Source organism: Drosophila virilis, unplaced genomic scaffold, assembly GCF_030788295.1.
Source record: "Drosophila virilis strain 15010-1051.87 unplaced genomic scaffold, Dvir_AGI_RSII-ME tig00001822, whole genome shotgun sequence".
NCBI classification, from domain to species: Eukaryota; Metazoa; Arthropoda; class Insecta; order Diptera; family Drosophilidae; genus Drosophila; species Drosophila virilis.
The window spans coordinates 388,071-532,249 of record NW_027212860.1 but is presented as its reverse complement, the minus strand read 5'-3'; the positions used below and the strand labels follow the sequence as shown (position 1 = coordinate 532,249).

General features: G+C 37.7%; 1 protein-coding gene, 3 long non-coding RNA genes and 1 pseudogene across 10 annotated transcripts; 4 read left to right on the top strand and 1 right to left on the bottom strand.

Annotated features, from left to right (window-relative positions):
- Positions 1–5,581: 5,581 nt before the first annotated feature.
- LOC138911643 (uncharacterized) lies at positions 5,582–6,524 on the top strand. 3 transcript variants are annotated; one of them, XR_011417330.1, is made up of 3 exons: positions 5,582–5,827; positions 6,023–6,087; positions 6,176–6,524. It is a non-coding gene; the product is annotated as an uncharacterized lncRNA (long non-coding RNA). The 3 variants fall into 3 exon arrangements; XR_011417329.1 differs by having other exon boundaries at positions 5,591–5,864; XR_011417328.1 differs by having other exon boundaries at positions 5,646–5,824.
- Positions 6,525–13,142: 6,618 nt separating this feature from the next.
- On the top strand, positions 13,143–14,064 carry LOC138911644 (uncharacterized). 3 transcript variants are annotated; one of them, XR_011417333.1, is made up of 3 exons: positions 13,143–13,387; positions 13,583–13,647; positions 13,736–14,064. It is a non-coding gene; the product is annotated as an uncharacterized lncRNA (long non-coding RNA). The 3 variants fall into 3 exon arrangements; XR_011417332.1 differs by having other exon boundaries at positions 13,151–13,424; XR_011417331.1 differs by having other exon boundaries at positions 13,210–13,384.
- Positions 14,065–33,594: 19,530 nt separating this feature from the next.
- LOC26531204 (probable elongation factor 1-beta) lies at positions 33,595–34,346 on the top strand (annotated as a pseudogene).
- A 13,450-nt stretch (positions 34,347–47,796) lies between these two features.
- Kap3 (kinesin associated protein 3) lies at positions 47,797–120,385 on the top strand. 3 transcript variants are annotated; one of them, XM_032433426.2, is made up of 9 exons: positions 47,797–48,126; positions 60,201–60,318; positions 60,687–60,843; positions 60,910–61,203; positions 61,723–61,859; positions 61,915–62,100; positions 102,102–103,577; positions 119,342–119,553; positions 119,626–120,385. In XM_032433426.2, the coding sequence occupies exons 1-9, from the start codon at positions 48,092–48,094 to the stop codon at positions 119,774–119,776; spliced, it is 2,766 nt and encodes a 921-aa protein (XP_032289317.1). In that variant the 5' UTR covers positions 47,797–48,091; the 3' UTR covers positions 119,777–120,385. The 3 variants fall into 3 exon arrangements, with proteins under 3 accessions (XP_032289317.1, XP_015023749.1, XP_015023748.1); XM_015168263.3 differs by having other exon boundaries at positions 119,342–119,565; XM_015168262.3 differs by having other exon boundaries at positions 119,342–119,569; positions 119,626–119,766.
- LOC138911646 (uncharacterized) lies at positions 62,422–95,601 on the bottom strand. Its single transcript, XR_011417336.1, has 3 exons — positions 95,334–95,601; positions 64,408–64,667; positions 62,422–64,333 (listed from the first exon to the last, which is right to left on the bottom strand). It is a non-coding gene; the product is annotated as an uncharacterized lncRNA (long non-coding RNA).
- Positions 120,386–144,179: the final 23,794 nt, after the last annotated feature.

Below are 144,179 nucleotides of genomic sequence, written 5' to 3'. Positions count from 1 at the left end.
ATTAATTAGAGTTTAATATAAATGAAAATCAGGATTAATCAATTACTGCATTTCGTCGCCGCCTGCGCGTGGCCTACACTTATAAATAATAGCGTTTTCTTAATAATAAATAATATATAATATGTATAATTAGAATAATAATAATTAAATTAATATAGAAATATGTCTATTTTATAATAATTATTCGACCGCTTTTTTTCTTTTAATTTTTTATTTTTTGTATCAATTTTGATTACTTAATTTATGTACAACGAGTAAGAGGTTCTAGTCGGGAGCTCCCGACTAGGGAATACCCTGAACCCTCTTATTCCAACACCAAATAAATTTAAAAAAAAGTTCCCTTGGTAGGGTTCGAACTCGCAAATGACCGCATTACTTGCTGTTGACTCTACTCAACAGCCGCAAAAGCAAAAAACAAAAATAAAAAAAAATTCCCCGTTAGGGCTCGAAGGCGCGACATGAATGTGTGTGTGTGGATGTATACAGAAATTCTTAAAAATGCTGATCTATTCAATTGCGCAGATGCATATACCTTTGGTTTTTTCTTAACCGATCTTTATGAAATTTTCTACAGTATATCTCATTGTATCATAGAATATTTGTGTATACTGAAAAAGTCAATTGCATTTAAATTGTGGCTTAAATTGGTTGGCAATAAGAGTTGGGTTATTAACTTGATTTATAGCTCTGGGTGGTAGCGGGGAGGTGGCGATAGGTATAAAATAAAAGATACTTGACATATATATAATATTCTATGATCAACCTATCATGTTTGGTGACTCTAGCTCTTATTATTTACCAAAATTGCTCAAAAACCAGGATGTCGATTTCGATTTTTATCGATTGCTTGGAAACGGAGTAAGTTATCGATTGTCGGAAACAAACTCGATCTACGCAGGCACTAGGAGGACCTAAAATTTCAAGTCTCTAATTCTTATAGGTTTTGAGATCCGTGCGTTCGTACATACGGACAGACGGACGGACGGACAGACAGACAGACAGACGGACATGGCTAGATCGACTCGGCTTTTGATGTGGTCAAGAATATATATACTTAATGGGGTCGGGAATGCTTCTTTCTGCCTGTTACATACATTTGTGTGTTGCACAAGAACAATATACCCTTTTTACCAATTTTCAATGGGTTCCGGGTATAAAAACCTGGGGCCACCCAGATGTGGTGGCCAATCCGCTCCTCTGGTGACCTGATCCTCGCCGATGGCACCTCCCGTATTGCGGTACTTCAGTTTTGGCGACACCAATAAATTTAATATATATATATATATATATATATATATATATATATATATTGTTTTGCATTTTTTTTGTTCACTTTAATTCAATTTATTCACCGTTTGCCTTCAGCTTAAAAATAATGTATCATGTCTTAAACAGATTGGTCGTCGAAGTTGTCATTTTGATAACCTTCGACGGTGTTTGCCAGTTTTGGCGTGGCAGTGTTGGGCATTGCTACCTTATTTGTAATAATTTAAATGTAATTTTTAAAGTTGCAAGCCATCGGCTTAAATTATACAATCAGCAAATCGACGTATTTGCTCGTTTAGAAACAGCTCTTACAGCCATTTTCGTCAGACGCTGAACTGCAACTCTCTTTGTAGTTTTCAGCACGCTGTTTTTCTTTGCATCGTTCACTTCTCATCTTCTGCTTTAGAATACCTGCCGACTTACGCAGCCTTATTGATATGTTATGCGTTCCTGTTTCTCTTAACGGTTATTGTTTAGAAATCTCGTTGTTGGATGGGATTATTAGGGAAATAGATTAATGGCATATCTCGAGAAATTCTTACTCACATTTAGCCATCCTACCTGTGTATTCGCCTCGAATACATTGTCGTCATCATCATCATCTCTTTCAGGGGTCCACTATGGAATTAGATGCTCTGCATGATTCGAAGAGTTCTTTGGTCCACATGCTAAGGAATTTTTAGTTTGTCTTTTTGGACATAAAAGTATAATGAATGCAGTTGACAGTCGTCGGGGCTCTTCTGCAATAAGACTACTTCAAAGAACTCAATCGAGGCATCTGTATGTACCTATGTGTTATATGCTTCAGTATAAATATAAACCAAATTCCTTATTCTCTTAATTTTCGACCGATCGTTCCTATGGCAGCTATATAATATAGTAGTGGTCCGATCTTAATAGAATGTTGCATATATATGAGGAGCATAGTAAAACTTGATAAGCAAAAATTTTTTCCATACAACTTAATTTTCGGCTGATCATTCCTATGGTAGCTATATGATATAGTGGTCCGATCCAGCTGGTTTTGACATATGTGCTGCGTGCAACAGTAAGAGGGACTTCTGCAAAGTTTCATAAATATAGCCTTAAAGCTGAGAGACTAGTTATATCGACTCGGCTGTTGATACTGATCAAGAATGTCTCCTTCTATGCGTTACACATTTCACGGGAAAATTGGAATACCCTCCGCAATGGTATTAAAATAATTCCGATTTTTTTTGGCTTGCCAATTTCACGACAGAAATTTTCACGGATGATATTGATTTGACTGCCTGTATCAAACATCGCCAATCAGTTTTTATTTGATAAATAAAATCGGGGTTGTTTTACATAATGCGTGTATTTGACATATTTAGTCGATCTAGCCATGCCCATCTGTCTGTCTGTCCGTATGTATGAACGCAAGGATCTCAAAACTTATAAGAGCTAAAGACCTGAAGTTTTAGATGTAGGTCCTCCTAGTGCCTGCGCAAATCGATAATCCGATAGTCGATAACTTACTCCGTTTCCAAGCATCCTGTTTTTTTAGCAAATTGGCTTGCCAATTTCACGACAGAAATTTTCACGGATGATATTGATTTGACTGCCTGTATCAAACATCGCCAATCAGTTTTTATTTGATAAATAAAATCGGGGTTGTTTTACAAAATGCGTGTATTTGACATATTTAGTCGATCTAGCCATGCCCGTCTGTCTGTCTGTCCGTATGTATGAACGCAAGGATCTCAAAACTTATAAGAGCTAGAGACCTGAAGTTTTAGATATAGGTCCTCCTAGTGCCTGCGCAGATCGATAATCCGATAGTCGATAACTTACTCCGTTTCCAAGCATCCTGTTTTTTTAGCAAATTGGGTAAATAATAAGAGCTAGAGTCACCAAACATGATATGTTGTTTCTAGAATATTATATATATGTCAAGTATTTTTCATTGTGTACCTATCGCCACCTCCCTGATACCCAACTTTTATTGCCAACCAATTTAAGCCACAATTTAAATGCACTTGCATTGCAATACACATATACACAAATATTCTATGATACAATAAGACATACTGTAGGAAATTTCATAAGGATCGGTTAGGAAAAAACCAAAGTTATATGCGCAATTGGATGCAGCAGCAGCTTTAAGAATTTCTGTATACATGTACACACACACATTCGTGCGCGTCTGCTTCGCATTCTATCAGCATGGTCGTTGCGACTTTTTTCTGCAATGCTATTTTAGTTCATTTTCTAATCATAAGTACTTAATTATTGGTGTGGCTGCTGGGTAGAGGCATAGCAAGCGGTGCGGTCTGTCGCGAGTTCCAGCCCTGCCGGGGAAAGTATTTTTTATACCCCGAACCCATTTAAAATGGGTATAAGGGTATATTGTATCTGTGCAAAATCCAAATGTATGTAACAGGCAGAAGGAAGCATCTCCGACCCCATAAAGTATATATATTCTTGATCAGCACCAATAGCCGAGTCGATCTAGCCATGTCCGTCTGTCTGTCCGTCCGTCCATCCGTCCGTCCGTCCGTCCGTCCGTTCGTCCGTCCGTCCATCCGTCCGTCCGTCCGTATGTATGAACGCAAGGATCTCAAAACTTATAAGAGCTAAAGACCTGAAGTTTTAGATGTAGGTCCTCCTAGTGCCTGCGCAAATCGATAATCCGATAGTCGATAACTTACTCCGTTTCCAAGCATCCTGTTTTTTTAGCAAATTGGCTTGCCAATTTCACGACAGAAATTTTCACGGATGATATTGATTTGACTGCCTGTATCAAACATCGCCAATCAGTTTTTATTTGATAAATAAAATCGGGGTTGTTTTACAAAATGCGTGTATTTGACATATTTAGTCGATCTAGCCATGCCCGTCTGTCTGTCTGTCCGTATGTATGAACGCAAGGATCTCAAAACTTATAAGAGCTAGAGACCTGAAGTTTTAGATATAGGTCCTCCTAGTGCCTGCGCAGATCGATAATCCGATAGTCGATAACTTACTCCGTTTCCAAGCATCCTGTTTTTTTAGCAAATTGGGTAAATAATAAGAGCTAGAGTCACCAAACATGATATGTTGTTTCTAGAATATTATATATATGTCAAGTATTTTTCATTGTGTACCTATCGCCACCTCCCTGATACCCAACTTTTATTGCCAACCAATTTAAGCCACAATTTAAATGCACTTGCATTGCAATACACATATACACAAATATTCTATGATACAATAAGACATACTGTAGGAAATTTCATAAGGATCGGTTAGGAAAAAACCAAAGTTATATGCGCAATTGGATGCAGCAGCAGCTTTAAGAATTTCTGTATACATGTACACACACACATTCGTGCGCGTCTGCTTCGCATTCTATCAGCATGGTCGTTGCGACTTTTTTCTGCAATGCTATTTTAGTTCATTTTCTAATCATAAGTACTTAATTATTGGTGTGGCTGCTGGGTAGAGGCATAGCAAGCGGTGCGGTCTGTCGCGAGTTCCAGCCCTGCCGGGGAAAGTATTTTTTATACCCCGAACCCATTTAAAATGGGTATAAGGGTATATTGTATCTGTGCAAAATCCAAATGTATGTAACAGGCAGAAGGAAGCATCTCCGACCCCATAAAGTATATATATTCTTGATCAGCACCAATAGCCGAGTCGATCTAGCCATGTCCGTCTGTCTGTCCGTCCGTCCATCCGTCCGTCCGTCCGTCCGTCCGTTCGTCCGTCCGTCCATCCGTCCGTCCGTCCGTATGTATGAACGCAAGGATCTCAGAACCTTTAAGAGCTAGAGACTTGAAATTTTAGATGAAGATGCTCCTAGTTCCCGCAGATCGATTTTGTCTCCGATAATCGATAATTGCCTCTGTTTCCAAGCAATCGATAAAAATCGATATCGATGTCCTGTTTTTTGGACAATTTTGGTAAATAATATGAGCTAGAGTCACCAAACTTGTCATATAGCTTTTAAAATAGAATATATTTATTTATTTTATGTTGGAAGAAGAGTGTTCAGGGTATCCCCTAGTCGGGAGCTCCCGACTGGAACCTCTTACTTGTTTTTAAATTATTTGGTGTTGGAATAAGAGGGTTCAGGGTATTCCCTAATCGGGAGCTCCCGACTAGAACCTCTTACTAGTTCACAAAATGGTATGTTGGAAAGTTGCGTATATATATATATATATATATATATATATATATATGTCGTGGCGCTTCATTTTAAGTATTACGAATGAAAATGAATAAAAGCATGAATAAATCGATTGTTGTTAAATTTCACAAGAATACGTTGCTTGTCTAATTTAAATTTCTTCCATTCTATACTGATTCTTTCTGCATCGCTTTGTGCTTTCCATTATTGCGAGCCTGGCAGAGTTCTCTGTGCAGCGCAGCCTAGGCGTAACAATGAGCTAAAGAGAGAGGAAAATAGTGCTATCGCCTGGAAGGCGAGTGTCAGTGGTGGTAAACACACGTGGTGGTGTACACACGTGGAATGTTGGCATTGTGAAATTAGTCTAGAAACAAATCTCATTGATGCAACACGATGTCACGCCCAAAGAAACGCTTGGTAGACAAGGTAGTCGCAGATGCTCCCGAAAATGAAGACATATATATAAGTAAATAAGTGGGAAAAAAATCGCTTAAATGACGCTTAGCCTACCTAAAGAGCTCTCTGGGGTGCTAAGGGCGTTTGAAATAATTATAAAGTTTATTATTATTATTTCTCTATTTATAAATATATATATTATATATATACATGTATCCCTATTCGCAGCTGACAGATGCTATAACTTTTGGGGGGCCTTTCCCTCACTGTCCATCTCTTAGGTGGAACTTGGCGTAAGTATGTTCAATATTAACAATTAATATATTATCAAACAAAAAAACTAAACTCAACAATTGCTAAAGAAAATATATTGTTTTATAGGAGTCTATATCTGACTCGGCCATTTACTCGGGTGAAGGAAGGGCGATGTGGCAATCCGTGCCAAACCTCTCAGTGATTAGGTGGGCGTGGTCTCACATATGGCCTCCTCTTCGCAGTTGGAGCCCGGTTTTGGTGGCTCTTCTTGCCGGTGGTCGCTTCGTCGTTGTGGGAGCCTAGTCTGTGGAGGCTCGTCTCGCCGTCGTGATGGTGGCGCCGCTGACATTTATTAATTATTTATTTTTTTATTTATTAGTGGTCGACAAAACGAGTGTCTTCCTTATTATTTAAAAGATTGTACAATAGAATTATATGCTAAAAGCCTAGTTAAAGGATACAATTTTCTAAATAGCATCACCGACCGATGGAGGTGTTTTATTTGCTAGTCCGGCCAGCTGTGCCCCTTTTCACAGCTAATTTTGTCAGTGAGGCTATTGGAGCCTACATCTAAGCAGAAGGTTGCAAGTAGGAAAACAGTGATCTCAAGTGAAATTAAAAATAATCTTAATTTGCTATATTAATAAAGAAAATACAATTAATAGGAAAAAAGATAGTAAGAAAATTGTTAATAAAGTAAAGCAATGTAAGTTAGACAAAGAATGTTAAGTGGATAGGACAAAGAGAAAAGTAATGGGAAAGCATCGACACGGTGGGGGAAAATTTTTCAGCCTGTCCGGCTAGCTATGCCCCTGCTCATAGCTGGGAATGGTCAGCGACTTCCCGAAGGTATCCTGAAAGCAACGATTTTATTAGGGGTAGAGACAGTTCGGTAGAGAAAACGTGATGCAAACTTTTATAATTTTTACATAGCGCGCGAAAAGAATTGTGCATAGCGTTATCTGTTGTGCACGTAGATAGTAATAAGGGGCGATAATTTCTGGTTGGTCTAGCCGGAACAGAGAATTGAAGACGCCCTAGCAGAAAAGGAGAATCTATGTCGCCAATAATCAACTTATGTAGAAGGACAACACCGAGAATTGTCCTACGGTTGATTAACGACGGAAGGTTGAGAAGAACCAGTCTGCTGGAGTAGGACGGCAACCGAAGATTAGGGTCCCAATTTAAACCTCGTAAGGCAAAAAGCAGAAATTGCTTCTGAACAGATTCAATACGATCCTGGCTGTTGATATACTGTGGAGACCAGATGCAAGAGCAGTATTCAAGGATAGGGCGAACAAGAGAGATGTACAGAAGTTTTGGTATAAAAGGATCGTTAAACTCTTTAGACCATCGTTTAATGAATCCAAGTACACCTTTTGCCTCATTAACAATGGTATCTATATGAAGATTGAAACAGAGTTTAGAATCAAAAATAACGCCTAGATCCTTAACTGTTAGTATACGTTGCAAAGGGATATTGTCGATTGTATAACTGACAAGATAAGGTGTAGTACGATTAAATGTCATAAACATACACTTTGAACAATTTAGATGCAATTGATTGGCCGAACACCAAGGTTGCATAGCGTTCAAATCGTCTTGTAGACGAGAATGATGTAGAGGGTTAGTGTATGATAGAAAAAGTTTAACATCGTCCGCATACATGAGTACACGGGCATGTGATATAACAGAGGGAAGATAATTATAAAAAGAGTAAAGAGTAAAGGTCCAAGATGACTTCCTTGAGGAACACCAGAAGTAACGTGAACCCTTTTAGAGGTAGTCAACCTCAGTATTACTCTTTGGGTCCTACCTTTTAAATAAGAATTAATCCAAAGTAAAAGGGACAGAGGGAAACCTATTCGGTCAAGTTTAGAAAGTAAAATGTCATGGTGCACAGAGTCAAACGCCTTACTGAAGTCAGTGTAAATGACATCAGTTTGCATTTTCGAAAGGAAAGCATCATTTACCAAGGAAGTAAACTCAAGCAGATTGGTCGTAGTTGACCGATTCTTTACGAATCCATGTTGAACAGGGGAAACAACTGATTTGCAGAAGTGCTGCAAATTCGAAGTGATTATTTTTTCAAATAATTTGGGAATAGGAGACAGTTTTCCAATGCCCCTGTAATTTTGTATATCAGACTTCCTACCTTTCTTGTGAAGAGGAATGATATAAGATTCTTTCCAAAGAGATGGAAAGACAGAAGTTTCAAGGGATAGATTAAAAAGATTTAGCAATGGATAAAAAAGGGAAGAACTACACTCCTTGAGTAGACAACTAGGAATATTGTCCGGCCCAGGAGAGTAAGAAGATCTTAAAGAGTTTATAGCTAATAGGAGAGAGGAGTGTGAAATAATGGGGGGAGGTATAGAACTAGGGGAAGAAATAGTATAAGGGTAAGAATTAGTATTAGGACAGACTGAAGAGTAAGTTGATTGGAAAAAATTAGCAAAGAGGTTAGCAGAATCAGTGTCATTGCTAGCTTTATTCATCCCAAGAAAAAAAGAAGATTGAAGATTTGCGCTTCAAGTTTACAAAATTATAAGACTGTCTCGGATTTCGGGCGAATTGCCTTTTACAACGAATTAGATAATTCTCATAGCATTGAGAATTAAGAAGAAAGAAGTTCGACTTGGCTATGGAATATTTAGCCAAGTCTGTACACGAACCAGACTTTTTAAACTTTTTAAAATATTTGGATTTTACATTTTTTAGATGTGATAATCTGGGAGTAAACCAGGGTGGTTTTGAAAAAGTAGTCGATGGAATTGACTTAGGAATACACACATCTAAGAGGGAGCTTAGGGTGATATAAAAAAAATTAATGGCTGTATTCATATCAACTGAGTCATATAAAAAAGACCAATCAGTTGAATAAATAAGCTGATTCAGCAAAGAATAATTTCCTTTGCGAAAGCAATAGCGGGGCTTATTGGCTGATGAGCACGAAATGAAAGGATTACAATTTAGCATTGTAATCTCTAAAGTTGGATGATAGACATCCTCAGGAAGAGATAAAGGAGGGGACCTAGACACATTAGAAATAAGGTAGTCGTTAACAAATACAAGGTCAAGTGTTCTATTCATATGATTAGAAATTGAATTGATTTGAAGCAACGAAAGATTAAGCATGCAGTCTATAAAATCGTGCTGTGCTGAGGGCACTAGATAGTTTTCAGCAGTGAATAATGACCAAGAGATGTTCGGCAAATTAAAATCACCCAACATAATTAATAGGTCATTATCCCGCACGTGTGAAGAAACTTCTTTAATACAAGTAATATGATTCATATAAACTTGAATATCAGAAAAAGGTGGGACATAAGAGCATGTTACATAGATATTCCGTGTAGGAAAATACACCTTAACTGAGACAATCTCAGCATCAGTAGGCGTACTAAAACAGAATAGTTCAGACTGGAGAGTGGCTTTAACGGCAATTAACACCCCACCACCTCGAGTCGGCCAATCATTTCTAAACAAAATAAAGTTATTCGGTAAAATCGCAAAATCAGATATGGTTGAGTTTAGCCATGTTTCTGAAAATGCTATTATATCCGAATCGAAGGAAGTGCTGGCCATGAAAAGATTTTTAAGCTTTGAAATGAGACCTCTGACATTCTGATAATGAATAAAGATTTGGTCAGAAGATGAAGCTAGTTTTTTGGGGCAGAAATGGTACCCTGTATTGAAGGGACTGGAAGGGCTGGTTACGCTTTTTAGGCTTGAACTCATGAACAATCATGTGTGGTGGCCAAAATTTGGGATCACAAATGATTGGGAACATATCATGTGAAACATTTATTTTGAATGGTTATATTTCACGAGGGGTGGAGAAATTAAATTTAGTTATTGACACGCTAGCAGAAGATTTTCTAGCAATATAGGCTGCCAATGACTCAGAAGTGGTGTCCGACGAAAGTCGAGACACAAAAACTTGCCTACGAGGGGCAACTACCGTTAAAGTAGGCGCTGATGGGGCTGTAGGTAATACAGGAGTTGGAGGAGCTAACGAGGCACAATGATTGTTTTTAACAATCTGGGCAAGATTGCGCGCAGGTCTACCTTTGCGGCCAGGAGCTGACGGGGCTGAGGCAGTTTGATTAATTGGGACGGAATCAGGTACGGGCTCTACTGGGTCTAGTACAGGGCTTGAAACCGGGGTAATTGGACAGTCGCTTGGAGAAGGCAATAAAGACAACATTGGAGATACCTCCAAGTTGCTAGGAAGATACAAGAAAGTCGTAGGTGTCTGAACAGACGTAAAGGGGAAATTGCAAACGTTAAGCTCAAACCGGCGATTGGTTGGGGACTCAAATTTATATTTGCCAAGCAACTCGAAACTCGAGTCAAAATTACTCGAGAGCTGCTTAGCCACATTATTTAATTTTAAGAATTGACTTCTCACAGAATTATACATTCTGGAGAAATCAATTTGCTTGTCGATGCATTCTGGGCACGACCAACGCAAGCCACCGCAGCCCTTCTTGGCAATAGCAGCGATCTTGTCGCAATCACGCCCAGTGAGACCTGCACATTTAGCATGCATCATATTCTCACACAGCCAGCAATTAACAAATTGCGGCAGTGCAGAATCGTCAGCCTGCTTGAACGTGCACGGTTTCTTACAGCACGACATAATTATTAAATGCGCAAGCAACTTGCGAGAGCGCAGAGCAAAACGAAACGAAAACGGTGCACAAGATAGAGCAAGTAAACACTCAAAAAACAATTATTCGTACACAAACAAATTGTTTGGTGCGAAAAGCAATAGAAAGAAATTTGCGAGAGCGCGATGCACAAGCAGAAAGTATGCAGCGAACACACGCACAAACAAGTGTATGCACAGGGGAGCACCAAGGCAAAAGACTCAAAACAGCCAATAACAACAAACACGGAACTGACGCCGCATTTTATAAAATGCAATAATTAACAGACACGCTGCACAACAGATAACACTTTGCACAGTTTATAAAAGCTTTTTAAATAAAGCACCGAAAAATGCAACATTTGGAAATAAAACGCAGGATAAAAGCGCAAAAATATATAAAAATCTTGGAGCACAAGTAAAACACGTCAATCACTCTCAACTGAAAACTCTCTCACATGTGCGCATTGAAAACACTTCAACTCGCTTTAAAGCACGGCACACCCGCCGCTGACCGCTGAAGTCGAACTCCTCTGTATACATTTGGGCAGCCATCGTAGGCGCCGAATTTTGGCGTGTGTATGTATGCAAGTCATCAAGTCTGACGTGAAAAGGCACAAGATATTTGAACAGGGCAAAAACTTATCATAGAAATATATTATATACCATTCCGATCGCTTTCGATCACCAAACTTTAGTTCTAAATTACATTGCAGAAGGGAAGGAGTTCTCATCTCAAACTTTAATAGAAAAGAAAAGTTTAAGCCTCAAAGAAGTTTAACAGTATATTTATTATTGCATCGATGAGAACGTTAAACTAAGATACTTCTATATACTAGACCGTTCCCTGCAACATCATTATGATAGTTGCAGTGCTTCTGGATATAGATGTTATACGGACGAATCGCTACAATACAATACGAAACTAGGGACAGGGACAGGGTCAATTGTTAGACTGCATCGAAACAAACAGACGTGTTTTTGTTGTGCTCTCCGTTTAGTTTTGATTTCAATAAAACACCGGCGTTTAATACTTATATTTAAAATATTTCCATTATTCTTTTTGCCTACCCGGTTTATTTTTTTATTCTATCGCGCGTGCATGAGCTGAAGCAGAAAGTTGCCGATTTAAAAATCAGTGAGTGTAAACTTCGTAAGAACACGGTAAGGCAACAATAGCTGAGTCGATCTAGCCATGTCCTTCTGTCTGTCTGTCAGTCTGTCAGTATTAACGCAACTGAGAACATATAAAAGCTATGAACTGACATTTTAGATCTAGGTCCTCCCAGTGCCTGTGGAGATCGAGTGTGTTTCCGATTATCGATAACTTATTCCGTTTCCAAGTTTCATGTTAATAACCCAACTTTTATTACCAACCAATTTAAGCCACAATTTAAATGCAATAGACTTTTTGAGAATACACAAGTATTCTATGGTACAATAAGATATACTGTAGAACATTTCCTAAAGATCGGTTAAGAAAAAATCAAAGTTATATGTATCTGCTCAATTGGATGGGGCAGCTAGCGAACTTTTAAGAATTTCTGTACACATGTACACACACACATTCATACGCGTCTGCTTCGCATTCTAACAGCATGGTAATTGCGACTTTATTCTGTAATGCTATTTTAGTTTCCCTTTTTATCAAAAGTACTTAACTACTGGTGTGGTAGCTGCTGAGTAGAGGCATAGCAAGTGGTACGGTCTGTCGCGAGTTCGAGCCCTACCGGGAAAAGTATTTTTTTTGCTGCTGTGGCTGTTGAGTAGAGTCGACAGCAAGTAATGCTGTCAGTTGCGAGTTCTAACCCAAAGGAAAAAAAGCGGTCGAATAATTAATATAAAATATACATATTTCTATATTAATTTAATTATCTCAGAACCTTTAAGAGCTAGAGACTTGAAATTTTAGATGAAGATGCTCCTAGTTCCCGCAGATCGAGTTTGTCTCCGATAATCGATAATTGCCTCTGTTTCCAAGCAATCGATAAAAATCGATATCGATGTCCTGTTTTTTGGACAATTTTGGTAAATAATATGAGCTAGAGTCACCAAACTTGTCATATAGCTTTTAAAATAGAATATATATATTTATTTTATGTTGGAAGAAGAGTGTTCAGGGTATCCCCTAGTCGGGAGCTCCCGACTGGAACCTCTTACTTGTTTTTAAATTATTTGGTGTTGGAATAAGAGGGTTCAGGGTATTCCCTAATCGGGAGCTCCCGACTAGAACCTCTTACTAGTTCACAAAATGGTATGTTGGAAAGTTGCGTATATATATATATATATATATATATATATATATATGTCGTGGCGCTTCATTTTAAGTATTACGAATGAAAATGAATAAAAGCATGAATAAATCGATTGTTGTTAAATTTCACAAGAATACGTTGCTTGTCTAATTTAAATTTCTTCCATTCTATACTGATTCTTTCTGCATCGCTTTGTGCTTTCCATTATTGCGAGCCTGGCAGAGTTCTCTGTGCAGCGCAGCCTAGGCGTAACAATGAGCTAAAGAGAGAGGAAAATAGTGCTATCGCCTGGAAGGCGAGTGTCAGTGGTGGTAAACACACGTGGTGGTGTACACACGTGGAATGTTGGCATTGTGAAATTAGTCTAGAAACAAATCTCATTGATGCAACACGATGTCACGCCCAAAGAAACGCTTGGTAGACAAGGTAGTCGCAGATGCTCCCGAAAATGAAGACATATATATAAGTAAATAAGTGGGAAAAAAATCGCTTAAATGACGCTTAGCCTACCTAAAGAGCTCTCTGGAGTGCTAAGGGCGTTTGAAATAATTATAAAGTTTATTATTATTATTTCTCTATTTATAAATATATATATTATATATATACATGTATCCCTATTCGCAGCTGACAGATGCTATAACTTTTGGGGGGCCTTTCCCTCACTGTCCATCTCTTAGGTGGAACTTGGCGTAAGTATGTTCAATATTAACAATTAATATATTATCAAACAAAAAAACTAAACTCAACAATTGCTAAAGAAAATATATTGTTTTATAGGAGTCTATATCTGACTCGGCCATTTACTCGGGTGAAGGAAGGGCGATGTGGCAATCCGTGCCAAACCTCTCAGTGATTAGGTGGGCGTGGTCTCACATATGGCCTCCTCTTCGCAGTTGGAGCCCGGTTTTGGTGGCTCTTCTTGCCGGTGGTCGCTTCGTCGTTGTGGGAGCCTAGTCTGTGGAGGCTCGTCTCGCCGTCGTGATGGTGGCGCCGCTGACATTTATTAATTATTTATTTTTTTATTTATTAGTGGTCGACAAAACGAGTGTCTTCCTTATTATTTAAAAGATTGTACAACAGAATTATATGCTAAAAGCCTAGTTAAAGGATACAATTTTCTAAATAGCATCACCGACCGATGGAGGTGTTTTATTTGCTAGTCCGGCCAGCTGTGCCCCTTTTCACAGCTAATTTTGTCAGTGACGCTATTAGAGCCTACATCTAAGCAGAAGGTTGTAAGTAGGAAAACAGTGATCTCAAGTGAAATTAAAAATAATCTTAATTTGCTATATTAATAAAGAAAATACAATTAATAGGAAAAAAGAAAGTAAGAAAATTGTTAATAAAGTAAAGCAATGTAAGTTAGACAAAGAATGTTAAGTGGATAGGACAAAGAGAAAAGTAATGGGAAAGCATCGACACGGTGGGGGAAAATTTTTCAGCCTGTCCGGCTAGCTATGCCCCTGCTCATAGCTGGGAATGGTCAGCGACTTCCCGAAGGTATCCTGAAAGCAACGATTTTATTAGGGGTAGAGACAGTTCGGTAGAGAAAACGTGATGCAAACTTTTATAATTTTTACATAGCGCGCGAAAAGAATTGTGCATAGCGTTATCTGTTGTGCACGTAGATAGTAATAAGGGGCGATAATTTCTGGTTGGTCTAGCCGGAACAGAGAATTGAAGATGCCCTAGCAGAAAAGGAGAATCTATGTCGCCAATAATCAACTTATGTAGAAGGACAACACCGAGAATTGACCTACGGTTGATTAACGACGGAAGGTTAAGAAAAACCAGTCCGCTGGAGTAGGACGGCAACCGAAGATTAGGGTCCCAATTTAAACCTCGTAAGGCAAAAAGCAGAAATTGCTTCTGAACAGATTCAATACGATCCTGGCTGTTGATATACTGTGGAGACCAGATGCAAGAGCAGTATTCAAGGATAGGGCGAACAAGAGAGATGTACAGAAGTTTTGTTATAAAAGGATCGTTAAACTCTTTAGACCATCGTTTAATGAATCCAAGTACACCTTTTGCCTCATTAACAATGGTATCTATATGAAGATTGAAACAGAGTTTAGAATCAAAAATAACGCCTAGATCCTTAACTGTTAGTATACGTTGCAAAGGGATATTGTCGATTGTATAACTGACAAGATAAGGTGTAGAACGATTAAATGTCATAAACATACACTTTGAACAATTTAGATGCAATTGATTGGCCGAACACCAAAGTTGCATAGCGTTCAAATCGTCTTGTAGACGAGAATGATGTAGAGGGTTAGTGTATGATAGAAAAAGTTTAACATCGTCCGCATACATGAGTACACGGGCATGTGATATAACAGAGGGAAGAACATTTATAAAAAGAGTAAAGAGTAAAGGTCCAAGATGACTTCCTTGAGGAACACCAGAAGTAACGTGAACCCTTTTAGAGGTAGTCAACCTCAGTATTACTCTTTGGGTCCTACCTTTTAAATAAGAATTTATCCAAAGTAAAAGGGACAGAGGGAAACCTATTCGGTCAAGTTTAAAAAGTAAAATGTCATGGTGCACAGAGTCAAACGCCTTACTGAAGTCAGTGTAAATGACATCAGTTTGCATTTTCGAAAGGAAAGCATCATTTACCAAGGAAGTAAACTCAAGCAGATTGGTCGTAGTTGACCGATTCTTTACGAATCCATGTTGAACAGGGGAAACAACTGATTTGCAGAAATGCTGCAAATTCGAAGTGATTATTTTTTCAAATAATTTGGGAATAGCAGACAGTTTTCCAATGCCCCTGTAATTTTGTATATCAGACTTCCCACCTTTCTTGTGAAGAGGAATGATATAAGATTCTTTCCAAAGAGATGGAAAGACAGAAGTTTCAAGGGATAGATTAAAAAGCTTTAGCAATGGATAAAAAAGGGAAGAACTACACTCCTTGAGTAGACAACTAGGAATATTGTCCGGCCCAGAAGAGTAAGAAGATTTTAAAGAGTTTATAGCTAATAGGAGAGAGGAGTGTGAAATAATGGGGGGAGGTATAGAACTAGGGGAAGAAATAGTATAAGGGTAAGAATTAGTATTAGGACAGACTGAAGAGTAAGTTGATTGGAAAAAATTAGCAAAGAGGTTAGCAGAATCAGTGTCATTGCTAGCTTTATTCATCCCAAGAAAAAAAGAAGATTGAAGATTTGCGCTTCAAGTTTACAAAATTATAAGACTGTCTCGGATTTCGGGCGAATTGCCTTTTACAACGAATTAGATAATTCTCATAGCATTGAGAATTAAGAAGAAAGAAGTTCGACTTGGCTATGGAATATTTAGCCAAGTCTGTACACGAACCAGACTTTTTAAACTTTTTAAAATATTTGGATTTTACATTTTTTAGATGTGATAATCTGGGAGTAAACCAGGGTGGTTTTGAAAAAGTAGTCGATGGAATTGACTTAGGAATACACACATCTAAGAGGGAGCTTAGGGTGATATAAAAAAAATTAATGGCTGTATTCATATCAACTGAGTCATATAAAAAAGACCAATCAGTTGAATAAATAAGCTGATTCAGCAAAGAATAATTTCCTTTGCGAAAGCAATAGCGGGGCTTATTGGCTGATGAGCACGAAATGAAAGGATTACAATTTAGCATTTAGCTCTAAAGTTGGATGATAGACATCCTCAGGAAGAGATAAAGGAGGGGACCTAGACACATTAGAAATAAGGTAGTCGTTAACAAATACAAGGTCAAGTGTTCTATTCATATGATTAGAAATTGAATTGATTTGAAGCAACGAAAGATTAAGCATGCAGTCTATAAAATCGTGCTGTGCTGAGGGCACTAGATAATTTTCAGCAGTGAATAATGACCAAGAGATGTTCGGCCAATTTAAATCACCCAACACCATTAATAGGTCATTATCCCGCACGTGTGAAGAAACTTCTTTAATACAAGTAATATGATTCATATAAACTTGAATATCAGAAAAAGGTGGGACATAAGAGCATGTTACATAGATATTCCGTGTAGGAAAATACACCTTAACTGAGACAATCTCAGCATCAGTAGGCGTACTAAAACAGAATAGTTCAGACTGGAGAGTGGCTTTAACGGCAATTAACACCCCACCACCTCGAGTCGGCCAATCATTTCTAAACAAAATAAAGTTATTCGGTAAAATCGCAAAATCAGATATGGTTGAGTTTAGCCATGTTTCTGAAAATGCTATTATATCCGAATCGAAGGAAGTGCTGGCCATGAAAAGATTTTTAAGCTTTGAAATGAGACCTCTGACATTCTGATAATGAATAAAGATTTGGTCAGAAGATGAAGCTAGTTTTTTGGGGCAGAAATGGTACCTTGTATTGAAGGGACTGGAAGGGCTGGTTACGCTTTTTAGCCTTGAACTCATGAACAATCATGTGTGGTGGCCAAAATTTGGGATCACAAATGATTGGGAACATATCATGTGAAACATTTATTTTGAATGGTTATATTTCACGAGGGGTGGAGAAATTAAATTTAGTTATTGACACGCTAGCAGAAGATTTTCTAGCAATATAGGCTGCCAATGACTCAGAAGTGGTGTCCGACGAAAGTCGAGACACAAAAACTTGCCTACGAGGGGCAACTACCGTTAAAGTAGGCGCTGATGGGGCTGTAGGTAATACAGGAGTTGGAGGAGCTAACGAGGCACAATGATTGTTTTTAACAATCTGGGCAAGATTGCGCGCAGGTCTACCTTTGCGGCCAGGAGCTGACGGGGCTGAGGCAGTTTGATTAACTGGGACGGAATCAGGTACGGGCTCTACTGGGTCTAGTACAGGGCTTGAAACCGGGGTAATTGGACAGTCGCTTGGAGAAGGCAATAAAGACAACATTGGAGATACCTCCAAGTTGCTAGGAAGATACAAGAAAGTCGTAGGTGTCTGAACAGACGTAAAGGGGAAATTGCAAACGTTAAGCTCAAACCGGCGATTGGTTGGGGACTCAAATTTATATTTGCCAAGCAACTCGAAACTCGAGTCAAAATTACTCGAGAGCTGCTTAGCCACATTATTTAATTTTAAGAATTGACTTCTCACAGAATTATACATTCTGGAGAAATCAATTTGCTTGTCGATGCATTCTGGGCACGACCAACGCAAGCCACCGCAGCCCTTCTTGGCAATAGCAGCGATCTTGTCGCAATCACGCCCAGTGAGACCTGCACATTTAGCATGCATCATATTCTCACACAGCCAGCAATTAACAAATTGCGGCAGTGCAGAATCGTCAGCCTGCTTGAACGTGCACGGTTTCTTACAGCACGACATAATTATTAAATGCGCAAGCAACTTGCGAGAGCGCAGAGCAAAACGAAACGAAAACGGTGCACAAGATAGAGCAAGTAAACACTCAAAAAACAATTATTCGTACACAAACAAATTGTTTGGTGCGAAAAGCAATAGAAAGAAATTTGCGAGAGCGCGATGCACAAGCAGAAAGTATGCAGCGAACACACGCACAAACAAGTGTATGCACAGGGGAGCACCAAGGCAAAAGACTCAAAACAGCCAATAACAACAAACACGGAACTGACGCCGCATTTTATAAAATGCAATAATTAACAGACACGCTGCACAACAGATAACACTTTGCACAGTTTATAAAAGCTTTTTAAATAAAGCACCGAAAAATGCAACATTTGGAAATAAAACGCAGGATAAAAGCGCAAAAATATATAAAAATCTTGGAGCACAAGTAAAACACGTCAATCACTCTCAACTGAAAACTCTCTCACATGTGCGCATTGAAAACACTTCAACTCGCTTTAAAGCACGGCACACCCGCCGCTGACCGCTGAAGTCGAACTCCTCTGTATACATTTGGGCAGCCATCGTAGGCGCCGAATTTTGGCGTGTGTATGTATGCAAGTCATCAAGTCTGACGTGAAAAGGCACAAGATATTTGAACAGGGCAAAAACTTATCATAGAAATATATTATATACCATTCCGATCGCTTTCGATCACCAAACTTTAGTTCTAAATTACATTGCAGAAGGGAAGGAGTTCTCATCTCAAACTTTAATAGAAAAGAAAAGTTTAAGCCTCAAAGAAGTTTAACAGTATATTTATTATTGCATCGATGAGAACGTTAAACTAAGATACTTCTATATACTAGACCGTTCCCTGCAACATCATTATGATAGTTGCAGTGCTTCTGGATATAGATGTTATACGGACGAATCGCTACAATACAATACGAAACTAGGGACAGGGACAGGGTCAATTGTTAGACTGCATCGAAACAAACAGACGTGTTTTTGTTGTGCTCTCCGTTTAGTTTTGATTTCAATAAAACACCGGCGTTTAATACTTATATTTAAAATATTTCCATTATTCTTTTTGCCTACCCGGTTTATTTTTTTATTCTATCGTGCGTGCATGAGCTGAAGCAGAAAGTTGCCGATTTAAAAATCAGTGAGTGTAAACTTCGTAAGAACACGGTAAGGCAACAATAGCTGAGTCGATCTAGCCATGTCCTTCTGTCTGTCTGTCAGTCTGTCAGTATTAACGCAACTGAGAACATATAAAAGCTATGAACTGACATTTTAGATCTAGGTCCTCCCAGTGCCTGTGGAGATCGAGTGTGTTTCCGATTATCGATAACTTATTCCGTTTCCAAGTTTCATGTTAATAACCCAACTTTTATTACCAACCAATTTAAGCCACAATTTAAATGCAATAGACTTTTTGAGAATACACAAGTATTCTATGGTACAATAAGATATACTGTAGAACATTTCCTAAAGATCGGTTAAGAAAAAATCAAAGTTATATGTATCTGCTCAATTGGATGGGGCAGCTAGCGAACTTTTAAGAATTTCTGTACACATGTACACACACACATTCATACGCGTCTGCTTCGCATTCTAACAGCATGGTAATTGCGACTTTATTCTGTAATGCTATTTTAGTTTCCTTTTTTATCAAAAGTACTTAACTACTGGTGTGGTAGCTGCTGAGTAGAGGCATAGCAAGTGGTACGGTCTGTCGCGAGTTCGAGCCCTACCGGGAAAAGTATTTTTTTTGCTGCTGTGGCTGTTGAGTAGAGTCGACAGCAAGTAATGCTGTCAGTTGCGAGTTCTAACCCAAAGGAAAAAAAGCGGTCGAATAATTAATATAAAATATACATATTTCTATATTAATTTAATTATTATTATTTTAATTATATATATTATTTATTATTAAGAAAACGCTATTATTTATAATAGTCGCCGCAGACGGCGACGAAATGTAGTAATTGATTAATCCTGATTTTCATTTATAGTAAACTCTAATTAATTTATTCTTTATTTATTTATTATTTATTTATTTATTTATTATTGAAACAGTAGCCGCAACACCTCAGTACTCATTACGAACCAAGGTAGCCAGTTTGAATCCAGATATTTAATCGACATTGGCCTGTGACCATATATGCAAATGGAATCATCGCACGCTCAAGTCAGCCATAAGGTGTCAAACCCGGATCGGTTGGCCATCAATAGCAATTTGCAAATGACTCTCCTCGGCTTCCACTCCGCATATTAGAAACAGCTACTCAGCTTCCTTACTGCATAATTTTCCGTATTCCTGACGAGTTTTCTAAAAACTCCAACCAATTTCAACCACAAACTCATTTCGCCAAGGATTATGCGTGAAATCCGACCGATTCAAACCGTCGTTTACGACACATTAAGGAAGAAGGTAACTAAAACAAATGTTGCAATATATTTATCAATGGTTACGCTACTGATTTCGTCTTGCTTTTTGAAATCCAACAATTCGTCCGTAAGTAAGAAAGCGTCGACTCAGAACGTATATAAGCAAGATAATCGAAATCTTAATCGCAGGTTCGAACGTTTGAAGTAATAAAGATAAATTTAAAAAAAAAAAACAAGTAAGAGGTTCTAGTCGCGAGCTCCCGACTAGGGGATACCCTGAACCCTCTTCTTCCAACATCAAATGCATATATATATTCCATTTTAGAAGCTATATGTCAAGCTCGGTGACTCTGACTCTTATTATTTACCAAAATTGCCAAAAAAAAATAACAGGATATTGATTTATATCGATTGCTTGGAAATGGAGTAAGTTATCAATTATTGGAGACAAACAATCTGCGCAAGCACTAGGAGCACCTATATCTAAAATTTCAACTCCCTAGCTCTTATAGGTTCTGAGCTTCTAGCGTTCATACATACGGACGGAACGGACAGACAGACGGACATGGCTAGATCGACTCGGCTATTGATGCTGATCAAGAATGTATATACTTTATGGGGTCGGAGATGCTTCCTTCTGCCTGTTACATACATTTGGATTTTGCACAGATACAATATACCCTTATACCCATTTTTAATGGGTTCAGGGCATAATTATGATATATAGTATTTAGTAACGATGTCAGCACCATTTGGTATTTTTGTTTAGATTCTTTTAAATGTTATTTGAATTAAATGACTATCGATATTGGAGATCGATGGTTTTAACATTACACTGTTATCAGTTTTCTGTCGAGTAAAAGAGTTAAAGCGGAGCTGTTGTGCATTTTTTTTGGGTAGTTCGATTACCCGAATACTTAATATTTTTAACTCTCGTGGAGGATTTTAGACTGTGAGTCTGAATTTTATATTTTTTGCAGGCATGTTTATTTCAATTCGATTCGTGCCAATATAAATTATATTGTTAAAAGAAGTACCAAGATATTCTCAATAGATTGGTAGATCAGCCTTGAAAGGTGTGTGCAAATGCATGTAGTATTAGCAATAAAGTACAGCAAGTATTCATACAAATGTACATACATGCCCACATTATAGGAGCGCTATTTTGAGTGTTCACAACATACATACATCGCGACATATCAGCATCATGAATAAGGTTGACTTCACATTGGGTTTGAATCCTTCTGCGTGCACTTTCGCTTTAACTGCAGCCAAAAAAAAACTGCGCTAAAAGTATATATACACGCTGAGCATTGTTTGACTCTCTTAAGGAAGTGCGCTTTGCCTAGTATGTTTTAGTAAGCGGCATGTAACGGGGAGTTGCGATTGCCAGCGCTGTGCCATATACAATAAACTTAGTCATGAATTGCTTCATCGTTATGTCTCGGATATCGTAGGTGACGATGTGCATAATTGCCAATCACCACAAAGGAACTGACGGGGCTGAGGCGGTTTGGCTAACTGGGACATTGGGGATAAACCCAAGTTGCAACGCAGGGACAAAAGAATCGAAATAGTCTAAACAACAAGCCCAACAAGCATAGTATCCTTCAGTGAGTCGATGTAACTAGACTTGCAAGAAGTGTCAAATTTAGTACGCAATTTGGACATCAAACTTTCCGGGCTGGGACCAGGATGATTTTTATTCTATATTGATTTGACCTGAAATTCCCAATAGCATATAAAATCTTTGAGAAGAGCCTAATGGGTCCACAAGTGTTACTCCCTTGGGTAGTTGGTACACTATATGGAAACTTGTCGGATTACATTGCGTAATTTCTGTTGACACACAAAAATTGTCCGCAAACCTTGTCACTCATATCTCTTGGTCATTTTTATATGCCGAAAATTATCTATCCTTCTTTAAAATCAATTCAATTTCTAATCTTATTTCTAATGTGTCTAGGTCCCCTCCCTTATCTCTTCCTGAAGATTTATATCATCCTACTGTAGTGGTTGTCATGTTCAATTGTAACCCTCTCATTTCGTGCTCATCTTTTTGCTTATTTATTTATGCAACCAATTGGTCTTTCTTATATGACTTGGTTGAAATGAATACTGCTATTACATTCTTCGACTACATCTTCAAAAAATTTTAAATCTAAATATTTTAAATCTACCAAATCGACCTTCTTTCTTCTGAATTTTTAATGATATTAGAATTATCTAACTCGTTATAAAAGGCAATTTGCCCAAAATCCGAGACACTTTTACAATTTCTTCTTTTTCTTTCGGAATGGATAAAGCTAGCAATGACTCTGATTCTGCTAAGCTCTTTGCTAATTTTTTCCAATCAACTTACTTATCATTCTGTCCTAATAATAATTCGAACGGTTTTTCTATTTCTTCCTCCAGTTCTATACCTCCTCCTATTATTTCATACTCCTCTCTCATTTTAGCTATTAATTCTTTAGAATCTTCTTAGTCTCCAGGGGCTGACAATATTCCTAATTGTCGGAGTTGTCGAAGGACCTGACCTTCTTCATCTATTGCTATTTTTCCATCTCTTTGGACACAGTCCTATATCATACCTCTCCACAAGATAGGTGGAAAGTCTGATATACAAAATTACAGGAGCATTGCAAAACTGCCCGCTATTACTAAGTTATTTGAAAAAATAATCACTTCGAACTTGCAGCATTTCTGCAAATCAGTTGTTTCCCCTGTTAAAAATGGATTCGTTAAGAATCGGTCAACTACGTCCAATCTGCTTGAGTTTACTTCCTTGGTAAATGATGTTTTCTTTTTGAAAATGCAAACTGATATCATTTACACTGACTTCAGTAAGGCGTTTGACTCTGTGCACCTTGGCATTTTCTTTTAAATCTTGATCGAATAGGTTTCCCTCCGTCTCTTATGGTTTTGATTAGTTCTTATTTAAAAGGTAGGACCCAAAGAGGAATGATCTAAACAGATTCACGTTACTTCTGGTGTTCTTCAAGGCCATCTTGGTCCTTTACTCTTTTTATTAATTATCTCCCCTCGATTATATCACATGCTCGGTTACTTATGTATGCGGATGATGTGAAACTTATTCTATCATACACTAATCCCTTACATCATTGTTGTCTACAAGATGATTTGAACGCTATGCAACTTTGGTGTTCGGGCGATCAATTGCATCAAAATTGTTTAAAGTGTATCTTTATGACCTTCAATCGCACTACACCTTATCTTGTCAGTTAAACAATCAACAATACCTCTTTGTAACGTATACCAACAGTTAAGCATCTATGCGTTCTTTTTGATTCTAAGCTCTGTCTTAATCTTCACATAGATACCATCGTTAATAAGGCAAAAGGTGTACTTGGATTCATTAAACGATGGTCTAACGAGTTTAACGATCCTTGTATAACGAAACTTCTGTACATCTCTCTTTTCGCCCTATCCTTGAATTCTGGTCTTGCGTTTGGTCTCCGCAGTATAACAATAGCCATCGTATAACAATAGCAATCGTATTGAATCTGTTCTGAAGCAATTTCTGCTTTTTGCCTTACGAGGTTTAAATTGGGACCCTAATCTTCGGTTGCCACCCTGCTCCAGCAGGCTTCTTCTTGTAAGTCTTCCGTCGTTAACTAACCGTAGGACATTTCTCGGTGTTTTCTTTCTACATTAGTTGATTATTGACGATATAAGTAGATATTCCTTTTCTGCTAGGGCGTCTTCAATTCTCTGTTTCGACTAAACCAACCAGAAATTATCGCTCCTTATTCCTATCTACGTGCACAACAGACGATGCGATGCAAAATCCCTTTCGCGTGCCATGTAAAAATTATTATAGCTTGCATCATGTTTTCTCTACCGATCTTTCTCTATCCCTAATAAAATCCTTGTTTTCAGGATACCTTCGGGAAGTCACTTACCATCCTCAGCTATGAGCTGGGGCATAACTTGCCGGACAGGCTGTACATTTTTCCACACCGGGTCGGTGACCTATCCACTTAATATTCTATATATATAGCATAGATTTCCTTAATTTATTAACAATCTTCTTACCTTATTTTTTCCTATTTATTGTATTTTTTTTTATTAATAAAGAAAATCAAGATTATTTTTAATTTTACTTAAGAACACCTTTTTCCCACTTACACCCTTCTTCTAAGATGTAGGCTTTAGTAGCGTCACTGACAAAATTTGCTGTGAAAAGGGGAACAGCTGGCCGGACTGGCAAATAAAACACCTTCATCGGTCGGTGATGCTATTTAGAAAATTGTGTTCTCTAACTAGGCTTTTAGCATTTGATTTCCATTATGTATGTATTATCTATTGAATAATAAGGACGACACTCGTTTTGTCGACCATTAACAAATAAATAAATAAAATTAACCTTGCAGCCCGATTTTGCTTTTATAGGTTCTCTCTTACAGTAAATATAGCCAATATGTATAGGCAAGTTTTATTAACTGATTCTCATCGCATTTGTAGAGTTATGGGAAAGCTGTGTCACTTAACATCAGACCCGAATGACTTAGAAGCGTTAACGCATGTCCATTTTTTTATTTTAAAATTAAATTAATTAAGGCATATAGGTATAACAAATTAATTACATAGTTAGATTTTCATCGTTATCTACTTAGGACTCGCTAATGCCGACTAATTGCAAATAATTTCTGTCTATAGTTTCATCCAACAGCAAACCAAGTTTGGCATCACCCATATTTTTTTGTAGATCCTCATAGAAATGATAAGCCAAAGCATTTTTTGAAATATTTGTGCATTTGGTTCAATGCATTTTTATATTATCGCACTACATAGCATACAAACTGCTCATGAGATCCACTGGAGCCACTACAGTGTTTTGGGCTACAACTAAGCAAAGCGCGACGTTTTTTTCTTTTTGTTTGTTTTTTTTTTTGCGTATGTTAACCAACCCTACATAAATGTTTTTTTGTGGCTGCATATGCTTCTAATACGGATAACTTGGCCGTTATATTGCGTTTGCTATAGCAGCAATAAGTCCATATATCGTCAGTATCATCATAACCGAGCCAGCTTTTAAGCTCGGTACTTCACGCCCTTTTTGCCTACAAGTAGTTTTCCACATTTTACAAGTCAAAAGTTTATAAAGTTGTGAAATTCATTGCCTTAGCGGTGTGAGCCGCCCCTAAAGCGCACTAAGCAATTTAAAACTAATGAAGATAGTTATATCAACATGCCAACTTCCCGAGTTCCTTTCAATAATGATATCAACTTCGCTAACTTGAAGTTTAGGCAAATTTTTGTAAATGTTAAAAAACTTTATAAAAAACACTTAAAAGAAATTGCAGGAAAAGTCACTACCAGATATTAAAGTAGACAAAAATCCTGCACAAGAGATAAATAAATAGAATAGAATTGCCTAGGCAATCTATAGAAAAAGCTTCGAAGCCCAACGTATATGAAATCATAAAAAATGACGATTTACGTAAAGAAGTGACCTTGCAAGTAAGAAATGAAACATGTTTCTTTAAACATAGAAAGAAAATTACCGTAAGATATGATGTAAGCGATTTGTATATTAATGGAATTCTTGACTTACGTCAGTTCTTCCAAAGGGTTGAAGTGCAAGCCGATATGCATAAAATCAGCCAACTCAAAGTGGCACCGTAGGAAAATATCTTTAAACAAGTTTCAATTGATTCAAATTAAAATAACTAGCCAGTAAAATATTGAAAACATTAAGAGTAGCGCTACTCAACCTGGTGACCCTAATAGCTATATTGTCTACATTCGATGATCCAATACAAGGAGGTCACACAGGCATTACAAAAATCCTGGCCAAGGTCAAAAGATATTATTTTTGGAAGGCTATGACTCGTTATATTACTGAGTATATACAAAAATGCCAAAAACCAAAAGTGACAACACACACCAAAACTTCTTTAACAATTACGGAAACCCGTAAAGCTTTCGATAGAGTAATACTTATTAGACACGATCGGCCCACTACCAAAATCAGAGCAAGCCAATAAATATGCAGTTACACTGATATGTGACTTAACAAAATATCTTGTTGCCATACCTATTTCAAACAAAAGTGCAAGAGTCGTGGCTAAAGCTATATTCGAAGATTTGATTCTGAAATACGGTCCACCCAGCGGACCAACACGGGAACCTTTAGCGAGAGTCTCTCAAAATGCTCACAAATGAGCTCGCATGTGAGCAGAAACCGAGTGGGATATATTTTTATCACAAAAAACTCGCACACGAGTATTGCAGTGAGATACGTACGATAAAATTGCGTGCACAGGAGAGAGAATGGCGTGTTGTTTTTGTTTCAAATGTTAATCGTGCTCAGAGAATGCAACATTGTCATGAGAGCGAGGGAGTAAAAACGACGTGGTATTCGGATGCTGTGTTGTTGTTTTTTCCTACTCAGACCGGTTGTTGGTGGTTGAAAAGTTCCTTTTTTTTCTATTGTCCGCCGAAGCGAGCAAACACGTGGTAAAAATGATAAGTGATTTCTTAAAATTTGGATTTCTATAGAGAGGTAAGTTATTAACAAGTATAAATTAATAACTAATCTATTTTCTTTCAGAATGTAATTAAATATTTTTGCGATTGAATATTTTTGGCGCGCTTGGGAAAGGCTGATGCCAAAAAAATTAAAATACATCAAGTTTTGTTTTAAATAGTTGTAAATAAAATTATTTTATATTATGTATTCACAATTTTTATAATTATAAGATTGCTTTAAAAATTCCCTTTAATTTTAAGTGAAATTAAATTTTATTTACTTTTAAAATACAATTTGAATTAAAATGATTATTAAACAAGTAAGAGGTTCTAGTCGGAAGCTCCCGACTAGGGGATACCCTGAACCCTCCTCTTCCAACATCAAATGCAAATATATATTCTATTTTAGAAGCTACATGTCAAGTTTGGTGACTGACTCTTATTACTTACCAAAATTGCCAAAAAAAAAAAAACAGGATATCGATATCGATTTTAAACGATTGCTTGGAAACGGAGTAAGTTATCAATTATTGGAAACAAACAATCTGCGCAAGCACTAGGAGCACCTATATCTAAAATTTCAACTCCCTAGCTCTTATAGGTTCTGAGCTTCTAGCGTTCATACATACGGACGGGACGGACAGACAGACGGACATGGCTAGATCGACTCGGCTATTGATGCTGATCAAGAATGTATATACTTTATGGGGTCGGAGATGCTTCCTTCTGCCTGTTACATACATTTGGATTTTGCACAAATACAATATACTTACCCTTATACCCATTTTTAATGGGTTAAAAAAAATATTTATTTTAAAGAAATTCTGAATCAAAACGTATAATAGAATATGTTTTATAAGACTCGTTAGAAATATCAGAAAAGGCTCGCAAAAAATATCACAAAACGCTCGCAAGTCGTATTTCTTGCGATAGTCCTAAATAAAATTTTGACTGCCACAAGCTGAACGACATTTGATTTAAATTGCTATCGATTCCAGATGCGGTTGCGAGAGTTTTGTCGGGTAAAGTCTCGCATTTGACCATTTTGCGATATCAATGAAGACGTTCATTACGGACACGCGTACAGAATATAAAAATTTAGTTATAGAAGTTTATGTAAGTACCTTGGTTTTAAAATTATAACTTCTAATGCGCACCACCACCAGACATTAAGATCAGTGCAACGAAGTCATAGAACGAATTCATTCGATCTTATATATAAGTTAATAAAACTGACTGGGATAATACTTTGTATATTTTTTTAAACCAACACCATACCCAACAAATGTCGCTTTGAATCAATATTTTTTAAGAAAGCTTATATTAACAAGGTATTTAATAGTGTTAATAAGCACATTGAGCCTCTATATAATATAGATGATTACGAATCAAAATATTAGGAATCAAAATATAGGTGAGAGTTAGCATATACAAGAGCTAGAATAGTACTTGAACAGAACAAGCAGAAAAATAAACTTATATATGATAAGAAAGTAAACGACATAATATTAAAAAAAGTAAGAGGTTCTAGTCGGGAACCTCCCGACTAGGGAATACCCTGAACCGTCCTATTGCAATACCAAACTAATTAAAAAAAAAAAGGACCCTTGACAGGGTTCGAGCTCGCAACTGACCGTATTAATTGCTGTCGACTCTACTCGCGGCAGAACGCACCCCATGCTGTGCCTCTACTCAGCAGCCACATCAATAATTAAGCACTTATGATAAAAAAGCAACTAGAATGGCATTACAGAAAAAAATCGCAATTACCATGCTGCTAGAATGCGATAGAATGCGCAGCAGACATGCACGTCTGTGTGTGTGTGTACATGTATACAGAAATTCTTAAAGCTGCTGTTCCATCCAATTGCGCAGTTACATATAACTTTGGTTTTTTCTTAACCGATCTTTATAAAATATTCCACAATATATCTTATTGTAACATACAATATTTGTGTATACTGGGGCTTAAATTGGTTGGCAATAAAAGTTGGGTTATTTACTTGATTTATAGCTAAGCGGTGGTTGCGGGGAGGTGGCGATAAGTATAAAATGCAAGGCACTTGGCATATACACAACATTCTAGAAGAAACATATCATGTTTGGTGACTCCAGCTCTTATTATATACCCAATTTGCTAAAAAAAATAGGATGTCGATATCGATTTTTATCGATTGCCTGGAAACGGAGTAAGTTATCGATTATCGGAAAACTCGATCTTCGCAAGCACTAGGAGGACCCACATCTAAAATTTCAAGTCTCTAGCTCATATAGTCTCTGAAATCCTTGCGTTCATACATAGGGACAGACGGACGGACAGACAAGCAGGCGAACATGGCTAGGCTATTGATGCTGATCAAGAATATATAAATTAGTGCATTTATAAATGCAGTTTTTTCTGTTTTGGTTACAAATGCAGTTAAGTTAACTAAGAGCAGTGGTTTATGGAAAGGAGCGGTACGCTTCGCTTTATTCGTATCCAAACTTAGACTAATGAAATACAATTTTGGTTATAATAAGAAAGCTAGCCTACGTAACGGAGATGCCGTCGCTGCCCACAGAAGTGCAGCGCTGGCGCCTCTTGTATGGTGTCGGATGACCATCGCGGCCGGCAACATAGTTGCGACATATCCGCCACGATCAGAACGCTGGGTCAACAAATACCAATAGTCAGTGGTTAACTGCTGCTGCTGCTCTCGGACCGATTGCAAAATGTGGCAGTTGCTGTTTGTGAACAATTTGCTACAGCTAAAATCTGATCATCGCAGTCAGCCACCAAATTGTCGTGAAGTTGAAGTACGGAACCATTGTGGGCGGTTGAAAACATGGTTATCTTCCTGCATTGCTTTTTAGGGAACTCAATTATGAAAGTTATTACATCATTACTATCATTACTACATATTACTATCAAAATGTCTGTTATGGGGTTCCCTGTGACTTGGTCAGTGAGAATATTCAGTAAATCCGAGTGATCAATTATTGTTGGATTTATTACATTTATTATTTCTATGGTTTAAGTAAGCATAAGGTTCCCTATTTCTATTATAATCATTTTGTTGAGTGTGCGTAGGGTTTCAAAAAGGTGACCTGTGTCGTGACCTGCTTATCTTTTGAGATATTTAGAATTTTGTTTACAGTGTCGGTCAGTTGGTTTATCTTTTCTTGTACTTTGGAATTTATTGAATTCTGCCTATTGCTTACAGTGACCAGCTGCGTTTGCGTTAGTTCTACTTTCTTAAAGTCGTTTTCGTCCGGAGTGCCCGCTACAACTATAAGGGCTGTTCCCAAGAAGTCGAGGCTTCTCTCCTTGCGATGGTGCACATCGAGGGCGGACAACATGTCCAGTGACAACTTCCAGCAATTTCCTCATATGGGAATGCGGTAACAGTGCCGATAGTTTCATAGTTTCTTCAGTCATTTTCTTATAGTCCGTGAGGCTGGTATTGTACCTGACATGCTCTGACTCGTTTTCAGAAAACACGATGAAGTCGTCTACATAAACGTAGCATGATTTTCCAATTTGCTCCTGCGGAACGTCATCTATGGTCCTCTGAAAAACGCTTGCTGCTTCAAACCAAAGGGAAGTCGACAAAACCTGTACTTTCCTTCATTGATCGAAAAGGACGTCTTCTCACGGTCTTGCTCTGCCAGAGTAATCTGGTGATAACCTGGTTTCAGGTCGAGCGTCGTGAAGAATTGGGCTTTACCCAGATTAGCCAGTATCATTGCGGTACTTGGCATTGGGTATTTATCGGCAATAGTCCTGAGGTTAAGTTTTGTAAAGTCTATCACCAGACGTTTATTTTTATTACCTAACTCATCTGTACCTTTCTTATCGACTACCCACAACGGACTGTTGTATGGCGATTCCGACTTCCTGAATTATGGCATTTTTAAGAAGTCCGTTGACTTCCGAAATGACAAAATCCTCTAGACCCTTAGGGTAAGGGTATAGTCTTGAGTAGAAAACACTTTCGTCGGTCGTACGGATTGAGGCCACAACAGCCGTGTTCCAAGGCACCTCCTCGTTAGAGTTCGCGAAAGCCTTGCTGCTTCGGTAAAGTACTCGCAGGAAATCTGCCTTCGCCGCAGATGGTGCCTCGCCCTCTTTGTTCTTTGTGCGGTTTACGTTCGCACATTTATGGTACTGCAACGCTTCCGAAGTCGCACAAAATTTTAGCATACCTTTTTGTGAGCATAAAACCCACATGCTTTAACAGGTCGAGCCCTATAATTCCATCAAAAGTGGATCAAGAGTCTAGTAAAAAATAAAAATAAAAATAAGTGTCTCACTCAAGCATGGACAACATGCATTTTTCAGCGATGTTGTTGGACCCGTGGATAGAATGAACAACGAAAGGGGACTCGACAGGGATGACGTCTTTAAGGCGTTTGTGCGGCCTGATGTAGTTTTTTGTCGCACCCGTGTCAATTAAAAATTTCATATCTATCCCCGCTATTCTCCGTCTCTCCTCGCTATTCTTTGACGACTGAACGGTAGCAGGGACCTTCCCCTAAAAAAAGGACGCTGTCGCTATCATAATGTGGGCTATGTTCATCTTGTTGTTAGTCTGATGCCTCTTGCGCCGCGTCGGCATACCCTGCACTCTCAGCGTGACTTGCTTGTGGACTTGGATGTGGATGTGGGAATTCGAAAAGTTTGTGGGCTGTCTAAACCTGGAAGAAGAAGAGTCGAATTCCATGGGAACTAGGGCATTATCGGCCCCAGTTCTATTCTGGCATCCATCTGTGGATTGGCTGTTATGCTTCTTGAATTGAGGATTCTAGTCCTGACTACCCTGAGAGAATTGCTTTTTCTTTTGTTGCTGTTGTTGCTGGACGAACTCGCTCTTCTTGTCCCCTAGCAAAGCGTGTCGTGAAGGGATATCTCTCGTGCTTAGCCTCAGCCTGCTAAGTTAACGCTAGTGCCGTCGGCAGCTCCAAAGGGTGAGCCGAAAACAACACATCGGTTAGACTGCGTTTTAGTCCAGACATGAATACGCGGAGTGCGTCACCCCTGAATTTTTCACACATGCCCGCCGCCAAATTGCTGTCATACGTCATATGGGCTTTGTTCGTAAGTAACGTGAGTTTTTTCTAAGCCCCTTCGAAGTACTGTAGAATGGACGTGCCGCCCTGCCTGAGCGTACCCATTTCCCTTTTAACCACATGGATAGGCTGCTTGTCACTATAAGTAAAGTCCATCTCGTTATGATAGCCTCAAAATTTAACGGCGTGTTAAAAGAGGCGAGAACCGCGTCTGCCGAGCCTCTTACTTTACTCCGAGTGATTACGGTGGCTTGGTAGTGACGTGAACTTCCGTTATATTTTTTGAAAGTTTTATAGGTGGCATCCGCGGCCTGCCTCCAGGACACGTAAATGTCTTGAGTCCCATGGCAATCATTAGGACGTTTTACCACGTCGAGCGGCTCGTTACATTCCACCCCGACAATGATTCCAACTTCCTTATAAACACTCACTTCTGGCACTGAAAATTGTGTGTTTCTTAACTTGTTTGACACCTGCCCAATCTGTTGTTGAAGCTTCTGCCTTACCGCCGTTTCCCTATTAACAAATTCTTGCGCTTGTGCTAGAGCGCAATCTGCACTGCGGCATCACCCAACTGCTCAGGATCCATGGCTAAATCTGTGTTTGTGCTGGAACAGCACACCTTGATATCTGTAATGTATCAAATCCTCCTATTAAACGAGTAAAAACACTATCGTCGCTGTCGTAGTGTCCCTGATCGTGTGCGTCGGAGTCAGTCACTCATTCGCACCTAAGCAAAATTCCAAGCAAAACCACAGAATAATATAATTTTTTCGAAATGACGTATAAACAATTCCCAAAATAGGTTTCCTTTTGCTTACTTTTGTGGCAAATTAGGTTAAACGAAACTTTTGTTGTTTATCAAAACGTTATTTATTATATATTTCTTTATATTTTTTTCAAAAAACTCTGTCATATGATATGTTTCATGCAGCGAACTAGCGCATCGGCTATAAATATCCCTTATGTTTATTCTTAATTCACAAGTCACTTACATGATTCTGTTGGAGAATCTAGTAACGATAAACTCCCTCGCTGCAGTCACAAAAGGTATTCTTCATGGAGCGTCGTATTGTTTCTAGAGTTCTTCGCGAATTTTTGACTTTCGCGAATTTGTTTTTCGTTGCCGCGAATTTTTTACTTTCACGTTTTTTTAATTATTAAAAAATTATCCCACTCGCGGGTTTGTACGCTGGGCGCCAATTAGTGCATCTATTAATGCAGTTTTATATGTTTTGGTTATTTGCATTCACACATGCAGATGAGTTAACTAAGAGTAGTGATTTATGGAAAGGAGCGGTATGCTTCGCTTAATTCGTATCCAAACTTAGACTAATGAAATACAATTTTGGTTATAGCAAGCAAAGCTAGCCTACGTCGCCGTCGCTGCCACATAGACACCGTCGCTGTCGCAAAATCGCAGTCGCTGCCCACAGACTATTCCAGCGTAGACGCAGCTCAGCGCACGGTACAAATTATTTTAAACGCGAATTTATTATAAACCAAACGCATTTAAAATGGCATTTGGTGATGTTAAGACCCCACAAGGCCTCAAGGAGTTGAACAACTTCCTGGCCGACAACAGCTACATCAGCGGTTACACCCCCTCGAAGGCCGATTTGTCCGTGTTTGATGCCCTGGGCAAGGCACCAGCTGGCGACGACGCACATGTTGCTCGCTGGTACCGTCACATTGCCTCCTTCGAGGCAGGTGAGCGTTCCGCTTGGACCGGTGCTCCGCTACCACAATTGGCCGGCGCCAAGCCCACAGTGGCTGCTGCTGATGATGACGATGACGTGGATCTATTCGGCACCGATGAGGAGGATGATGCTGAGGCTGAGCGTATCAAGGCAGAACGCGTTGCCGCCTATGCTGCGAACAAATCAAAGCAACCCGCGCTGATTGCCGAATCATCTGTGCTGCTCGACGTGAAGCCATGGGATGATGAGACCGACATGAAGCAGATGGAGCGCTTTGTGGGCCCGTGGGCTATGGCATCAATAAACTGCAGAATATGTGCGTCATTGAAGACGAGAAGGTCTCTATTGATCTGTTGCAGGAGAAGATTGAGGAGTTCGAGGACTTCCTGCAGTCCGTCGATATTGCTGCTAGGCGTTATGTTCGATTACTGTTAAATACAGCATTCAAAATAAAACACTAAGCAAAGCAATATGAAGCAAAAAAAAAAAAAAAAAATACGCTGCACATAGCGCCTCGTGTATGGTGTCGGATGACCGTCGCGGCCGGCAACATAGTTGCGACATATCTGCCGCGATAATAACTCTGATCATTGGCTTCCCCAGAACGCTGGGTCATTAAATTTTAAATACCAATAGTCAGTGGCTAACTTATACTTTATGGGGTTGTAGATGCTCCTTGTGCATTTGCATTTTGCACAAATACAATATACCCTAATACCCATTTTTAAATGGGTTCAGGGTATAAATAGGAGGAACAGGTCATAAGCAAGATATTATATACATAGCATATTAAATAGAAAAAATAGAAGACAACGATAAAATCATAATATCAGACTTAAACAAAAGACAAAATATATATAAGGATAGATTTAAAACTTTTATTTCATAACGATGTAGTGTTGCCATGCATACATCAGTAGCAATTAGCATTGGTATATTCGTATGTATGTACGTAAAGCTACAACACAATGCAAAAATAAAAATTGAAATATATATACAGAAAATAACAAAAAATATATATATCATTACATAAGTTATTAGTTTATCAATTATTTCATATAAAAAGGAAGGAAATTTAATTTTACATTTCAGTACATTAAAAAATATGACTAATATATATAAATATAAATAAATATAAATATATAAATATAAAAATTCCCAATGATTAATTTTTAAATTTCTCTCTCTTTTTAAATTTTATATTTTGATATTTCCATATTTTTAAATATTAATATTTTACACTTTTTCGAAAATTACAATCAATTAAAAATATCTACATTATTCCTCTAAAAGAACACCCGGTATATAAATATAAAGTATGCGACACTTTGTTGCATACAATAACAATTATACATCAAACTTTGTGTATTGGCTCCAGCTCGTATTATACACACTCTCTGTCTTTGTAGCTGTTTTTGCGGCCACTGAGCAAGATGCGTAAGATATGTTCGACTGAACATTTGCTTTTCGGCTGCTCGCAATTTCACAATATGTCTGCTGACCAACGACGTGCTTTCGTTAAAGGCTAATTACATCGGTAAGATCTGAAGCCACACGGGGCTTAATAAGCTTAATAAGCATCACTCTTATGCACGGACTATGTGTGGACTGTAATTACTGGCGAGAATAAGCTAGACAGCAATGGCAAAGTAACTGCAATCTCGACGGTATTTTGATGGGTGTTCACGTCCATTATCATCTCGAGGTTAGCTGCTTCTACCACTATTCTTACTACTGTTGACATCAACCCCTCACTCCTAAGATTCTGGGAGTTGGAGGACACCAACGCTGGCCTGATCCCGACAATTTGAAGATGTAGGAGGACACTCGAGAGATTTAAAGGGGAGGTATATCATCAAGCTATCTTTTCAAAATGGCGGATACTACCTTTGCAAACATCCTACAAGGAGCAACAGAACGGCTTTAAGCTGTAAAACGTCGACTACTTAAGGATACAAACCTGCACTAGCGTCTTGTAAAATTCATGCAAGACTCTGGGAGCCTAGGCCATGCGAGAACTCAAACCAAACGAGATACATACACAACAGTTCAAGCATTCACATGCCACATCCCCCAGTTTTGGGGCGCAGGCTAAGAGTAGTGTAATGAGCAGAAATATCCACACGCAGCAAGGATCCTGATAGGAGACTTTTACGTCAATGATGTCTTGCCAGGACCATAAACTGAAGATGAGAAAAAGGGATTGAAAATGAGAAAGTGGGATTGACACTATGGATGCAACTCCATCTGCAAATGCTCTCGACATAACACAAGATTGTATATGACGAGTTGCACCACTCAAGTAGTAATCTCTTCCGCCCTTGAAACTCTTTGGAGCTCAGCTACTGAGTCGACTGGTTGCCTTAATTAAAACTTCGCTGCTAGACATCAATATCAATGTACATGGTTGAAATCATAGGCAGTATACCACGACATGCTTGGCATCACAGAAAAATCCAGCAAATTGCACATCCGGAGGCATGCTAGCCACAGACCTGCTCAAATCCGATCTCTGGTGGAGAGGGCCACAATGGCTTAACGATGAAAACTTCAACATGGAAACCATACACTCTGCACAAGAATCTCCTTTCATTTCTGATGACCATATCTTTGGTGAACGGACGTGATCGCAGAAGAAAATTAAAAATCAAAATTCGAGTGCGCGACCAAAAAGCCAAACGCGGCACCAAGTATTTGGATCAAATTATGAACAGAAAAGAAAAAAAAAACGAAAATGACAAAAGCAAAACAAAACTGCTCACAAAGCAATTTGTCTTAACTGAATCGAAATAAAATCAAACTGAAAAAAAGGTGATCACAAAACTGAGCAAGTCGTCTGCGTTGCCGTGCTGACATGCACCCAACCAGCGGCAATAGAACCACCATGCTCGTGACAACAGAATCGCAATGAGTAACAAAGGACAGTCTTGAACTAATGAGGTAGGCCAACCAATGGCCCCAATGGCCATCCGCCTAACAGCAGCTGCCAATAAATACTCCGCGTCTGTAATAGGTACTTCAGTTTCACCTTCTTACCCTTTAATGGATGCCCAAGATACAGTTACTGCAAGAGCAAAAAATGGGGTTCTACTCATACCAGTTGGAGAAGCCCTAGCACAGAGTATTCAGAGGCTCCCCACTCCACACTCAACCGATAGCTCATCGATGACCTGCGGAGCCAGAGTCATACCGTTTTCCATGTACATAATCCGAGCAGCAAAGTCACCAAGAAGCCCATTAATATTCAATTCATTAACTTACAGCCGGTGGCCAACAATAGAGAGGCGCTTACGAAGAAGATGTGCAAGCAGGTGGTCAAGGTGGTGCTCAAAAAAGCCAGGATGTAGTGCAATGACTTAGGTGTCAATGAGTGTTGCATTTTTTTTGACAACTTAAGTATATTTCTATTGCCTGTGTTTTAAAAAATTAAAGTAACGGACGATGTTAACGACTTAGTGCCTAATTCCACTGTCAAAATTTCTAACATTTTTTGTGAATATTCTATTTTTTTTTAATGTGTAATATTACGTTTTCCCACAAGAAAACATTGTAACATATGCACAATATGGACAAAATGTGTTTATTCGCTCCAATTCCCGCTTTTTGCGATGATTTAAAGAATTAAATTAAAAATATGAAATAATAAAATAAAAATATGAAATATTCATTACCATAAAAAGCTGATATAGCAACGAATGAAAGCGGTAACTTTAAACTATAATTTTTGATTTTACTTATGCCTCAGTTTTTAATATTTAAAGATGGCCAAATCCCGCAAAGACACCATTAAATGGAGCCCCTACTTTGACGTCGTATTATTTGACTTTTGGAAGCGTCGCTTAGGTTATTCTTATCAAACCGATCAGCTGATTTTTTAAATAGGCGGTACTTTTGCCACTAACATTTTACAGACAACGGACATCTGCAAATGGAACGGCAATGTGAGGTTTATAAATGTAACATATTTTGATCATAGTGGAAATTAGGCTATTACTTTACAGCCTACAGAAGTAAGAGGTGGAAGAAAGTTCCCAGCCTAGAAATTCCAACACACAAACTATGGATGCCGCACAGTTACACGCTCGTATATGGGCACTGCGTTGAAAGTCCAAAGGGAACAATTATAAAAGGAAAATATAGAAGCTCACAAGCCGAGTACAAAAGGAGTGTATATGATGTAGAAGGTGTTTGAAGATGAGGAACTGGAAGCGACTATATTTTGTGAAGAAACTATCGCCGTCGAAAGGTCTCACCCAGAAATTAATAGGGCATGAGAATATGAGTCTTGGCGGCAAATGGATTTAGACTTTATAGCAATTGTAAATGGTGCACACGCCATTATCAGACGGTGGTAATTATGAGAAATAAAAAAAGTGGCACAGCTGAAAACATATTGCCATCTTTCGGCACGACATTTAATTGTGATGCCATTATAGCTAGATTGGACTAAGCGCTTGCCAACAAGGGATTGAGCAGGAACTTTGCAGACTCAGGCAGAGTAATATGAGCCTCTTGTAGTTCTATGACGAGGTTGAGAAAAGCTCACCTGCTTAACAAATTAAACTGTCATGTAGAATGATCTCTCTCTGGCACAGCACATGAATAATAAGCAGGCGTAGGTAAGAAGCACCTGATCTTAGATTTCCGGAATCTCAATTCAAAAACCATAGCAGATAAGTAACAGATGATTAGCAAATTGTTGGCAATAGTATAGACCCTGAATATCTTTATGGAGTGACAACCTAAATATTAATGCGATCCATCAGTCACTGATATTCCAAAAAGTCGAAAAAGCTTTGGAAAGCGTTCATCGACGAACATGATGCAAACATTTTTTACAAGCCAGGGAAAGAAAACCATGTAAAGACGCACCACGGTCCAACGCGGATACGAATCACAGTAATTTTTTTTCGAGTTACACGCGGAGGCTACTGAGCAACCATTAAACTGATTCAGACGCCGGATAGTACTGGAAGAGGCACACTTTAAAGAGAAAACCCATCATCATATATATTTAAAAAAATGGGATTCCATCATTACCGTTTTAGTGACGCAGTAATTACCGTATATTGGGAGCTGCAGTTATTGGATAATCCAGTATGTTCTTGAAGAGATGTTTTCCTCTACAAAATTTGGCACCGATGTTTTTAACAAGGCTCAGCAAAGAAATAATGTAACATTAAAAAACAATCGCGATTCCAGGCAGCGCATGAAGCAAATACTCCATGACTACTACTATCCGAAAAATGAAAATAGTTGGCCTGATTACTTAAAACAAACTGCAAAATTTGTACAAAGGCCAAAGGACATCCCAAAAGAAAAGAGCTCAGCGCTATCACAGTCATACCAAAGACAATATAAACACTAAGATGAGTAACGCCCATACATTTGAATGCGTCGCAAAATTTCTAACCTGGCCATTCATCTGGCCTTTGAGGCTTCGTACGGCATGCCTGCCGACTGGTTGTTCGTTCTCCAAAGACCAGACGAACGAATGCCGAAGTCGCGGCTTGCTGATGCTGACACGAGCTACGAAGTTAGTCGCCAGCCTGCCTTCAGCAAAGCTGGTCGATGCTGCTTTACGTCGCTTCGTTTTCGAAGTACATTGAGCGAGTATGTTTAGATCTTACGATCGACGCAAAGTGATTGTGGTTTATCCATGAAATGCATGCTTTATTTAAACGATATATTAACCTAGATATTAACGATTAATTTTACAGTTAAATGAAATTTTTAATTTAATTTTTACACAAGGTGCATCTCGTGCAATAACTACGATAAGAAAATAGCACACATAGATTGATTTCACTTTTGCTTTTGAACAGTGTATGCTCGAGAAAAGTTTTCGTCTCAGCCAATGGCGTGCAAGCACCTTTGGTTGTATGCGTGAATTATACATGCATAAGAACTTTAAAGTATGTATGTATGTGTTGTTATTCACTGCTTTGGCTTTAGCTGGCAAGAAATTAATTTTGTTAGTTTTCTAGCGCAGCTCATGACCTATCCCAAATTTGTGTTGACTTAAAAATACATATTTTGTACGGAGCCAACCTCAGTACACAAAATGCATTCATATATCAACAGAAATTTTAGGTAGGTCGTGATCTGCGCTAAAAAACTAAGAAAATTGTTTCTTTGCCAGTGGATAACTACACATTCAAATATGCTGTTATGTATGTATATTCACACGCATGCAAACATAATTGCTTGCACGGCCCTCATAGAGTCGAAGCTGAGAGCAAATTCTATTTTTAGCTTTTTCGTTCTCTCGGCTGTGAGAGCGCAATGCTACAGATTTCGTTTTCGTTCTCAATTTTCAAAAAATCATGCTGCATAGTAGCATTTTGTTGTATGGCGTTACTCATCTTAGTGTTTATATTGTCTTTGGTCATACCATATGCTGGGCTGCTCACAGCATCATCAACTCAACTGACGGGAAATACCTCCACATTGCCCTTGATAAGTTTTCAGAACTCGCAATGATACAACCCATAGCATCAAGTACCATCTCAGATATAGAAGGACACTTTTATAATTAATCAACGCCTTTCCTAGGACCAAAACAATTTACTGTCACAATAAAGGTATATGTTAAAAACTCGGTATCGAAATAATTAACGATCCACTTCTATATAGCACGTTAGATGCACAACACTTTGGGGGAAATCGAAAATGGGAAAAGGTGCTTGTCAATACAAAGAGGGATCAAAGCCACCGTCTTAACACTCGAACATTATGCAAAATGCCAATTGAAGAACTACACATAGCTCCAGGCCAAATGGTGGTTAAAAATGGAATCCATACATTGCAACATTTGCAGTTGGATAATAATAACCCGTCTAGATAGAATACGATATTTGAGGTATTTGAGGAAAAGTCCAACAAAAGGGTTGCAAATTAACTTACCCCCTTCTGTAAAAAAACAATGTGTTGAGTTATATATTTTACCCTATAACACGTAGTCGATGGTCCGGGGCAGCGACATCGACAGGATGCTGACTTAGCGCCTCGTGACTGTTCTTAGCTTGGGAACTTGGAGCGCGCATGCGTGGACACTGCTGGTGTTAGATTTCGTCGATCGTTATGTTGCATCGTTAGCTACTTTTTTAGCAAACATATCCGCTCTTGCGACTCTTTGAGAATCATTTGTGTTAACTCCTTTCTTGGTTAAATGAAACCCGTCCTCGGATTTCTGTAATGAAAAGTCAATGCCTCTGATTTTAAGACGTCGGGGATGATGTAAAGCAAGAAAACTACGGCCAGGATAGCGCAGCTCTGAATATTGGCCTGGCTAGCAATCAGGTCTGTAGGTCATCTATGTGCTGGAGGTTTTTCACGCGTAGTTAATGATTGGAAGCTAAACAGAGCCGTTTTAGATGCCTAGTAACGTTGGCTTGGGCCACGGTGGATACCGCGAGTTTTTTATTAAATGCCCCTTAGTTGTTGGCATACAACGTATTGTTCAAGTAGACCTTCTTAAAAGTTAGCAAGTAGAGATTTGTTGGCCTATCCCGTTATCTACGACGTTCATGGTTGCGTCAGTGATAGTAATTATCTCTTCGTCGACCACAGTGACCGAGTCCAAATGGCCCGGTTGAGTGCTGCATTGCGCGACAGTTCCCGATACAAGCTGTTGAGCACAGGTTGACATCAGGGTCCTTTTGCAGATAGCATTGCCCACTTTTGGATCACACTTGCTGGCAGCGAAGGTCTTCTTACCACACTCAGCGACCGTATTGCCTTCCTCGAAATTTTAAATTGGGCTAAACTTTAATTTTTTGCAAACAAATTTTGTTTTTGGGAACTTAATAAGAAAATAGAATTAATTCTCATTCTGGAAAATTTTGATGTTAGCGTTTCCTAAAATATCTGCTACACTGACATTCGTTAGGTGTTCATTCGTTATAGCATTAATATCGATACCATCCAAAATTGTAGGGCTGAAGTTTACTTTTGACAAGCTTATTGCGACAATTAAATTTTTAAATCTGTTATTATTATTGTATTTTTTGCCAGAATACTTTCGTACACATGTTCCGTGACCAGACCGTCTGTTTTCTGAATGGCATTTAAGGAGTTTGTAATTTCGATAAGCCTTCTTTGGATTTTGGAGTTTATTTTTATCTGGTAATTTACTGAATTGACTAGTTAATTAATTTGTTCCCAATCGTTAAAATCATGATTTCCTGCTATTACTTTTGGTGCGGTGCCCTGTATATTTCGACTACGAGCATGACGATGGTGAACATGATTTGTTGCCAGTAATGTCTCTATGTGTCTGAGGTCCGTGGCGATAATCTGTCTCATGTGTTCTATATTAAAGAAGACTATGGTATTTCTGGACTCGTCGGCGAAGATTTCGTATGATATCACGTTAGATGTATGTCCTAAGCAAGCGTATTCGTCCCAGATTGTCACGTCACCATATATTATGGGTATGTTAAGTTTAAAGGTGTCAATAAGAAAGATAAAGGTTGTAAGTGCCGTGGGTAATAACTGCCTTAGCCTAAAATATAAAATAATACTTTTTTGAAATTAGTACGGAAAATATTTGAAAAGTGGTGTTGCTTACTTTATTCTGTCCTTATGGACCACCCTCCCCCTAATAAGAACTGTCGTGCCCAGATCAGCCCTTATAACCTCTTCTGAGCATATCGGTGTCTATTTATTTCCAAGACGTTACTGAGATTGTTTATGACCGAATATATTGTTCTTTTGTATTCTATAGTTGATAGTAGAATAAGGTCTATGGTTTCGTGTATCTTCCTATCGATTTCATACACCGTGCGCTTTCTGCGAGAGTGGAGCAAGTTTTGTAATTCGCAGCTATTTCTGATGCTAAATGTCTAATTTTGGGGAAAAAATTATCGCAAATTACTTGATTCATATTTTCTTGTGCGGCTCGGTAGGCTCTAGGCTCCCTGTTTCAACCCCTGTACTAGTCCCAGTAGAGCCCGTACCTGATTCCGTCCCAATTAATCACACTGCCTCAGCCGCGTCAGCTCCTGGCCGCAAAGGTAGACCTGCGCGCAATCTTGCCCAGATTGTTAAAAACAATCATTGTGCCTCGATAGCTCCTCCAACTCCTGTATTACCTACAGCCCCATCAGCGCCTACTTTAACGGTAGTTGCCCCTCGTAGCCAAGTTTTTGTGTCTCGACTTTCGTCGGACACCACTTCTGAGTCATTGGCAGCCTATATTGCTAACAAATCTTCTGCTAACGTGTCAATAACTAAATTTAATTTCTCCACCCCTCGTGAAATATCATCATTCAAAATAAATGTTTCACATGATATGTTCCCAATCATTTGTGATCCCAAATTTTGGCCACCACACATGATTGTTCAAGAGTTCAAGCCTAGAAAGCGTAACCAGCCTGTCACCCTTCCACTCCCTTCAATACAGGGTAACATTTCTGCCCCAAAAAACTAGCTTCATCTTCTGACCAAATCTTTATTCATTATCAGAAAGTCAGAGGTCTCATTTCAAAGCTTAAAAATCTTTTCATGGCCAGCACTTCCTTCGATTCGGATATAATAGCATTTTCAGAAATATGGTTAAACTCAACCATATCTGATTTTGCGATTTTACCGAATAACTTTATTTTGTTTAGAAATGATTGGCCGACTCGAGGTGGTGGGGTGTTAATTGCCGTTAAAGCCACTCTCCAGTCTGAACTATTCTGTTTTAGTACGCCTACTGATGCTGAGATTGTCTCAGTTAAGGTGTATTTTCCTACACGGAATATCTATGTAACATGCTCTTATGTCCCACCTTTTTCTGATATTCAAGTTTATATGAATCATATTACTTGTATTAAAGAAGTTTCTTCACACGTGCGGGATAATGACCTATTAATGGTGTTGGGTGATTTTAATTTGCCGAACATCTCTTGGTCATTATTCACTGCTGAAAATTATCTAGTGCCCTCAGCACAGCACGATTTTATAGACTGCATGCTTAATCTTTCGTTGCTTCAAATCAATTCAATTTCTAATCATATGAATAGAACACTTGACCTTGTATTTGTTAACGACTACCTTATTTCTAATGTGTCTAGGTCCCCTCCTTTATCTCTTCCTGAGGATGTCTATCATCCAACTTTAGAGATTACAATGCTAAATTGTAATCCTTTCATTTCGTGCTCATCAGCCAATAAGCCCCGCTATTGCTTTCGCAAAGGAAATTATTCTTTGCTGAATCAGCTTATTTATTCAACCGATTGGTCTTTCTTATATGACTTAGTTGATATGAATACAGCCATTAATTTTTTTTATATCACCCTAAGCTCCCTCTTAGATGTGTGTATTCCTAAGTCAATTCCTTCGACTACTTTTTCAAAACCACCCTGGTTTACTCCCAGATTATCACATCTAAAAAATGTAAAATCCAAATATTTTAAAAAGTTTAAAAAGTCTGGTTCGTGTACATACTTGGCTAAATATTCCATAGCCAAGTCGAACTTCTTTCTTCTTAATTCTCAATGCTATGAGAATTATCTAATTCGTTGTAAAAGGCAATTCGCCCGAAATCCGAGACAGTTTTATAATTTTGTAAACTTGAAGCGCAAATCTTCAAGATTGCCATCTTCTTTTTTTCTTGGGATGGATAAAGCTAGCAATGACACTGATTCTGCTAACCTCTTTGCTAATTTTTTCCAATCAACTTACTCTTCAGTCTGTCCTAATACTAATTCTTACCCTTATACTATTTCTTCCCCTAGTTCTATACCTCCCCCCATTATTTCACACTCCTCTCTCCTATTAGCTATAAACTCTTTAAAATCTTCTTACTCTCCTGGGCCGGACAATATTCCTAGTTGTCTACTCAAGGAGTGTAGTTCTTCCCTTTTTTATCCATTGCTAAAGCTTTTTAATCTATCCCTTGAAACTTCTGTCTTTCCATCTCTTTAGAAAGAATCTTATATCATTCCTCTTCACAAGAAAGGTGGGAAGTCTGATATACAAAATTACAGGGGCATTGCAAAACTGTCTGCTATTCCTAATTTATTTGAAAAAATAATCACTTCGAATTTGCAGCATTTTTGCAAATCAGTTGTTTCCCCTGTTCAACATGGATTCGTAAAGAATCGGTCAACTACGACCAATCTGCTTGAGTTTACTTCCTTGGTAAATTATGCTTTCCTTTCGAAAATGCAAACTGATGTCATTTACACTGACTTCAGTAAGGCGTTTGACTCTGTGCACCATGACATTTTACTTTTTAAACTTGACCGAATAGGTTTCCCTCTGTCCCTTTTACTTTGGATTAATTCTTATTTAAAAGGTAGGACCCAAAGAGTAATACTGAGGTTGAAAACCTCTAAAAGGGTTCACGTTACTTCTGGTGTTCCTCAAGGTAGTCATCTTGGACCTTTACTCTTTACTCTTTTTATAAATGATCTTCCCTCTGTTATATCACATGCCCGTGTACTCATGTATGCGGACGATGTCAAACTTTTTCTATCATACACTAACTCCCTACATCATTCATGTCTACAAGACGATTTGAACGCTATGCTACTTTGGTGTTCGGCCAATCAATTGCATCTAAATTGTTCAAAGTGTATGTTTATGACATTTAATCGTACTACACTTTATCTTGTCAGTTATACAATCGACAATATGCACAATTCTTTTCGCGCGCTATGTAAAAATTATAATAGTTTGCATCACGTTTTCTCTACCGAACTGTATCTACCCCTAATAAAATCGTTGCTTTAAGGATACCTTCGGGAAGTCGCTGACCACTCCCAGCTATGAGCAGGGGCATAGCTTGCCGGACAGGCTGAAAAATTTTCCCCCACCGGCTCGGCGATTTCCCATTACTTTTCTCTTTGTCCTATCTACTTAACACTCTGTATCTAACTTACACTGCTTTACTTTATTAACAATCTTCTTACATTATTTTTTCCTATTTATTGTATTTTCTTTATTAATATAGCAAATTAAGATTATTTTTAATTTCACTTGAGATCACTTTTTTCCTACTTACAACCTTCTGCTTAGATGTAGGCTCTAATAGCGTCACTGACAAAATTAGCTGTGAAAAGGGGCACAGCTGGCCGGACTGGCAAATAAAACACCTCCATCGGTCGGTGATGCTATTTAGAAAATTGTATCCTTTATCTAGGCTTTTAGCATATAATTCTATTGTACAATCTTTTGAATAATGAGGAAGACACTCGTTTTGTCGACCATTAATAAATAAATAAAATAAAATAAATAAATGTTCCATTGTCATGATCTCTCTCTGCTCGGTTTTATTGGTAAAATCCACTACAAGATATTTGGTGTGCCGAAATGTGGTTGATGGAAAAGATTCAACTAAGATGTGTGGAATGGAAGCTAATACGACATCTGTTTTTACTATATCTTGTAATATTTGTAAAAGGGACTCCTGGTCTGAAAATCGGTCAATGTGTCGTATTTCATTTTTAAAGAGTATGAGTATGAGTATGGTATTTGTTGTATCTATCGTATAAGTGAGGGATTCTTCACTATGAATATTTGCCACAAATGAATCTAGCAAATCTACTAACGCGTTATTATTTTCCTTTCCTGACTTATAAAAAACATGTGCGTTCTGTTCATCCACAAACGTATTCGATCTTTTTAGCCTAGAATTAGGGTTTTTCTCTGACATACTACTTGTTTACGGTTAGTGGTCAGTAAAATTGCATAAATATTTTGGGATCTACTTGGAAAATGATTGCTGGGATATCTGATTATGACAACCTTTAGGAAACTCAGCTGACAGAAGCTGAACTAATTGGGGAAAACAATATAGAAATATTTATAATTACAATACGAGATAAACGATCTGACCAACACTGTAAACAAAATATTAAGTTAAGAGAAAAAGGGTAATCAATACTTCCTAGAAATAGAATACTGAAACAGGCACTAGAGAATCTATTTGAAATATGGCAATCAAAAGATTGGCGTATTGCAAGGTGCAAGGCTCAGTCGGAGACGGACTGACATCAGATGCAAATAGAATAACCTCACCCGAAAATATAATTATTTAAGGGTTTTCTTTGGAGTGGGAAATAAATTAAGTTTATATTGGAGGGACTCCATTTCCAAGGAAAAATACCAATAAATACAACATATACATAACTAATAATGCATACATACAATAAGAAATATTATATTATAGCCGTAAATCTGGCTCATTGCCGCTAATGGCTGTGGAGAAGCCGCCTCCCATATATTAATACCTTACCGTAAATGCACTAGAGCAAATAATACCAAAGAAAAGCAGCCTTTGTAATTACAAGGTCAGTTGCTTTATCTCAATGCGGCGTCTTAATAAAAAAATATATATTGTGCAATGTCTACTTAACAATGGAATCTTGATGGATATGGAAATCAACCTACCTTTTAAAACTCATGCAGACTATGGCAGACACTATTGGGCGTTATTTCTATTTTTCCTTTCATGAACATGAAGCACTCATTAAAAATGAAGACTTCTTTCTCTACACAAAAGCTTGTTAAATTTTAATCATTTTCGGGCACTCCTTTATCCAAATTACTACAAACCACTTCCATAATTAATGGAACCATGACTTGTGTTATTAATTTTCTGGCTTGTAACATTTAATTATTAGCACTTACAAGCATCCAAACACTTCTTGGCATGTCAAAATTGAGACTTGAAGTAAACAATTCAACATTCACCAGTTTTTCCAATAAACATTGGTGCTCATTACCAATATCTGCACCGTCAACACAGTTTTCACAACTTTTTGAATGTCTGCCATTTGTAACGATGTTGGATGTTCAATGTGGCCAATGGGAACAGCAATTTCACATCTACCATAAATTTCATTCGTTCCCCGTAAATGTACTCAGTGAAAAATGACTTTGTTATTGCCAAAAACAGTAACTAGTTACTTTTGAATATTCAGTAAATATCGTTCATCACTAACATCTTTGTCGATGTTCGTATTGACAGGATACGTGGAATTTAATTTTCGACTAGTTTCCCGAATAACTTGGACTTGTACTGCTTCTATATGTTATTCATTATCGTTATTATTAAATAACGATTACCAGTGGTTTTCAAAAGGAAACAGTCTCCGGAGTAAGCCGTCTAACCACATTATTCAAAACAGACATAAAGTACCACGAACCAGCAAGGGCGCCGTAGAAGTTGCAACAAATAAACAATTTTAGATTTCTTCAATAAATATTTCAAAGTTTCTTGAAAGCGATGCAAACAAGCGATGATGCAAAGTTTATTAAAAAGTAAGTGTGACGTTCCAGCATACGATGCAGAACACTGTGATTATATTTATTTTCAAATATGTATGTGTCAATTTAAAACTAATTATACCCTGAACCTATTAAAAATGGGTATGTATTTGTGCAAAATCCAAATGTACAGTATGTCAATAAAGTGTTTTTACTAACAAAAAAAAACTAATTTTTTGGGTTTAGTTGAAAATAAATGTACCTAAAAGTGAGAATTTTTTTTCAATTATAATTTATTTCGATTCTATATTTCTCCTAGAACTTAATGGCAAAAAGAATTGTTAAATAACATTACCCAAACATTTTATAAAATTAAAAAACTAAAAACATTCACATTTTATGCTGTCAATAAAGTGTTTTTACAGCTACGGTAAATTGTTTTGCCGTTCTCTTTTGGGTGATCCCGTTAGATTTGGGCCCATGCGTTTTGGCTTCTCTTGTGTCTTCGACTTTTCTTGTCATTTTCTATTGCAATTTATAACGTTTTGCTTTAATTTTATGAAAAATAAAATGCCAGGAAAAAGAACAACTTTTGAAGTCGCTCAGCTGGTGTATTATAACCATCAGATGGGACGTCAAGTCTCGGAACTGGCTGATATGTTTAATTTATCAAAAGCAACGATATACAACATATTAAACAGAGCCAATAAGGAAGATAGGCTAGAGGCAAAGCCAGTATGTGGTCGACCCTGCAAAATTTCTGACAGAGATAAGCGAAAAATTCTGAGAAAAATTGAGAAAAATCCACAAATTTCGCTTAGGGATATTGCTCAGGAGTTCAAGGAAGAAAGTGGTGTTGATGTGTTACATGAAACTGTCCGAAAATTACTGAATTCCAATGACTACACATCACGAGTTGCCAGGAAAAAACCTCTACTATCGGCGGCGAATATTTTGAAGCGGCTATCGTTCGCTCAAGTCCATGTAAATAGTTCGAACGATTTTTGGAGTAACGTCATATTCTGTGACGAAAGCAAGATGATGCTATTCTACAACGATGGGCCATCCAGAGTCTGGAGAAAGCCACTAACAGCGTTGGAAAACCGCAATATTATTCCAACCGTTAAATTCGGAAAACTATCAGTGATGGTGTGGGGGTGTATTTCGAGCAAGGGTGTAGGAGATTTGACCTTCATTGAGAATACCATGGATGCTAGACAATATCTGAGCATTTTACAGACACATCTCGTCAGTAGTGCACAGAAATTTGGATTCTATGAGGACAATAAGCCAATTTTTAAATTTTACCAGGACAATGACCCGAAGCATAAAGCTCATATGGTAAGAGTTTGGCTGTTGTACAACTGTGGAAAGGTGTTAGACACTCCACCACAAAGTCCAGATATGAATCCAATAGAAAATGTGTGGTCATATTTGAAAAAAAAAGTCGCAAAGCGGAGTCCAAAATCAAAAACTGATTTAAAAGCTGCTGTACTGGAAGAATGGCAGAAGATTCCAGAAACATACATACAAAACCTTATTGTTTCAATGAAACGGCGATTGCAGGCTGTATGTGACGCTAATGGCAGCCACACAAAGTATTAAAAAAAAATATTCCTGTTTTTTTAACATTGTTATTTAGTAATAAAGTTTCGTGTAAAAACACTTTATTGACAGCATAAAATTTGAATGTTTTTAGTTTTTTAATTTTATAAAATGTTTGGGTAATGTTATTTAACAATTCTTTTTGCCATTAAGTTCTAGGAGAAATATAGAATCGAAATAAATTATAATTGAAAAAAAATTCTCACTTTTAGGTACATTTATTTTCAACTAAACCCAAAAAATTAGTTTTTTTTTGTTAGTAAAAACACTTTATTGACATACTGTATGTAACAGGCAGAAGGAAGCATCTCCGACCCCATAAAGTATATAGATTCTTGATCAGCACCAATAGCCGAGTCGATCTAGCCATGTATGTCTGTCCGTCCGTCTGTCCGTATGTATGAACGCAAGGATCTCAGAACCTATGAGCTAGAGACTTGGAATTTTAAATGTAGGTGCTCCTAGTGCCTGCGCAGATCGAGCTTGTTTCCGAAAATCGATAATTTACTCCGTTTCCAAGCAATCGATAAAAATCGATATCCTGTTTTTTGGGGCAATTTTGGTAAATAATAAGAGCTAGAGTCACCAAACTTCTAAAATAGAATATATATATGCATTTGATGTTAGGAGAAGAGGGTTCAGGGTATCCCCTAGTCGGAAGCTCTCGACTAGAATCGCTTACTTGTTTTTTAGTTTAATTCTTCTAAATTATACGATAAAAATGAAATATATTGAACTCGCTTTGTTAATTGCGCACTGACAGCTGTCATCGATTTTTTCACTAGTTCTTTCATATGATATTGCCATACAAAACACAAAACAAATAAGTTAATAATGTGGATTCCGGATGGTTGAGGTGATACGAGGTTGAAGGAAATACAGTTTGTTAACAAAGCGTTTTTAATCGAACTAAATAACCTTATTCTTTCTGTTTATTTAAAAATAAATATACTTAAAAGGGAGTATTTTCTTTTATTCCTAATTTATTTTGATTCTTTCTTTTTTCTTTGAACTTAACGGCATAAAAATAAAATAAAATAAAAAGCAACTAAACATTTTATAGATGTAAAAAAACTAAAAACATTAAAATTTTATGCAGTCAAGTGTTTTTACTCGAAGCTGTAATACGAAGTAAAATATAAAAAAGTAAAGTATTTAATTGAATATTTTGTGCGGCTGCCATTAGCGTCACATACAGCCTGTGTTCGCAGTTTCATTGATTCAACTAGTTTTTGTATGAATGTTTCTGGGTTCATATCAGGACTTTGCGGTGGAGTGTCCAATACATTTCCACAGTTGTACAGCAGACACACACCCTCGCCATTGTCACTCTGATAAAAGTTGCTAGAGTAACAGGATACCAGATTTTGAAATAAACGAAATACATTTTTTAAAAAAATTAAAAAAAAAAACACCCTCGTCGTATCAGCTTTTTACTTTGAGTCATGCTGCTGATAAAGTTCAAAAATTAGCTTATTGCCCTCATAAAATCTAAACTTCCGCGTGCTGCTGACGAGATGTGACTGTAAAATGTATGTCCATCCTTAGTGTCAATGTAGGTCAAATCTCCCTTGCTCGAAATAGACACCATCACTGACAGTTTTCTGAACTTAACTGCTGTTTTCGCAATACGTTACGCTATTAGCGGCTTTCTCAATTTTTCTAAAAATATTCCGCTTATCTCTAAATCGTTGGTTTTGATATTTAAAAATTATTAGCAAAAATACTCACTTTAAAGTGCATTTATTTAAAAAAAAAAAAAAAAAAATCAAACATGGTTAGTAAAAACACGGTAGACACGTTACTGCATGCTGCAACTTGAAATAATTTCGAATGCTAAAACAGTATTCGATTGCTTATATCAAATACAAAATAAATAATAAAACAAGTAAGAGGTTCTAGTCGGGAGCTTCCGGCTAGGGGATACCCTGAACCCTCTTCTTCCAACATCAAATGCATATATATATTCTATTTTAGAAGCCATATGTCAAGTTTGGTGACTCTCTCTTATTATTTACCAAAATTCCCAAAAAAAAACAGGATATTGATATCGATTTTAATCGATTGCTTTAAAACGGAGAAAGTTATCGATTATCGGAAACAAACCCGATCTGCGCAGGGACTAGGAGCACCTTGGCTGTTAAGTAGAGGCATAGCAAATGGTGCGGTTTGTCGCGAGTTCGAGTCCTACCGGGGAAAGTACTTCTTTTTTACATGTGTGGCTGTTGAGTAGAGTCGAAGCAAGTAATACGGTTAGTTGAAAGCTCGAACCCTGCCGGGGAAACTTTTTTTTTTTAATTTATCATTATTACTTCAAACGAGCGCGTTGCGCGAACTGCATTTTGGCGTTGGAATAGGAGGGTTCATAGTATTCTCTAGTCGGCAGCTCCCGACTAGAACCTCTTACTTGTTTATGCATATATTCATGTGCGTCCAGTGCTCCACTCATGGTTAAAGATATTATAACATATTGTTATTTCATTTTCAGCGGTAATAAGCAATGGATTTTGGTGATATACTTATATTTTTTCTTTGTAATTATTGAAGCATTTAAGCATGTTAAAGAAAAGGGAAGAAACAATATTTATAGTTATATTTATACGAAATACATGATAATACTCACGTTAAAAGGGGGTATCACTGGCTAATCGTTTATTTAAAGGGGGAAAGAACATAACACTTAAGAGATCGGCCCGCTAATTTGGCAAAAGCCCGAGAAATGAGGTGAAGGTGCTTTACTCGGGAAGAATGCCTAACCCTATCCCGCAATCGGGATCATATTTGAACGAAAGTAAGTGAATCAGTGTTGTTTTTATACCCTGAACCCATTAAAAATGGGTATAAAAGTATATTGTATTTGTGCAAAGCCCAAATGTATGGAACAGACAGAAGGACGCATCTCCGACCCCATAAAGTATATATATTCTTGATCAGTATCAATAGCTAAGTCGATCTAGCCATGTCCGTCTGTCTGTCGGACCGTTTGTCCGTATGTATGAACGCAAGGATCTCAGAACCTATACGAGCTAGAGACTTGAAATTTCAAATGTAGGTGCTCCTAGATCGAGTTTGTTTCCGAAAATCGATAATTTACTCCGTTTCCAGGCAATCGATAAAAATAGATATCGATATCGTGTTCTTTGGGCAATTTTGTAAATAATAAGAGCTAGAGTCACCAAACTTGTCATATAGCTTTTAATATAGCTCCCCTAGTCGGGAGCTCCCGACTAGAACCTCTTGTTACCCATTTTTAATGGGTTCAGGGTATAAATGATTGTAGTTGATGGTGAGGTCAGCCAGTTGTCCAGTTTTCGGATATTCTGTTCTTTCGGTAAAATTAGATATAACAAGTCAGGGGTTATAGTCGGGAGCTCCCGACTATTGAATACCCCCTGAACCCTCTTATTCCAACACCAAAACAATAAAATGAAAAGTTCCCTTGGCAGGGGTCGAACTTGCAACTGACAGCAGTACTTGCTGTGTCGACTCTACTCAACAGCCACATAAGGAAACAAATTTTTTCTCCGGTAGTGCTCAAACTTGCGACAGATTGCACAACTTGCTATGCCGCTACTAAGATTTCATGATAAAAAAAGGAACTAAAATAGCATTACAGGAAAAAGTCGCAATTACCATACTGTAAGAATGCGTAGCAGATGCGCATGAATGTGTGTGTGCACATGTATACAAAAATTCTTAAAGCTGCTGCCCCATTCAATTGCGCAGTTGCATTTAACTTTGGTTTTTTCTTAACCGATATTTATTAAATTTTCTACAGTATATCTTATTGTACCAAAGAATATTTGTGTATTCTGAAAAAGTCAATTGATATAAATTGTGGCTTAAATTGGTTGGCAATAAAAGTTGGGTTATTAACTTGATTTATAGCTCAGGGCTGGTAGCGGGTAGGTGGCGATATGTTTAAAATGAAAAACATATGTGTCGATATCGATTTTTATCGATTGCTTGAAAACGGAGTAAGTTATCAATTATCGAAAACAAACTCGATTTGCGCAGGCACTAGGAGCACCTACATCATTAAGTCTCTAGCTCTTATAGATTCTGAGATCCTTGCGTTCATACATACGGACAGACGGACGGACGGACAGAGGCTGTTGATGCTGATCAAGAATATATATACTTAATGGGGTCGGAGATGTTTCCTTCTGCCTGTTATAAACATTTGAATTTTGCACAAATATAATATACCCTTATACCCATTTTTAATTGGTTTAGGGTATAAAAATAAAGAGCTCGTTTTCAACTAAAGTCCAAAACTATTGACCTGACGGGCTTGGTTCTACAAGTGAGGTCGAGGTTCGAAGACATTTTAGAAAGCGATGTCAAACTTAAAAGTAATCTTTTACCTAGATGGTAATGACGTTATGACTGATCCGGAAATATGGCTCCTGTGAGAAGAGTATGTTGAAGGACCTAAAGTGCGAATTTCAGTTCGGGAAGGATGGCCTAGGGAACACTCATCTGTTGCAGCATCAAATCCTGCTGATCGAGGGGATCGAAAGCAAAGCAGGAGTTCTGTCGGCCGAATTAGAAAAAATATATATACTACCGAAAGTTAAATAGTGTGGCCGTACCCGCATACACAGCGTTCATGGTACCGGGAAGTACACTGAATAAGTTTTGTCACAGGTCATTCGGCTCTGTAACGCTGTTCAGCAACTATGCAGACTTTTGACATCCAAAGCCTTCGTGTACTTTGATGACTATATGCTTAAAGGACCCAAATCTTACCAAATACACTTTTTGTTTCTTTTTGTTATGTCTCAAAAATCTAAGCGGAAGACTGGCTAGTTGGCTCTGGCTCTGGGTTTGGTTAATGTATAATTGTTTTTGTTTGCGACAATGTGCCGCATACTTTATGTTTGTATGTAGGGTGTTCCTTTAAGGCATATACAAACTACACATTCCTCATCTCTATGCGTTACAGAAAGGACATTGTGCCTGGCCTTTTATAAGAAGCGTGAAAGAGGTAAAGGCTCATGCAGGATTTACTGGTATTCTCGACTCTACATTTCAGGCTGCTCATTACGAGCTGGAAATTGAGATGAGTCAATAACTTATGTTGCCAGATTCTTAAGGCGCGACTATTGCTTAAAATACAGCGAACGAAGCTTTGGAGGCCGAAGGCAAAAGTTGGAAACTTTTCGGCGAAATTTATATCGCAGGGCTCATTTAGAAAAAAACTTGCTTGCGCTGCGCAGCGAATATTTTTTTAAGAGTGTCACCTCAAAGACGAAAAGACAAAATTACAGGGTGGAGATGGAGATTAGCTAGGATCGTCCCTTACTGAAAATATATATCTGTTTTCTAAGGAATTATTGAAAAGCAAAGCGGGGGTATGATTAATATATATGATATGTATGATTATTAATATGTATGATTATATATATATATATATATATATATATATACATATATATATATATATATATATATATATATATATATATATATATATATATATATATATATATACATATATATATATATATATATATATATATATATATATGCTCATATATATAGAGGTACTAAGTGCATTGGTAAACCAAAAAGCAGTGGGGTGGCAACGCCAAAATGCGGTCCACTGCGCTCTCCTAGTAGAGGTAGAATGGGAGACGGCTGGGCAGTAACGGGGATAAAGTTAAATGTGAGCGTGTGTGGATTTCGGCTTATCATGTAAACAGATTATTAAGTCAATTGGATTCTTTGTGAATATACAAATATTCTAAAACCCAATAAAATCTACTGCATAAAATATCATAAAGATCGATAAATAAACACCAAAGTCATTAAAGAAAACATATGATTATTTTAAAGCCATTCGATATCTAGTGAACAGCGAAAGAATTTCTATTTACATGTACATACACACAAATAGAATCACAATTTTAGAGATATATAATTATTACCCTGCACCCATCTAAAATGGTTAAAAAGGGTATACTGTATTTCTGCAAAATGGAAATGTATGTAACATGCAGAAGGGAGCATCTCCGACCCCATAAAGTATATATATTCTTAATCATAGCCGAGTCGATCTAGCCATGTCCGTCTGTCTGTCCGTCGGTATGAACGCAACGATCTCAGAACGTATATGAGCTAGGAATTTAAAATTTTGGATGTAGGTGCTCCTAGTGTCTGCGCAGATCGAGTTTGTTTGCGATAACCAATAACTTACTCCGTTTTCAAGCAATCGATAAAAATCGATATCGAAATCCTGTTTGAGCAATTTTGATAAGTATTAAGAGATTAAGATCACCAAACTTAATATGTTGCTTCTAGAATATCTCAACATATAAAGCTGTTTGTCCTGATTGACTGACTGAATGACTGATCAACGCACAGCCCAAACCGTAACAGCTAGGAAGCTTAAATTTTCCCTTTAGCTATCCTATGTGATGACGGTGCGCGTTAAGACGGGGTTTCGGGAAATTCCACCCGCAAGTTTGGAAAAATCGCGAAAACCGTTTGTATTAAACTTTTTTTGCTTACCATCCGATTGGCCTCAAACTCAATTTCAAGGTTCTTTGTTTAAATTCATTTTCCAAAATTGTATTCCTCATTGGTGGAAATGAGAGTCAACGATTTGGTGGGTGACGTTTCGCGCTCAAATTCGTTTGCATGGATCTACATAAAAAATCATTTGAGACGTGTTTCACATTTTTTTTGCAAAAACTAAGATCCTTCGGTGGAAAGTGCATTTTAAAGTAATATATTGAGAATTTTAAGCTGTTTCCGATTTGCATCAAACTTATATTCAAAGCTCTATATAAGAATATAAGGAATACGTGTTTTAGCGGGAAATTCCACTCGAAACAGTGGTAAAATGACAGAAAACGTTTGTATAAGTAGTTTGTTTATTGTCCGCTCAGTTTCAAAATCATTTTTAAAGCTATTCGAGAACATAGATTTTATAACATAAGTGCCCCGGGCATGGCCGGGCTATACCCGCTAGTTATATTTATATCAAGTATCTTTCATTTTATACTTATCGCCACCTACCCGCTAACACCGCAGAGCTATAAATCAAGTTAATAATCCAACTTATATTGCCAACCAATGTAAGCCACAATTAAAATGCAATTGACTTTTTGAAAATACACAAATATTATTTGGTACAATTACATATACTATAGAAAATTTCATGAAGATCGGTTAAGAAAAAACCAAAGTTATATGTTACTGCTGAATTGGATGGGAGAGCTAGCGAATACTTCAAGAAATTCTGTACACATGTACACACCCACATTCATGCGCGTCTGCTTCGCATTCTATCGTTCCAACAGCATGCTATTTTAGTTCATTCTATTCTCAAAAGTACTTAGTTATTGGTGTGGCTGCTGAGTTGAGTCATAGCAAGTGGTGCGGTCTGTGTGGCGAGTTCGAGCCCTACCGGGTAAAGTAGTTTATATTTATTTTTTCCTGGTGTGGCTGTTGAGTCAGTCGACAGCCAGTAATGCGGTCAGTTGCGATTTGGAACCCTGCCAAGGGAACTTTTTTTTTTATAATTTATTTGGTGTTGGAATTAGAGGGCTAAGGGTATTCCCTAGCCGGAGCCACCCGACTTGGACCTCTTAATGGTTTAAATATGCAGTTCTTTGTATGGCTTTGAGGTATAATGCATCTGGAAGTAATTCGGTCACTAAATGGTAGTAACGAGCTCCACATCGGCGTAACAAGTTGGAGACTTCCCAATATAGTATATATATTCCTTATCAGTATTAAGAGCCTATTCGATATAACCATGTCGGTCTGTTTGTTTCTAAATAAAATACTGTTTATCCTGATTGACTGACTGGTGAGTAACACGTAGGAGCTAGAAAGCTGGAAAGCTTTTGGGAAATTTCACCCGCACGTGTGCAGGAATCGCGAAAAAAGAAAGGCTTAAAAATGTTCAAATTGATTTGACGGGTCTTTTACACTCTTTGAAAAAATGCATTCCTCCTTGATGGAAATTGGACAAGGATTTGATGGCTGATATTTCGCGGTCAAATTCATATCCATGGATCTATATGAAAAATCATTGGGACGTGTTTCACATTTTTCCCAAAATCAAAGCATCTTTATTGGAAAGTGCAATTCAACGATTTTTTGTTTTAAGTTTTTTCCGAATTTCTTCAAATTTATTTTCGGAACTTAAAAGGAATACTTTACTTTAAGGAAATTCTACATGCAACAGTGGTAAATTGGCGGAAAACGCTTGTGTACAAGTTGTTAGTTTAACGTCAGATCAGTGTCAAAATAATTTTCAAAGCTTCTTAAGGAAATTTATTTTATTCGTGTAACGGGCAGAACGAGTTATACCCGCTACTACATATATATGTTTCATAATGTTAAAAGTAGATTCTTTTACGAAATGCTTATATTTCAACAATATCTTGAATTTTGACTTTTTTTAGTTTCACCATGCTCCTTACACTTGTTAAAGGTTTGATTAATATCTTATCACGATGTCATCATATAGCTGCCATAAAAACGATCGACCATAAATTAAGTTGCAATGGTTAATCTATAGATTTTAGGCAGCAATAGCCTATCCGAAGCGAACCAAATGTAATCTATGCATTTGATGTTATTGGTTTAGCGGAATTTCCTTTTGACTTTTCCTGGCTCAAAATGTTGTGAAAGATATTCCAGTTTTTTGAATAACATATTGAATATTTAATAAACAATTGTTATACTCTTATAGAGGCTCTTATTATTTTGTCATGCAATTTGTTACGAATAGAAGTCATCTCCGACCTCTTAAAGTGTAAATATTTTTTATCATTATCAAAAATCTAGTCGATGTAGTCCTCTCCTTCTTTCTGTTGCTATTCGGCATAACCGCTCAGTGTTAAAGCTAGCGTTTTGAAACATAGCAGGTAGCACGTATGTCGGAACCGACCGAATATATTACATAGCTGGCACAGGAACGATCGGTTGAAAATTAAGTTCTAGCGACAAAAATAGCTTGTTTTCCAAGATATCTGTATCAAGCTTTGCATTATTAGACCCACTATGTTCTTATTTCTTACCTAACAGTAAACCAAGTGTATGAGATCCTTGACTTGTCGAAGCTATTCTAAGTTTGTTGATATCTGTGTTAAGGATCCAATTATTAGTGTATCTATTGATTCTGCATTGGTGAAAAAGTTTTATGAAAATTATGGCAAGGGCACACATTTTTTGAAGGTTTCGAATTATTTATCAAATAAGTGGATCTAGTTGGGAGTTTCCGGTTAGGGGATACCCTGAACTCTCTTCTATCAATAAATAATGCAGCTCGCAAAAATAAATTAACCACCTTCTCTACTCAACAGCCACAGTGTCAATTGTATCACAGAAAACAATACAATCGCAATTGCAAGACTGCCCAAACCACGTTAGCAGATAACACATTTTCTTTATAATAACTTCTGGGTTTCTCAACCGATCTTAATGTCTTGATTGAGATTTTCTAAGGTTGATTTTATTGTGGTATAGTATGTTTCTATATTCTCAAAAAGTCAATCGCATTTAAATTATGGCTTAAATCGGTGGGGAATACAAATTGATTTATTTACTTGATTTATAACTATGTGGTGTTAGCGGCGATGGATACTAGATGTATATACACTTTTATTATATATATTTTATTCTAGAAGCTAAGTACATTTAAATAAACCATTTTGTATTGCCCACCAATTTAAGCCACAATTCTAATACAATTGACTTTTTGAGAATATGCGAATATTCTGCAGTACAATTATAATAGCTGTTGAAAATGTTATATATACATCAATTGAGAAACACAGAAGTTTTAAATAGAAAACGTGTGGCTATATATAGTAAGCAAGTAGCTAGCGCGAAACGCAAGAATTTCTATATAGATGTACACACACACTCGCGCGCGTCTTAATTGAATTCTTTCAACATTGTATTGTATTGCATTGGTTTCTGCTACTTTAATTGGTTATCTTTTCATAGGGAATAAATTGGTGGTGAAGTTATTGAGCGATCTGCATTTGGTGTTGTTAGAAGAGGGTTCAGTGTATCCCCAAGTTGAGAACTTCCGACTTGCAGGGTATCCTTAAGTCGGGAACTCCCGACAAGAGCCTCTTTCGTGTTTGGTGTTAAATTCTTACCATTTGGTGCGATTTATTTTAGGTTTAATCTGTGATTTTAATTTGTAGATTGGTAATTACTTATTTAAATACAAAATAGTTTTTCAGCTGGTCATTATTACGGTAGCTATATTACATAGTGGTCCGATCTGGCCGACCACATTATATGTACTGTCTGAAACGCAAAAGCTAATTTCATTATCTTCCGAGACAATGAAGCTATCCATCTAACTACTGGGTACCATCACAAATTATCGCGATCTATGTACATATATACACTTTCACTTAGTTTTTATGAAAAACTTTACCGATTCAAACTATTCATTTATTTTCTGATGCTAACACTTTAATAAAGATTTGAAGATGAATGGAAATGTATTCCTGTCAATTTATACTATCATTTTATTGTTACAGACGCTGGAAAGGCGGCTGTATAGAACCGCACCCCACGGACATGGCACTAATAGTCAACTATCAACTGGAGGCCACCGTTTTTGGAAAACCCAACAACCCCATGATTGAGGAGAAAAAGGTTTGAAATACAAGACCGAGTTTCTATTATTCTATTACTTTACTTTTATTAGTGTTTCCTAGATTGTTCGTTATCAGTTCTTTACAGAATTAAATAAAAACCAAAATTCATTTTTAAAGTTGACCATGATTTATGTATATTTTTGTTTATATAACTGCTTACGTCCGGAGAATACATTATGTTATTTCCCAATAAGGGGCAGATTTTAAATAAATAAATAAATAAATAATTATGTTACAAAAAAAAATTTTTAATAAAAACAATAATTTTAACTAAAGCAGGTGACGATGTTAATGCAAAATATATAGCTATATTTATTATTAATTGTTACTTATCTCATATATTTTGTGCATGATTACACATTGAAGAATTGTCAGAAAACAATACGCCTGCGTTCGCTTAATAGCAAAACAGATCCCGCTGCTCTTGCTCGCGAAGTGGTGGAAAAATGTGAGCTTATACACAAGTCGCAGCTAAACGAAGTGGAACAAATCATATTCTACCTTAAGAACCGTAAATACAATGGTGAGGACCAGCTTTGCCAATAACTTTATAGCGGATATAACCTATTTATTATTTATCAAAACACAGATATTGCTGAAAATCCACAAGCAAACAATCGTAAATCGGCGGCATTGCACACATCTTATACTCGCTCTTCGGCGCGCTCTTATAACAGTGTAGGGGCCATATCTGGTATAACTATGGGATCGGCGTCTAATGGGGCCACAACGTCAGCTATATCAACGGCGAATGTGACCATTACCAACATCGAGGAGTACGTCGATCTACTATACGAAGAGTTGAGTGAGCGAGTACGCGGATCTGCCATGATACTTCAGATGGCTCGGAATCCCGATAATCTTGAAGAGTTAGAAAAAAGTGGTAACTTGTTAAATTCTATTTATAATCTGAACCCATTAAAAATGGGTAAGAGTATATTGTATTTGTGCAAAATTCAAATGTATGTAACAGGCAAAAGGAAGCATCTCCGACCCCATAAAGCATGTATATTCTTGATCATTATCAATAGTCGAGTCGATCTAGCCATGTCCGTCCGCCTGTCCGTCCGTTTTTCCATCTGTCCGTCTGACCGTATGTATGAACGTAAGGATCTCAGAACCTATAAGAGCTAGAGACCTAAATTTTCGATGTAGGTCCTCCTAGTTCCTGCGCAGATCGACTTTGTTTCCGAAAATCGAACTTTCTCGGTTTCCAAGCAATCGATAAAAAATTTATATGTAACTGCGCAATTGGATGGGCAGCTAGCGAAAACATCAATGCAACAACTGCATATGGTGTTGAAATAAGAGGGTTTAGGGTATTCCCTAGTTGGGAGCTCCCGACTAAAACTTCTTACTTGATTTTTTTTGTACGCATGTTGACTTACCTCTGTTTTTGTAGAGGCCTGCCTCAGTGCGTTATCCCGAGTGCTGCGCGAAGATTGGCGGAAAAGCTTGGACTTATCCACAAACATTATTTATATATTCTTTTGTTTTTCTACCTACACCAAGTTTCATCCACTAATTGTACAGTACAAGGTAAGTTACAACAAGTAAAATTTTTATTATAATCTTTAAGCTCATTACGCAACAGATAGGGTCACTGTGCATGGATATCATCGACTTCGAATTGCGTCGCTACGAAACTATGCGTAACGAACTGGATGTCCGCAAGCACCCTAACGGATCGACCCCGCAGTCGGCCAAGACCGGCCAGGATAGCCATAATCGTGGTACCGAGAACTCCCTGGACATTATGAAGGAAGAGAGACCAAAAGAGGTGAATAAGATCATTACACTTACTGAAGGTCGATAGTTACTCATTTAAATACCATGCTTCGTTTCTTAACAACACATACCTTTTTTAACAAATCACAATTAATCTTTAATTAAACACACAACAAATTTAATAATCAATTGATTAAAATTTTATAATAAGGAAACTATAAACATTTTTTGTTTAATACCAACTATGGATTTCGTTACATGGTCATTTATTATTATTAAATTGAACTTCTACCAATAATATATTATTTTATTATTTATTTTTATTTCAAGTATAAATAAACATTTAACCAAATTTTTATTTAGTATGCAAATAAACATATTTATATTATCCTTCAATAGCCAATATTATCCATAAACAAAAATAGACAGTACTTAAATATAATAAACGAATCAGATTTTATCGTGACAATAAGAACATGCACACAAATAAGGACAAGAAGCACATAAAATTCATAATTTTTAATGTGTAAACAGCACCGCCGATTAAAAAAATTTACTTTTATCCGAAATACAGCAAACCCTACATACTTATAATTATACAAAATTCTTCTATTGCTATGCTTTACCTGAATTTCATTTTCGTGAAGCAGCTTGAACAGCACTCTCATCTTGCAACAGGCTCTGAAGATTTTTACGAATTTTCTTTTTTTGGACTAGCAACCCAATGCAACCCAATGTAAATCTAAAAATATTTTTTCTGTGTAAAATTCATAAAGAGAAGGGCCTACTCTAGACATTCTACTAACACCAAATGCCTTAGCTTAGCAAAAAATGCAATCTAATTTTTATTGCCTTTGCCGGACTCGAACTCGCAACTACCAAAAAAAAACTAAAGTAAAATAGTAGCTTTTTTTTTAAAAAGCCCTTTGTGTTTCTGAACCTCCGTTGCAACCATATTAATTTTTCATTTAATATAGTTATATACAACAACAAAATTTCAGTGTATTATATCTAATATAAAGAAAGAAATTACCATTCATTGCCTGCCTGGGTCAAATTTATAATATACAAATATTTGCGCCAATTTAAAAAATGTGTAATCACCACCATATGTCTGTTCATGGTATTCTATTCATCAGCTTTCCCACGCTATCTATTACCAATATATTACAAACGAAATTGTTTTTTCACATCGAGTGGTCTTCAGTCATTCAACAGCCAAATTGTCCCTTTTGCTCTACAATAAACCAGCCAGTTAAGGGCTAGCTAAGAAACTAAATAATATTTATAAACAATGGCATCTCCTCAATCATACAGGAAAAACAAATTTCGGAGTGAACTATACAATATAAAATTTTAATTAAAAACCAACAGTATTCTGCTTTTCGTCTTTTGGTGGTCAATTTGGCGACGGTTAGTCGAATTAGCCCCTACCAAAAAACGCGTATGACATTGTAAGTTGACAAAATAATCAACACAAAACATATTTATTATTCTTATACCCCCATTAATATGGATTTTCCGTGAGAAATTGGTAAAAAGGGTTATTTGGTCATATATCACATTTGTACATTATTTTAAGTTTAAATGGATTGTTTAATTCAATCGGTTTTTCATTCGTGAGTGTGTGAGACTTGAGGGGTGAAGTTTTAAGAGAACGTTTTGTGCTACTGTCCTATATAGTTTGTATTGCGGGATTTGAGCCTATCTTTACAGAACATAATTTCGTTGCGGACAAGTAACGAATGTTTCGTCTAACTCTTCGCAAAATACAGCATCGACAGCAATATTTGGCCACCTGGTACTCTTGTGGTACTCTGGACCCGTTATAATTTGCATTCCGTTATTTTCGCTGCACTTGCTTCATTGTCGTTAATTCGCTTCCTCTGCTCACTGTGAATTTCCATTCCGTTGGTAGAAAAACTCACATCTGTGAGACAAGAAAGTGACAAGTCAAGGTCGTACTGTTAACATTAGAGCATTAGAACTGTCCCTCACCCCTTCAGTGAGCGTGACATTGTAAACTCAAAGTTGGTCTTATAACGGTCGGGAGCATTAGATTTAGGGGACAATGGACCTGTAGAGATGTCTTTCACCTTACCCTTGTGAGTATAAAATTATTCATTCAATCTCAAATGTATGATGGACTGTATAGCACCTGATTCGCCAAATCTCCTCCAATTCGCTCTTCGCCGCCATCGATTATCTTCACCAGATACGCAGTCTTGAGTACTCTCTTTCAAACATTAAAAGGTTTAACCATCTATGGAATTGTTGGAAGGGCTCTGCGTAAGAGGCGGTATAGGCATTCCAAATGAATCAAGACTTACTTGTTTAAGAACGTTATGAAAATACTTACACTTTTAGCTACAATGAAATCGTTTTCAATATACAGCCAGTAGAAAAACCGGACGAAAATCAGCTGCGTTGTCTGCGTCAACTTTGTACTCATATCTTTCTTCGTTGTGTACAGGATCAGGTTTAGGTCAAGTCATGCTGATATACATTATTATCGTATAATGTGACCAGGAAGCGTACATTGCCAAACGGGGCTCAAAGCACAACCATTTTGGAACGTCAATGTTATAGTTGCAATCAGCTTCCTATCGTATCAAATGGCTGGTTCGGAAAAAAGACAAAAAGTTGATATAGGTTGGTATTAATTATCCAACAAGCAATGTAACTTCCAGCTCCAATCACAAAATTGTATAATGTTCGCAGTTTCGAGACATGAGCCCAAACTAAAGTGCGGAATCTGGACTGTGCAGTAATTGCCTATAATCAGGACACTGAACACTGGTTCAGTGTCCCTCTAAAAATCGTTGTTATTGCAAACATCACCATCACACGCTGCTGCACGTTAGCCAAACGTCTCAAACGACTGCATCACCATCGTCTACATAGCCATTATCCATAACAACGCAATCGCATGAGTAAATTGTCCGGTGGACTTCTGCGAGAAAGAGCACTGCTTGACTCTTATTCCCAAAGCAATATCACAAGCATCAGTTCGAAACTGGTGGCATTGGGTATAAAACGAATAAAATCAACAGCTGTACATCTACCGAAAATAAATCTCCTTTTTCACCGTTAAAAGTAACTCAAAATCGGCACGTCGGATTGAAGGTTGCTCGCGAATGCGGCACTTGCGGAAGAAAATTTTTACCAGTCTGGAAGGATTGACATTCTCCTCGGTACAGAGGTATTTTTTTTTAATGCCTGGCTGTTGGACACATTAAGCATGAAGACAATTTAATTTGAGAGTCCTTGTCTTCGAAGATTTGTGTTTGGCAAATATCACCATCAAACGTTTAACCAATCATCAACTACCGTTGAAGAAAAAACACATGTGGCCATGGATTTTTTTATTTCTGGTTCAAAGTCGCCTTTTATTTTTTCGTGTGTGGGACTCGCTCACTTGCTCAGGAGAAAGAGAGTAAGAAATACATATGATTTATGTAATAGAGCGGCATCAGTTTTTTTATTTCGCTCCCATTACAGGAAACTGTTTTAGCTTACTCTCAGTTCTCTCAAAGCTCTGTTATTATGCCAGGATCGTTGAAATCTTGTGTGTCCGCACAATTAACAATGCACACAAATTAAATTTTTCTCAAATTTCGGATTCATTTCTGCCCTTTTGAAGGGATGATTAGTATGAAATAATGAAAGGGGTGTTTGCCTGCCTGTCCGATACAAATCTTGACCAGTTTGAAAGTTTCTGAAAAATTCGACCTCCACACATACACACAAATGTGTATGAATGAGAAGATTATTTAATGATTTCGAGTTAGGATTGGAATGCATTTTGACCCCTTATTATCTGCAGCGGCCCGTTGGGGCGAAAGGGTAAACATAAATATGTAGGTCAAGTGACTGATCATTTAAATGATTTTGTGATGGCTGCATTTTGTGCAAAAATTAATATCATTAAAATATTCGAATATGCCAAACACAAAAAAGGATCGATTTAATATTTATAATTTTAATAGTTTTATTGACTTGTCGGAGAATTAAAGTCATCTCCTTGCAGGTCATCATTATTCGACGCTTGGTCGTTCGGATTCTGGTGTTCCGTACTCAGTCTTGGCGGATGCAGCGAGTCTTCGTTGCTTTGTTGCTCATTATTGTCTCTTGAATACACACAAGTGACCACCTCATGCCACGCCGGAAACACAGGACAGCCACAAGAGAAAGACCAGATCTAGAAACGCCTACGAATCCACACACAGCCTCAGTTCGCAAACTGAGTCCCCATTCTACCGGAACTAGTATCTACCAGCACAACCTATGGTCACACCTTACAGTCTCATGCCTATCGAGATGCTACAGTACCTCCTCCTGATCCTGATATATACACGTCCTCGTGTCTACCATTAACAACTCAGTTTGATTCCATCTTAATAATTTCATTGAATACTTCAGAAAAACTTAACCAAATAATCTGAAACTCATATAATATTCCGTAACATAACTTAACTTCTATTTTTAACATGTTGAGGGTTATTTTAACATATCTTAGGTTATATTCTCTTATAAACCATTTCTTTCATTTACATTTCCAAGCAAGAGATCATTTAAACATTTTCAAATTATACATTAATCAGTTCAAATCATCAATTCGTAATCCAAAATACATAACTAAGCTTTTATTGGCCAACTTTTAAATCCATCGCCAAACACATTAACTTCACGAATTCATCAACCACATTACTCGTCCATCGCCCAACACTTGGCTTCACGAATTCATCAACCACATTGTTCGTCCATCGCCCAACACTTGGCCTCACGAATTCATCAAACACATTTTTAAAGCAACCCTCGCCCATCATCAATCACATGACTTCACGAATACTCTTCTGTATCAACAGACTTTTCCAACAGACTTTGTTCTTTATAATTAACATCAAAAGCTCTTCTGGAATTTGATCATCTGGTAACTTCCGAAAACTTTCCTGTGGATAATTGTTACGTCTATTGTTCTGTGTAGACTTTAAAACGTATCGGGCTCCGTCCATTACCTCGCCTCTGAACTTTGCATCTAATTTCGTTTGTTGGCTCTCACTGTTTTTAAGTAACATAAAGTCACCCACACCGAACCTAATTACCTTAGCCATATTTTTGTCAAATTTTGTCTTCACATATGTAGCGACCTCTTCCATGTTCTTAGCGGCCAACTCCCTTAATTTAATCTTGTCAATTTCAGTTTCGATATCACTAATAGGAATCGTCCCCAGTGGACGCACAACTTTACCAATCAAAAGTTCTAGAGGACTACACTTAGTGCTACGATTAACTGTACAGTTAAGGGCTAACTGTACATCCCTCAGTGCATCTTGCCGCGATCTAGCACTTTTCTCAACAGCCGTCAACAAATTCTTTAGTGTACTCATAACCTTTTCAACTTAACCGTTGGCTTGACTTGCACCTGTTCCAATTAGATGTAATTGCATCTTTTGGTTAAAACAAAATTGCATAAACTTTGCGGCCGTGAAGCTGCGCCCCTGATCAGCAATTAAACGTGTTCGCACGCCAAAAATGGCAACCGAAGATTTCATTGCGTTTATACAAGTATTGGCACCCAAAAAAAAGTTGTGAAACAGGTAAACGTATTTAGTAAAAGCGTTGATTTGTACAATGATGTATTCTTTACGATCAGTTTTTCCGCTAAGTTTTCCCGATATATCTATGTGAACGGTATGCCAAGGAATGCTATTTTTTGGAATTAGGTGTAATTCAATTTGAGGTTTTCCTGACGTACCCTTAGAAACTCTGCATGTAATGCAGTTCTCCAAAAATCTCAAACATATTTTGTCATACCAGAAAACCTGTAATGATCGTACACCTTGTCTAGCGTTTTCTCCCAACGTAGATGCATGATAGACTCATGTACCTGATCTATAACTGACCAGCGGAATGCACGAGGAACTACCGGTAAACAACTAGTTCTTGAGTTCCTCTGAATCTTTTTATACAAATCATTTGATCTAATTTCCTAAGTGGCAATTAATGCCAATGGTAAATCGTCATTATTCAACTTAGTTAAGATTTCTGGTACTTCTGGATCCTTTTGTTGTTCCACCAGTATCCAGTTTTCCGATATTTCTGTTAGATCAATTCGCTTCTCTTCTGTTTTATTCTTTTGACACACCGGATTCCTAGATAAAAAGTCCACGTGTGCTATGCGTTTACCTTCTCTGTATTCAATTTCGAATTCAAATGTTTGTAAAAACTCCCACCAACGATAAAGCTTAGGTGCCATTTGACTTTATTTCGAGAAGACTTGATTGAATTAAAGTCAGTAAAAATCACAAATTTTCTCCCATGCAGATACGACAGCCAGCGTTTCCAATTCATAGGATGTGTACCTGGACTCACAGGAGCTAGTTGCTCTACTATAGTAAAGTAAAGGATAGCAATGGTGCTATCGGGTATGGACCCGATAGAGCTGGCGTCGGTATGCAGTTCTATCGGAAACTGGGGTTCAAAAATTATTAAAACGGGCTTGTTTGTTAATACACTGCTGATTTTACTGCGAATTTCTTCATGCTGTGGCTGCCAATAAAAACTATTCTTTTCAGATGTGAGAAAATGAATGAATTGACGAAAATATGACACTAACGCAATGAACTGTCTTAGAGTAGCAACTGACTTCGGTGGAGGCAACGCCACTAGCGATTTTATTTTGCTTAAATTTGGACGTATCTCCTCTCCCCCGCTTTTATCTCATAGCCACGGTAGCGAAATGTAGATCTCAAGAAAAAGCACTTCGAAATTTTAAATGAGAAACCTTCACTAGAACGTCTCATACGAGTTGCAACCGCTTATACGCTTCTTCCTTCGTTTCTGAAACAATTAATATATCGTCCATATAAACGATTACAAACAAATGAGCAAGACTGTCAAGTACTTTCAATACAGCTCTTTGAAACACGGAGGGTGCGTTCTTTAATCCAAAGGGCGTCAAAAGAAATTCGTACTAACCATCAGGAGTAACAAATGCAGTATATTGCATAGTGGTAATACCCGCTAGCCATGTCCAGAGAAGTGAAATATTTAGCTCCCCTGAGTCTAACTATTTGATCTGATATCAACGGTAATGGATACTTATCAGCTACTGTATTTTTATTAAACTCTATAATCAACACAGTCTTGCTGAACCGTTTTTATACCCTGAACACATTAAAAAGTGGTATACGGGTATATTGTATTTGTGCAAAATCCAAATGTATGTAACAGGCAAAAGGAAGCATCTCCGACCCCATAAAGTATATATATTCTTGATCAGCACCAATAGCCGAGTCGATCTAGCCATGTCCGTCTGTCCGTATGTATGAACGCACGGATCTCAGAACCTATAAGAGCTAGAGACTTGAAATTTTAGATGTAGGTGCTCCTAGTGCCTGCGCAGATCGAGTTTGTTTCCCATAATCGATAACTTACTCCGTTTCTTAGCAATCGACGATTATCGATATCGATATCCTGTTATTTGGACAATTTTGGTAAATAATAAGAGGTAGAATCACCAAACTTGACATATAGCTTCTAAAATAGAATATATATATGCATTTGATGTTGGAAGAAGACGGTTCAGTGCAAAGACAATATAAACACTAAGATGAGTAACGCCATACAACAAAATGCTACTATGCAGCTTGATTTTTTGAAAATTGAGAACGAAAACGAAATCAATAGCATTGCGCTCTCACAGCCGAGAGAACGAAAAAGCTAAAAATAGAATTTGCTCTCAGCTTCGGCTCTATGAGGGCCGTGCAAGCAATTATGTTTGTATGCGTGTGAATATACATACATAACAGCATATTTGAATGTGTAGTTATCCACTGCTCTGGCAAAGTCTCTGGCTGGCAAAGAAATAATTTTCTTAGTTTTTTAGCGCAGATCACGACCTACCCAAAATTTCTGTTGATATATGAATGCATTTTGTGTACTGAGGTTGGCTCCGTACAAAAAAATTTGTATTTTTAAGTCGATGCAAAAATGTATGTAATTTATTATATTTGAAATTATTAATTAAATTATTGTTTTTTCAAAGTTACATTTAATTAATTTTTTTTTTATTTTATTAATTTTGTTGTTCGAATTATAAAGAACAAAGTACGCAGGGAACACCGCGAGGAGAACATTATAATTATAATGGGGTCATAACTAAATATGACCTTCGGGTATTTTCTGCGGAGCCAATCTCAGTACACAAAATGCAGATTTCATTACGTTTATACAAGTATTGGCACCCAAAAAAAAGTTGTGAAACAGGTAAACGTATTTAGTAAAAGCGTTGATTTGTACAATGATGTATTCTTTACGATCACTTTTTCCGCTAAGTTTTTCCCGATATATCTATGTGAACGGTATGCCAAGGAATGCTATTTTTTGGAATTGGATGTAATTCAATTTGAGGTTTTCCTGACGTACCCTTAGAAACTCTGCATGTAATGCAGTTCTCCAAAAATCTCGAACATATTTTGTCATACCAGAAAACCTGTAATGATCGTACACCTCGTCTAGCGTTTTCTTCCAACGTAGATGCAGTATAGACTCATGTACCTGATCTATAACTGACCAGCGGAATGCACGAGGAACTACCGGTAAACAACGAGTTCTTGAGTTCCTCTGAATCTTTTTATACAAAACATTTGATCTAATTTCCTAAGTGGCAATTAATGCCAATGGTAAATCGTCATTATTCAACTTAGTTAAGACTTCTGGTACTTCTGGATCCTTTTGTTGTTCCACCAGTATCCAGTTTTCCGATATTTCTGTTAGATCAATTCGCTTCTCTTCTGTTTTATTCTTTTGACACACCGGATTCCTAGATAAAAAGTCCACGTGTGCTATGCGTTTACCTTCTCTGTATTCAATTTCGAATTCAAATGTTTGTAAAAACTCCCACCAACGATAAACCTTAGGTGCCATTTGACTTTATTTCGAGAAGACTTGATTGAATTACAGTCAGTAAAAATCACAAATTTTCTCCCATGCAGATACGACAGCCAGCGTTTCCAATTCATAGGATGTGTACCTGGACTCACAGGAGCTAGTTGCTCTACTATAGTATTTAACCACATGAGGCTTAGTGTTTATGCGGTGCAAAAGGATAGCACCATACCCGATAGAGCTGGCGTCGGTATGCAGTTCTATCGGAAACTGGGGTTCAAAAATTATTAAAACGGGCTTGTTTGTTAATACACTGCTGATTTTACTGCGAATTTCTTCATGCTGTGGCTGCCAATCAAAACTATTCTTTTCAGATGTGAGAAAATGAATGAATTGACGAAAATATGACACTAACCCAATGAACTGTCTTAGAGTAGCAACTGACTTCGGTGGAGGCAACGCCACTAGCGATTTTATTTTGCTTAAATTTGGACGTATCTCCTCTCCCCCGCTTTTATCTCATAGCCAAGGTAGATCTCAAGAAAAAGCACTTCGAAGTTTTAAATGAGAAACCTTCACTAGAACGTCTCATACAAGTTGCAACCGCTTATACGCTTCTTCCTTCGTTTCTGAAACAATTAATATATCGTCCATATAAACGATTACAAACGAATGAGCAAGACTGTCAAGTACTTTCAATACAGCTCTTTGAAACACGGAGGGTGCGTTCTTTAATCCAAAGGGCATCAAAAGAAATTCGTACTAACCATCAGGAGTAACAAATGCAGTATATTGAATTGATTCAGGGTGCATAGTGGTAATACCCGCTAGCCATGTCCAGAGAAGTGAAATATTTAGCTCCCCTGAGTCTAACTATTTGATCTGATATCAACGGTAATGGATACTTATCAGCTACTGTATTTTTATTAAACTCTATAATCAACACAGTCTTGCTGAACCGTTTTTATACCCTGAACACATTAAAAAGTGGTATACGGGTATATTGTATTTGTGCAAAATCCAAATGTATGTAACAGGCAAAAGGAAGCATCTCCGACCCCATAAAGTATATATATTCTTGATCAGCACCAATAGCCGAGTCGATCTAGCCATGTCCGTCTGTCCGTATGTATGAACGCACGGATCTCAGAACCTATAAGAGCTAGAGACTTGAAATTTTAGATGTAGGTGCTCCTAGTGCCTGCGCAGATCGAGTTTGTTTCCCATAATCGATAACTTACTCCGTTTCTTAGCAATCGACGATTATCGATATCGATATCCTGTTATTTGGACAATTTTGGTAAATAATAAGAGGTAGAATCACCAAACTTGACATATAGCTTCTAAAATAGAATATATATATGCATTTGATGTTGGAAGAAGAGGGCTCAGTGCAAAGACAATATAAACACTAAGATGAGTAACGCCATACAACAAAATGCTACTATGCAGCTTGATTTTTTGAAAATTGAGAACGAAAACGAAATCAATAGCATTGCGCTCTCACAGCCGAGAGAACGAAAAAGCTAAAAATAGAATTTGCTCTCAGCTTCGGCTCTATGAGGGCCGTGCAAGCAATTATGTTTGTATGCGTGTGAATATACATACATAACAGCATATTTGAATGTGTAGTTATCCACTGCTCTGGCAAAGTCTCTGGCTGGCAAAGAAATAATTTTCTTAGTTTTTTAGCGCAGATCACGACCTACCCAAAATTTCTGTTGATATATGAATGCATTTTGTGTACTGAGGTTGGCTCCGTGCAAAAAAATTTGTATTTTTAAGTCGATACAAAAATTTATGTAATTTATTATATTTGAAATTATTAATTAAATTATTGTTTTTTCAAAGATACATTTAATTAATTTTTTTTTTATTTTACTAATTTTGTTGTTCGAATTATAAAAAAAAAAGTACGCAGGGAACACCGCGAGGAGAACATTATGATTATAATGGGGTCATAACTAAATATGACCTTCGGGTATTTTCTGCGGAGCCAATCTCAGTACACAAAATGCAGATTTCATTACGTTTATACAAGTATTGGCACCCAAAAAAAAGTTGTGAAACAGGTAAACGTATTTAGTAAAAGCGTTGATTTGTACAATGATGTATTCTTTACGATCAGTTTTTCCGCTAAGTTTTCCCGATATATCTATGTGAACGGTATGCCAAGGAATGCTATTTTTTGGAATTGGATGTAATTCAATTTAAGGTTTTCCTGACGTACCCTTAGAAACTCTGCATGTAATGCAGTTCTCCAAAAATCTCGAACATATTTTGTCATACCAGAAAACCTGTAATGATCGTACACCTTGTCTAGCGTTTTCTCTCAACGTAGATGCATGATAGACTCATGTACCTGATCTATAACTGACCAGCGGAATGCACGAGGAACTACCGGTAAACAACGAGTTGTTGAGTTCCTCTGAATCTTTTTATACAAAACATTTGATCTAATTTCCTAAGTGGCAATTAATGCCAATGGCAAATCGTCATTATTCACCTTAGTTAAGATTTCTGGTACTTCTGGATCCTTTTGTTGTTCCACCAGTATCCAGTTTTCCGATATTTCTGTTAGATCAATTCGCTTCTCTTCTGTTTTATTCTTTTGACACACCGGATTCCTAGATAAAAAGTCCACGTGTGCTATGCGTTTACCTTCTCTGTATTCAATTTCGAATTCAAATGTTTGTAAAAACTCCCACCAACGATAAACCTTAGGTGCCATTTGACTTTATTTCGAGAAGACTTGATTGAATTACAGTCAGTAAAAATCACAAATTTTCTCCCATGCAGATACGACAGCCAGCGTTTCCAATTCATAGGATGTGTACCTGGACTCACAGGAGCTAGTTGCTCTACTATAGTATTTAACCACATGAGGCTTAGTGCTTATGCGGTGCAAAAGGATAGCACCATACCCGATAGAGCTGGCGTCGGTATGCAGTTCTATCGGAAACTGGGGTTCAAAAATTATTAAAACGGGCTTGTTTGTTAATACACTGCTGATTTTACTGCGAATTTCTTCATGCTGTGGCTGCCAATCAAAACTATTCTTTTCAGATGTGAGAAAATGAATGAATTGACGAAAATATGACACTAACCCAATGAACTGTCTTAGAGTAGCAACTGACTTCGGTGGAGGCAACGCCACTAGCGATTTTATTTTGCTTAAATTTGGACGTATCTCCTCTCCCCCGCTTTTATCTCATAGCCACGGTAGCGAAATGTAGATCTCAAGAAAAAGCACTTCGAAATTTTAAATGAGAAACCTTCACTAGAACGTCTCATACAAGTTGCAACCGCTTATACGCTTCTTCCATCGTTTCTGAAACAATTAATATATCGTCCATATAAACGATTACAAACGAATGAGCAAGACTGTCAAGTGCTTTCAATACAGCTCTTTGAAACACGGAGGGTGCGTTCTTTAATCCAAAGGTCATCAAAAGAAATTCGTACTAACCATCAGGAGTAACAAATGCAGTATATTGAATTGATTCAGGGTGCATAGTGGTAATACCCGTTAGCCATGTCCAGAGAAGTGAAATATTTAGCTCCCCTGAGTCTAACTATTTGATCTGATATCAACGGTAATGGATACTTATCAGCTACTGTATTTTTATTAAACTCTATAATCAACACAGTCTGGCTGAACCGTTTTTATACCCTGAACACATTAAAAAGTGGTATACGGGTATATTGTATTTGTGCAAAATCCAAATGTATGTAACAGGCAAAAGGAAGCATCTCCGACCCCATAAAGTATATATATTCTTGATCAGCACCAATAGCCGAGTCGATCTAGCCATGTCCGTCTGTCCGTATGTATGAACGCACGGATCTCAGAACCTATAAGAGCTAGAGACTTGAAATTTTAGATGTAGGTGCTCCTAGTGCCTGCGCAGATCGAGTTTGCTTCCCATAATCGATAACTTACTCCGTTTCTTAGCAATCGACGATTATCGATATCGATATCCTGTTATTTGGACAATTTTGGTAAATAATAAGAGGTAGAATCACCAAACTTGACATATAGCTTCTAAAATAGAATATATATATGCATTTGATGTTGGAAGAAGAGGGTTCAGTGCAAAGACAATATAAACACTAAGATGAGTAACGCCATACAACAAAATGCTACTATGCAGCTTGATTTTTTGAAAAATGAGAACGAAAACGAAATCAATAGCATTGCGCTCTCACAGCCGAGAGAACGAAAAAGCTAAAAATAGAATGTGCTCTCAGCTTCGGCTCTATGAGGGCCGTGCAAGCAATTATGTTTGTATGCGTGTGAATATACATACATAACAGCATATTTGAATGTGTAGTTATCCACTGCTCTGGCAAAGTCTCTGGCTGGCAAAGAAATAATTTTCTTAGTTTTTTAGCGCAGATCACGACCTACCCAAAATTTCTGTTGATATATGAATGCATTTTGTGTACTGAGGTTGGCTCCGTACAAAAAAATTTGTATTTTTAAGTCGATGCAAAAATGTATGTAATTTATTATATTTGAAATTATTAATTTAATTATTATTTTTTCAAAGATACATTTAATTAATTTTTTTTTTATTTTATTAATTTTGTTGTTCGAATTATAAAGAACAAAGTACGCAGGGAACACCGCGAGGAGAACTTTATAATGATAATGGGGTCATAACTAAATATGACCTTCGGGTATTTTCTGCGGAGCCAACCTCAGTACACAAAATACAGATTTCATTGCGTTTATACAAGTATTGGCACCCAAAAAAATGTTGTGAAACAGGTAAACCTATTTAGTAAAAGCGTTGATTTGTACAATGATGTATTCTTTACGATCAGTTTTTCCGCTAAGTTTTCCCGATATATCTATGTGAACGGTATGCCAAGGAATGCTATTTTTTGGAATTAGGTGTAATTCAATTTGAGGTTTTCCTGACGTACCCTTAGAAACTCTGCATGTAATGCAGTTCTCCAAAAATCTCGAACATATTTTGTCATACCAGAAAACCTGTAATGATCGTACACCTTGTCTAGCGTTTTCTCCCAACGTAGATGCATGATAGACTCATGTACCTGATCTATAACTGACCAGCGGAATGCACGAGGAACTACCGGTAAACAACGAGTTCTTGAGTTCCTCTGAATCTTTTTATACAAAACATTTGATCTAATTTCCTAAGTGGCAATTAATGCCAATGGTAAATCGTCATTATTCAACTTAGTTAAGATTTCTGGTACTTCTGGATCCTTTTGTTGTTCCACCAGTATCCAGTTTTCCGATATTTCTGTTAGATCAATTCGCTTCTCTTCTGTTTTATTCTTTTGACACACCGGATTCCTAGATAAAAAGTCCACGTGTGCTATGCGTTTACCTTCTCTGTATTCAATTTCGAATTCAAATGTTTGTAAAAACTCCCACCAACGATAAACCTTAGGTGCCATTTGACTTTATTTCGAGAAGACTTGATTGAATTAAAGTCAGTAAAAATCACAAATTTTCTCCCATGCAGATACGACAGCCAGCGTTTCCAATTCATAGGATGTGTACCTGGACTCACAGGAGCTAGTTGCTCTACTATAGTACTTAACCACATGAGGCTTAGTGTTTATGCGGTGCAAAAGGATAGCACCATACCCGATAGAGCTGGCGTCGGTATGCAGTTCTATCGGAAACTGGGGTTCAAAAATTATTAAAACGGGCTTGTTTGTTAATACACTGCTGATTTTACTGCGAATTTCTTCATGCTGTGGCTGCCAATAAAAACTATTCTTTTCAGATGTGAGAAAATGAATGAATTGACGAAAATATGACACTAACCCAATTAACTGTCTTAGAGTAGCAACTGACTTCGGTGGAGGCAACGCCACTAGCGATTTTATTTTGCTTAAATTTGGACGTATCTCCTCTCCCCCGCTTTTATCTCATAGCCAAGGTAGATCTCAAGAAAAAGCACTTCGAAGTTTTAAATGAGAAACCTTCACTAGAACGTCTCATACAAGTTGCAAGCGCTTATACGCTTCTTCCTTCGTTTCTGAAACAATTAATATATCGTCCATATAAACGATTACAAACGAATGAGCAAGACTGTCAAGTACTTTCAATACAGCTCTTTGAAACACGGAGGGTGCGTTCTTTAATCCAAAGGGCATCAAAAGAAATTCGTACTAACCATCAGGAGTAACAAATGCAGTATATTGAATTGATTCAGGGTGCATAGTGGTAATACCCGCTAGCCATGTCCAGAGAAGTGAAATATTTAGCTCCCCTGAGTCTAACTATTTGATCTGATATCAACGGTAATGGATACTTATCAGCTACTGTATTTTTATTAAACTCTATAATCAACACAGTCTTGCTGAACCGTTTTTATACCCTGAACTCATTAAAAAGTGGTATACGGGTATATTGTATTTGTGCAAAATCCAAATGTATGTAACAGGCAAAAGGAAGCATCTCCGACCCCATAAAGTATATATATTCTTAATCAGTACCAATAGCCGAGTCGATCTAGCCATGTCCGTCTGTCCGTATGTATGAACGCACGGATCTCAGAACCTATAAGAGCTAGAGACTTGAAATTTTAGATGTAGGTGCTCCTAGTGCCTGCGCAGATCGAGTTTGTTTCCCATAATCGATAACTTACTCCGTTTCTTAGCAATCGACCATTATCGATATCGATATCCTGTTATTTGGACAATTTTGGTAAATAATAAGAGGTAGAATCACCAAACTTGACATATAGCTTCTAAAATAGAATATATATATGCATTTGATGTTGGAAGAAGAGGGCTCAGTGCAAAGACAATATAAACACTAAGATGAGTAACGCCATACAACAAAATGCTACTATGCAGCTTGATTTTTTGAAAAATGAGAACGATAACGAAATCAATAGCATTGCACTCTCACAGCCGAGAGAACGAAAAAGCTAAAAATAGAATTTGCTCTCAGCTTCGGCTCTATGAGGGCCGTGCAAGCAATTATGTTTGTATGCGTGTGAATATACATACATAACAGCATATTTGAATGTGTAGTTATCCACTGCTCTGGCATAGTCTCTGGCTGGCAAAGAAATAATTTTCTTAGTTTTTTAGCGCAGATCACGACCTACCCAAAATTTCTGTTGATATATGAATGCATTTTGTGTACTGAGGTTGGCTCCGTACAAAAAAAATTTGTATTTTTAAGTCGATGCAAAAATTTATGTAATTTATTATATTTGAAATTATTAATAAAATTATTGTTTTTTCAAAGATACATTTAATTAATTTTTTTTTTATTTTATTAATTTTGTTGTTCGAATTATAAAGAACAAAGTACGCAGGGAACACCGCGAGGAGAACATTATAATTATAATGGGGTCATAACTAAATATGACCTTCGGGTATATTCTGCGGAGCCAATCTCAGTACACAAAATGCAGATTTCATTGCGTTTATACAAGTATTGGTACCCAAAAAAAAGTTGTGAAACAGGTAAACGTATTTAGTAAAAGCGTTGATTTGTACAATGATGTATTCTTTACGATCAGTTTTTCCGCTAAGTTTTCCCGATATATCTATGTGAACGGTATGCCAAGGAATGCTATTTTTTGGAATTGGATGTAATTCAATTTGAGGTTTTCCTGACGTACCCTTAGAAACTCTGCATGTAATGCAGTTCTCCAAAAATCTCGAACATATTTTGTCATACCAGAAAACCTGTAATGATCGTACACCTTGTCTAGCGTTTTCTCCCAACGTAGATGCATGATAGACTCATGTACCTGATCTATAACTGACCAGCGGAATGCACGAGGAACTACCGGTAAACAACGAGTTCTTGAGTTCCTCTGAATCTTTTTATACAAAACATTTGATCTAATTTCCTAAGTGGCAATTAATGCCAATGGTAAATCGTCATTATTCAACTTAGTTAAGAATTCTGGTACTTCTGGATCCTTTTGTTGTTCCACCAGTATCCAGTTTTCCGATATTTCTGTTAGATCAATTCGCTTCTCTTCTGTTTTATTCTTTTGACACACCGGATTCCTAGATAAAAAGTCCACGTGTGCTATGCGTTTACCTTCTCTGTATTCAATTTCGAATTCAAATGTTTGTAAAAACTCCCACCAACGATAAACCTTAGGTGCCATTTGACTTTATTTCGAGAAGACTTGATTGAATTACAGTCAGTAAAAATCACAAATTTTCTCCCATGCAGATACGACAGCCAGCGTTTCCAATTCATAGGATGTGTACCTGGACTCACAGGAGCTAGTTGCTCTACTATAGTACTTAACCACATGAGGCTTAGTGTTTATGCGGTGCAAAAGGATAGCACCATACCCGATAGAGCTGGCGTCGGTATGCAGTTCTATCGGAAACTGGGGTTCAAAAATTATTAAAACGGGCTTGTTTGTTAATACACTGCTGATTTTACTGCGAATTTCTTCATGCTGTGGCTGCCAATAAAAACTATTCTTTTCAGATGTGAGAAAATGAATGAATTGACGAAAATATGACACTAACCCAATGAACTGTCTTAGAGTAGCAACTGACTTCGGTGGAGGCAACGCCACTAGCGATTTTATTTTGCTTAAATTTGGACGTATCTCCTCTCCCCCGCTTTTATCTCATAGCCAAGGTAGATCTCAAGAAAAAGCACTTCGAAGTTTTAAATGAGAAACCTTCACTAGAACGTCTCATACAAGTTGCAACCGCTTATACGCTTCTTCCTTCGTTTCTGAAACAATTAATATATCGTCCATATAAACGATTACAAACGAATGAGCAAGACTGTCAAGTACTTTCAATACAGCTCTTTGAAACACGGAGGGTGCGTTCTTTAATCCAAAGGGCATCAAAAGAAATTCGTACTAACCATCAGGAGTAACAAATGCAGTATATTGAATTGATTCAGGGTGCATAGTGGTAATACCCGCTAGCCATGTCCAGAGAAGTGAAATATTTAGCTCCCCTGAGTCTAACTATTTGATCTGATATCAACGGCAATGGATACTTATCAGCTACTGTATTTTTATTAAACTCTATAATCAACACAGTCTTGCTGAACCGTTTTTATACCCTGAACACATTAAAAGTGGTATACGGGTATATTGTATTTGTGCAAAATCCAAATGTATGTAACAGGCAAAAGGAAGCATCTCCGACCCCATAAAGTATATATATTCTTGATCAGCACCAATAGCCGAGTCGATCTAGCCATGTCCGTCTGTCCGTATGTATGAACGCACGGATCTCAGAACCTATAAGAGCTAGAGACTTGAAATTTTAGATGTAGGTGCTCCTAGTGCCTGCGCAGATCGAGTTTGTTTCCCATAATCGATAACTTACTCCGTTTCTTAGCAATCGACCATTATCGATATCGATATCCTGTTATTTGGACAATTTTGGTAAATAATAAGAGGTAGAATCACCAAACTTGACATATAGCTTCTAAAATAGAATATATATATGCATTTGATGTTGGAAGAAGAGGGCTCAGTGCAAAGACAATATAAACACTAAGATGAGTAACGCCATACAACAAAATGCTACTATGCAGCTTGATTTTTTGAAAAATGAGAACGATAACGAAATCAATAGCATTGCACTCTCACAGCCGAGAGAACGAAAAAGCTAAAAATAGAATTTGCTCTCAGCTTCGGCTCTATGAGGGCCGTGCAAGCAATTATGTTTGTATGCGTGTGAATATACATACATAACAGCATATTTGAATGTGTAGTTATCCACTGCTCTGGCAAAGTCTCTGGCTGGCAAAGAAATAATTTTCTTAGTTTTTTAGCGCAGATCACGACCTACCCAAAATTTCTGTTGATATATGAATGCATTTTGTGTACTGAGGTTGGCTCCGTACAAAAAAATTTGTATTTTTAAGTCGATGCAAAAATTTATGTAATTTATTATATTTGAAATTATTAATTAAATTATTGTTTTTTCAAAGATACATTTAATTAATTTTTTTTTTATTTTATTAATTTTGTTGTTCGAATTATAAAGAACAAAGTACGCAGGGAACACCGCGAGGAGAACATTATAATTATAATGGGGTCATAACTAAATATGACCTTCGGGTATATTCTGCGGAGCCAATCTCAGTACACAAAATGCAGATTTCATTGCGTTTATACAAGTATTGGTACCCAAAAAAAAGTTGTGAAACAGGTAAACGTATTTAGTAAAAGCGTTGATTTGTACAATGATGTATTCTTTACGATCAGTTTTTCCGCTAAGTTTTCCCGATATATCTATGTGAACGGTATGCCAAGGAATGCTATTTTTTGGAATTAGGTGTAATTCAATTTGAGGTTTTCCTGACGTACCCTTAGAAACTCTGCATGTAATGCAGTTCTCCAAAAATCTCAAACATATTTTGTCATACCAGAAAACCTGTAATGATCGTACACCTTGTCTAGCGTTTTCTCCCAACGTAGATGCATGATAGACTCATGTACCTGATCTATAACTGACCAGCGGAATGCACGAGGAACTACCGGTAAACAACGAGTTCTTGAGTTCCTCTGAATCTTTTTATACAAAACATTTGATCTAATTTCCTAAGTGGCAATTAATGCCAATGGTAAATCGTCATTATTCAACTTAGTTAAGATTTCTGGTACTTCTGGATCCTTTTGTTGTTCCACCAGTATCCAGTTTTCCGATATTTCTGTTAGATCAATTCGCTTCTCTTCTGTTTTATTCTTTTGACACACCGGATTCCTAGATAAAAAGTCCACGTGTGATATGCGTTTACCTTCTCTGTATTCAATTTCGAATTCAAATGTTTGTAAAAACTCCCACCAACGATAAACCTTAGGTGCCATTTGACTTTATTTCGAGAAGACTTGATTGAATTACAGTCAGTAAAAATCACAAATTTTCTCCCATGCAGATACGACAGCCAGCGTTTCCAATTCATAGGATGTGTACCTGGACTCACAGGAGCTAGTTGCTCTACTATAGTATTTAACCACATGAGGCTTAGTGTTTATGCGGTGCAAAAGGATAGCACCATACCCGATAGAGCTGGCGTCGGTATGCAGTTCTATCGGAAACTGGGGTTCAAAAATTATTAAAACGGGCTTGTTTGTTAATACACTGCTGATTTTACTGCGAATTTCTTCATGCTGTGGCTGCCAATCAAAACTATTCTTTTCAGATGTGAGAAAATGAATGAATTGACGAAAATATGACACTAACCCAATGAACTGTCTTAGAGTAGCAACTGACTTCGGTGGAGGCAACGCCACTAGCGATTTTATTTTTCTTAAATTTGGACGTATCTCCTCTCCCCCGCTTTTATCTCATAGCCACGGTAGCGAAATGTAGATCTCAAGAAAAAGCACTTCGAAATTTTAAATGAGAAACCTTCATTAGAACGTCTCATACAAGTTGCAACCGCTCATACGCTTCTTCCTTCGTTTCTGAAACAATTAATATATCGTCCATATAAACGATTACAAACGAATGAGCAAGACTGTCAAGTGCTTTCAATACAGCTCTTTGAAACACAGAGGGTGCGTTCTTTAATCCAAAGGGCATCAAAAGAAATTCGTACTAACCATCAGGAGTAACAAATGCAGTATATTGAATTGATTCAGGGTGCATAGTGGTAATACCCGCTACCCATGTCCAGAGAAGTGAAATATTTAGATTCCCCTGAGTCTAACTATTTGATCTGATATCAACGGTAATGGATACTTATCAGCTACTGTATTTTTATTAAACTCTATAATCAACACAGTCTGGCTGAACCGTTTTTATACCCTGAACACATTAAAAAGTGGTATACGGGTATATTGTATTTGTGCAAAATCCAAATGTATGTAACAGGCAAAAGGAAGCATCTCCGACCCCATAAAGTATATATATTCTTGATCAGCGCCAATAGCCGAGTCGATCTAGCCATGTCCGTCTGTCCGTATGTATGAACGCACGGATCTCAGAACCTATAAGAGCTAGAGACTTGAAATTTTAGATGTAGGTGCTCCTAGTCCCTGCGCAGATCGAGTTTGTTTCCCATAATCGATAACTTACTCCGTTTCTTAGCAATCGACGATTATCGATATCGATATCCTGTTATTTGGACAATTTTGGTAAATAATAAGAGGTAGAATCACCAAACTTGACATATAGCTTCTAAAATAGAATATATATATGCATTTGATGTTGGAAGAAGAGGGCTCAGTGCAAAGACAATATAAACACTAAGATGAGTAACGCCATACAACAAAATGCTACTATGCAGCTTGATTTTTTGAAAAATGAGAACGATAACGAAATCAATAGCATTGCGCTCTCACAGCCGAGAGAACGAAAAAGCTAAAAATAGAATTTGCTCTCAGCTTCGGCTCTATGAGGGCCGTGCAAGCAATTATGTTTGTATGCGTGTGAATATACATATATAACAGCATATTTCAATGTGTAGTTATCCACTGCTCTGGCAAAGTCTCTGGCTGGCAAAGAAATAATTTTCTTAGTTTTTTAGCGCAGATCACGACCTACCCAAAATTTCTGTTGATATATGAATGCATTTTGTGTACTGAGGTTGGCTCCGTACAAAAAAATTTGTATTTTTAAGTCGATGCAAAAATTTATGTAATTTATTATATTTGAAATTATTAATTAAATTATTGTTTTTTCAAAGTTACATTTAATTAATTTTTTTTTATTTTATTAATTTTGTGGTTCGAATTATAAAGAACAAAGTACGCAGGGAACACCGCGAGGAGAACATTATAATTATAATGGGGTCATAACTAAATATGACCTTCGGGTATTTTCTGCGGAGCCAATCTCAGTACACAAAATGCAGATTTCATTACGTTTATACAAGTATTGGCACCCAAAAAAAAGTTGTGAAACAGGTAAACGTATTTAGTAAAAGCGTTGATTTGTACAATGATGTATTCTTTACGATCAGTTTTTCCGCTAAGTTTTCCCGATATATCTATGTGAACGGTATGGCAAGGAATGCTATTTTTTGGAATTGGATTTACATCCATTTGAGGTTTTCCTGACGTACCCTTAGAAACTCTGCATGTAATGCAGTTCTCCAAAAATCTCGAACATATTTTGTCATACTAGAAAACCTGTAATGATCGTACACCTTGTCTAGCGTTTTCTCCCAACGTAGATGCATGATAGACTCATGTACCTGATCTATAACTGACCAGCGGAATGCACGAGGAACTACCGGTAAACAACGAGCTCTTGAGTTCCTCTGAATCTTTTTATACAAAACATTTGATCTAATTTCCTAAGTGGCAATTAATGCCAATGGTAAATCGTCATTATTCAACTTAGTTAAGATTTCTGGTACTTCTGGATCCTTTTGTTGTTCCACCAGTATCCAGTTTTCCGATATTTCTGTTAGATCAATTCGCTTCTCTTCTGTTTTATTCTTTTGACACACCGGATTCCTAGATAAAAAGTCCACGTGTGCTATGCGTTTACCTTCTCTGTATTCAATTTCGAATTCAAATGTTTGTAAAAACTCCCACCAACGATAAACCTTAGGTGCCATTTGACTTTATTTCGAGAAGACTTGATTGAATTACAGTCAGTAAAAATCACAAATTTTCTCCCATGCAGATACGACAGCCAGCGTTTCCAATTCATAGGATGTGTACCTGGACTCACAGGAGCTAGTTGCTCTACTATAGTATTTAACCACATGAGGCTTAGTGTTTATGCGGTGCAAAAGGATAGCACCATACCCGATAGAGCTGGCGTCGGTATGCAGTTCTATCGGAAACTGGGGTTCAAAAATTATTAAAACGGGCTTGTTTGTTAATACACTGCTGATTTTACTGCGAATTTCTTTATGCTGTGGCTGCCAATCAAAACTATTCTTTTCAGATGTGAGAAAATGAATGAATTGACGAAAATATGACACTAACCCAATGAACACTTCGAAATTTTAAATGAGAAACCTTCACTAGAACGTCTCATACAAGTTGCAACCGCTTATACGCTTCTTCCTTCGTTTCTGAAACAATTAATATATCGTCCATATAAACGATTACAAACGAATGAGCAAGACTGTCAAGTGCTTTCAATACAGCTCTTTGAAACACGGAGGGTGCGTTCTTTAATCCAAAGGGCATCAAAAGAAATTCGTACTAACCATCAGGAGTAACAAATGCAGTATATTGAATTGATTCAGGGTGCATAGTGGTAATACCCGCTAGCCATGTCCAGAGAAGTGAAATATTTAGCTCCCCTGAGTCTAACTATTTGATCTGATATCAACGGTAATGGATACTTATCAGCTACTGTATTTTTATTAAACTCTATAATCAACACAGTCTTGCTGAACCGTTTTTATACCCTGAACACATTAAAAAGTGGTATACGGGTATATTGTATTTGTGCAAAATCCAAATGTATGTAACAGGCAAAAGGAAGCATCTCCGACCCCATAAAGTATATATATTCTTGATCAGCACCAATAGCCGAGTCGATCTAGCCATGTCCGTCTGTCCGTATGTATGAACGCACGGATCTCAGAACCTATAAGAGCTAGAGACTTGAAATTTTAGATGTAGGTGCTCCTAGTGCCTGCGCAGATCGAGTTTGTTTCCCATAATCGATAACTTACTCCGTTTCTTAGAAATCGACGATTATCGATATCGATATCCTGTTATTTGGACAATTTTGGTAAATAATAAGAGGTAGAATCACCAAACTTGACATATAGCTTCTAAAATAGAATATATATATGCATTTGATGTTGGAAGAAGAGGGCTCAGTGCAAAGACAATATAAACACTAAGATGAGTAACGCCATACAACAAAATGCTACTATGCAGCTTGATTTTTTGAAAAATGAGAACGATAACGAAATCAATAGCAATGCGCTCTCACAGCCGAGAGAACGAAAAAGCTAAAAATAGAATTTGCTCTCAGCTTCGGCTCTATGAGGGCCGTTAAAGCAATTATGTTTGTATGCGTGTGAATATACATACATAACAGCATATTTGAATGTGTAGTTATCCACTGCTCTGGCAAAGTCTCTGGCTGGCAAAGAAATAATTTTCTTAGTTTTTTAGCGCAGATCACGACCTACCCAAAATTTCTGTTGATATATGAATGCATTTTGTGTACTGAGGTTGGCTCCGTACAAAAAAATTTGTATTTTTAAGTCGATGCAAAAATGTATGTAATTTATTATATTTGAAATTATTAATTAAATTATTATTTTTTCAAAGATACATTTAATTCATTTTTTTTTTATTTTATTAATTTTGTTGTTCGAATTATAAAGAACAAAGTACGCAGGGAACACCGCGAGGAGAACATTATAATTATAATGGGGTCATAACTAAATATGACCTTCGGGTATATTCTGCGGAGCCAATCTCAGTACACAAAATGCAGATTTCATTGCGTTTATACAAGTATTGGTACCCAAAAAAAAGTTGTGAAACAGGTAAACGTATTTAGTAAAAGCGTTGATTTGTACAATGATGTATTCTTTACGATCAGTTTTTCCGCTAAGTTTTCCCGATATATCTATGTGAACGGTATGCCAAGGAATGCTATTTTTTGGAATTGGATGTAATTCAATTTGAGGTTTTCCTGACGTACCCTTAGAAACTCTGCATGTAATGCAGTTCTCCAAAAATCTCGAACATATTTTGTCATACCAGAAAACCTGTAATCATCGTACACCTTGTCTAGCGTTTTCTGCCAACGTAGATTCATGATAGACTTATGTACCTGATCTATAACTAACCAGCGGAATGCACGAGGAACTACCGGTAAACAACGAGTTCTTGAGTTCCTCTGAATCTTTTTATACAAAACATTTGATCTAATTTCCTAAGTGGCAATTAATGCCAATGGTAAATCGTCATTATTCAACTTAGTTAAGATTTCTGGTACTTCTGGATCCTTTTGTTGTTCCACCAGTATCCAGTTTTCCGATATTTCTGTTAGATCAATTCGCTTCTCTTCTGTTTTATTCTTTTGACACACCGGATTCCTAGATAAAAAGTCCACGTGTGCTATGCGTTTACCTTCTCTGTATTCAATTTCGAATTCAAATGTTTGTAAAAACTCCCACCAACGATAAACCTTAGGTGCCATTTGACTTTATTTCGAGAAGACTTGATTGAATTACAGTCAGTAAAAATCACAAATTTTCTCCCATGCAGATACGACAGCCAGCGTTTCCAATTCATAGGATGTGTACCTGGACTCACAGGAGCTAGTTGCTCTACTATAGTATTTAACCACATGAGGCTTAGTGTTTATGCGGTGCAAAAGGATAGCACCATACCCGATAGAGCTGGCGTCGGTATGCAGTTCTATCGGAAACTGGGGTTCAAAAATTATTAAAACGGGCTTGTTTGTTAATACACTGATTTTACTGCGAATTTCTTCATGCTGTGGCTGCCAATCAAAACTATTCTTTTCAGATGTGAGAAAATGAATGAATTGACGAAAATATGACACTAACCCAATGAACTGTCTTAGAGTAGCAACTGACTTCGGTGGAGGCAACGCCACTAGCGATTTTATTTTGCTTAAATTTGGACGTATCTCCTCTCCCCCGCATTTATCTCATAGCCACGGTAGCGAAATGTAGATCTCAAGAAAAAGCACTTCGAAATTTTAAATGAGAAACCTTCACTAGAACGTCTCATACAAGTTGCAACCGCTTATACGCTTCTTCCATCGTTTCTGAAACAATTAATATATCGTCCATATAAACGATTACAAACGAATGAGCAAGACTGTCGAGTGCTTTCAATACAGCTCTTTGAAACACGGACGGTGCGTTCTTTAATCCAAAGGGCATCAAAAGAAATTCGTACTAACCATCAGGAGTTACAAATGCAGTATATTGAATTGATTCAGGGTGCATAGTGGTAATACCCGCTAGCCATGTCCAGAGAAGTGAAATATTTAGCTCCCCTGAGTCTAACTATTTGATCTGATATCAACGGTAATGGATACTTATCAGCTACTGTATTTTTATTAAACTCTATAATCAACACAGTCTGGCTGAACCGTTTTTATACCCTGAACACATTAAAAAGTGGTATACGGGTATATTGTAACAGGCAAAAGGAAGCATTTCCGACCCCATAAAGTATATATATTCTTGATCAGCACCAATAGCCGAGTCGATCTAGCCATGTCCGTCTGTCCGTATGTATGAACGCACGGATCTCAGAACCTATAAGAGCTAGAGACTTGAAATTTTAGATGTAGGTGCTCCTAGTGCCTGCGCAGATCGAGTTTGTTTCCCATAATCGATAACTTACTCCGTTTCTTAGCAATCGACGATTATCGATATCGATATCCTGTTATTTGGACAATTTTGGTAAATAATAAGAGGTAGAATCACCAAACTTGACATATAGCTTCTAAAATAGAATATATATATGCATTTGATGTTGGAAGAAGAGGGTTCAGTGCAAAGACAATATAAACACTAAGTTGAGTAACGCCATACAACAAAATGCTACTATGCAGCTTGATTTTTTGAAAAATGAGAACGAAAACGAAATCAATAGCATTGCGCTCTCACAGCCGAGAGAACGAAAAAGCTAAAAATAGAATGTGCTCTCAGCTTCGGCTCTATGAGGGCCGTGCAAGCAATTATGTTTGTATGCGTGTGAATATACATACATAACAGCATATTTGAATGTGTAGTTATCCACTGCTCTGGCAAAGTCTCTGGCTGGCAAAGAAATAATTTTCTTAGTTTTTTAGCGCAGATCACGACCTACCCAAAATTTCTGTTGATATATGAATGCATTTTGTGTACTGAGGTTGGCTCCGTACAAAAGAATTTGTATTTTTAAGTCGATGCAAAAATGTATGTAATTTATTATATTTGAAATTATTAATTAAATTATTATTTTTTCAAAGATACATTTAATTCATTTTTTTTTTATTTTATTAATTTTGTTGTTCGAATTATAAAGAACAAAGTACGCAGGAAACACCGCGAGGAGAACATTATAATTATAATGGGGTCATAACTAAATATGATCTTCGGGTATTTTCTGCGGAGCCAACCTCAGTACACAAAATACAGATTTCATTACGTTTATACAAGTATTGGCACCCAAAGAAAAGTTGTGAAACAGGTAAACGTATTTAGTAAAAGCGTTGATTTGTACAATGATGTATTCTTTACGATCACTTTTTCCGCTAAGTTTTCCCGATATATCTATGTGAACGGTATGCCAAGGAATGCTATTTTTTGGAATTGGATGTAATTCAATTTGAGGTTTTCCTGACGTACCCTTAGAAACTCTGCATGTAATGCAGTTCTCCAAAAATCTCGAACATATTTTGTCATACCAGAAAACCTGTAATCATCGTACACCTTGTCTAGCGTTTTCTGCCAACGTAGATTCATGATAGACTTATGTACCTGATCTATAACTAACCAGCGGAATGCACGAGGAACTACCGGTAAACAACGAGTTCTTGAGTTCCTCTGAATCTTTTTATACAAAACATTTGATCTAATTTCCTAAGTGGCAATTAATGCCAATGGTAAATCGTCATTATTCAACTTAGTTAAGATTTCTGGTACTTCTGGATCCTTTTGTTGTTCCACCAGTATCCAGTTTTCCGATATTTCTGTTAGATCAATTCGCTTCTCTTCTGTTTTATTCTTTTGACACACCGGATTCCTAGATAAAAAGTCCACGTGTGCTATGCGTTTACCTTCTCTGTATTCAATTTCGAATTCAAATGTTTCTAAAAACTCCCACCAACGATAAACCTTAGGTGCCATTTGACTTTATTTCGAGAAGACTTGATTGAATTACAGTCAGTAAAAATCACAAATTTTCTCCCATGCAGATACGACAGCCAGCGTTTCCAATTCATAGGATGTGTACCTGGACTCACAGGAGCTAGTTGCTCTACTATAGTATTTAACCACATGAGGCTTAGTGTTTATGCGGTGCAAAAGGATAGCACCATACCCGATAGAGCTGGCGTCGGTATGCAGTTCTATCGGAAACTGGGGTTCAAAAATTATTAAAACGGGCTTGTTTGTTAATACACTGCTGATTTTACTGCGAATTTCTTCATGCTGTGGCTGCCAATCAAAACTATTCTTTTCAGATGTGAGAAAATGAATGAATTGACGAAAATATGACACTAACCCAATGAACTGTCTTAGAGTAGCAACTGACTTCGGTGGAGGCAACGCCACTAGCGATTTTATTTTTCTTAAATTTGGACGTATCTCCTCTCCCCCGCTTTTATCTCATAGCCACGGTAGCGAAATGTAGATCTCAAGAAAAAGCACTTCGAAATTTTAAATGAGAAACCTTCATTAGAACGTCTCATACAAGTTGCAACCGCTCATACGCTTCTTCCTTCGTTTCTGAAACAATTAATATATCGTCCATATAAACGATTACAAACGAATGAGCAAGACTGTCAAGTGCTTTCAATACAGCTCTTTGAAACACAGAGGGTGCGTTCTTTAATCCAAAGGGCATCAAAAGAAATTCGTACTAACCATCAGGAGTAACAAATGCAGTATATTGAATTGATTCAGGGTGCATAGTGGTAATACCCGCTACCCATGTCCAGAGAAGTGAAATATTTAGATTCCCCTGAGTCTAACTATTTGATCTGATATCAACGGTAATGGATACTTATCAGCTACTGTATTTTTATTAAACTCTATAATCAACACAGTCTTGCTGAACCGTTTTTATACCCTGAACACATTAAAAAGTGGTATACGGGTATATTGTATTTGTGCAAAATCCAAATGTATGTAACAGGCAAAAGGAAGCATCTCCGACCCCATAAAGTATATATATTCTTGATCAGCACCAATAGCCGAGTCGATCTAGCCATGTCCGTCTGTCCGTATGTATGAACGCACGGATCTCAGAACCTATAAGAGCTAGAGACTTGAAATTTTAGATGTAGGTGCTCCTAGTGCCTGCGCAGATCGAGTTTGTTTCCCATAATCGATAACTTACTCCGTTTCTTAGAAATCGACGATTATCGATATCGATATCCTGTTATTTGGACAATTTTGGTAAATAATAAGAGGTAGAATCACCAAACTTGACATATAGCTTCTAAAATAGAATATATATATGCATTTGATGTTGGAAGAAGAGGGTTCAGTGCAAATATAAACACTAAGATGAGTAACGCCATACAACAAAATGCTACTATGCAGCTTGATTTTTTGAAAAATGAGAACGAAAACGAAATCAATAGCATTGCGCTCTCACAGCCGAGAGAACGAAAAAGCTAAAAATAGAATTTGCTCTCAGCTTCGGCTCTATGAGGGCCGTGCAAGCAATTATGTTTGTATGCGTGTGAATATACATACATAACAGCATATTTGAATGTGTAGTTATCCACTGCTCTGGCAAAGTCTCTGGCTGGCAAAGAAATAATTTTCTTAGTTTTTTAGCGCAGATCACGACCTACCCAAAATTTCTGTTGATATATGAATGCATTTTGTGTACTGAGGTTGGCTCCGTACAAAAAAAATTTGTATTTTTAAGTCGATGCAAAAATTTATGTAATTTATTATATTTGAAATTATTAATAAAATTATTGTTTTTTCAAAGATACATTTAATTAATTTTTTTTTTATTTTATTAATTTTGTTGTTCGAATTATAAAGAACAAAGTACGCAGGGAACACCGCGAGGAGAACTTTATAATGATAATGGGGTCATAACTAAATATGACCTTCGGGTATTTTCTGCGGAGCCAACCTCAGTACACAAAATACAGATTTCATTGCGTTTATACAAGTATTGGCACCCAAAAAAATGTTGTGAAACAGGTAAACGTATTTAGTAAAAGCGTTGATTTGTACAATGATGTATTCTTTACGATCAGTTTTTCCGCTAAGTTTTCCCGATATATCTATGTGAACGGTATGCCAAGGAATGCTATTTTTTGGAATTGGATTTACATCCATTTGAGGTTTTCCTGACGTACCCTTAGAAACTCTGCATGTAATGCAGTTCTCCAAAAATCTCGAACATATTTTGTCATACTAGAAAACCTGTAATGATCGTACACCTTGTCTAGCGTTTTCTCCCAACGTAGATGCATGATAGACTCATGTACCTGATCTATAACTGACCAGCGGAATGCACGAGGAACTACCGGTAAACAACGAGCTCTTGAGTTCCTCTGAATCTTTTTATACAAAACATTTGATCTAATTTCCTAAGTGGCAATTAATGCCAATGGTAAATCGTCATTATTCAACTTAGTTAAGATTTCTGGTACTTCTGGATCCTTTTGTTGTTCCACCAGTATCCAGTTTTCCGATATTTCTGTTAGATCAATTCGCTTCTCTTCTGTTTTATTCTTTTGACACACCGGATTCCTAGATAAAAAGTCCACGTGTGCTATGCGTTTACCTTCTCTGTATTCAATTTCGAATTCAAATGTTTGTAAAAACTCCCACCAACGATAAACCTTAGGTGCCATTTGACTTTATTTCGAGAAGACTTGATTGAATTACAGTCAGTAAAAATCACAAATTTTCTCCCATGCAGATACGACAGCCAGCGTTTCCAATTCATAGGATGTGTACCTGGACTCACAGGAGCTAGTTGCTCTACTATAGTATTTAACCACATGAGGCTTAGTGTTTATGCGGTGCAAAAGGATAGCACCATACCCGATAGAGCTGGCGTCGGTATGCAGTTCTATCGGAAACTGGGGTTCAAAAATTATTAAAACGGGCTTGTTTGTTAATACACTGCTGATTTTACTGCGAATTTCTTCATGCTGTGGCTGCCAATCAAAACTATTCTTTTCAGATGTGAGAAAATGAATGAATTGACGAAAATATGACACTAACCCAATGAACTGTCTTAGAGTAGCAACTGACTTCGGTGGAGGCAACGCCACTAGCGATTTTATTTTGCTTAAATTTGGACGTATCGCCTCTCCCCCGCATTTATCTCATAGCCACGGTAGCGAAATGTAGATCTCAAGAAAAAGCACTTCGAAATTTTAAATGAGAAACCTTCACTAGAACGTCTCATACAAGTTGCAACCGCTTATACGCTTCTTCCATCGTTTCTGAAACAATTAATATATCGTCCATATAAACGATTACAAACGAATGAGCAAGACTGTCGAGTGCTTTCAATACAGCTCTTTGAAACACGGACGGTGCGTTCTTTAATCCAAAGGGCATCAAAAGAAATTCGTTTTCTGCGGAGCCAACCTCAGTACACAAAATGCATTCATATATCAACACAAATTTGGGATAGGTCATGATCTGCGCTAGAAACAAACCAAATTAATTTCTTGCCAGCTAAAGCCAGAGCAGTGAATAACAACACATACATACATACTTTTAAGTTCTTATGCATGTATAATTCACGCATACAACACGCACGCTATTGGCTGAGACAAGAACTTTTCTCGAGCATACACTGTCCAAAAAGAAATCAATCTATGTGTGCTATTTTCTTAACATAGTTATTGCGTAAGAAGTGCCTTGTGTAAAAATTATATAAGTTCTTAAACTTTCCTGTAGAATTTATCGTTAATATCTAGGGTAATATATCATTTAAATAAAGCATGCATTTCATGGATAAAGCACAAACTCATTGCGTCGATCGTAAGGTCTAAACTTTTTCGCTCAGTGTACTTCGAAAACGAAGCGACGCAAAGCAGCATCGACCAGTTTTGCTGAGGGCAGGCTGGCGACTAACTTCGTAGCTCGTGTCAGCATCAGCAAGCCGCGACTTCGGCATTCGTTCGTCTGGTCTTTGGAGAACGAACAACCAGTCGGCAGGCATGCTGTACGAAGCCTCAAAGGCTAGATGACGGCCAGGCTAGAAATTTTGCGTCACATTCAAATGTTGGGCGTTACTCATCTTAGTGTTTATATTGTCTTTGTTCAGGGTATCCCCTAGTCGGGAGCTCCCTACTAGAACTTCTTGTTCTTCTTTACTAATAATGCAGGACTAGCAAATGGTAAACTACTAGGTCTGATAACTTTATACTCGGTTTATTCTTTGATTTTAGCACGTACGAACTCCCTTTCGCTTGGACTATATCTATATGGTCGCCTTTGCACAGTCTTAGTCGAATCAATCAAATGAATATGCATTTCCCCAGTACTCACCATTCCAGTTTCAATGTTATCAAAATTAGTAGGTTGAACGGTTTCACAAACGTTGACAACTTTGATTTGAACAATCTTAAAGTTATCGTAAGAAACTTCCACTAAAATCTCTTGAGCCTATATTTCTCTGCCAATTACAATATTATTTATCATACATTCGTCTGGTACTTTATGAAACAAAACAACTAAAGAATTACCATCAATCAACCAATCCTTACGCAAGTAGGTAGAAAATTCGAGTGCCAGCACGGGTGACGCACATGGCGCACCAACATTACGACGTCAAATATATGATAGAAATTCATTTCTTGTATTGCTTAGAATATATTTCTATCTTTATAACGTACTTTAAGTAATTAATTAATAGGGTCTTTTATAATAGTGAATTTATTTAAATATGTACTAATCTACAGCACCTAACGGTCGCGCACTCAAAGCATTAGGCTGTGACGTCACATGCACATATTTTTTTATAGAAATGGTAAATAATTTTTAAGGAATACAACTATTGATACTAATAGTTGCATACGAAATTATATTTTTCTCAGGCATTGGATCAAAAATGTTATATGAGAAGTTTAGTGTATGTGAAAGAGTGCTTTGCTGGTCCAAAAATCCAAGAAGATGACATGACATGATTGTGAATGCGAATTAAAGGCGTAGCAGTGCTAAGAAACATAAATAATGAGCTAGAATAGTAAGGAAGCTTACATCATAGGCTGAAGCCCCAAACCAAAGGGGTAAAGCAAGGACTGCATTTGTTGTGTATTTAGTCGAGTCCATTGTTTTGATTGATTATTGGTTGTTCTTCTTAATGGAAAGTTTTCTTTGAATATAAGGTGTTTCGTTTGCAACCTCAGTATCTCGCATCAATTAACAAGAAAAGAATCTTTTTATCCAACAATCCTCTCTGTCTGTTTATTACTCAATAGGCGAATTCCAACAGCCTGATTTTAGCTACGTTTGTTTTGACGATTCGGTGGGAATAACGATTCTGGCGGATGTTTATATTTGGTGGTCGAACGTTTATTTATAATAGTTGGTTCTTTTCCAGAACTCTTATTGTCACCAATTGTTTTGTTTGCCTATTTCAAAGGGGTTAGCTTATGTATGTGGCGTTGACATATCTAATAAGCTTTGCTATATATGTATATACCAGCGGGTATAACCCGCCCTTGCCCGTGGCACGTATGTTATAAAATCAATCAATCAAAAAGCTTTAAAAAAAAAAGATTTTAAAACAGATCTGGCAGTAAACAAACAACTTTTATACAAACGTGTTACGCCAATTTGCTACTGTTGAGTAGAAGTTTCCAAATCGCTGAAGCACGTCATCATCATATTCTTATGTAGAGCTCTGAAAATAAGAAGAAAATTAGATGCAAATCGGACACAATTTTCAATTTACCAAAATTTTTTAAAAATTAATTTTCCACCAAAGCTTAGATTTTGTGAAATATGTGAAAAAGTCGCAAATGATTTTTCATATAGTTCCTTGGAAATGAATTTGAGCGCGAAACGACAGCCACCATATCTTTGACCACCATTGTCGCCAAGGAGAAATACATTTTTGAAAAATTGTGAAATACCCCTCAAATTAACTTTGAAATTGAGTTTATCAGATGGTAAACATAAAAGTTTCATACAAACGTTTTTCGCGATTCTTCCACACTTGCGGGTGGAATTTCCCAATTTACTTTTATCACATAAGGTAACTACAGCAAAAACTTCAGCCTCCTAGTTCTAACGGTTTGGGCTGTGGGTTAATCACCAATCAGTCAGTCAATAAGTCATTCAGTCAGGACATATATTTTTTTATATAGAAACTATGTGATATTGAATAAGTGACATATTATTCTATAAGTTTTAATAATATAATAGTAATTGTCCTTGCGATTGGGGTGGTTTCTTTATAGTTAAATAGGTCATAGTTTGAGACATAATGCTCGGGCTTCTGTTCGGGGAAGGGAAACGAGGTTGTCAGTGATCAAAAAAAAAAAAAAAATGGTTTCTTATCGGTGAGACCTTATGTCTAAATCATGGGGTTAATGTAGTAGCACTAATCAAACATATAGACTGAATATGGGAAGGGTTTTGGGGGCGATAAAAATTTAAAGACATCTAGTCCAAAATCGCAAGCAAGAAAGTTAGATATACATATGATATATTTTTACTCCCTCACACTACAAGAAATTGCTTTGTCTACTCTCTGTCATGTGATTTGTGCAATAGAACGGTATCGCTGGTTTTTCACTCGATCCCATACACTCTCAATGCTCTCTTTTTAACAGGCACACAAGCGCATAAATGCTTCTATTCATATACAAAAAATGCATATACAAATATGCAGCTATAAATCAAGTCAATAACCCAACTAGTATTGCTCATCAATTAAAGCCACAATTTAAATACAATTGACTTTTAGGAATACACAAATATTCTATGGTAAAATAAGATATACTGTTAAAAAATTTAAGCAAGATCTGTTAGGAAGCACTAAAGCTATTAAAGATAATGCGTTTTGGCTGGCCTAACGCTTGTGTCAGCATTGTTATCAACAGCGCTGCAATTGCTATTGTATTGTTTTCTGATCCGTTTTTTTTTCTCTCCAAGACTCTTTTCGTGGGGTTGTTGAGTAGTGGCGGTCTGCTGCGAGTGCGAACCCTACTTTTTTCCATTGATTGAATTGTTAGGAATGCCTTCGGATTTGCCCTCGACCAGCGAGATTTTGGTCTCGTCCTTGGTGATCCCTGTTGGCATCAAAAACTGCAATGCCGAAAACCAACCAGAGTAAGAACGCGTACGTGTGATGTAGAAGACGGTTTAATAAAAACTGAATTAATACTCGATACAATTAGTAGATACCGATAAGTGTTGAGCAACTCCATTACATTTTAGCTTTCACAAGTAATCGGCTTCATTATTTTTAACACTTTTAAGCTAAATGCGTATTACAATATTTATCTTAAACCAAGTAATTCAAAAAATGTTGCAGCAGTCTCGTATCACTAACCAAACAAGTGCTCGTATTCAGCATGCTAAATAAGAAAGCGAGCCAATTAGTGATTGGTATTTCGTTATATTTACCTTCAAACAATTTTCGTTTTTGCAGCCTGTCTTATACCCTGAATCAAGTGGCGTAGCTGCAGGACGACAGTTTTGCATGCTATTTTCGTATAAAACGGCGATGTAGCTGTCCCGGTGCTGATGCTGCTTAACATAGAAGCATGGTTCTATTTTACATCTGTGAAAACCAATACTCTTCAAAACTTTGTCCAATGTGCCATTCCAAACACGTCCAGATTGTTTCAGTCCGTAAATGGTTTTTTTTTCAACTTTAGCACCTTGTCTGGATGTTGTTTACTGATGAAGGCTTGAGGTTGCTTCATATATTCTTCATCCTGCAGCCTGCTGTTGAGATGTGCCTTGAAGATATCTATCTGATGCATACATAACTGCTTTTCTGCAGCAATGGCGAAAAGCATTCTGTTAGTTTCGTAGCGTATAACCGGTGAGAAAGTTTCTAAATAGTTCATTCCCTTCGCTTCACCATATCCTTGGGCAACTAGTCTGGACTTGAACCTCTCGATGTTCCTGTCTTTGTCTCTTTTGACACGAAAAATCCATTTTGATCCGATAGCTTTTTTTCCTGAACGTAAATTGCTCATCGACCAGGTGTCATTTGCTAGAAGTGCATCGTATTCCTGTTGCATCGATTTCTTCCCAAGTGCGTTTTTATTCTTATACATTCTATATAATGTAGATTGTGATACTGTTTTTTGGGTCTGCCGGGTTCGCCACTACGAATCAGTTTAGGTCTGCCAGGCCTGCGTTTTGAATCTTGAGCTGCGTCTGGAGTATTTTCCTCATCCCTATGCTCTTCGTCGCTGACGCTTACAAACTCCTCCCATTCTTCGGAGTCACTATTCTTGATGCCGGTATTGACGTGTTGGACCGCCATGGAATTTGCTTGCTGTGGTTCTGAAATTTCTTTGTTAAACTCAAGGTGAATAATGTTTGTAGTAAAGTAATTGTATTGATCTGAACTTTCGCATTTTCCAGATGTTTTGTTCTCAAACTCACCCTCAACAAATGTAACATCACGTCAATCTATAATTAGTCGCTTTTCTGGATCATATAAGCGATAAGCTTTTGCTATGGTGGAGTAGCCAACAAATAGACATTCTTTACCTTTTGCTTTGAATTTGCTTTTTCTAACCTTATGCAGTGGATGCAGACGGATGGTTTTCTTTGATGCCGTACTTCGAATGGTGTAACGCCATCTAGCACTTTTCGTAGATATGATCCTGTGATCACAGGTTCAGCCCACAAAAATTATTCCAGATATGCATGGATTAAGAGGCTTTTTGCCATCTCAACAATAGTACAATTGGCTCGCTCAGCTATACCATTTTGTTAAGGCGTATATGGAACCGTCAACTGTCGCTTTATGCCACATTTGTTTAAATATTCAGAAAATTCACGGTTCAAATTTGGTTCCATTATCATTTCAGAGAGTTTTTATTTTCGTGCCCGTTTCCAACCCGACATATCCCTTAAACAATTTAAAATAGAGAAAGGGTTTGCCACGTCGATGCGAAATTCTTGCATTTTAGCTCGCTATCGTTGGTAAGGGTACCCAAGCGTTACCATGTGTGCATTTAAAATATTTTGGACTCGCTATTCACGCATAATTGCATATTTTGTATATGAATAGAAGCATTTATGCGCTTGTGTGCCTGTTGCTTGCCTGCTTGCCTGTCCCCGATGCAAATTTAACAAGATTTTAGGATATCTTATTTTCGACCTCTACACATAGACACACATACAAATGTCTGTGAATGGGCAGATCATGGGCGCAAAAGAAAATATCATTATTGGCACGCGTCTGACGCACGCCCTTATTTTTTCAGATTTGTTGTTTGGTTAGTGCCTGTACTCATGTCCAGTCTATATGTTGTTCGGTTAGTGGTATTGCTCAAGCAAAAGCACGAACAGAGTATACAAGCGCAACGAAAACAAGTAAGAGGTTCTAGTCGGGAGCTCTCGACTAGGGGATACCCTGAACCCTCTTCTTCCTACATCAAATGCATATATATATTTTATTTTAGAAGCTATATGTCAAGTTTGGTGACTTTAGCTCTTATTATTTGCCAAAATTGCCCAAAAAACAGGATATCGATATCGATTTTTGGAAACGGAGTAAGTTATCGATTATCGGAAACAAACTCGATCTGCGCGGGAGCTAGGAGCATCTACATCTAAAATTTCAAGTCTATAGCTCTTATAGGTTCTGAGATCCGTGCGTTCATACATACGGACGGACGGACAGACAGACGGACATGGCTAGATCGACTCGGCTATTGGTGCTGATCAAGAATATATATACTTTATGAGGTCGGAGATGATTCCTTCTGCCTGTTACATACATTGGATTTTGCACAAATACAATATACCCTTATACCAAAGACAATATAAACACTGAGATGAGTAACGCCATACAACAAAATGCTACTATGCAGCTTGATTTTTTGAAAATTGAGAACGAAAACGAAATCTATAGCATTGCGCTCTCACAGCCGAGAGAACGAAAAAGCTAAAAATAGAATTTGGTCTCAGCTTCGGCTCTGTGACGGCCGTGCGAGCAATTATGTTTGTATGCGTGTGAATATACATACATAACAGCATATTTGAATGTGTTGTTATCCACTGCTCTGACAAAGTCTCTGGCTGGCAAAGAAACAATTTTCTTAGTTTTTTAGCGCAGATCACGACCTACCCAAAATTTCTGTTGATATATGAATGCATTTCGTGTACTGAGGTTGGCTCCGTACAAATAATTTGTATTTTTAAGTCGATGCAAAAATTTATGTAATTTTTTTTATTTGAAATTATTAATAAAACTATTATTATTTTTAAGTAATACAAAATAAATTAAGGAAATAAAAGTGAAAATTTGTTGTTTTCAAAGATACATTTAATTAATTATTATTTTTTTTTTATTTTTTTATTTTATTATTTATTTTTTCGAATCATAAAGAACAAAGTACGCAGGGAACACCGCGAGGAAGCCATTATATTTATAATGGGGTCATAACTAAATATGACCTTCGAGTCGACTTAAAATGTTATTGTATTTTTAGCACTCTTTTATTTCTTAATTGGAGAATAAAAATAATATTAATTAAATTTAAAGAAATTATGTAAATATTTGTATCGACTTAGAAATACATATTTTCTGCGGAACACAAATTTGGGATAGGTCATGATCTGCGTAAGAAAACTAACAAAATTAATTTCTTGCCATCTAAAGCCAAAGCAATGAATAACAACACAAACATACATACTTTATAGTTCTTATGCAAGTATAATTCACGAATACAACGAAAGGTGCACGCACGCTATTGGCTGAGACAAGAACTTTTTTCGAGCATACACTGTCCAAAAAGTAAAGTGAAATCAATCTATGTGTGCTATTTTCTTAACATAGTTATTGCGTAAGAAGCGCCGTGTGTAAAAATTATAAAAGTTCTTAAATTTTCCTGTAAAATAATTTGTTAATATCTAGAGTAATATATCATTTAAATAAAACATGCATTTCATGGATAAACCACAAGCACTTTGCGTCGATCGTAAGTTCTAAACTTTTTCGCTCAATGTGCTTCGAAAACGAAGCGACACAAAGCAGCATCGACCAGCTTTGCTGAAGGCAGCAAGCCGCGACTTCGGCATTCGTTCGTCTGGTCTTTGGAGAACGAGCAACCAGTCGGCAGGCATGCCGTACGAAGCCTCAAAGGCCAGATGAAAGGCCAGGCTAGAAATTTTGCATCGCATTCAAATGTATGGGCGTTACTCATCTTAGTGCTTATATCGTCTTTGCTTATACCCATTTTTAATGGGTTGAGGGTACAAAAAGTGTTCTATGGAAAGCGAAACCGAATCTGCTTCGTTTTTTTCGGTTTGTTGTGTGCAGATCGCATTGAAAATAAGTGTTGACTGTTATTTGGGACCTCTGGTTTAGACAAATGAATTTAAGTATTCATAAACGTTGTCCCCTTATTGTATATTTATACGAATGAGTTTTTGATATTACTGCCGTTTTCTGATAGGACCTATTGGCATATGAATGTTACGAAGTTTATTCCATGCTTTTATGTGCATCAGCTCTCATGGCTTGCCATATTAAATCAATCTTGATAATGCCTTTTGATCAATTATATTCCACGCATTTAATTTTGTGGAACCTTCAGGTATTGCATATTGCCCATAAACAACTTTTCACAAATCAGTTGTTATGAGCACACTACGCATGGTAATGCTCCAAATATCGTAATTGCTTTCACAAGGTTTTTCAATTTGCAACGTCATATTCATTTTGTTTGTTGAATTTTCACCGGTACGTTTTCTAGTACTCTTTTTATTTATTTATACCGAAACCTAATACTTTGGGCCCCTAACCTATTGTTGGCATATTAAACTGCAATGCCGAAAACCAATCAGAGTAAGAAAGCGTACGTGTGACTTAGGAGACGTTTTAATGAAAACTGAATTAATACTCGATACAATTAGCAGATACCGATAAGTGTTGAGCGACTTAGTTACATTTTAGCTTATACAATCGGTTTAATATTTTTAACAATCCCCAAGATGTTTTTATTGGCTCGGTGGCCCGCAATGCGAAACGTTTTGCAAGCTCTGAGTGCTCATAGATTAATCTCTCATGCTCCCTGAATGTCACTTCACTGTCGTTACCTTTGGACTGGAAAAATATAACAAACTGTCTTTTCTTGCTCAGTAGTTATAGACAGTACCACTGGCAAATACCTTAGAACCTTATTTCGGCCCTCAGCTCGACGCATAATACCACAGTATATATAAACAATATTCCACTGATATCGATGGGCTGTCTGTCTGTGACCGGTTAACGAAAAGATGGTTATACAAATTTTATAACATTGAAAAAAAACATATACTTGTTAGAAACAGCAAGTAGCATTAAATGAAATTGACTTTGCTTTTAAAAATCACTATATGATGTTTTCCAGATGGAGCCGCCTCGTCGACGTATACCAGAGCTAAAACAGCGTCCTAAGTCGGGAAATTGGAGTGGCTTTCACGGAACCAATTCCTCTTCGCTAATGAGAAATCAAATACTAAACAGCAGTTATCATGAGGCGCTTTCTGCCAGGGCTAGTGCAAATGCAATGGAAATCGTTTATACTGATGAAGCAAGGCCGCAATACATTAATTCATTAGATCAAAATGATCCTAAAATAAAAAAAGAGGAAATCGATCGACTGAACAAGCAACTAAAGATATTTGCTAAGAAACAAGAACAGTTGCTTCGGGTTTCATTTTATCTATTGTTAAACATGGCCGAGAACGTCAAGCTTGAGGACAAAATGCGACGGAAAAACATTGTTAAAATGCTCGTCAAAGCACTTGATCGTCAGAATATTGATTTACTTATGTTGGCTACCACGTTTCTTAAGAAGCTTTCTATTGTAGGCGACAACAAGGATGAGATGTACGCGTTAAACATTGTGTCGAAACTGCCACGCCTATTTCAAAACCCGCATATAGATCTGGTGCAGGTAACACTTAAGCTAGTATTTAATTTGTCGTTTGATGGTACAATGCGGCTTAAAATGGTTGCTGATGGCTATTTGCCTTTGTTGGTTATGTTTATTAACGACGAGAAGCATCACGGAATTGCGGTTAAAATACTTTACCACATGAGCCTCGACGATAAGGTCAAGTCTATGTTTATGCTCACAGAGTGCGTACAAATGGCCACCGATGCTATCATATTGAATCTGAATGTAAAGGTTGATCTAGATCTCATAGCACTTTGTATTAATTTGTCATTAAACCGACGCAATGCACATATTATGGTTGAAGGTCAGCGTCTACACAGTCTCATGGATCGAGCTTTTAAGTATCAAGATGCCCTATTGATGAAACTACTGCGCAACCTTTCGCAGCACGAATCACTACAACTACAATACGTTAAATACGTAGGGGATTTAGCGCGTATTTTAACGATCTGTGACGATGAGTCCTTCATCGTGGAGTGCCTAGGTATATTAGGTAACTTAGCGCTAACTGACTTAGATTACTCGCAAATATTGCAGAATCATAAACTAATACCTTGGATACGACAAGTGCTAGTGCCCTGCGCAAGACTTGACGATGTTGTACTCGACACTATCGTTTATCTGGGAACGTGTGCTTTCGATGAGCTTTGTGCGCTCCTCTTCTGTCGCGCCAAGGTCGTGATATCATTAATCGAATTACTTAAGGCCAAGCAGGAGGATGATGAGATTGTGCTACAGATAATTTTTGTGTTCCAGCAAATTCTGCGGCACGAAAGCACACGAGAGTACATGATTAAAGAAACTGAATCGCCAGCTTATCTTATCGATCTTATGCATGATAAAAATGAGGAGATCCGTAAAGTGTGTGATTATTGTTTGGATATTATTGCGATAAGTGATAGCGAGTGGGCAAAGCGTATAAAGGTGAGTTATATTTTTAAAACAAAATCAAGAAAATTTTTTCATTACGCTTGTTTTTGACTGTCTTATGTTTAAAAATTTAAATCCTAAAGTGTTACCATAAACACAAATTTGATTAAATTATAGCTGAAACAGTCAACCAATAATAAGTTATTTAAAACTGTGTATGCTTCAGCTTATTCGTGGCAACCATTGACCGTACGTAGACGATTTAAACTAACCCGTATTATCTCAAATCCATCAAATAATATGTCTTGTGAAAATCTTGAGGTTGAAGAATAAACATACTCCTTAATCTTTCATCTTTTGACCCGCATTTCCATCTAAACGCGTTGGATTTTTCGAAAATGGTATTTCATAAATATTCACAGACATCCCAAAATGAGTGAAGCTAATTCAATTATGAACAAACTTTTTGCCAAATCACCACAGTCGAGAGTCGAATTTCCAAAATCTCTGAAACACGTGTTCACTAAGATTTATATTCTAATTTTTACCGAGGGATAAAATTACCAAAATGTGTGAAACACCTGTGAAATGAATTCGCGGTTATTGGAATAATTAGTCCAATATCGTACACAATTAAATAATAAATCTTGTTAAATTTTGTATTAGTTTTAATATTTATTATTTTACGTATTGAGCGCGTCAATTTGTTTATTCTGATGCGCAGCGAAGAGTGAGGCTTAACGATAGAAGCATTTCAGTATCAAGACTGAAAATAACAAAATCCTACTTGGTCATTGTAACTTTTGTATGAATGAGTTTGTGTGTATTTCAACACTTATTATTCCAACACACCTCCTCAAAAAATACATTGACCTTTTAATTATAATTATGTTACAATTCAGTTTCTTCTAAAACAAGTTGCGCCTACTGGGAACAATATTAATGATCCACATTTGAACTTAATCAGATCATGGGTTAATGCTAATTATACTAAAATAAAAAAATTGTTTTAATTGAACAAAATTTGGTTTGTGATACTTAATTTGAGGGTCACAAATCTGGCAGCAGACAACGGCTTTGTCAGGATATCGGTCACTTGGTGCTCTGTGGAAACATACTCAAGATTAATAAGTTTATTTTTAATTTGCTCTCTTGAGAAAAGGTACTTTTTGTCAATCTGTTTGGCTACACTAATGCAAACTTTATTATTTCTACTATTTTAATTCGCCCACTTAATTCGAATTTTATACTAGATTTTAATGATTTAAGCCATATTACTTCTCTGACTGCTTTAAACAAAGCCATATATTCTGCTTCAGTAGAGGAAGCAGCCACTGAGTTCTGTTTCTTTGTATTCCAACATATCAGGCATGTAATCAGTTGTACTTTTTCTTCAGTGTCACTCCCAGCCCAATCAGAATCAACATATCCGATTATATTTATTTTAAAATTTAAATTTCTAACGAATGTTAGTTTTAAATCAATAGTACCATTTAGATTCCTCAATAGGCATTGCCACAACTCTTAATTATTTTTATTTGTATATCTACTCAATATACTAATAGATGTACTTAAATCGGGACGAGTACATACAATTACGTACATTAAACAACCAAGTAGATTTCTATATGGCGGATAACATTGAACATCAAAGTTAAAATAAATATAATTGAGCTCACTAAGAAGTGGTGTACTAACTGAGTTACATTCCTCCATGTCAAACTTCTTTAGAACATTACTAATGTATAGTGACTGACTTTGATATAATGATCATCAGGTCATTCCAGTTTTATTGCTATGAAATGTCTTATTTCACATAAGTCCTGATATCCTTAACTTTCTCATTAAATATGACTTAAAATTACTCAATGAAACATTATACTCAGTTGCAATAACTAAATACGTACAAAAGTACGTACGTACAAATTCCTTTTAATGGTCTTTAAAACCACTAAAACCCACATCGTGCCGCCTGCTTCAATCCATAAATTGACTTATTTAGCTTGCAAACTTTTTTCACTTGTATGTGAATACTCATATAGATTTCTCTTCTCAAAACACCGTTTATAAAGGCAGTTTTCACATCCATATGGTGTACCTTAAAATTAAATTGGTTTACAATTGATAAAATGAATCTAAAGCTAGATATTCTTGCAAGTGAATCCTCGAGCTACTAGTCTGACTCTATATCTAATTGGATTGCCATTTTCATCACATTTAATAGTTTTAAATTCATCTGCAATCAAATATGTTTTTACCTTGAGGTTGCTCAAGTAATGTCCATGTCTTATTATACAAATGAGAATCTTATTCTTATTTAATGGCTTCTTCCCACTTAGCTCGGTCACTTTTATTCTTTATTTCAAGATACATATGTAACTGGAATACTATAAGTAAAAGTGTGGGCGAAGCAAATTAAGCAAATGTTTAATAATCTATTTGAAACCTTATCTTTCAACCTTTAAATTCTTCTGATTTCAATTCCCACCTTATTTGATTTTATACATGACAACCTTTTCCCCCGACTATTTCAACTGGACTAGCATTTTCAGTTTATGTACTACAAGGCTGTTCTACTGATATTTCACTATCAGATTTTTCCTCCGTACTCTCCTTGCGGAAATTTGACTCAATTTCATTCGAATCTATGTTCGAAATCCATTGTTCTATTAAGAATATCATTCTGGATATTTCCTACCCGTTCCATACCCACTCTGGAACTTCGAGTCCAACAGTACTAGATTTTTCAACAACATCTCTTGCTACCAAAAACTTTAGCATCCCACAACTAATATCCATTTGGTTCATAGACAAAAAGTATACCTTTTAAATGGAGTTTTCGTATCCCGTAATGCTCTACTTGGAGTTACAATAGTTTCACTCCAAAAACATTAAAAATAAATTTTAAAAAATGTATCCAATTTTGCCGAACTAACTCCATTTAGTTGTGGTGTATATGGGACTGTTAAATGGTAGCCCATGCCTTTTTCTCCATGTCATTAGACAAATATTCTCTTCCATTATTAATGTAGTGACTTACAAATACAACAAGCCTCACATATCTAATTCAGTTGCACATCTTTTAAAATTTCGATATTTAAACATATTATTTCGCGAAATTTATAAAAACTTGCCTTTTGCTAAGGTATCCCAATCTCTCATGCCAAAAGTGATCATATTTATCTATTTGAGATTCCGTTCCATCTTGAATCTTGAATTCAACAATAGGAACATTCGTTACACACAAGCCTCCCAAAGCGCCGTGTCCGCTCTAACTAACTCTAAGACTGTTACACCAGTTGAGATGTGGGATGTCTTTGCAAAAAGCACATTTTCCGGGGTAATATTCATTAAGATTGCTCTTAAGTTTTACTGTACCCTTAGCAGTAGCATAAATTCCTAGTTCGCAATAGCAATCTCAATGGGGTTTCGAGAATAATACATTCCACAAACAGATATACATTATTTATTATATCTGAGGGTGCAGAATCCAATATGAATGAAACATTGCTTACGTGTTTTTTTTTTGCAAACTACTTTTAAAATTAAAACAATCCTTTTTAAAGTGTCCCTTTTTGGCGTAAAAATAGCATTGAATATTTGTTCTAAAATTGTTTATGTACCTGGGCTTCAATTTTGATTTAAAATAAAATGGTCTTGTTTTGTTGCCCTTTTTGCCATTTAAAGCTACAGCTTGCAAAATTGTACTGCTCGTATCTTTACTAGCATTCTGAAGTTTGATTTCGTGATCAAGTAAGCGATTTGTCACAAATGCCAGGGTCAAGTTTTCAATCGACAAAGTTTCAATGGCAGTTACCACCCCATAAGTAGTAGATAAAGTTTAAAGTAAGTGTGAAATTTTATCCACCTATTCAATTTTAGCTCCTAATGTTATTAACTCATTTATCAATTCGTCAAATCTTTTTAAATGACTCATAAATGGAGTGTCGCCATATAATATAAATGTTAATATCTGCTCCCGTATGGAAAGTTGCAAAGCTAAACTTTCACGCTCGTACACTGAGTCTAATTTATCAAAAATTTGGTTTGCAGAATTATCATTATCGGTAAATAACATATTTTTTTTTGTATTCATTGTTTATTTAACTGTGCACGATTTTATTTTTTGTTTGGTTATGCGATGTCTGGGCCCATGACCTATTTGAATAACAAGGGTAATATCGTAAACAATTAAATGACAATTCGTTTTATTTTCTATTAGTTTTAACATATATCCTTTTACTTATTGAGATAGAGATGTAGCAAAAACAAAAAACAACTCTAATACAAAAATTTAGTAAACATACCATAAACCCATAAAAAAATTTGTTAGAATTCACCGTTTTCTAATAGCATCACCGACCGATGGAAGTGTTTTATTTGTACGTCTGGCCAGCCATGCCCTTTTTATACCCTGAACCCATTAAAAATGGGTATAAGGGTATACTGTATTTTTGCAAAATCCAATGTATGTAACAGGCAGAAGGAAGTATCTCCGACCCCATAAAGTATATATATTGTTGATCAGCATCAATAGCCGAGTCGATCGAGCCATGTCCGTCTGTCTGTCCGTCCGTCCGTATGTATGAACGCAAGGATCTCAGAACCTATAAGAGCTAGTGATATAGGTGCTCCTGGTGCCTGCGCAGATCGAGTTTATTTCCGATAATCGATAACTTACTCCATTTCCAAGCAATCGATAAAAATCGATATCGATATCCTGGTTTTTGGGCAATTTTTGGTAAATAATAAGCTCTAGAGTCACCAAACTTGACATTTAGCTTCTAAAATAGAATATATATATGCATTTAATGTTGGAATAAGAAGGTTCAGGGTTCAGCTCCCGACTAGAACCCCTTACTTGTTCACAACTAATTTTGTCAGTGACTATATTAGAGCCTACAGCAAAGAAGAAGGGTGAAAATAGTGCTCTAAATTTAAAAAAAAAAAAAACAATAAATAGGAAAAAAGAAGTTGTTTATAAAGTAAAGAAATGTATACTAGATATGTAGAGTGTTGTGTAGATAGGATAAAGAGATAATGATGGGAAATCACTAACCCAGTGGGGGAATATTTTTTCAGCCAGTCCGGCAAGCTATGCCCCTACACATAACTGGGAATGGTCAGCGACTTCCCGAAGGTATCCTAAAAGCAACGATTTTTTTTAGGGGTAGAGATAAACAAAGTTAGGTAGAGATTACGTGATGCAAACTATCATAATTTTTACATAGCATGCGAAAAGGATTGTGCATAGAGTAGTCCGTTGTGCACTTAGGAATAAAGAGCGATAATTTCTGGTTGGTCTAGCCGGAACAGAGAATTAAAGACGCCCTAGCAGAAAATGAGAATCTATGTCGCCAATAATCAACTTATGTAGAAGGACAACAGCGAGAATTGTCCTACGGTTGCTGAACGACGGAAGGTTGAGAAGAAGCAGCCTGCTGGAGTAGGATGGCAACCGAAGATTACGGTCCCAATTTAAACCTCGTAAGGCAAAAAGCAGATATTGCTTCTTAACAGATTCAATACGATCTTGGCTATTGGTATACTGCGGAGACCAGATGCAAGAGCAGTATTCAAGAATAGGGCGAGCAAGGGAGATGTACAGAAGTTTTGTTATAAAAGGATCGTTAAACTCTTTAGACCATCGTTATTAAATCCAAGTTTACCTTTTGCCTCATTAACGATGGTATCTATGTGAAGATTGAAACAGAGTTTAGAATAAAAAATAACGCCTAGATTCTTAACTGTTAGTATACGTTGCAAAGGGATATTGTCGATTGCATAACTGACAAGATAAGGTGTAGTACGATTAATTGTCATAAACATACACTTTGAACAATTTAGATGCAATTGTTTGGCCGAACACCAAAGATGCATAGCGTTCAAATCGTCTTGAAGACGAGAATGATGTAGAGGATTAGTGTATGATAGAAAAAGTTTGACATCGTCCGCATACATGAGTACACGGGCATGTGAAATAACAGAGGGGAGATCATTTATAAAAAGAGTAAAGAGTAAAGGTAGTCAGCCTCAGCATTACTCTTTGGGCCCTACCTCTTAAATAAGATTTAATCCAAAGCAAAAGAGACAGAGTGAAACCTATTCGGTCGTTTTAAGAGTAAAATGTCATGGTGTACAGAGTCAAACTCCTTACCGAACTCACTGTAAATGACACTAGTTTGCATTTTAGAAAAGAAAGCATCGATTACCAAGAAAAGAAATTCGAACAGATTGGTGGTAGTTGACCGATTCTTTACGAATGCATGTTGCACAGGGGAGACAACTGAGATACAAAAATGCTGCAAATTCAAGGGATAGATTCAAAACCTTTAGCAGTGGACGAAGAAGGGAAGAATTCCAATTCAACTAGGAATATTATCAGGCCCAGGAGGGTGAGAAGATTTTAAAGAGCTTATAGCAGAAAGTAGAAAGGAATGGAAAATAAAAGGCAGTAGTATAAAGCTCGAGGAAGTTATATTGTAAGGGTAAGTATTATTATGACAAACGGAAGAATAAGTTGATTGAACAAAGTTATGAAAACGATTAGCAGAATCAGACTTATTGCTAGCTTTATCCATCCCGAGAGAAAAATAAGATGGCAAACTTGAAGATTTTCGCTCCAAGCTTACAAAATTATTAAGTTGTCTCGTCCTTTTGCAACAAGAAAGTTAATTCTGATAGAACTGACAACTCAGAAGAATGCAGTTCGAGTTGGCTATGGAATATTTAGCCAAGTCAATACTCGCACCAGACCTATTTTTCAGTATCATTGTCCTAAAATAGAATGTACTCTTATCTTCGTCTCTAAGAGGGCCGTGCAAGCAAATATGTATAAAATATATATGAATGTGTTGTTCTCCACTGCACTGGCCTTTGTAAGTTTTCTAGCGCTGACTTTATTTAAGCTAATGTAAATATTTATATAATTTCTTTAAATTAATGTTTTAACTAAATTATTATTATTTTTATTCCCCTAATAAGAAATAAAAGAGTACAAATATTTTGGTTTAAAAGATAATTCTTAAATACTGAATTTAATCTATTCTTTTTTTTAGATGCATAGTTATTGTTCTCCAATCTTAAATAACAGTGTTAGAAAATCCAAATCTTAACATTTTTCACCTTACCCATGACTACCAGTCGGTAGCAGCCAAATCGCATAAACCTCTTTATTTAAATAAAAATTAAAGTCTATATTTTAAAATGTTAATTGAAAAATTTTTTGTAATTTAATCTATGAGTTTCAGTTAGTTGGGAAATAATAATAATATAGTGAATATTCAAACTTAAATAAATTACATTCATTTTGCATCATTTAAGACTACTTATTTTTTACCAAACCAACCTCAGTACGCAACATACATTCATACATATGTACTTGAGTACAAATTTGGGACTGGTAATGGTCACAGTTAGAAAACTGCCAAATTTATTTATTTGTCAGCAAAAGCCAGTGGAGGAATAACAACACATTCATATATATGATTTTATGTATGTATATACACACACATTTAAACATATTTGCTTGCACGGCCCTCTTAGAGACGAAGATAATACTTACATATTTTGATATACCTATTCATTAATAACTCACACATTCAAACATAGGTACCTGAGACACACACTGTGCCAAAACAAAACTAAAATCAATTAACGTCTGCTTTTTCCTGAATGTAGTAATTGCACAAGGTGCGCTTTGTGATAAACCTATTTTACTTTTAAATTTTCCTTTAAAATTTATCAATAGTATATCTAGGGTTAAATATCTTATATATTATAAAACTGTTTGTCCTGACTGCCTAACGGATTGGTGATAAGCGCACAGGAAATTCCACCCGTAGATATGGAAATATCGCGAAACACGTTTGTATTAAACTTTTTCGTTTACCATCCGATTGGCCGCAAAATCAATTTAAAAGTTCTTTGTTTAATTTCATTTGAGGGGTGTTTCCAAAAATGTATTCCTCCTTGGTGGAAATGGGGGTCAAGGAATTGGTGGTTGGCGTTTCGCGCTCAAATTCATTTTCAAAGCTCTACATAAAAACCATTGGAGACGTGTTTCACATTTTTCGCAAAATCTAAACTCCTTCGGTGGAAATGCGATTCAAAGATTTTTTTGGGGGAAGTTTTAAGTGGTGTCCGATTTGCTAACAAATTTATTTTTAAAGCACTACATAAGAACTTAATGAATACGTGTTTCAGCAATTTGGAAAATTTCAACCAACAACAGTGCTTAATTAGCGAAAAACGTTGGTATGAAACTTTTTTGTTAACCATCGGATCAGCCTCAAACTTATTTTCAAAGATCATTTCTAAAATTCATTAGAGGGGTGTTTCACACTTTTTGAAAAATACTTTCCTTCTTTGTGGAAATGGGAGTCAAAAATTTGGTGGGTGGCCTATTACCTTCAAATTCAGTAGCATGGATCTACATAAAAAATCATTAGAGACGTGTTTCACATTTTTTGTAAAATCTAAACTACTTCAGTGGAGAGTGCATTTTAAATCAATTTTTTGAGAATTTTAAGCTGTGTCCGATTTGCATCAAACTTATTTTCAAAGCGCTATAAAAGAATATAATGAATACGAGTTTCAGCGAAACTCGAAACAGTGGTAAAATGAAGGAACGCGTTTGTATGAGTAGTTTGTTTACTGTCCGCTCAGTTTCAAAATCATTTTCAAAGCTTTTCGAGAACATTGATTTTATAACAAAAGTCCCACGGGCAAGGCAGGTCTATGCCCGCTAGTTTTAGTTATATTTTTTATACCCTGAACCCATTGAAAATGGGTAAAAAGAGTATATTGTGTTTGTGCAAAATGCAAATGAATGTAACAGGCAGAAGGAATCATCTCCGACCCAATAAAGTTTATATATTCTTAATCAGCATTAATAGCCGAGTTGATCTAGCCATGTCCGTCTGTCTGTCTGTCCGTCCGTCCCTTCGTCCCTCCGTATGTATGAACGCAAGGATCTCAGAACCTATAAGAGCTAGAGAAATTTTAGATGTAGGTGCTCCTAGTTCCAGATCGAGTTTATTTCCAATAATCAATAACTTACTCCGTTTCCAAGCAATCGATAAAAATCGATATCGATGTCCTATATATATATATATATATACATATATACAGCCAGGCATTCGAAAAATGCCTCGGTACCGAGAAGGAGATCAGTCCGACCTGACCTGTGGAAAGTTTCGTCCGCAAGTGGTGTATTCGCGGGCAACCTCCAATCTGAGGAGTCGATTTCCGAATCCGGCTGGTAGGCAATGTGAGACGTTATGCAGAACTGTAGTGTTACTTCAAATGGTAACAAACGAGATTTAATTCCAGTAGTTGTACAGTTGTTAATTTTAGTCGAGGTCTCCCCTATGTTGCTGATTTCGAAATGATGCTTATCACGGCGTAGATGCAGCCGTTGGGCGAATTGATCAGTTATGGAGTTGACTTGGGAACATGAGTCAAGCAATGCTCTGCCTTGTTTATACGCCCCTGATGAATGCAAGGAGGAGTCAATTGACAAAAATCTTCAATTACTGTGGAGCATTGATGCTCTTAAAATTCTCCAAAGTCAATCAATCCAGAACATCGGCTCTGTGAAGATATGTATTCAAGGACAACACAGATGAATAACGGCAGGATTGTTGTGCGTCTACCTTTCAAGGGAGATCCAATGTGCCTTGGCAATTCAAGCGATGTTGCATGTCGTCGTTTTTAATCGCTCGAGAGGCGCCTCAGTCAGCAGCCTACTGTTCAATCGCAATATGTAACCTTCATGAAAGAATATGAGGATCTTGGCCATATGACTTTAGTGACGAATCCGAGATTAAGTGAGCCACACTTTTATATACCTCACCATTGTGTTTTCAAACCCAGCAGTGCATCAACGAAGTTACGAGTCGTGTTTGACGCCTCGTGCACTTCATCGTCCCAGTATTCATTGAATGATTTGCTTCTCGTTGGCCCAACACTCCAAGAAGATCTGTATATACTTCTCCTTCGTTTTCGATCGGTTCGTTACGCCATCACTGCGGACATTACGAAAATGTATAGACAAGGTTTAGTCAGCCCAGTGGATCGGAAATTTCAATATATATTTTGGAGTGCATCCCCTGATGCTGATTTGCAGACCTTTGAGCTAAATACAGTGACGTATGGAATGGCCCCATACTTAGTAGTTCGCAGTTTGCAATATCTGGCAGATCTGCATGTGAACGTGTTTCCCATTGGCGCATCCATTGTTAAATAATCGTTTTATGTTGATGATCTGTTATGCGGAGCAAACGAGCTCATCAAGTTGCAGAACATCAAACACGAGGTCACCGAGATACTTCGCCGAGGACACTTCCCATCGGTAAAGGATTTAAACTTGGATGAAAACGCTGTCACTAGCGCACTTGGCGTAGCTTGGGATCAACGTCGTGATGTGCTACTATTTGAATTTAAACCCAAAAAATTGTATTCAACAGTCACAAAGAGGACTATTCTCTCGACTGCGTCTTCTCTGTTCGATCCATTAGGATTGCTGGCACCAATCATTATCGTCTCGAAAATCATCATACTGGAGCTATGGCTGCTAAAACTCGCCTGGGATGAATCTGTTCCGCAATCACTTCTACAAGCATGGAGAAACTGCGTAACGTCTCTCAAGGAATTGTCGTTGATTTCAGTACCACGTTTTTGATTGCAAGCTAAGCTCACAGACATAAAACTGCACGCTTTCTGTGAAGCATCAATACGTGCTTACGGCTGTTGCGTATATGTGCGTTCCACGGACGCGTATGGCAATGTCCAGATTCAGCTTCTGCCTGCTAAATCTCGGGTGGGTCCTGTCAAGAAGCTGACGCTTCCTCGATTAGAGTTAAGCTGAGCTCAACTTCTGAGTAAGTTATATACAACTGTCAAAAACATATTCATCGGCAAGCGTGCGTCGCGCGCATTTCTGGTCTGATTCGCAGATTGTCTTGCACTGGCTGCAACAACACTCTATCACCTTGTCGACATTTGTTGGAAATAGAGTATCCATTATACAAGATCAAACAGCAGATGGAAAGTGGAGACATGTACCGTCAAAATTGAACCCTGCTGACATCGTGTCACGTGGATGCCCAGCTAATGAGCTCCAGCAATCAATTTGGCTTACAGGACCTGCTTTTCTACGTGATTCCGAGACTCAATGGCCCTGCCATCAATTCGACAATGATTTGGATATGGACATCATCAATGTTGAAAAACGGAAGTCTACATTTGCTGCAATTATCGAAAGAATTCTATTCTGGACTGGCAGAACGGAACCAGTTCATACATTCGGGCACTTCGCCACGAACATCATCAGGATCATCCAACAGCACTATTTCAAGGAAGATTTGCAATTGCTAAGGAAACAAAGAGATTTGAAAAGCAATCTGAAATTTCTCAGCCCCTTCATAGATGACTCTTCTGGATACGAGCTCATTAAGGTTGGTGGCAGACTCGAGCATGCTGATATCCCCTCTCGTCAAAGGCATCCTTTACTTGTTCCCAAGGAATCGCAATTTGTCCACAATTATGTTCGGCATCTTCACTTGCGCAATTACCATGCAGGACCAAAGGCATTAGTTGGACTGCTGCGGCTTCAATTCTGGGTCATAAACGCAAGAGCTTTAGCACGCAGCATTGTTCGTTCTTGTGTACACTGTGTCAGATATCGTCCAGTTCTACTTCGTCAAGTCATGGGTTCCCTGCCACCTGAGCGCTTATCCACAGACAAGCCATTTCGCCACGTTGGAGTCGACTTCTGCGGTCTAGTGAATCTTCGAATACGTGGCAAGGGTCCCACAAAATTCTATATCGCCATATATGTCTGCATGGCCGTAAAGGCCGTTCACATTGAAATCGTGTCAGATCTTTCAACGAATAAATTTTTGGAATCGTTAAAACGAATGGTTGCCCGTCGTGGACCAGTATCGCACATCTATTGTGACAACGCCACAAATTTTGTCGGAGCATCCAACAAGCTACTCGAGTTAAAGAAGTTCATGTTCAACACTAGCACTCAAGATGCTATCCTATCATATTGTTCCTCTGAAGAGATAACCTTTCATATCATTCCACCTAGGGCTCCACACTTTGGCGGTCTTTGGGAGGCCGCTGTCAAGAGCACAAATAGTCTGCTGGTGCGTACCCTCGCTAACACCCGGTTCACCTTTGAGGAACTGAACACTGCAGTCGTTGAGATAGAAGCAGTACCCAACTTTCGCCTGCTGTCACCGCTATCATCTGATCCCAACGACTTAGTGACGAATCCGAGATTAAGTGAGCCACACTTTTATATACCTCACCATTGTGTTTTCAAACCCAGCAGTGCATCAACGAAGTTACGAGTCGTGTTTGACGCCTCGTGCACTTCATCGTCCCAGTATTCATTGAATGATTTGCTTCTCGTTGGCCCAACACTCCAAGAAGATCTGTATATACTTCTCCTTCGTTTTCGATCGGTTCGTTACGCCATCACTGCGGACATTACGAAAATGTATAGACAAGGTTTAGTCAGCCCAGTGGATCGGAAATTTCAATATATATTTTGGAGTGCATCCCCTGATGCTGATTTGCAGACCTTTGAGCTAAATACAGTGACGTATGGAATGGCCCCATACTTAGTAGTTCGCAGTTTGCAATATCTGGCAGATCTGCATGTGAACGTGTTTCCCATTGGCGCATCCATTGTTAAATCATCGTTTTATGTTGATGATCTGTTATGCGGAGCAAACGAGCTCATCAAGTTGCAGAACATCAAACACGAGGTCACCGAGATACTTCGCCAAGGACACTTCCCATCGGTAAAGGATTTAAACTTGGATGAAAACGCTGTCACTAGCGCACTTGGCGTAGCTTGGGATCAACGTCGTGATGTGCTACTATTTGTATTTAAACCCAAAAAATTGTATTCAACAGTCACAAAGAGGACTATTCTCTCGACTGCGTCTTCTCTGTTCGATCCATTAGGATTGCTGGCACCAATCATTATCGTCTCGAAAATCATCATACTGGAGCTATGGCTGCTAAAACTCGCCTGGGATGAATCTGTTCCGCAATCACTTCTACAAGCATGGAGAAACTGCGTAACGTCTCTCAAGGAATTGTCGTTGATTTCAGTACCACGTGTTTGATTGCAAGCTAAGCTCACAGACATAAAACTGCACGCTTTCTGTGAAGCATCAATACGTGCTTACGGCTGTTGCGTATATGTGCGTTCCACGGACGCGTATGGCAATGTCCAGATTCAGCTTCTGCCTGCTAAATCTCGGGTGGGTCCTGTCAAGAAGCTGACGCTTCCTCGATTAGAGTTAAGCTGAGCTCAACTTCTGAGTAAGTTATATACAACTGTCAAAAACATATTCATCGGCAAGCGTGCGTCGCGCGCATTTCTGGTCTGATTCGCAGATTGTCTTGCACTGGCTGCAACAACACTCTATCACCTTGTCGACATTTGTTGGAAATAGAGTATCCATTATACAAGATCAAACAGCAGATGGAAAGTGGAGACATGTACCGTCAAAATTGAACCCTGCTGACATCGTGTCACGTGGATGCCCAGCTAATGAGCTCCAGCAATCAATTTGGCTTACAGGACCTGCTTTTCTACGTGATTCCGAGACTCAATGGCCCTGCCATCAATTCGACAATGATTTGGATATGGACATCATCAATGTTGAAAAACGGAAGTCTACATTTGCTGCAATTATCGAAAGAATTCTATTCTGGACTGGCAGAACGGAACCAGTTCATACATTCGGGCACTTCGCCACGAACATCATCAGGATCATCCAACAGCACTATTTCAAGGAAGATTTGCAATTGCTAAGGAAACAAAGAGATTTGAAAAGCAATCTGAAATTTCTCAGCCCCTTCATAGATGACTCTTCTGGATACGAGCTCATTAAGGTTGGTGGCAGACTCGAGCATGCTGATATCCCCTCTCGTCAAAGGCATCCTTTACTTGTTCCCAAGGAATCGCAATTTGTCCACAATTATGTTCGGCATCTTCACTTGCGCAATTACCATGCAGGACCAAAGGCATTAGTTGGACTGCTGCGGCTTCAATTCTGGGTCATAAACGCAAGAGCTTTAGCACGCAGCATTGTTCGTTCTTGTGTACACTGTGTCAGATATCGTCCAGTTCTACTTCGTCAAGTCATGGGTTCCCTGCCACCTGAGCGCTTATCCACAGACAAGCCATTTCGCCACGTTGGAGTCGACTTCTGCGGTCTAGTGAATCTTCGAATACGTGGCAAGGGTCCCACAAAATTCTATATCGCCATATATGTCTGCATGGCCGTAAAGGCCGTTCACATTGAAATCGTGTCAGATCTTTCAACGAATAAATTTTTGGAATCGTTAAAACGAATGGTTGCCCGTCGTGGACCAGTATCGCACATCTATTGTGACAACGCCACAAATTTTGTCGGAGCATCCAACAAGCTACTCGAGTTAAAGAAGTTCATGTTCAACACTAGCACTCAAGATGCTATCCTATCATATTGTTCCTCTGAAGAGATAACCTTTCATATCATTCCACCTAGGGCTCCACACTTTGGCGGTCTTTGGGAGGCCGCTGTCAAGAGCACAAATAGTCTGCTGGTGCGTACCCTCGCTAACACCCGGTTCACCTTTGAGGAACTGAACACTGCAGTCGTTGAGATAGAAGCAGTACCCAACTTTCGCCTGCTGTCACCGCTATCATCTGATCCCAACGACTTCAGCGCTCTCACTGCAGGACACTTTCTTTCGTTACGAGCAGATCACAGCTGTTAAACAGCAATTTTGGCGTCGTTGGTCTGCGGAGTATGTGAACGAGCTCCAAGCCAGGACAAAATGGACTTCGGCTTCCCCAAATTTCACAGTTGACTCTATGGTCATCATACATGAGGACAACACACCACCATTACACTGGAAATTAGGGCGTGTTGAGTCTGTTGTGAGTGGCAAAGATGACCGGGTTCGTGTCGCATATATTCGCACTGCCTCTGGACTCTGTTGCCGGCCAGTACATAAGCTGGCTGTTCTACCTGTCTCTCGAAAGAGATTTCTTTCAAGGCGGCCGGGATGTTCGGTCATATACCTCATATATACATTAGTCAGGGTATCAATAGCAATGTCAAAGCAGATTATGTTAACATATGCTAATTCTCTTCTATTTGAATGTCATAAGCACTCATACACATGTACGAAGCCTCGCTCTCTCTCGAACTCTGTAATTGCTCGGTCCCTTTAATCTTAATTTATGTTAAGAAATCAGTTCTGTAAGCATCATCATAGAAATCAGTCGTGTTTCTCATCAATTTGTAAAACACGCCCACTTGAGATAAGATTCTTAAAAGGTCAAAAAAAAACGCTTTTGATCCAACATTACACATTTCAAGACAAAATTAAAAAATCCTCTGTAAGGGTATACAAGTTTGATATCTGTAGCTCTCCTTACCCACAGCTATGCTCTTTTCTAATTTTAATCATTAAATCGAAGAGTCTTCCTTTTGCCTATTACATACAATTGTATAAACAGATGACTTCAGTTGTCCTTCAGCTTCCAATCCCTATGGTCATATTTTCCTAAAACCCAGTGTTACTTTGCTTGTCAGTTCTTTCTTTTCGGGTTGCACTTTAATCAATATATTAATGTTATTATTAATATTAATGTATAGTAATAGAACAATCTTAAGTACATTCATAACTGATAAATGCATATTTTTGCAAAAGTAAAAATATCCGTATGTTTATTCCTACCATCTTATATACATCAACATGTTAATAACATCATTACAATTTTTTGTCCCTCACAGCTAGAAAAGTTCCGAAACCACAACTCGCAGTGGCTATGTATGGTAGAGTCGCAGCAGGAACGGGATAACGAGCAAGACTACGTTGATAATAATGATAATGATAATGATTTAAACACGTTTATACGATCTGAGTACTTAGACAATTGCAATATATACAACTCAAACATTAATGAGCTTGAATATGACAGCCCAGCTATATCCACTTATAGCAAGTATGTAAGCACGTAGGTATAACAACATGGAAGTATGAGTCCTGGTCGATAACTCATTTTTCTTTCGCACAGGTATCGGCGCGGCCAGGATCTTGATGGAATGTGTAATATGAGCTTTAGCCCCAAGTCGCAAGGTTCCAGCCAGGGTGGCGATGATACCATTTCTATGTTAAGGTCCAACAAGATTGTAGATACCGATGGCTTACATCAAGAGCTAACATAGTAAGATAAAACAAATTAAGTAGTCTATTTACAGCGTTGAGCTCGACGGCATTGGCATAACAGAACAGATGTAACCTAATATGTCGCATGGTCCCATGTGGTAAATACATATACTGGCGAGGCAGCTTTATTCCCGTCATTTACAAAACTAAAATTTTCGTACAATTTTCAAACTATATGTTTTAATTGGTAGGTTTTTGCTTGATTTTTTTTATATATAACAAAAATTGACACACAAAGATAGGCTTTTTGCTGGTCTAGTCGTCTTTTCATTATACTTATTATTCTCAATGGGCTATTGCTTGGGCTTGCACACTCAGATCCGATAGCAGTCTGATGGTGATTGAACCGAGAGGCTCTTGATGAAGCTATATAGACAGCTAGTTCAACCGGCAAGCCTAACATTTAATTCACACAATATTACCGGCCAGTGAAAACCATTTGTTAAATTATTTTAGTTTAAAAATTGTATCAGATAGTAAAATCTTAGATGTTACTATAAGCCGCAACAAATAAATAACAAAACCCGCCACAAGCAACAAAGAAATACGAGTACAATAAAAAGAACGCGTGTCTTTGTCCCGCTGAAGACTAAATGCGATTACAGAAATTGATTAGTGGCGTTTTTACTGCTGCTTTTCTACCATAGCGGTATATGAAATTGTAGTCCTCTACTGATAAGACTTAGCTCACGTGAGCGTAGAGAATCTCGTAAGTGCGATCTACGGCGTTAATCAAAAAAGGTGGCAGAACTTTAGCGACTTCCCGCCCGATCTGCCCGGAGGCGGATGAGCGAATCCCCGCTCTTTAGGTTGCAATTGGCCTTCCACGGTAGTTGACCGACGTATGCAGTTGTGCCCATGGGCAGCAACTGACGAAAATTTGAGTGAAGGCTTTAAGCAGAATTCTGCATCGATGTCGTCGATGGTCATGGCAACTGGGAGTTCGACTTTGAGTGGCGGTAACAAACAGTAGTGCGCAAGAGAAGTTTGCGTCCCCCTCACCACCCCAAGGTTTTGATTAAAAGACAAAAAATAGCATACACTGCCGCTCACTTGAATAGCGGCCCTTTTCTGAGATGTGAAAATACGAATTACTCACAGATTAATGCACTTAGTTGTACAATTATGTTTATTAACAGAAACATTATAATTATATTATTAACAGAAACACTCATTCATTCAAAATTTACAGTGACCAGGTAGGCTTTTATTATTTTGACACTTTAGTCTTGATTCTGGAATGTTTCTATCGTTTAGCCTTTAGCTGTTTAGCCGTTTAGCTGAGCATCAGAATAAACAAGTGGACGCGCTTAATAAATAAAATATTAAATTAATAAAAAAAGGAAAATCGTGCACACTTAAATAAAGAAATGAACAACATTAAAAAAAAATATTTGGCAAGTGAAAAAAAATTTAAGCAAAAAAAAAATACAAGTTTCCACACAACCTTTGTTTTAATAACGTTTATATGTAAGTATGCAGGTTGTAGGCTTAAAGTGACCCTGAAGAGGAAAAATTTTCGCCGTGCACAAATAATTAATATCATTTAAAAGTGTGTGAGTGTATGCACCCAAGAATTCTACGGGACAACGTCTTAGGAAAATAAAAAACAAAGCAAATTTAAAATATATCCGCTGTTAATGGAGTGAAATACTCTATAAGGAAATTTCGCTCAATATTTTATAAGTTATTGAAAAAGATAAATCAGAAGAGATTGACGATATAATGTCTAAGGCAAGCAACAACAAATATAATAAATGAATTTCTTAGCGATTCATTTTTGTCATTTGCTTATAATGATAATTCTGCAAATCAAATTTTAGATAAATTGGACTCACTGTACGAGCGTGAAAGTTTAGCCTTGCAACTTTCCATACGGGAGCAGATATTAACATTTATATTATATGGCGACAATTCACTTATGAGTCATTTAAATAGATTTAACGAATTGATGAATTAGTTAATGACATTAGGAGCTAAAATTGAAGAGGTGGAAAAAGTGTCACACTTACTTTTAACTTTACCTACTAACACTAACCAAAGAACATATAGACTGGACATCACATAGGAGAAACGATGGCACAAAAAGTATCGGAGGCATCTGCTCCAAACTAGCGAGGAAGGGAGTAAGATATACATATGATGTATTGTTGAACTGCCTTCTCTATAGGAATGTGCTGGGCGCACTGTCTTCCATATGATTTGTGCGATAGAACGGCAAGGCTGTTAATTTTTATCTCGCTCGCACTTACTCTCAGCTCTCAATGCTCTCTCTTAATGTTTAGGGATTGTTTAAGTGTGTATGTGTGTGTATGTGTCCGACAAGCAAAACTGCGCACAAATTCAATTTTTTCTCAAACGCTGAGGCGTTTCTACCCTTTTGAAGGCACGAGTTATATGAAATAGAGAAAATGTTTGCCACGTCGATGCGAAGTTCTTGCATTTTAGCTCGTTATTGTTGGTAAGGGTACCTAAGCGTTGCTATGTGTGCATTTTAAATATTTTCGCTATTCACACATACTTGAATATTTTGTATATGAATAGAAGCATTTATGCGCTTGTGTGTCTGTTGCTTGCCTGCCTGCCTGTCCCCGATGCAAATTTAACAAGATTTTGGGATTTCTGATACTTTTTGTGCCAACGTTTCTTCTTTGTGATGTCCAGTCTATATGTTCTTTTGTTAGTGGTATAAGGGTGTATTGTATTTGTCCAAAATTCAAATGTATGTAACAGGCAGAAGGACCCCATAAAGTATATATATTCTTGATCAGCATCAATACCCGAGTCGATCTAGCTATGTCCGTCTGTCTGTCCGTCCGTCCGTATGTATGAACGCAAGGATCTCAGAACCTATAAGAATGTAGATGTAGGTGCTACTAGTGCCTGCGCAGATCGAGTTTGTTTCCGATAATCGAAAACTTACTCCGCTTCCAAGCAATCGATAAATATCGATATCGATATCCTGTTTTTTTGGGCAGTTTTGGTAAATAATAAGAGCTAGAGTCACCAAACATGATATGTTTCTTCTAAAATATTGTATATTTGTCAAGTATCTTTCATTTTATACCCATCGCCACCTCTCTGCTACCATGCCAGAGCTAGAAATCAAGTTAATAACCCAACTTTTAATGCCAACCAATTTAAGCCAAAATTTAAATGCAATTGACTTTTTCAGTATACACAAATATTCTATGATACAATGAGATATACTGTTGAAAATTTCATAAAGATCGGTTAAGAAAAAACCAAAGTTATATGCAACTGCGCAATTGAATAGAGCAGCATCTTTAAGAATTTCTGTATACATGTACACACACTCATTCATGCGCATCTGCACACCGGGGAAACTATTTTTTTTTTGCTTTTGTGGCTGTTGAGTAGAGTCGACAGCAAGTCGACAGCGGTCATTTGCGAGTTCGAACCCTGCCAAGGGAATTTTTTTTTTAAATTTATTTGGTATTGGTATTCCCTAGTCGGGAGCTCCCGACTAGAACCTCTTGTTTGTAATGATTCTGCATGTCAGTCGAATTTTTCTGCTTGAGTCTGTCAATGTTCTCCTAGTTTTTTCGTATTGGTCTGGGTCTGTAGTCACGTTTCTGCCGAGGAATATGTCTAATGGTCTCTTGTTAGTTGTCGAGTGTATAGTGTATTTGTAGTCGTATATTGATTTGTTAAGTAGTTCTTCGAATGTTCTGTGCTCCTGTTTTCTTTTGTTGCATCTCATAATATCTGATAGTGTTGAATGAAATCTTTCTACCTGACCATTCACTGTAGGGTGGTGTTTTATAAACTTCTATATTTAATTGGTCCTGCATCATAAAAGTGATTGAGGCTGAATTAAGGGATTTTTCGCTATCTGTTACAACGGTTTTAGGTACATCAAAATAAAAAAGGATTTCATGAAGTGGTTTTTTAATGTCTTCTATTGCCCTAGATTTGATTATTCGTCCCTGAGCTAATTTCGAAAATTTGTCTACTGCCGTTAGTACTACGTTTTTTTCCGTCGTGTATATGTCGATGTGGATTGTCTGTCCTGGGTATTCGGGGATTGGTGTTTCTTTGCGTTTTGGATTAGTGGGATGCCTATCGTATATTTCTTCTTTACAAACCTGACACTGTTTGACTAATTCTGTTATTCGTTGCATCATTTTTGGGAAATAGAATCTTTCGGACAATTGTATTTTGTTGGCTAGTGCGTTGCGGTGGGCTCTGTTGTGTGTAACCAATATCTTCTCATCTTGTTCTGTTTCATTTGTTAAATCTTTTACTTGAGACTGTGTGAATCTAATCTTGAAGTTACTAAAATGTTAGGGATATATCTGCTTAATTTTGTTCATTATTTCTTCTGAGGTTATTATTCCGTTGATTACGAATGGGTTTTGATGAGCTTTCAGTATTTGCGTAAGGTCGTATTCTGAGAAATTTGGTCGAGTAATCGTATGCCTGTGGAATGTTGGGAATGGGATATGGAATTCGTAATTTGTTTAGTTGGCTCTATTGAGAAATATCTGGGTTTTAAATACGTTTATTGGAGCTTCTATGTTCGGAATTAAGTTGTGGCTTGAACTGCCCTGGGCTCAGCTGGGTGGCAGCTACTGATCCAATATTATTGATCACAGGGATACGTGATAGCGCATCGGCTACAATGTTATCCCTACCTGGCTTATAGAGGAGTTCGTATTCGAACTCTTCTAGGTAAGCTTTCCACCTCTTTATCCTAGCGTTGCCGTTACAACTGCTATGGGTCACTTGTTTTGGGATAGGATAGCCCCACAAGCAAAGTTGGATGCATCTGTTGTCAGATGAAAATCTTTGCTGAAGTCCGGGTAATGGAGTATTACCTCATTGGAAACTAGGGAGTTTTTTATTTTATTGAATGGAGAAGGCAGTTTTTTCTATGTCTGACTCTTTAAGGGGTATTTGATGAAAGCCACTTTTCAAATCTAAGACAGAGAGTACTTTCTTATTGCCTAGTTGTGCTAGTACCTCGATAATTTCAGGTATAGGGTATTTGTCGACAGTAGTTTCTTTATTTAGTTTCCTGTAGTCTATAACCATGCGATATTTCTTTTGCCCGGAGGCATCTAATTTTTTCGGGAGAATCCATACAGGTAAATTGTATGGGGATCGGGAGGGTCTGATGATTTCGTCCTTTAAAAGTTCATTGATTTGGGTGTGTACTTCGTCTTTTAAAGAAATTGGAAATTGGTATAATTTTGAATATTTGGTTGAGTCGGTTTTCGTTCGAATTTCTGCTCAGCGGTTGGTTGTGTATGTCAGTTATTCGTCCGGATTGGCGAATAGGTGTGGGTGCATTTTAACTAGTTGATTAAGGCATTTTTTTCGTTCGTTTGTCATATGTTCTGTCCGTGCTATTACCGTGCTTACCGCCTCAATTTTTTTTTGCTTAATGGGTATGCATATATTTTTCTTGATTATAAGTAGATTCTTGCTGCTTAGTATCACAGCCTCTAGTTCCTTTAGACTATCGTTATCTAATATAGCGCGGAATGATTTTAAGGTGGGTAAGAGAAAGAATTATATTTTTTTATCATTTCTATTAAAAAGATTAGCGAACTTGTGGTGTGTAATTTTAATGCTTCCGCCGACTGTGACAGCTTCGAAGGGTTTTTCATTTGGGATAAGTTTGACACGAATTTGGGTTGGTGAAATTTCGGTATGATCCAGTATCTAATAATATTTTGAGTAACTTTCCGCTGACCATCTTACATTCTATGTAAGGAAGAGAGGAGCTCTTTATCCCAAAAAAATTAATGACTGGGTATTGGGTATTTTGTCCGTCATCTGCTTCTTCGATTTGCTGGGTGTATTCATTTAATGGCTATTCGTATTTAGTCTGCTGTTCGTAATTAGGCATTGATTGTACGTATTCTTCCATGGTCACGTTATTGTCAGTGTTTTCTGTATCGGTCTGTTCTTCTCCTGTTTGTATGTTGAAGTTTCTTTGTTTTTTGTCCGTGGCGTTTGTTGGTGGTGGAGGTCTTTTTCCTACTTCAAAATTAGGTTTGTTCATGTAATTTATTATCCTCGTGCGGATGCTTTGGTCCACGTCCATTGGCTGGGTTGGGGTTTTGGTGCAGAAGGTCTATTGGGTACGTAAATCTGTTGTGGTTGTTTTTGGTAAGTTCGTTGGTTGGGGTATTGTGGAATCGGTCCATTATTGTTATAAGTCGTGGGTCCATAGCTTGTATTGGTTGGCCAAGGTGTATGAATCGGGAGTTGGGGCCTGATAGGTGGTGGCTTAAAAGTTTGAACGAAAGAAGGCTGAGTTTTTCGGGGTTGCAGTATAGGTGGTGGTACATTTCTATTTGGGTTTCTGGCATTTGTGTGTTGATTCCTATTCGAAGCCATGTTGGTACGATAGCTTTGATTCTCTAGTTTTAAGCAATAGTGAAGGGCTAATGGTAGATCTGCTGGCTCCTTTATTCCAAGAATCCGTGATAAATCTCCCTCCTCTAATGAAGGTATCTAATGCATTATCTCGGTATATTTTTGTCATAAGTGTTTCGGATTCCCTATTTAATTCCATGCAGCCTACTTTATTTAATATCAGCGACAAGTGGTTGTAAACGACCTGGTAGAATTCTTCTACTGTTTAGTTGTTACCTTGCACTAACATTGTCATCTGATATTCTTATGTTCCCAGATCTCTTTTGTCTGCGTAGTGCAGCGTGAGACATTTGGAGATAGTGCTCTAATTAAGAGGAACATTATTCGACTCGAGGGTCGTGTCGGCATTGCCAGTGATTTTGTTTCTCACTGTATGCAATATGCCAAAGTACTTTGGCGAACCTGCATCAGCTGCATAGGCTGAGAGTATACGATCTACACTCTTCTTCCATGAGCTAAATTCCGCTGGATTACCGGAGAATTCTCTGAGACTTTTAACTATGTCCGGAACTCTGTCTAAGTCATTTAAATTGTGGTTGGCAGTAATTGTTTGGTCGACTACGTCACTAAACTCCCTAGAGGGGTTGACTAACTGATTTACTAATGTCGGCAGTTGTTGTGCCAAAATCTGGCTAATCGTGGCTGCTATCATCTGCTCTGCGTTATTCGCCATGACTCTATTTTGTAAACGTTCGTTTTGTCTGTCGATATGTCGTTGTTGCTGTCTGCTCAAGTTATGTCCGTCTACCTGTGGTTAATCTGATACTATTGGGGGCCTAACTAAATTGCTTTCATTAGCCATAAACGAGATATATTACTTATATTGTATATTTTAAGATATTTTCGAAGTATATTTAAATCTAGTGTTAATTTTTTACTCTTTATTTTGATTGAATTTTCGATCGTTTTTGTTTGCTTTTTAAAACCAGTGGCTGGTTTCTTCCTTCTACTTTGGAGGGTCCCTTGGGAGTCGCAAAGTTGGAAATAATTTATACTACGTTCGTAGTCTTTATATTTGTTAATCGTTTTACACTTCTTTATCTTGCTTATTGTTCTATAATACATTTTATTTATTAATCTTATAATTCTATTTCACTTTTGTGTTAGTTGTTTGTTCGTTTGTTTGTTTTTCACCTCATTTCTAACTTACAGTACTATTCCTAATGTGGCAACCTCCCCTGCCGGTCCGGATTTCATCCATTTTGAACAGATACCTACATCCAGATGGAAGCGAGTGGGTGAAAGGAATATGAGTGAACACACAGGAGGAATTGATTCCCACTTGACCATGGTGCAGCAACATATTCCAAGCGTACAAACTTCACATCCATATGTAGGCAGCCAAGCTTTGTCTGGATTTATTTAGGATAGATGTTTTCAAATTCCAGTTTACAAAGTTTGAAGCTTAATATAATCACAAAGTTTTTTGATATGGTATAGTTAAAGCTTTTATCCCGATATGATATAGCAAGTGTAATTATGTTTGTCTCATTTCTTCTTTGTAATTGATTGTGATTAATTGAGCATAACATCTTTAGACTGAAAGCAACGACAGCATTACTAGTATTTGGCATGCCATAAGCGGGCTGTTCTGATAACGTGCTGTGAGAGAGAGGAGGTGACGTAAAATGGCAAGAGTGCAGGGCAACGCTAGGTGAAACATATCTGCTTGAGACAAAAGGCAGAATGAAAAACACATCGAATACCCTGCTGCAGCAGTGCCAGGTATGACAGGGTATTTTAACTGGTTACCATGCTAGTCGGTTGAGTGTCTCTCCTCTCATAGAGACTGACAGCCATGGATTTTTTATGTATAGACTAAGTTTATTTATGGGTAATGTTGTGTGTTGTGAAACTGGATTAATGGGTGGGATATCAGTTGGATGATGCAAAAGTTTAGTGGGAGTGGGCGATTGTAATATGAACAAGTTGTCGGCAGCATAGCAAGAACATACACGGCAGTCTTGTCATTGTCTCTATTCCAGTTAGCAAAGCGGGAAGCATGAACATATTGAATGATTTATAATGTATTGGGAAAACTTATGGGAATAGTCTAAGTTAGCAAGTTAACCGGCCAGGTGATCATGCACAGGGGCATGAAGGCTTGGAAACAGCGTGAGTCAACTTGGGTTGCGCTGGCTATTTATATCGGTGCTTGGGTCCCCGGACAAATATCAAGTGCATCATAGTTCGTTAAGCATAATCGTCATGGAAGATGTTATGAGTTAAGGCTGGCAGAAATATATCAGATTATCAAGCATTAGGCCATCAGTAGTGAGATTCTCTCAAACATCAATCTTTGTGTTGTGGATTATCAAGCATAAGTACATCAATGGTATGGCATAGGGCATAAGGTGATGAGTATCAGGTACAATATTCAATATAAGGTATTGGGTTGATCTTCATAATGGTTCAGTGAAGTAAGGTAGAGGCAGCATTATAAAGTTTTCATAGTAGGACAGGGGACATCAGGTGGGTGTATCAGGATTCAGCCCATTGTTACAAGAAGCGAGAGCATTCGACGTGATGCAGATGAAGACTACCGCCAAATCTGCTGCTGTGTATAGAGAGCATAAGGAGCCAGGTACAAATGGACGCGTGGCAGGGTACATGCAAAAGAAAGAGGAGGTTAGTTATACTGTTTAGACAGTGGGTACTTACTTGAAAGTGATTATTTGACCGTTATGTTGAGGCAGCTGATTCAAGTGTTGCTAGAGTTGATGCAGACAGTTAGAATTAGGTAAGGTATGGGAGAGCTCTGCGTGGAATAAGCTGGGCACCTGGCCAGATTCGCCTAAGTCAACGTTGGACACGATTATTTCCAGATATAAGCAGCAGTCTCGCCAATTTGTTTGGGTGGGTTTCTAGTCGGTCGTTATATTGTTTGGAACGGGGATTGATTATTTCCCATACTGTAGGGACTTTAGTGTCATTATGAAGGGTACGGTTTCTGACGTAATAGGATGCGTTGCAGATTAGGCGGAGAGCCTGTGATTGGATGCTATATAGTTTGCGTAAGTGTGGATCGGCAGCACAGCCGTAAAGTTCAATGCCATAGTATCAGGCAGGGGCTATGATTTGTTTATAAATTAGTTTTTTTTTTTTTTGATAGCTTGGATCTCTTAGCAGATAGGAGCCATTTGTGTTTGGATATTTTTGTGCGGATGCACTGTTTTGAAGCCCAAAACATTTTACAAGATTTTTAGCTGGTATGATATTGTCATTTCTTCTAACGACGGGAGTTGTGATGTTGTTGCGTAAGGTGAAGAGGATATGGGCCGATTTATTGACGTTTACTTGAATGTTCCATTTCTTGGCCCATTCAGCAAACTGATTTATATGATCTTGCATGTAGTTGCAGGCAATTTCAGCGTTGTTGGCACTGCAAAAGAAAGCAGTATCGTCAGCATATGTCGCTGTTAGACCATTGATTTTTGAGGTAGGGTGTTGATCCGTAGATTGGATGCGTGTGGCTATGCAAGGCATGTCAGAGACATATATATTGAAAAGCAGTGGCGCCAGTACACTGCCTTGTGGTACGCCAGATAGTATGGGCCGGATAGTCGATTGAATTGGTCCAGATTGTGTCATAGGTGTATAATGGTTGGTAATTGTGCTTTCTGTGTTATTGCTACATACACAGAAGGATCGGTCAGATAGAAAGGATTTCAGTATTTTATAGAGAGGTTCACTAGTGTACATTCGTAGCTTAAAGAGAAGACCAGCATGTCATACTCGGTCAAAAGCGTTTTGTATGTCTAAAAAGACGCCTGATGTGTAGTCACCTCTTTCGAAGGACATGTTGATGTGCTCAACTAGGCGGTGTACTTGTTGTATTGTGCTATGTCCTGCACGGAAGCCAAATTGGTGATCCGGTAGTATTGCAGCACAGTATAGTTTATCGTCAACAGGTGATTTTAATTCATCAATTAGACGTTCGTAAATTACTTTTTCGAACAGTTTCGAGACTGTTGATATAAGGCTTATTGACCGGTATGACTTAAGTTCAGATGTGGGCACGTTGCCACCTTTTATTATCATTCTGATTGCAGCGCATTTCCATTGTGATGGGAAGTACTGCAGGCGAAGCATGTTGTTGAATAGGAGCAGAAGAAAGAGCTTGCCTTTTTCAGGCAAGTGTTTTAGTAGGTAGTTGTCAATTCGATCGATGCCAGGAGACTTACGAACTTTTAGCTGCCTGATATAGGCATCTAGTTCAGAAAGCGTAATATGGCGCAGGTGGCAGTTTCGTGTGGAGGAGGATAGCAGATCGGTTCCATTGAGGAAGCGTTGTATTCGGTGATGGTGCGCAGTTGGTGCAAGCTCAAAGGGGGTAAACCGTTCTTGAAGCTCATCAGCAAAGGCTTCAGCCTTGTCTTCGGCTGATTGGCACCAGTGGCCATTATGATTTCGGACATTGTGCTGAGCATGTGGCTGCCGTTTAAGGTTTTTGGTGGCCCGCCATAAATTGAAAGCGCCTTTCTTCGAAGGATCAGTGTTGCTGAGCGTATGATCTATATATTGTTGGCGGTGGGAGCGAAGCAAAAAGGGTAGTGACGACTAGTTTGCTGCCATTCTTGCCAGTTGTCATGCCGGCTTGAGCGCATCCATCGTTTGCGTAGTCTGCGTTTTTGGCGAATTAGGTTAAGGCGTTCATTCATTTGGGTAGGGGGAAGGTGAAAAGGACTGTCAGTGCCATTATTGTTTCTGTTACTTCGAATAGGTAGGACAACTGCTGGAGAGTTTGAAGCTCTCGCAGCATTGTTGAGGTTTTGTAAAAGAAGGCATATCATATCATCAATGTCATTTGTAGAGGTGATTTCTACATTTAGGCTTATGACAGATTCTAGGTGTTGATTGAAGACTGTTAAGTTGGAACGCTCTGTCAGTAAGCGACGACAGGGTGTACGAAGACTCCTTCGGTTTTGATATAGGGGGTTTTGATTAGTGGTGGTTAGTTCCATCCTAACTAGTAGCGGTAGGTGGTCGCTGTGTAATTCAGTTACACGAGTTATGGAAAGTTTATGGCTTGCTATTCCTGTGTAGACACAGAAATCAAGAACACTGGGGTGGGTATTATTTGATGGAAAGTGATTAGGTTCGCCTGTTGTGAGAACATTGAATTGATTAGAACTAAGTATGATATTGGCAAGCGTTGAACCGCGAGCACATTGACGCTGGTTTCCCCACAGTCTATGTTTAGCGTTCCAGTCGCCTGCAATCAGGAAGTTTTTGCCTAGTTGACTAAATAGCCAGTTATAGTTGTCCTGATTTACAAGATGATTGGGGGGCCAGTAGCAGGCAGCTATGCAGAAATTTCCTGAGGTGGTATGGAGTTTTACCTTGGCACAGTGTAGATATGGCAGGGAGATGCAAGGCATTGTTTGAAAATGTATTCTGTTTGATATGAGAATGGCAGCTCCACCCACATACAGGTGGTTGTGTGGCGAGTTTGCCGAGATGACTGCATAGCCTGGGACTTCATTATATAAGTACGGATTTTTAAAAAAGGAAACAGAATTTTAAGGTCTCATATTAAGTCCAGAGGCCATACGGTCAAGCAAACGGAAAGTAAAAGCAAAATACAAGAAATTTCTTTGCCAAAAACATCAAAGGAAATTATATCATTTCAACGTTTATGTGGTTATTAACGAAAGTTCATTCCAGATTTTACAAAAATTTCAAAGCCCATGACTCTTTACTTAAGCAGCAGCAAAAATTGATATTAAAAACAAGTAAGAGGTTCTAGTCGGGAGCTCCCGACTAGGGAACACCCTGAACCTTTTTATTCCAACACCAAATAAATTAATAAAAAAAAGTTCCCTTGGCAGGGTTCGAACTCGCAAATGACCGCATTACTTGCTGCCGACTCTACTCAACAGCCACACCAATAATTAAGCACATATGATAAAAAAATAAACTTAAATAGCATTACAAAAAAAAGTCGCAATAACCATGCTCTTAAAATGCGAAGCAGACGCGCATGAATGAGTGTGTGTACATGTATACAGAAATTCTTAAAGCTGCTGCCCCATTCAATTGCGCAGTTGCATATAACTTTGGTTTTTCTTAACCGATCTTTATAAAATTTTCTACAGTATATCTTATTGTACCATAGAATATTTGTGTATAAAAAGTCAATTGCACTTAGATTTTGGCTTAAATTAGTTTCCAATAAAAGTTGGGTTATTAACTTGATTTATAGCTCAGGGGTGGTAGTGGGGAGGTGGCGATAGGAATAAAATGAAAGATACTAGACAAATATATAATATTTTTGAAGCAACATATCATGTATGGTGACTCTACCTCTTATTATTTACTCAATTTGCTCAAAAAACAGGATGTCGATATCATTTTTTATCAATTGCTTGGAAACGGGGTAAGTTATTTATTATCGGAAACAAACTCGAGCTGCGCAGGCACTAGAAGCACCAACATCTAAAATGTCTCTGGCTCTTATAGGTTCTGAGAACCTTGCGTTCATACATACGGACGGACGGACGGACAGACAGACGGACATGGCTAGATCGACTCGGCTATTGATGCTGATCAAGAATTTATATATTTTATGGGGTCGCAGATGCTTCCTTCTGCCGTGTTACATACATTTGGATTTGCACAAATACAATATACCCTTATACCCTTTTGAATGGGTTCAGGGTATAATGTGTAATGGTCGATGAGATCAACCAAGAAAATAAACACAGTTCCACCACGTATCGCTTACGACAAAAATGTCGCCTTTGTTGTAACAGACAAAAGCTTGCGTTTGTATGATACCGACTAAAGCTTTTGCTGATGTGCTTGAAGAAATTCGAGCTTTTGTAAGCTTGCACCGCTCATATATCTCCACATGTGAGCTTTATAAGATCACCCCCAACTTTGTTGTCTCCACTTGTCATCCGGGAGCATGAGCTTTTTCTTTGGAAGCCTATCAAAACCCGCGGATATTAGCAGAAGGCATTTTTCTAATATAACCCCCCCAAGGTTATATATTGGTCGTGGTTACCTATAAAGCCGAGAAAAAAAAAACAAAAATTATATTTTTTTTGGGTACGAAAAACAGCGTAAAATCCGCCGTAAAATTTTTTTAGAACAATTGGGCACGGAAGGGGAACTCCTTGCGTTATCGCAATTTCCGGTGAACCAAGAGCTCACGTGTGACGGACAACCAAATCCCTAATCCAAGGGCATCTCATCTTTGCTTCACTTTTAGCAGCTTCTTATAAAGTTGAGAGGACGGAAAAGAGGAGAAGTATGCGCCCATAATAATATTTTTTCAGACCGTGAAAAATAATCTAGTGTTATTCTATAGAGCCTGATTATTTTGATCATCCTCATCTGAGTCGTTGCTAGTGCTCCTTAAGATAACTAAGAAAAAAAAAAGGGTGCTGCCCCAGCCAACTAGCATATTTCTGGGTTAGGGGCTAATATTCTGGCTACCAGAGTGCTAATTCCTGAAGCACGTCTGCAGTGCCAATTGGGGCAGCCGACGGGTCTAGGAGACATTGAAGCTTATGGCGATCTCATCAACCCCATCCGGATCGTTAACTTTGGCAAAATAGAAAGCCAACAAAACTACCGACTTAAATGCAGAAAACAAAAAAAAAATTTTCTAAAATTATTAGGTGCGGTGCCTTAGGAGTTAACCCCTCTAGCAGGGAATTATAAATATTAACATTTTTTTATTCAATTTTTTTGTGTGTGTAGGCAAGCAAATGTGTTCAAAGCAAGTCAGCAGTGCTCTACCGCAGAAAAACGAAAGCCCGCAGCAACAAAACAAAAAAATACAAGGATAACAAGAAAAAAATAAAAATAAAATAAAAATATATATATATATATATATATATATATATATGCATAATTAATTAACAAACTTTTAGTGCACCCGTGATTAAAGAAAGAAATAAAAATAATGAGGTCAAGAAGATCTATACCATACCAACCGAACTAAACAACACCGTCGCCAGCGTTGGAAGGCCTTTCACCGCCGATGCATGTAAGTCACCACACTTTTTTTTTCCTCTATTACATTTATTGAGCGTGTCAGCGTTCTGATAGCTTTCTCGTTGCGTCATCGCATCTGCAAACATCCATATGTCCATACATAGACCTTTCAGCTAAGTGAGTGTGTAGGTGCAGATCGCGCTTGGACAATGCTTGCAAGCGAGAGAGCTTTCGACCACGCTTTTTGGTTGTGATTTAATTATGCATTCAGATATACATATATAACGTAACATAATAACAAAACAGTTGATCATTAACAATTAATCGGGAATATGCTTAGAATGAGCTCTTCACTCTTCGAGCCCTTGCAAAACCTAAAAATTTTTAGGCGGAGGAACGTAGCATCATCTGCTGATTTGCTTTGTGTCAGTAATTAATAATTAATAAGAAAAGAAAACTACATTTTTGTTAGGACTTTAATCCCGATGTTTGTTTCATATATAAATACGTACCCCGACTAACGGCGTACAGCATCGATTCGTTTTTTTTTTTTTTTAATTATACAACTGGCACGACATATGAAACAATTATAAGAATAATAACGGCTATTAGGAAGCGATATGAGGAAAGATCGTAGTTTTTCTTGCTGGCTTGAAAAAAAAAAAAAAAAAACCAACCAATGAAATGCAGTATCTGTTTTTCGTTAATCAATCAATGATTATGCCTACTTAGTTCGGCTACAAATCGCGTTTAGTTAGAATCTAACGAACCAAAAAAAAAAAATAATATAATTTTTGTTTTACCAAGAATGTTAAAACTTCATCAAATAAGCAAAAATAAATGAAGCCTATATATTGTTTCAAGGCACAATGAACGCTTAAGTTTTCATTAATGGGCGGTATAGTGACCTAATGTTATAGATTAGTTTACGCTAAGGAATCTCTCGAAAACTGGCATAAGAGATTCATGGTTGGGTGGGTAAAAGAACGCCAGGATCGCTCTTCACCTCAGATTCTGCAAAAAAAAAAATCAGACAGTTGTCTAGTTGTAAGAAGCCTCCCCAATAAGTTGCCGTAGACAGTTAATACGCTGTAAGTAAGATTTTGGTTTCCTTTTGTCCACTTTTGGTAAGTTAAAAATGGAAGTTTAGCTTCCTCAAGTTAGTTTCAGAAGGGACTCTATAATAATTAGGTTTATGTAACGATGGCCTGTGGACACAGCCACCCCACCCCAAATCCGGAAGAGCTAGGGTATCAAAGGGTCCCGACCGCTGCTGTGCGCCTAAGGTCTACAGGAAAGCCAGTAGTAAAGATTGGTGGGAATATGTACGACCATTCGCCCTCTGACTTTACCGCGAGACCACCCCTTTCCATGTGGACCCTCTAACGAGGTTTTCTTTTGAAGTCTTCTTGAGGATCGACACAACAAAACGTGAAGGAACAATTGATCATAACATAAATTTTGTCGCCCAACGTGGGGCTAACTAAAGTCGAGATTTTCAATGATCTGAAATATTTTGCGTTAGTGGCTACATAACCTCTGTGAGTACCTGAGTTTGATTGGCGTTGACGGCGTAAAAGTATTGCATGTAGAAGTATCTAATGTATTTGTATTGGAGCTTGGAGTCTGGCTATTATCTGGCTAAGTATACAGAAAATATGAATACAGAATATGTAGATAACATCCTACACCATAGCTATTGCAAACACAGAACTCGCAACTAAAGCTCACTTATACTTCGATTGCCATTTTTTTAAATTTCTTCAGCTTTGTAATTTGTAAAACTTTGAGATACTGTTTCACCACTTCAGGAATCTTTAGTATTTAGCTAAGATTGAATACCATACCGAGTGTTGGTGCATCAGCTTTTTCGTTGTATTGCCAGTGCAAGGTTATAAAAATAAGATGGTTTTCATAACCCGTCAAGGGATAAAGTTGGAAGATATCATTTGTAATGCATATTTGGCGATATTGCATATCCATTTACTCTGGAATAGATGTATCATGCTACATAGGCATATCGCTACCGAGAAAAGGGAATGTAATTGAAAAAATATGCACTACAAATAAGGACCTTCTAATGATAATAGCAATAGACTAATAATAGATTATTTCATTTTTCTTATAACTAAACACTGTCAAGTAGCAAACTTTTCTCTGCATTAGGTTCATTATAATGCCCCTTTATAACCTTGAAATTTGAATAATGATGCCTATCGAACATAGTCCTCAAAATCTTCCGCCTTCATCAGATGTCGCAAAAAAAAAAATGTGTTATTTGTTGTCAGCTTATGACAAATACTTAATCCTGTTATATTACCAAGTGTAGGAATAATTTTCATAAAGGTTGTCTGGAAAGTTGGTAGGAAATTGTTCACCTCGTTCAAAGGAAACCGAGCATCCAGTTGCGGGCCCGAACTCTCGCGTGGTGACACGAAATTTAGCTAGAGCCATGAGAGAAGTCGCAACCCAACAAGACGCCCCTGATCCTCGCTCTCTTGAAGTGTGCGATGGGCTGTTATTAGAGCTTGATGTCAGTAATGGGACCAACCCCCCTGACGCAGTTCCACCGAGAGGTGTATATCATAATACCAGAAGGAGGGGTCGTCCATATCGATCCGCTAACACACGCCGTGAAGAGCCTGTGTCGGCTGATTACTCAATTATACAGACTATGATCGAGCAAACCGTGTCACGATTAATGTCTTCATGTTCCCCTGCCCAGATTCCCTTATCATTGTCCGCTCCAATTTCATCAGGCAGCCGTACATCGGTGCATCTAAGCAAGGTTGCGGAGATAATGCAGAAATGGAATTTATGAATTCATGTATCGTGTAAAGGTGCTCACAGATGAAACTTTAGATGGAGACTTAAATGCCTTGTGCAAACATATGCATGAACTTTTCGTAGGCAGAGCTCTAGAGTGGTTTTGGCGATATCACAAACAAGTGGATCGCATGATCTGGTCAAATTTTTGCTCCTACTTACGACAGCAGTATAGAGATTATTGGTCTGAATTTACAAGTAAAGAACAAATACGTTTGCGTAAGCAAAGAAACGGTGAAACTTTCGCTAACTTCTATGAAGCAGTGATTTCTCTTATTGACAAATCGTCGGTTCGTATAGAAGAGGAAGAGTTAATCGAAATTTTGAAGAACAATCTGCTTCCAGAAGCACGCCACAAGTTGCTATATCAACCCGTACATTCGGTCGGTCAGTTGCGTAGATATGTGCAAATGCATGAAAACTTGGTAAATGAGTTAAATGGTCGCACGGAAGGAGTTTCCAGAACAAAACCGGGAGTGCAGCGACGACAAATGTATGCCGTGGATGAACTTGACGCAGATGTAGACCCAGCGGTAGATGGTAGTGGGGAACCGGAGCTCGCAGCTATCCGCCACTCAAACGTAACCTGTTGGAATTGCGATGTACAAGGACATGTGTGGAAAAACTGTCTTGCACAGCGTCGAATATTTTGCTACGGATGTGGAACTATTAACGTATATAAGCCGCAATGCAAGATATGCATTCAGCGCCTGTCGGAAAACCGGCAGAAGGTTGTGTCCACAAACAACCGGATGTCTCCGACCAGTTGAAAACTACTGCTCAAGCAGCATGCAACAGTCCTACTGATATCGTTCGTCCTGTAGTCATTTTAAAACGTTCTCAGGAAGATCCGAGTAGTCCGGTAGACTTTCCTAGTTTTCGTCCTTACCACGAACAGCTGAGAAATTATTTAGAAGTTAGACATAAAATTTGTAGTGAAATTAGTCCATTAAGATCTAGAAATGCATTGCAATGCAAAAAGTATTTTAAGCGAATGAAAAAATATGGTAAATTATTAGTTTCCACAATTTTTAAGAATAAAACTGACTCACGTTGTCACGCTGAGGTGTCCTTTTTGCAGTTTACGGAACACGGTCTTTTAGATACCGGTGCGAGTGTGAGCTGCGTTGGATCTTCACTGGCTACGGAAAAGCTTTCTGCTTTATCTGAATTTAAGCCTCTCAAATCGCTTGTGAGCACCGCAGATGGAAAATATCACGAGGTAGTGGGAGTTTTTACGGCTTTAATGGCTTATAAAGAAATATCAAAACCTATGCAGCTTTATGTTATACCATCAATTATATCATATTAGGTATAGATTTATGGAAAATTTTCGCCTTCCAAATGTGATTAGTTGTATTGAAACGCCCTCTAAAGAAATAGAAAATAGCGGCCCACCAAGTGAAGTAGAGAATGCTCATGTGTATCCTTTAACCAAGGTAGAACTGCAACAGCTGGAGGTGGTGAAAAGTCTTTTTCCTAACTGTCGCGAAGGATTAGGGCGCACTAGTTTGATTCAACATCATATTGAGGTTGGCGACGCAAAATCCGTAAAACAGCGTTTTTACCCTTTCAGCCCAGCAGTCGAAAAACTTCTTTATGCCGAAATTGAACGTATGTTAGAACTGGATGTTATCGAGCAATCTACAAGTGCTTAGAGCTCACCGATGCGCCTGGTTATTAAACCTAATAAAATTCGTCTGTGCTTAGATGCGCGTAAATTGAACGAGGCCACAAAAAAAGATGCTTATCCGTTCCCCAGTATTGATGGAATTTTTTCATAATTAAAATTTAAAAATTTGACCTAAAAGATGCATATTGGCAAATTGAATTGACTGACGATTCAAGGTCGTTGACAGCATTCACCATTCCTGGTCGCCCGCTGTACCAATTTAAGGATATGCCTTTTGGCCTATTTAATGCGCCTTCCACCATGTGTCGCCTCATGGACGACATTATTCCTCCTGATTTTCGACATTGTGTATTTGGGTACTTAGATGATGTGTGCATTGTCTCTGAGAGTTTTTCTGCTCATCTTTCAGTGTTGGTCCGTCTCGCAGAGCAATTTCGCAAAGCCAACTTAACACTGAACATTGACAAAAGTCATTTTTGCGCGAATAGAGTTAATTATCTAGGGTATGTAATAGGAAGCGGTGGTATCCATACGGATCCCGCAAAAATTGATTGTATTCTTAACTGGCCAGCGCCAAAAAACCTTAAGCAGGTTCGCGGGTTCTTAGTATTCGGCTGGTATCAACGTTTTATATATAATTACGCCGAGTTAACGTGCCCTATCACGGACGTGTTGGCCGTGAAGAAAAAGTTTGTTTGGCCAGCAGAAGCCCAAGAGGCTATGGAAAACTTAAAAACTATTCTTACTACTGCACCTGTATTACAGAATCCCAATTTCCAAACAAAAAATCTACCTTCATTGCGACGCCAGCAATTATGGAATAGGGGCTGTTCTTGCTCAACTTTCACCTGATAATGACGAAATGCCAATCGCATTTATGTCAAAAAAGTTGAGTCGCGCCCAACGCAATTATAGTGTGACGGAGCGTGAGTTTCTGGCCGTAATCTTGGCTATTGAAAAGTTTAGGTGCTACTTAGAATTACAAGAGTTTGAAGTGGTTACAGATCACTCGAGTCTGTTGTCATGCGTCAACAAAATGCAGCCGGTAGACTCGCTAGGTGGATTTTTCGGCTGCAGCCTTATAGCTTTACAATTTCGCACCGAAAAGGAAAAGACCACATCGTCCCCGATGCGTTATCGCGGTTGGGTGAGGCTGAAGTGGCCGAACTGGAAAATGGCCCCCTAATAGATTTAGAATCAGCTGCTTTCTTTGATCCAGAATATATAAAGTTGAAAGAGAAATTTACTCTGCAGCAGTCTAAATTTCCAGATATTAAAATATCTAATCAATTTATTTATATCAAAAGTGAACATGCGAATGGAAACAAAACGCATGATAGCAGCGTGTGGAAACACACACACAACAGTGTGATTTCGTCTCACGGTGGGATGCACAAAACTATCGAGAAATTACATAGAAATCTTTTTTCGCCTGGACTAGCGAACGATGTGCGTAATTACATTCGTAACTGCGACACGTGCAAGGAGTTTTTATTAAAGCAAGTGTTTCACTGTTTCGGAGTGCCCGAGACCCTGGTTAGTGACAACGGCACACAGTTCCGAGCCTGTGATTTTAATGCGTTTCTCACGGAACTGGGCATCAAACACGTCTATACAGCGTTTTACTCGCCCAGGGCAATGCGGCAGAACGAGTAAATCGTTCTCTCTTAGCAGCTGTCCGTGCATACCTTAAAAAGGAGCAAACCGAATGGGATATATACATTTCGGCCATTTCGTGTGCACTAAGATCATCCTTGCACCAATCTTTGGGTTGCTCCCCATATAAAGCTCTTTTTGGACTGGACATGATTACTCATGGAGCAGATTATCGTCTCTTAAGGGAAGTGTCGCTTTTAGAAGAGCCCATACGGCCATTACAAAGAACAGATGATTTGGCCTTGCTTAGAAAAGATATCCAAGCCAATATTCGCAAAGCATATGAAAATAATGCGGCGCAATATAATTTACGTTCCAAGCCTTTTTCCTTTAAGGATGGCCAAGAAGTTTTTCGGCGGAACTTTGCTCTCAGCAAATTCTCGCAAAATTTCAACGGGAAATTGGGACCACAATTTGTTAAGTGTCGGATTAAGAAGAGGCTTGGCAGTAGTTTTTATTTATTAGAAGATTTACAACGGCGTGACGTTGTCACGCAAAAGATATTCGTTGCTAATTCCCGCTAATCTTTCAACTACCGTCTCAGATTATCGGGTGGTGTAATGGTCGATGAGATCAACCAAGAAAATAAACACAGTTCCACCAAGTATCGTTTACGACAAAAATGTCGCCTGTGTTGTAACAGACAAAAGCTTGCGTTTGTATGATACCAACTAAAGCTTTTGCTAATGTGCTTGAAGAAAGTCGAGCTTTTGTAAGCTTGCACCGCTCATATATCTCCACATGTGAGCTTTATAGGATCACCCCCAACTTCGTTGTCTCCAGTTGTCATCCGGGAGCATGAGCTTTTTCTTTGGAAGCTTATAAAAACCCGCGGATATTAGCAGAAGGCATTTTTCTAATATAACCCCCCCAAGGTTACATATTGGTCGTGATTACCTATAAAGCCGAGAAAAAAAAAACAAAAATTATATTTTTTTTTGGGTACGAAAAACAGCGTAAAATCCGCCGTAAAATTTTTTGAGAACAATTGGGCACGGAAGGGGAACTCCTTGCGTTATCGCAATTTCCGGTGAACCAAGAGCTCACGTGTGACGGACAACCAAATCCCTAATCCAAGGGCATCTCATCTTTGCTTCACTTTTAGCAGCTTCTTATAAAGTTGAGAGGACGGAAAAGAGGAGAAGTATGCGCCCATAATAATATTTTTTCAGACCGTGAAATATAATCTAGTGTTATTCTATAGAGCCTGATTATTTTGTTCATCCTCATCTAAATCGTTGCTATAACGCCATAACTAAGAAAAAAAATGGTGCTGCCCCAGCCAACTAGCATAATTCTGGGTTAGGGGCTAATATTCTGGCCACCAGAGTGCTAATTCTTGAATCTCGTCTGCAGTGCCAATTGGAGCAGCCGACGGGTCTAGGAGACATTGAAGCTCATGGTGATCTCATCAACCCCATCCGGATCCCCATCGTTAACTTAGGTAAAATAGAACGCCAACAAAACTACCACAGAATGCAGAAAAAAAAAAACAAATTATCTTAAATTATTAGGTGCAGTGCCCTAGGAGTTAACCCCTCTGGCAGGGATTTATAAATATTGAAATTTTTTTATTCAATTTTTTTGTGTGTGTACGCAAGCAAATGTGTTCAAAGCAAGTCAGCAGTGCTCTCCCGCAGAAAAACGAAAGCCCGCAGCAACAAAACAAAAAAATACAAGGATAACAAGAAAAAAATAAAAATAAAATAAAAATATAAACTTTTAGTGCACCCGTGATTAAAGAAAGAAATAAAAATAATGAGGTCAAGAAGATCTATACCATACCAACCAAACTAAACAACACCGTCGCCAGCGTTGGAATGCCTTTCACCGCCGATGCATGAAAGTCACCACATTTTTTTTTTCCTCTATTTCATTTATTGAGCGTGTCAGCGTTCTGATAGCTTTCTCGTTGCGTCATCGCATCTGCAAACATCCATATGTCCATACATAGACCTTTCAGCTAAGTGAGTGTGTAGGTGCAGATCGCGCTTGGACAATGCTTGCAAGCGAGAGAGCTTTCGACCACGCTTTTTGTTTGTGATTTAATTATGCATTCAGATATACATATATAACGTAACATAAAAACAAAATTAATCGGGAATATGCTTAGAATGAGCTTTTCACTCTTCGAGCCCTTGCATAACTCAAAAGTTTAAGGCGGAGGAACGTAGCATCATCTGCTGATTTGCTTTGTGACAGTAATTAATAAAAGTAAGTTTTTTTTTTAAGAAAAGAAAACTACATTTTTGTTAGGACTTTAATCCCGATGTTTGTTTCATATATAAATACGTACCCCGACTAACGTCGTACAGCATCGATTCGTTTTTTTTTGAATTATACAACTGGCACGACATATGAAACAATTATAAGAATAATAACGGCTATTAGGAAGCGACATGAGGAAAGATCGTAGTTTTTCTTGCTGGCTTGAAAAAAAAAAAAAAACCAACCAATGAAATGCAGTATCTGTTTTTCGTTAATCAATCAATGATTATGCCTACTTAGTTCGGCTACAAATCGCGTTTAGTTAGAATCTAACGAACCAAAAAAAAAAATAATATAATTTTTGTTTTACCAAGAATGTTAAAACTTCATCAAATAAGCAAAAATAAATGAAGCCTATATATTGTTTCAAGGCACAATGAACGCTTAAGTTTTCATTAATGGGCGGTATAGTGACCTAATGTTATAGATTAGTTTACGCTAGGGAATCTCTCGAAAACTGGCATAAGAGATTCATGGTTGGGTGGGTAAAAGAACGCCAGGATCGCTCTTCACCTCAGATTCTGCAAAAAAAAAAAATCAGACAGTTGTCTAGTTGTAAGAAGCCTCCCCAATAAGTTGCCGTAGACAGTTAATACGCTGTAAGTAAGATTTTGGTTTCCTTTTGTCCACTTTTGGTAAGTTAAAAATGGAAGTTTAGCTTCCTCAAGTTAGTTTCAGAAGGGACTCTATAATAATTAGGTTTATGTAACGATGGCCTGTGGACACAGGCACCCCACCCCAAACCCGGAAGAGCTAGGGTATCAACGGGTCCCGACCGCTGCTGTGCGCCTAAGGTCTACAGGAAGGCCAGTAGTAAAGATTGGTGGGAATATGTACGACCATTCGCCCTCTAACTTTACCGCGAGACCACCCCTTTCCATGTGGACCCTCTAACGAAGGTTCCTTTTGAAGTCTTTTGAGGATCGACACAACAAAACGTGAAGGAACAATTGAACATTACAAATGATTAATATAATAAAACATTTGAAAAATTTAAATTAATAATTATGAACGACCCAATACTAAAATTTCCAGATATTAATAAGAAGTTTCAGGTAAGTTAACAGCAAATAACTTCATAGAGTCCCAATAAGAAGCATTGCAACACCTCATGACGCTGCCAAAGCCGCTGCCGCTAAGACACAGGTTACAAGGGCTAGAATTGATTTAAGTTTATTTAGTTGCAAATTAACATCAAATAAAGGAAGTTTCGCTTCCCTAAAAATTCTATTTTTTCATCGTTTAATAAGCCTTGGTATTAATTGGCGCCCGATTAGGGACCGGCTCGTGTTAAAACAGAACAAAACGCTTGTACGTGTGCGTTAGTCGGTTATACGCGAAAATAAAACCAGTCAACTTTCCTCGATTAAATTCAACAATTGGTGAAATTCGCGAAAGGCAGTTGGAACTTAATTGTTCATTTTTGCCTATCGGTGGACAACGCATATTATAAGGCCCCCCCGCAGAATCCCCAGTAGATACCCAAAGACTTCAAAATGGATGAAATCTGGATCGGCAGGGGAGTTTGCCACATCAGGAATAGTACTGTAAGTTAGAAATGAGGTGAAAAACAAACAAACAAACAAGCAACTAACACAGAAGTTAAATAGAATTATAAGTAGAAGGAAGAACCCAGCCACTGGTTTAAAAAAACAAAACAA

Coding starts and splice junctions, on each gene's coding strand:
- Kap3 (XM_015168263.3), top strand. CDS start 48,092: ATGCAAACAAGCGATGATGCAAAGTTTATTAAAAA. Junction 60,844..60,909: donor TAAGAACCGTAAATACAATG/GTGAGGACCAGC, acceptor ATCAAAACACAG/ATATTGCTGAAAATCCACAA. Junction 61,204..61,722: donor TGAAGAGTTAGAAAAAAGTG/GTAACTTGTTAA, acceptor CTGTTTTTGTAG/AGGCCTGCCTCAGTGCGTTA.